The 139,783-nt window shown below is 46.1% G+C and overlaps 12 protein-coding genes across 21 annotated transcripts in view; 7 read left to right on the forward strand and 5 right to left on the reverse strand.

Moving 5' to 3' along the window:
- C1S (complement C1s) overlaps positions 1-1,515 on the forward strand; it is an 8,604-nt gene extending 7,089 nt beyond the window's left edge. For both annotated transcript variants that reach the window (XM_033053494.1, XM_033053495.1), the window contains one exon: positions 255-1,515. In XM_033053494.1, coding sequence (XP_032909385.1) covers positions 255-1,039 — 785 coding nt within the window. In that variant the 3' untranslated portion in view covers positions 1,040-1,515. The remainder of the gene's footprint in view (positions 1-254) is intronic.
- A 901-nt stretch (positions 1,516-2,416) lies between these two features.
- C1R (complement C1r) lies at positions 2,417-9,424 on the reverse strand. The gene is made up of 11 exons (XM_033052728.2): positions 9,346-9,424; positions 8,423-8,657; positions 7,996-8,188; positions 7,671-7,814; positions 7,327-7,523; positions 6,759-6,906; positions 6,553-6,674; positions 5,901-5,979; positions 5,367-5,507; positions 3,997-4,071; positions 2,417-3,785 (listed from the first exon to the last, which is right to left on the reverse strand). Coding segments are annotated over exons 1-11 (2,142 nt in total). The 5' UTR covers positions 9,348-9,424; the 3' UTR covers positions 2,417-2,979.
- Positions 9,425-14,317: 4,893 nt separating this feature from the next.
- RBP5 (retinol binding protein 5) lies at positions 14,318-16,027 on the reverse strand. Its single transcript, XM_033052197.2, has 4 exons — positions 15,829-16,027; positions 15,396-15,574; positions 14,833-14,934; positions 14,318-14,464 (listed from the first exon to the last, which is right to left on the reverse strand). Exons 1-4 carry the CDS (start codon positions 15,899-15,901, stop codon positions 14,411-14,413), a joined length of 408 nt encoding a protein of 135 aa, XP_032908088.1. The 5' UTR covers positions 15,902-16,027; the 3' UTR covers positions 14,318-14,410.
- A 728-nt stretch (positions 16,028-16,755) lies between these two features.
- CLSTN3 (calsyntenin 3) lies at positions 16,756-32,056 on the forward strand. The gene is made up of 18 exons (XM_033052825.1): positions 16,756-16,873; positions 19,547-19,669; positions 20,628-20,823; positions 21,304-21,512; positions 21,818-21,967; positions 22,614-22,799; positions 23,391-23,660; positions 23,948-24,060; positions 24,140-24,302; positions 25,341-25,397; positions 26,183-26,340; positions 26,521-26,669; positions 27,143-27,369; positions 28,472-28,642; positions 29,228-29,373; positions 29,490-29,625; positions 31,022-31,239; positions 31,324-32,056. Exons 1-18 carry the CDS (start codon positions 16,789-16,791, stop codon positions 31,492-31,494), a joined length of 2,928 nt encoding a protein of 975 aa, XP_032908716.1. The 5' UTR covers positions 16,756-16,788; the 3' UTR covers positions 31,495-32,056.
- Positions 31,858-44,046, reverse strand: LOC116992829 (solute carrier family 25 member 33-like). Of its 6 annotated transcripts, XM_033052835.2 has the most exons (8): positions 39,715-40,062; positions 37,578-37,697; positions 35,790-35,966; positions 35,178-35,255; positions 34,774-34,874; positions 34,110-34,176; positions 33,636-33,919; positions 31,858-33,534 (listed from the first exon to the last, which is right to left on the reverse strand). In XM_033052835.2, exons 3-8 carry the CDS (start codon positions 35,846-35,848, stop codon positions 33,335-33,337), a joined length of 789 nt encoding a protein of 262 aa, XP_032908726.1. In that variant the 5' UTR covers positions 35,849-35,966; positions 37,578-37,697; positions 39,715-40,062; the 3' UTR covers positions 31,858-33,334. The 6 variants fall into 6 exon arrangements, with proteins under 6 accessions (XP_032908726.1, XP_032908723.1, XP_032908721.1 ...); XM_033052832.2 differs by lacking the exon at positions 39,715-40,062 and adding an exon at positions 43,966-44,046 and having other exon boundaries at positions 35,790-37,697; XM_033052830.2 differs by lacking the exons at positions 37,578-37,697; positions 39,715-40,062 and adding an exon at positions 40,131-40,206.
- A 74-nt stretch (positions 44,047-44,120) lies between these two features.
- PEX5 (peroxisomal biogenesis factor 5) lies at positions 44,121-55,112 on the forward strand. 4 transcript variants are annotated; one of them, XM_033052826.1, is made up of 16 exons: positions 44,121-44,152; positions 44,413-44,615; positions 45,043-45,078; positions 45,267-45,399; positions 46,102-46,236; positions 47,242-47,347; positions 48,355-48,445; positions 48,812-48,928; positions 49,291-49,383; positions 49,557-49,676; positions 50,250-50,393; positions 52,513-52,583; positions 52,740-52,955; positions 53,093-53,258; positions 53,458-53,615; positions 53,983-55,112. In XM_033052826.1, exons 2-16 carry the CDS (start codon positions 44,466-44,468, stop codon positions 54,182-54,184), a joined length of 1,938 nt encoding a protein of 645 aa, XP_032908717.1. In that variant the 5' UTR covers positions 44,121-44,152; positions 44,413-44,465; the 3' UTR covers positions 54,185-55,112. The 4 variants fall into 4 exon arrangements, with proteins under 4 accessions (XP_032908717.1, XP_032908719.1, XP_032908718.1 ...); XM_033052828.2 differs by lacking the exons at positions 44,121-44,152; positions 48,812-48,928 and having other exon boundaries at positions 44,340-44,615; XM_033052827.2 differs by lacking the exons at positions 44,121-44,152; positions 49,291-49,383 and having other exon boundaries at positions 44,341-44,615.
- An 18,524-nt stretch (positions 55,113-73,636) lies between these two features.
- LOC117011603 (epidermal differentiation-specific protein-like) lies at positions 73,637-74,173 on the forward strand. The gene has a single exon (XM_033087021.1). The coding sequence runs from the start codon at positions 73,637-73,639 to the stop codon at positions 74,171-74,173; it is 537 nt and encodes a 178-aa protein (XP_032942912.1).
- Positions 74,174-87,974: 13,801 nt separating this feature from the next.
- LOC117011604 (epidermal differentiation-specific protein-like) lies at positions 87,975-88,505 on the forward strand. The gene has a single exon (XM_033087023.1). The coding sequence runs from the start codon at positions 87,975-87,977 to the stop codon at positions 88,503-88,505; it is 531 nt and encodes a 176-aa protein (XP_032942914.1).
- A 7,986-nt stretch (positions 88,506-96,491) lies between these two features.
- LOC117011605 (epidermal differentiation-specific protein-like) lies at positions 96,492-97,022 on the reverse strand. Its single transcript, XM_033087024.1, has one exon. It carries the CDS (start codon positions 97,020-97,022, stop codon positions 96,492-96,494), a length of 531 nt encoding a protein of 176 aa, XP_032942915.1.
- Positions 97,023-103,853: 6,831 nt separating this feature from the next.
- On the forward strand, positions 103,854-104,384 carry LOC117011608 (epidermal differentiation-specific protein-like). The gene has a single exon (XM_033087030.1). The coding sequence runs from the start codon at positions 103,854-103,856 to the stop codon at positions 104,382-104,384; it is 531 nt and encodes a 176-aa protein (XP_032942921.1).
- A 3,653-nt stretch (positions 104,385-108,037) lies between these two features.
- On the reverse strand, positions 108,038-108,568 carry LOC117011609 (epidermal differentiation-specific protein-like). The gene has a single exon (XM_033087032.1). It carries the CDS (start codon positions 108,566-108,568, stop codon positions 108,038-108,040), a length of 531 nt encoding a protein of 176 aa, XP_032942923.1.
- Positions 108,569-128,562: 19,994 nt separating this feature from the next.
- LOC116992791 (epidermal differentiation-specific protein-like) lies at positions 128,563-129,277 on the forward strand. The gene has a single exon (XM_033052759.1). The coding sequence runs from the start codon at positions 128,563-128,565 to the stop codon at positions 129,091-129,093; it is 531 nt and encodes a 176-aa protein (XP_032908650.1). The 3' UTR covers positions 129,094-129,277.
- Positions 129,278-139,783: the final 10,506 nt, after the last annotated feature.

Genomic DNA, 139,783 nt, shown 5'->3' on the forward strand with positions numbered 1-139,783 from the left:
TGAATTTGAGAATGAGCATTTTAAATCTAAATTGAGTGTTGATAGTAAGTTTTCTAGAACTTTCTTTGATTTCTCTGTAGATACTAATTGCAACATCTGTGGTGTAAAATATAAATGTGGTTACTCAGATTCAAAAAGTATTTAGGGAACACAGGCAGGAGGGGACTTATTTAGCAGTACCAAAGAAACCCCTGTTTGTAACTGCTAGTTCTCCCATCTCATTTTTCTCCCATCTTTCTCTCTTTTCTTTCTAGTCTGTGGGGTGCCTAGTAATCCCATCCGAGACACAGGACGGATTTTTGGAGGCACCCGTGCCGAAAAGGGCAACTTTCCCTGGCAGGTGTATTTCAATAATCCCAGGGCAAGTGGAGTGCTCATCTCTGACAGATGGGTGATGACTGCAGCTCATGTGCTGGAGGGATATGACAAACCCACCATGTATGCTGGGGTAATCGATGTTCGTAGAGAATCCCTGAAGTGGGAAGCCGAAAAGCTTATCCCAGAAGCTTCATTCATCCATCCTGGTTGGAAGGAGGAGCCCACAGAAACCAGGACCGATTTTGATAATGATATTGCACTACTGAAGCTGAGGGATCCCGTGAAGATGGGTCCAAACATCTCACCCATCTGTCTTCCTGGTAAATCACCTGAATATGAGCTGCAAGAAGGGACTCTGGGCTACATTGCTGGATGGGGCCAGAGAGAGAGAGGAAGACTCCCTGGTGATCTTTGGAAGGCCCAGATTCCTGTGGTGAGCATGGACAAGTGCCGATCTGTGAAACCAGGCTCCTCCGATGATTCTGTCGTTTACATATTCACTGACAATATGATCTGTGCTGGTGGTGGCAAGGACAGCTGCCAGGGGGATAGTGGTGGAGCCTATGCCATCCAGGATCCTCTGAATGCCACCCGGTACTATGTCGCGGGGCTCATCTCCTGGGGGCCAAAATGTGGCACCTTTGGTCTTTACACCAAGGTGGTGCATTACTTGGACTGGATTGCAGAGACCATGAGCAAGCACGAGGATGAGGAAGTTTAGCAGAAGTAACTGTTTCTCCTTTCAGCATGGTCACCCTTTCTAAATGTTATGGCTACATGTTTGGGCTGGCTGTGACCCTGTTCACTTGGTGTATGTAATGGGCAATATATAACACATTATAATTCATCGTGTCTATGCTGAGTGGAGAGTCAGGAGTGTGGATCTGTTTCTCCCTCTGTCATCATGTCTGGGAAGGGAAATTCTCCTTCTTCCACTCATAGTAGCATAAAAGGAAGACATGATTCTGAATAAAGAGGCTCCTTCTGCTTACTTTCTTTTTTTTTTTTTCCCTATGCTATTTTTTCTCTCTTGGAAAAGACCTAGCTGTACTCCATTGAAACCTGACAGGGAGGTTTCAATGAATACAGAAGAGAATAATGTTTGGTTCCCAGGGAAGGTTCAGAGCCTGGTTTCTGATTTATGTATTTCCTGACCTGTTCAGAATATCGAACAGCATTAAAGAATGTCTAAACTGCCTTTTGTGCAATGTGCTATTGTGCCTGTAATGTCTTTCTTCTTCTCAGTCTAAACCTAGTTCTCCTTGAAACTCCCTAAATCAAGTGTCAAATCATATCCTGACCCTGCCAGCTTTCATCAAGCTGGAACTCATACCATCTCACCTCTCTACCAGAGTCTTTATGAAGTGCTTTTGAGATTGTTCCATCTCACTGATCAACCATTATCAGCAATGAGGACTTCAGTCTTCTGAATTAAGTGGAAGAGAACAGACATTTTAAAAAGAATTTCATTCACCTAAGTGCCACAAGAGACTGTCCCTAAATCTCTTGAAAACGTTCCCTGAAGCTCTGAAGTTAGCCCCACTGTCAGCAGTGGATTGGACAGAGACTTCTTCCAGCCTAAGTTTTTGTAGGAGTTAAATGGTGAGGAGGATATGTGCAGTTCTTGGGAGATTTTATATGGAATCCTGCACTCAGCTCAAGCACCTTCAGTTTTGTGTAACAAGCAAAACATTATTGGATTGTTGGACTAGCAACCAAGGATCTTTTATCTTGTTTCTTTCCATGACCCATAAGAACACAGTATGCTATTTTGAAGTAGAAAAACTAGTCAAGAAGACAGCTCCAGAGAATAGCCACAACACAAGAGAGGTCACCTTTTCTCTGAATCAGCATCATTTTAGAGCTGCTGTCCCACAGTTTAAAGCTTTATTTCATATAGTATTAAAAAAAAAATCCATCCTCAACTTCTGATCAGCAAAGTTTCTCCCTTCTTCATGAGATTGGTTGTTGCCTTCCCTGGTTTTGGGATGTGGCATCATGCAGGCAAGTTATTTTTGCCTCCCTTGAAGCCACCTGGGGTTTCAGACTGGGTAATCTAATGATAGTTTTGGGACAGATAAGCAGCTGCCACAGGCCATTGCAGAACTGGAAACACTTTAATGGTAGGTAAAGCAATCCCTATATAAAGTCAGTAAGTTGCTTTCAGTGGTAAGAAATATTCAGTTGTTAAAAACATAGACAAAAAAACCCCATAAAACAACTGGTTTATCCAGCAAGTATTTTAATATTCATAGAATCTCCCTGATGCCAATGGGCTTCTGCACTCTGTGTTCAGCAGAAACCACCCCATCCTTCAAGGAAGTCTTCTTCCCTGCAACTTTCCCACAAAACAGAGTACAAAAGTAAACTGCAGTAGTCTCATGATATCATCAGCATTTCAAACCATAACATGTTTGCTGTCATGAGATTTCCTGATACGATTAAGGCTTCATCCGGTTATAAGATTTGTATGAACCTGAACGTCCACAAAGGCATCCTCCAAGCTGCCAATGATACAATCAAACAGCACGGTGGCTTTTAGAAGTGCTCATGATGAAGGTTACATGCTTCACATGTTTGAAAAGCCTTTGGGACATCATCAGCAGAAGCTTTGACTATGATTTGCTGTGTCTGGAAATTGATATGCTAATGATGCTTCAGTTAGTAGGGTCTGCTCTCCTTTACTATCCCATTGATCCAGTCCACATAGCTGAGGATCTTGGTGTAGAAGCCGTAGCCTGTGGCACACCCGATTCCCCAGGAAACAATGCCGGTAGCCACCCAGCGACCACTCTCCCTGTCTAACACTGTGAAGACACTCCCACTATCCCCCTGGCAGGTATCCTGCTTGCCTTCGAGGAAGCCAGCACAGAACATGTTCTCAGAGAAAACCATAGGGATACCTTTCTTATTACTGTCTAGCCAACTCTGACACTTCTCTCGAGCAACTGCTGGTAGGCTCACGTACTTCAAATTGCTTGAGATGCGATTTTTATCCACACCAAAGCCACTCACGTAGCCCATGTGCCCATGCGTGTAGAACGAGGTGTTGGTGGCATCTGGGAGACAGATGGGCAGCAGTGTGGGGCCCAGAGTTACCGGGTTTTTCAGCTCCAGCAGGGCTATGTCCCCATTGAAGTTGTGCTCATCTTTAGGGTTGAAATCTGGATGGATAAAGATCCTACGTACAGGGTGGTTACCCATCTTGTGGAGCTCATCCACATCAGTGTGACCAAGGAAAATGTCAGCCTCCTCTGCCAGCTGCTCCAGGCTCACATTATTCCGTAGTCCTCCTTTGGGGAAGATGGTGTGGGCAGCGGTCAGGATCCAGCGATCGCCCAGGAGTGCACCACCTCCTCGTCCATTGATGCCAGTCAGAGCCTGCCAAGGAAAATTGCCTCTCCCTGCTGATTTACCACCCAAGATCCGCTGGAATTCAATAATGGGATGGACTGGCTTCCCACACACTGTGGAGAAACACAAGAACATGACACTCACCCTCTGTTTCCTCATCATAACTGTTTGATTTCACTTTATTTTGGCTTTCTGGATAGTTTTCCCTTTTCCCTCATGGATACCATTATCCTCACTTTTCACCCTGCATGTTGTCCCGGTTTTGTACTGATTGTAAGCATGAGTCAAAACATACCAGACAAAGTCAGAGGGTTTTTTACTGACCTGGCAAGCAGGATGGAATTCTCTTCTGGCCATCTTGATCCAGCCAGGTTCCCTCAGGAGAACAGGTGAATCTGTCTGTAGGATGAGAAGGAAGCGAATGAGACTAAGGCCTGCAGGCATGGGGAGAATAGAACAGAATAGACTAGACTAGAATAGAATAGAACAGAATATTTTCAAGAGGTTCCTCAGCCCTTCCATCCCAAAGCACTTCTTCCTGGGAAAAGCTGCCTGTGGTAGGGTGTGGAATGTTTCCGTCTGTACATCTTGAGGCACCTCAGTTCCAGGGGAGCAGTAAAGCTCAGACACTGTAGAAGAAAAGGTTGAAGGGCCATCTGCATGAAGTCCTATCTTCACCAATTCTGCAGGTGTACAGAGCACTGTTTGGCCTTATTTAGCCCAAAGAAGGGGAGAAATAGTAAAAGCATGGATTTTAGATTCAAGCTTCGGTAGTGGTAGTTTGCAGAGAGTAGGACACGGTGGTTTGTCCCAGAAATGGGAGCCAGATGAGACTGTTAATCTACCTGCTCAGTATCTATTTCTGAGGCTAGGTTGCAGGTCAGCTAAACTCACATGTCACCTCTCAACACAAACTCCACTACCTCCAACACTCTTGCTTTTCTTAGAAACTTTGTGCTGGTGACTAAAAATAATTTTTATACAATTTATCTTAAATTAAGTAAATGCTTTTAAGAAAGTGTTTGCTGTTCTTTTTTAAAACTGACTAAATTATGATGACTCCCCATCAGAATTTGGCTGGAGCTGATATTTGCTTGCTCCTGATTTTTCTTCTCATGAGACTGAGCTCTGACTCTATATGAAGGCATTAAACTCAGATGCAAGAATAATCAAATTGAACATTAGTACCAACTTAAAGAATTCTTTAGTAGCATTGTCACCTCTCTTCAGTGTGCAGCACAACCATGTGTCCATGCTGGTAACTGTATCCAGAAACTGATTCAGATTAAAAATAGGGTATTTTTCTTGCAGAGGTGAAATGAGCAGCCAAGGTAAGGAAATAATGAAATCCTTATGCTGTTCTTGGAAACAAAGGTCCTGCATCATCAAGTAATGTCTCAGAATGAAATCTACTAGAAATAAATGACTGACTACAGCTGAGAGAATAAGACCTTCCTCAAAAGTTAAGGGGAACATGGAAGAATGATGTAATAGGCTCTGGGAATGAAGCAGGGTGGTAATAGGCTGAGACAAGAAAACTCCAGAAATATGCTGCAGGGTCAGGAAAAGACTGGAGAGTCTTCACAGGAGGAAAGTATGAGCCCTAAGCCTGGGGAGAAGAGACAATTCTAATTGGAAGCATGAGAGGGTTTTTCAGGTGCAGGTTTCGGTGACTGTGTGGGATTAGGACTCACCACCGCCCGTTCCAGTGACGATCTGGTAATAGGGCTCATTGCACTGGTATGAGATCACTGACTGGTACTCATTGTTTGCAGATTCAGTAACATAGCTGAATACACCATTGGTCAGGTTTTTAGGGCTGCCACAGTCCACAACTGCAACAAAGAAAGAAAAAGAAGATGTGAATCGAAGATAGACTGACTGAAAGTCTGGGCATTGGGGCCATGATGAGAAGAATCAGCTAGAACAGTGGTCAAAGAGAGGTTGTCTCAAAATAGATCCCATATCAGGATGTTTTGCTTTCACAAGTTGCAACATCATACTAATTTTTGAGTGATATTGTACGCATTTTTGTAAGGGAAGAAAAACATTTGAATTTTTGCAAGCAGAAAAATGTGAATCAATGGTGGACCTCCACAGGCCCTTCCAGACAGAACATCCATGAGGCTATGGTATGGACAAAGTGAGTCAGAGAGGCAGAATTTCTCACATTCCTGGAGGAGGAAAGCCACAGCAGAGGATTTTATTCCCATTCTCAGATCACTCACTTTCACAGCGGGGCATGGGTTGATGCCATGTTCCATCAGCCTGGCAGACAGCTGTGAAGGACATCAGCTTTTGGTCATCCTATATGGGAGAGAAAAACATATGTTGGTTCTACAGAGCTTTTAATTCCTTCCCCAGATTAAAATATTATTCCATGTGCCTATCTTTTCATTGCTGTCCAATATTTGCCCCTCTGCAGTCTGTTCCAGTTGCTGTCTCCTCCTGCCTTCCCTCTATTCTGTATTTGCCACATGCTACACAATCCTCATAGCAGTCCAAGACACCTGCAGCCAGCAACTCTAAACCATGATGAGTCAGAGGTGCTACCCAGGCAATAGGATGGCAAGGAAGGCAGGTAGCATCTGCTTTCATCTTCTGATTTCATATCCTTTCAAGAAGGTGCTCTTGTTCACCAACCCTTCCTGGGATCTTTGTCTTTGGTCTTCTACCAGGGCTTCATGAAATAGTAACTGCATAAGGAAGAGAGCTAGGGAAAGAGAAACACTGGAAGAAAGCTGAGAGAAGCAAAGAGGAAACAGAAATTACAAGAGGTTGCCATGAGTCAAATCTCCAAAAAAGTTTAACTGAAAGGTGAAAGACACAAACTGAAGACAAAAGAGAATATGGCTAAAAGGAGTGGAAAAGTGATCTCACCTCCATCAAGTTGTACCCAGTCTTGCAGCTGACAATAAAATAGTCCTGAAATCGATACACAGGCTGCAGGTCTCTGATGATGGTAAACTGATCCCGTGGGACAGGCTGTGGGCACCGTATTTCTGTCAAAGAGTGGGACACATTAAGCTGGGATTAGCAAACAGTGTAAGTAGGCTGTAGTAGCCTCTGGGGAAGAAATCTCTTACTCTCTGAGGTGTAGTGGATCTTCCAGCCACAGCTGAACCCTGACTCATCGGTGAGGAAGAGTATGTCCACCTCGTTGCTGTTGGTTTCAATGATGCTAGGCGGTTCCCTGCCGCAGAATTCACCAATCTCTCTCCCTTGTGCTTGAATCTGATGGGGAAAACATGTATCACAGGGACAGAAACACGCATCCTTCTCTGTCTCGGTATGTCTGACCCACCTTTGCTGATGCCTTCACTGACAGATCAGAACAGACTGATCTACCACAAGCTCTGCTTCTCCCTTATCTGGGGATCAGAGTGATCAACCCCTGAGATTAAATCAAAGGGAAAATAAACCACAAGAAGGATGGGGTTTTTTTTCTTCACTCACAGGGGCCTTTGACCCAGAGCTTTTGACCTCATGACAGTGGTAATTAAATGCACTGAGGGAGAGACAGGGGCTCAGTCCTTTGTGCTGGGTCAGTCTGCTTGTACTGATTCCATATTTCTCATCCGAATCATGGTGTCCCCATGATTCCTGTCCAGGTTTGGCAGCAGGGCTGGGAGGAGAGTTTGCTAATCTCAGTACCTTGAGCTGGTCATAAGGGCAGTGGACTTGCTGGTGATCATCAATCTCAAAGGGTTCCAAGAACTTAAGGGAGATGGACAGGCCCTTCTGCAGACGGATGCTGTAGTTACACCGGAGGTACTCAGGGTAGGGCTGGGGGTACTCAGGGCTGCTCAGGTACCCAGATGCCTCTGTGAACAACTCACTGCTGCACTCCACTGGTGAAGAGTAAGAAAGGAGAGGTCACATCGTGGGGCTGTGCCTTCTGCAGCCTCATAATCTGCTTCCTAAGTGATTTCTCCCATCCTTCCTGCATGAAGGGCTCCTTTTCTGGAACCCTCTGATCTTTTAAAATTTCTCTTTACCTTTGCAGGAGTGGTGGTCACTCTGAAGCTGGTAGCCAATCCGGCAAGAACAGAAGTAGCCACCCACATAGTTGTGACAGAAGTGCTGGCACTGAGGTCTTTCATCGTTCTCGGCAGCATTGTCAGGCTCACATTCATCCAGATCTGAAGCCACAGGAATTGAGGGGCAAGGGGAAAAAGTGTTAAACTTCCCTGCTCTACACTGACAGTACTTAGAGATCCATATCCTTGCCTAAAGCTTCTCTTTTTTTGCCTGTCAAGGAGGAAAATTGGTTGAAGCCACATAGGCTTTTCCTTCTGTGTGCCAAGGGTATTTCCTACTCACCCACAGCTCTGTAATATGCCAGAAAGCCCCTGTAGGGAATCACTGTGCCATTGTCTTCATTGGAGAAATCAGAGTGAAATTCCAGGTGTATCTTGTTCCCCTTAGATACAAACTCCTTTCTTCCCGGGTAATTGCCTGTGGTAGACCCAAGCCGGCCACAGTATCGGCCCAAGTCCTTCTTGTCTGCTTTGATCTGTCAAAGTTAAGGCGAAATCAGTGTAGCCTCATAAGATCTAGTCTGCTCCATGCACTGATATTACCCAACCATGAGCTTTCAGGGCTTGCTCCTCCCATTTCTATCTTTAACTCCTTCCTTTTCCTTTCTGGGAAGCATCAGAGGAGGCCTGGTGGATGAAGAGCCATTGCACGTGGTGGCCACTGATTGCCACCTCCAGGCACCCCTTAGCCCAGGTGTCTATGCACATACCTTAACATAGTCATAGAAGCAGGACTCAGATGGCTCCAGGTCAAAGTATTTGAAGGTCAGCTTCACCACATAGCCTTTTGGGACCTGGATATCCCACCTGCTGATGTTATCGTTGGGATACGGCTTGGGATAACTAGGTGATCTGATCTCCCCAAAAAGGGGAGAACCTCTCGGGACCGGACTGGAACCAATCACTCCAAAAAAGAGGAAGATCCATGGGAAACAAGGAACATTCCTGTGAATATGACAAATAAACTATGACGCTGCACAAAACTAGGTCATTCAAAATCAGGGGAAACTTCCCAACTGACTTGTGCACTGTCTAAAGGAATGCAAACACAGGGGGCTTTGTTGCAGGACCAGCTCCTGGCCTGGGTCACTCAGAAGCAAGAAGGGCAGCTGAAATGAAGACACCAGCACTAACAAAGTTCAAAGTAGCCTCTACAGAGAAATTCATCAACCCAGGAAGCAATGTGAAGGTGCATGGTGAATTCGCTGAGTAAGGTCTGCATGTTCCCAGAAGTTGTAGGGCTGGTTCTTTTAGAACCAGGAGAAGTCTGGTCCCCCTTGACACTGGGCCAGTGGGTTGTTTTGGGTTATCACTAGTTTAGGATCTTTGGCGAGGATCTGAAGATCTCAAGCTCGGTTTGCTGTGGAGCAATCCTGACAGAGTCTCCTGGGCAGCCCTCTACCCAGTCATGCCTCCATCTCTATCCTCCAAAAGTTGGCACTCACATTTTTTTTTCGCTCATTCTGCGCATCTCCCCTCTTGCCCTCTGTGTTCCTTCGAAGCAAGCTCACTGCCCAGAGCAGCAGCTTAGCCCCGTTGTCCTGTTCTCCTTCCTGGAAGGGTCTAACCCCCACGGCCCCCACCTCCCCCAGGGCAGTGCCGGCGGGTCCCCCTCCCCAGAGCCCCGACTCACATCTCCGTGCGCTCGCCCCTGCCCGTGCAGCCCGGCGGAGCTCGGAGCGGCGGCCGGCGGGAGCCGAGGCGGGCGGGACGGGGGGAGGAGGAGGAGGAGGGAGCGAGGGAGGCAGGAGCGGGGAATAGAAAGCCGGACTGCGATCAGCCTGGCACCGGACCAGCTCCCAGCGCCGCCTCTGCTGCCCTCTGCTGCCCTCTGCTGCCGAGCGCCCCGGTCCCGAGCGAACACGGACCAGGGGCGCACCGGGGGTGCCCGGCCCGGCCACGTAGAGCCGAGCTACTCCTCTGGCCCAGGAGCAGGAAAACGATTTCCAGAGACCACTCCGAGGGCACGCTCTGCAATTCAGAAGCTGTTCCGAGTTTGTTCCCACCGAAAATGTCCTCCTAGGAAGTTCCCCCCCAATCCTCCTGGGCTGTTTTCTGGTACAGAATGATGAGAAGAAATTATAGTCTTCACAAGTTAATTCAAACTTTAAAAAAATCAAGCTGTCAAAACAGATAAGTTTTCTCAATTCTGACCTGCTGAAGAGCACTTCTGAGATTTTTTGGGTGGGTGAGAACTGCGATCGTCTTCGAGAAAAACTAGAAGCCTCAGGCACTTGAATTAAAAAGATATTAAGAAAAATGAAAAAGTCTACAGAATTAAAGGCATTCTGAGAACAAATTCCTTTTCAAGGATCCCTCTTGATGTTTCTTCTGCAAGCATTTTTAGGAGAACCAAGATAGATAGATAAGGTCCTTTATTTAATGGGGAAATGAGAAAATACAGCAGCATAAAAACCCTTTTCAGGCTTTTAACAACATGGTGCCCAAGACATATATTTGTGTCCCCAACTTTATGACATTTAAAATTTCTTGGCTTTCAGGCTTTTGTGTAAGAGATAAAACACCATTTTAATGTTTTTTCTTAGAATTATGAGTGGCTTCAGAGAGGTTAGGAAGCATCTTGCATTGAAATCAGAGGAAGTAGTTCACAGCCACAATAACATGTTGAATGAAGATGAAAACAGTGTTAAAAAGAATGAAGGAAGCATCTTTGGGATATTTATGGAAGTGTACTAAAGAATCTGCACATAAAACATCTTTGAATTATTATCTGAAAAAGATCACATAAACATATAATTAATGTCATTGTAATAACGCCATATGGCCCCACATATCAGATTTAAGATTAAACAGGGGACATTATCCCAGTACTTCCTGACGTCCAAGTATGTCCTCCTCATAATGAACACACTCGGGCAGGTTCACTGCTGTGCTGTGCCATGCCAGAGTAGTTTCTTACTCAGAAATCACACCTGGAAAGTAGCGGGGAAGTACTGGAAACTGCTCTTGGGGAGATCTCTTATGAGCAGGTCGCAGGTGGGAAGAGTGTTTCCTGGCAAAGCACGGATAGAGAGACACCCCTGAGGATCATCTGTAAGGAAGCAGATAATTTCGCTGTGCCCTTGACAAGCAGTCTTCTGTCCAGGGGAGACTTACTGGGAGTGTCCCGTAACACTTTCAAAGCACATCTCCCATGTCTTCATTCCCTTCTCCCGTCCCGATAACCTCATGTAGAATAACAGGAGAGTACTTCAGCCGGTGAAACAGGGGTGCTTAGCTGGGGACACTTCCAACCCGAGCCCGCCTCTAACATATATCCCAGAAGCATGCCTGATTTGGACGGCACAGCTCCATCCTCAGTCCTGCTCCAGTCCTCCCACTGGCGGCGTTCCCTGTCAGATGCTCTGCACAATCCTCTTCGTATCAGGCTGGAGCCAGGAAATGCCATGGTACCAGTTTTTCCTTGGAAGGACATACGTGCCCATCTTTACATAGGGGCAAATTTCCTGTAGGACCACAGAACATATGTAGGACCACAGAATGACAAAACTAGCACATGTTTGCTGCCTACTGGCATCAGCTGTATTACAAGTGGTCTGGATAATAAATACAGACAATATCAGTGCAAAGTAAAAAAACCGTAGATCTTCAGCACAGCCAAGATGCCAACATCTTCTCATGGAGCAAGAACCCTGCTTTGAATACAGTGTCTTGCAGGAGGTCATTGGAAAGAAATATGCTCTACAGACTCAGAAACCACGCAAATGTCCTCTGGCATGCGGATCCTCTCATCTACAGAGAAGAAGGAGCTGGATACTTTATCCTTAAGCCTGAATCAAGGAGAACAGAGAAGTATGTCTGGGCTCCTACAGCTACATCACCTACCCTACAGCACAGCAGGACTGCAGACCCCAGCTCACCTATGAACACTTTCCCAGATGCTTTCCCAGGGCACTCTACCTTCAACCCCCTTGGTCTGACTACCCAAAGTAGCCAAAGGCTTGTTTTGAGCGGTCTGGGGACACTACCTTTGGGCTTGGCTTTCATACAGTCAGGCCTGTGCTGTCCAGTGGCTCAGCACTCTTTCAGACAAACCATGCTGCTTCTGCAGCTCTGGCTGATAGGGAGAGGATGATCAATACCAAAATAAGGTTCAGGACTCTAAGAGTGGGTCTTTCCCCTGGTATGAGATGGTGAGCAGCATCATCTTGGCAGCCTGTTTCTGTGTCTTCTAAATCAAGGAGTAAAACCAAGTGTAATACCCTGAGGGGCACACAGTTCTGCAGCACCAGCACCCCTCACCAATATCACACCTCCTCCCACTTGTGTCCTCCCAATATCACAACTTTCCCCTGCTTCACAGTGGCATCCTCACTTCCCATAGCCTCATGTCTCAGCAGTATAGTGCTGTTGGGTAAAGTCACCATCTGACTTAGGCATCACACTTACAGCATGATTATGAAAGAAAATACTGAATTATTAATGCTGGTAGTTACTACCTGAAGCCCTAGAATATGTTGCAGTACTATCCCCTATGATTATCATTAGCATGGACCACATCAAGTGAGTACGATTCTTATCAATGGTTCTGGCACAATCAGATTCTTCCTGAAGAAGTGAGGCTGTCATGGATATATGACAGTTGGCAATGAGTCAGAAGCAGTCTACTTGACCTATCACATCACAGGCTTGCAGGAAAATTACGTGGATGGCTGGCAGGCCAGTGGAAGAGTCTGGCTAATCACCTGAAGGCAATAGTGTCTGCCATCCAACCAGAATGTAGGCTCAGAAGAGGAGAATTTGTACCAGCTTGTGGTGCAGGGTCTGGAATGAGCTGATTAATTGTGGATCACACAGTCTGGAAGATACCAGCCTGGACATGGTGAGGTGGGCTTGGTGCTGGGCATCAGAAGCAGCTCAAGAGGGCGTTCTTGTGACATGGAAGAGTGCAAAGAGGGCAATGGTGGAACCAGCTCTGGCTGCTGTCTGCCTTTTGCAACTTCATGATACAACAAAGATCATTTAGAGGTTCTGTGTGGTAGAAGGAGTGATGGGTTGAGGAGGTCTGCACAGAACAGACAATCTGGATGGCCTGGCTCTGATTGCTCACTGGGTTTGATTGTGGCACTCAGATTGTGGATTGTGGATACTGACAGGGTGCTGCTGCCTCATATGTCCTAAGATACAACCGTAAAGAGTCAGAGGCTGACAGTACAGGCACAGTTGCAGCTCCCGAACCCTTCGCTTATCACATGTTCTGAAGTAGTGCTTTTCTCATGGCACTCATCTTTTCAGTTCCCTGAAAAGAAACTCTCCAGAAAACACTGATTTTAAATAAGCTGCTGGCAGAAAAAAAAAAAAGCATTTTTTCAGCTTATAAAGGGCTTATATTAAAAAAAAACTGCCAATCTCTTGGTTCTCTGTGGTATCAGTAGCTGCATGTTTTTGTGTACTCTGCCCTTCAACATTTTGTTGGGGGGCAACCACAAGCATTTTCCAGAAATAACTGCCTGTGGGCTCGTGCCCATCCAATTAGGTGTCCTAATTAAAGAACACCTCTCTTTGTGGCAGGGGTCTGGCTTTTCAGGGGATCTTACCTGCTTTGGTTCTGCCCCTTGGTCTCTGACTGCAGATAGCTGTGAACCAGTGGAGCTACAATGGTTGTGAGGAGACTCTGCCAAGAATGCCAGAAGGAATGCTGGAGCTAGAGGTGGTGGCTGTGGTTTCTTACCCCAGGAAGAGACCCTGACCCTTCCTCACCTATGGGACCTTCTTGGGAACGCAGTGAACATGGGGCTGATTACTCCAGCCCTCATGCTTCACACCACCACATGAGAATCCTAGACTCTGAAGGACAAGTTCTGTTTCCTACCCATCCTACTTGAGGATCCCAAGAAGCTGTGGCTGCCCCATCCCTAGAAGTGCTCAAGGTCAGGTTGGATGAGATTTTAAAGCAACTTGATCTAAGTGAAATGTCACAGAATCACAGAATCACTTTGGTTGGAAAAGACCTCCAAGATCATCAAATCCAACCTTTGACCGATCATCAACCTTTTCGATGAGACCATGGCAGTAAGTACCACACCAAATAATTTCGTGAACACCTCTGGGGATGGTGACTCCACCACCTGCCTGGGTAGTCCATTTCAATGCTTGACAGCGCTTTCCCTGAAGAAATTCTTCCTTGAATTCCAGGGCAGGGGGGGCAGGAAAGGGGAAGCCGGGAGCTTTCCTTACAACCTAAACCATTCAACGATTCTATGACCCCGGGAAGAATGTAGCAACCCCAAAGGACCAGAGAAGACGGCAGGTGGTGGCTGCAGAAGATGGAGCAGCCTGAGCTACCCTTGGCCACTCGGGCACCGAGCCCCCATCCCCGGAGGGCATCACGGGGTTTGGCCGCGGCGGGGGCGGCAGGAGGAGCGCGGGAGCTGCGGGGGCCGGGCCGGCTGCGGAGCAGCCCCCGCCCCGCTCCTCCCCGACCGCTCTTATTCTGAAAGGAGCCTCCGCGCAGCCGGCAGCCCATCCCCGTCCCGGCCCGTCCCGCTCCCCGCCTCCCGCTCCCCGCCGGCCCGGCCCGGCCGTGACCCCCGGCCGGTCCGACCGCTGCTGGGCGGTGGGCGAGGCTCAAGAAAACACGCTGCTACGGGGGGGCTCGGCCCGCTCGGGTCTTGTTTTCTTTTTCTTTCTCGCACTGGGGAGCGCGGGTCCCGTCCGGGCATCTCTGCGGAGAGCGCTCATTTCACCTTCTGGAAAACCTGGACGCAGACCTCGTCTTCAGCAGTCATGCGCTGGGAAAAGGGGGACAAAAGGGGAGTTTAGGTTGGATCCCCTCCTGTCTCTCCCCAGTTCTGCTGGCTGGAGCCTCGCAGGCCACACGCTGATGCACTGCCGACCCTCACAAAGCCCTGCGGGCCTGGCTGCAGGGCAGGGAAGGGACATGGCCTTTGTTAAGCTGTTTGACTTTTGTGTTTAACTTTTAAACCCTGGAGGCGGATGTTTGTGTGAAGCGGTGGCTGCCCCCACAGAGCCGGGGATGAAGTCTGAGAGAAGGAAACTGCAGGGCTGGCTCAGAGCCAACAGCACCCACACTGTGTCCCCCTTCGCCCCCCACTCGCTGTGATTGGGATTTTGCAAGCTGCACTGGACCTCTCCTCACCAGATGCAGCTGGTCCCCCTCCAACCAGTGCCTCCAGCCTCGGTTCCTCTTCTCTCCCAGCTGCTCACACACCAGCTGATCCCCCTCCCAGGAGACGGTTGTCTGAAAGGAAGGAGAGGGGAAGACAGGGTCCTGAGACAAGTGGATCAGGGTGATACATATTTCCAGCGATGCCACTGGCTGTTCCTCTCCAGCACAATTTCAAATGCAATCCCTGATCTGGTATCTCTCTAGTAGTTCCTTGGGACAGATGGTCTTTGTGGGAGGTGAATGACCCTCCGGCTTCCAAGTGCAACAACAGGGTTCTGCCAAGTGGGATGACATTCTATCTTTTCAGGGCTTTGCTCCAGAGGGTAACATCCTCCAGATCCCAGAGAACTGGTTTCTGGCTCTTTGGCGCTCATTCTCTTACTCATAGAACCACTTACTACTCCTGGACCTGCAGGGGCATGCCAGCCCTGGGCTTGGTTCTCACTTGGTTATTGAGTCAAAAGCTGAGCAAGTCCCTGAACTCTTCAGCACACCCCAGGCTCCTGTGAAACTGCACTGCTTGGGTTTCTCACCTGGCACTTGCGCCCATCCACGGGTCCCAGGTCCTCCTCAAACTGGACTCCCAGATCAAAATCCATAACGTAGTCCCGCAGGGAGGTGATAGTGCGGATGACCATGTGATCTCCCGTGTGGATAATCTCTTTGTCCGGCTTCAGCAGGCAGACCAGCTTTCGCAGGACCACGTTGATATCTAGGGAATGAGAGAGACGGGAGATGTGTGGACGACCTGGGCCCCTCCTCCAGTGGACCTCCTCGACTCTTTTAGCCAAGGAGCATCAGCCATAGTACCTCCTTTCCTCTACTACCACAGGGCAAAAGTGATGGTAGGAGACAGAAGGACCAGAGGGTTCTCAATTCCCTTCCTCTTTCCGACTCTTTAACTTTTTGGAGACAGAGAACGGAACTAACGGGGAGGAGGGAGCGTGATGGGGAGGGGAGCGTTACCTAAAGCCCGTAGGTAATTGTCCATGTTCTCTTGGGAGACGAAGCGGTAATAGCCGGTGAGGTTGGGAGGCATCCCGAGGCAGAGGGACACGGCGGACGGCGCGGAGAAAAGAGCGCAGGCAGCCGGGCAGGCACGGAGCTGGCACCGAGCTGGCTCGCCGGGCGGGCCGGTCGCTCTCCCGCGGTGCGGGGAGCGCTGCGGGGCGGCCCGATCCCCGCGCCCCTCGCTGCAGTAAGAGTCCCCGCACCGCGGGGCGCGGAAAGGGCCGGGACGGCCCCTGCTCCAGCATCTCCGCCTCGGCTGGGCAGGACGTAGGGACGGCGGGTCACCTCCTCATCCTCCGCCCTCCTCAGGGGATGCTCGTATTAAACTCGGGACTTCCAACCAGCGGCAAGGAACCCTCCCTCTCCGGCCCTTCCTCACACCGTGACGCCGGTGGCTGCGAGCTTCGTCGGAGCAGTACCCCGGCCTGTGGACACCCCGTCGAGGAGAGGCAGCGGCAGGCTGGCAGCTCCGCCCTGCCGAGCCCGGCTCTGAGTGCGGTCTGAAGCCCCTCGCCCCCACATCTCCCCGATCTCCACGCCCTCCTCGTCCCTCAGCAGCCGCTCCGGTGCCGAAGCTTCTCCCCTCCCTGGGCACGCTCCCGCAGCCGCCGCCGCTCTCCGCGGACCGCCCGGCGCTCAGTGGGGAGGCGAGGAGAGGCTGGCGCGCCCCACCTGCATCCCTGTCCTGCATCCCGATCCCGCATCCCCGTCCCGCGGCACCTGGCGCGGCGGCGGCGCGCATTGGCTGCGCGCCCCGCCGCCCGTGACGTCATGCTGCAGTGCGGGCGGGGCCGGGCGGGGCGCGGCGCGGAGCGGCTGCCGGAGGTGCCGCCGTCCCTGCGCGCCGCCGCCGCGGGAGCGAGGGCGTGGGTCCTACCGGGACCCGCCGCCGCCGCCGCCGCCGCCGCCGCCGCCATGGGCGACCCTCGGCCCCGCGCCGCCGTCCTCCTCCCTCTGCTCTGCCTCTGCGCCGCGCTGCCCGGCAGCGCCTCCAACAAAGGTGAGCGGCGGAGCGCCGAGGGGACGGTTCCGGGCGGCGGCGGGCGCTCCACTGGGACCCACCGGCAGCCCCTGCGGAGGGGCTCTGGAGGGACACGTTGGCCGCGGCTCGTCCGTCCGCCCCCGCGGTGGCGGTGCGGCTCCGCGCTGCCCGCCGCCTTCGCCCGGCACGTTTTTGTCGGGGCATCTCCGCGGTTCCTGGCGGCTCCGACTCTCTTCGCCCCTTCGGTCGCCCTCATGGCGTCCCATCTCCATTCTCTACTTTGTCCATCTGTCATCCTACCACCGACCGCTTTCTTCTCCATTCTTTCCGTCTCCTAGCTCCCCTCGCTTTTTCCCCTTTTCCACCCGCTTGTGTTGCTTTTGTTTAGTTATAGCTGGGTGGATTTAAATTCCCATCTCTTCCCTAGCATGCTGAGAGAGAATATGTTGTTTCTTCACAGACCCCTGCAGTTCATAAAACACATTCCCTAGCTCCATCTCCCAGTCCTAGTTCATCCATCTACTATCTGTCAATAGGAACTGTTTATGTATAGTTATGCGTTAACGATGCAGGTTGATTTTATGTGTTTTATGTGCTAAAGATGAAAGACCCTCAGACCACCCCAGCACTACATCTGTAACGTTCTGAATGCAGATATTCTTTGAGCACACAGAGCGATAGAAAAAGATGTAGGTTTCTAATCTGTGACTGTAGAGACAAGCATGAGAGATTCATGCGAGGGGATCCAGTGTGTTGGTAATCTGACAGGGTGGGAAAATCTGTAAACATTTGAGGGACTCTGGGCTCATTAGGGAATGTGACACCTTAAGGTGCTTTCCGTGCCTTGGAAGAGTCAAGGCTGTGGGGCGGGTGCACCACAGAGTTATGCACACCCTGACATTGACAGGGGCATTTATTTGTTCTGCTCAGCTTCCATGGGGCTCACTGGCAAGGAAAGGCCCCTCGTGCTCTGGATTCTCCCTCTGCTTTGTGAATTTGCACTCGGAAACATCTACCCACCTTTGGCAAATTATATTAGATTGATGGGAGCTTTCTTGAAGCTGGTAGGAGTCTGTATCCTGGTAGGAGTCTGTATCCTAAAAATATTCCTGAAATGTTTTTCTGTTCTCCAAAAACTCATTTCCTGAGAAATGAGATTGGTGATTCCCAAGTTGCAGGTGGATGCAGCAAAGGATTTATCTCTGTATCATCGGCTTGTTACCCCAGCAACAGGGCACATTTGGCATTTATAGCTCTGGATTCCCACCTCGGTGGTGTGGCGCATGGATAGAGCCGGAACAGAATGGAATCTGGTGGGGACAATGGAGGGGCAGGGGGAGGTGCGGGCACTTGCACACAGGGAGGATTCCACCTGCATACTGAGCAGGATGGATGTTTCTCTGGATTTCCTACGCAATGCTTTATAATCTCAATCAATATGGTGGTGGAGAAGTGCCAAGCCACGCTCTTTGCTGCCACACCAGGCTGGATCTGCCCACTCTGCCCTGCTGGGACATCCCCTTGCTGACCTGTCACCGTGCCTGCAGGCCCCCAGACCCCTGGCAGCACCCCCTGGCCCTGAAATGCACGAGTGCTTGGTTGCACAGGACACTGCCCCTTTTGAGTCAACACGCGGCCATGCCAGTATGGCCTTTCAGAGGACACTGTGCTGCTGAGAATGGATTCAACATATTGAAAGTAGTGCCCTTGAGGGGAATGGCTCTGTATCCTCCTCCCCACCAGCTCCGAGCCATGCTGTGCTCAAAGTATTGCTGGGTTGTAATAAATCTTGGTCTCCAGGGGGTGGGAGAGTGGGGGATTATCTGGGAATGGGGGTTGTAACTAGGCCATGTAATATAATCTCTGAGGCCCATTTGGCAGGGAGTGGGCATGGGGGAGGGGTTTGTTATTTGTAATGATTTTTTTTTCTCTCTCCCCTTCCCTCCCCACTACCCATTTATTTCTCCCTTTCCCTGCCCCGAAGCCTGTGTGATAAAGATTAATTTGCTATTTCTGGGCCTGTGACATTTTTCAGAACTCCTGCTGGCTGCTGCCTCCATGCCAAGCCTGGCTGGGCTCCAGCCAAAGGGATTATCAAGGAGGGGCCAAAGGAATATGGTGCTCACCATGGAGTGGGGAAGGAAAGAGGAAGGGACTCTCAGAATAGGTTGTTATGTGCATAGCACGGCTGACCTAAGGTGTACCTGGCCATGTCCTGGGCCTTAGTCTAGAGGGTGCAAGGTGGAAGTGATAATGGCTGCATTGTCCCCTGGGGATACCCCACAGGAAGCTGTAGGCTGGATGCTTTCATCAGGGCTTCCTTGAGCTAAAGGGTTTAGCATTTGGAATCTGTCTCCAGGCTGAGGCCACTTCTGTCTCTTGAGTTCACTTTTTTAAACTGCTCCAGCTTTTCTGGGCAACCAGATGTCTCTCCATGTATTTCATTAGAAGGATAGTAATGAGGACATGAGAAGGAGCACATTGTTTCTGAAGAGATCTCCCATGAGTAGAACTAAATAAAGATAACTTTTTTCTCCCAGCCTATTTTAGACATCTTTATTTCTAGAGAAGAAGGTGGTGAGGGGTGGTTGTTACTTGCCAGGGGGTGAAATTCTTCGCTTTTCTTACTGAATCTGCAGTTGGTGGCTAACACATTCCTGTCCTTCATCCCTTACCCCAAATCTGCCTCAGCAAACAAGCACAAACCATGGATTGAAGCTGAATATCAGGGCATTGTCATGGAGAATGACAACACCGTCCTGCTCAACCCGCCGCTGTTTGCGCTGGACAAAGATGCCCCACTGCGCTATGCAGGTAGGTGGGGAACAGCTCTGGCAGGATTGGAGGGCAGGGACAGACTTATGGAGAGGCAGGGACGCAGTGACATTCATCACTGTGCTGGATCCTACCTCTCTTCAGGAAACAATCACCTCCAAACCTTGTTCCGGAGGAGGTCCCTAGTGAAGTCTGGAGGCAGTTTGGGCACAGCTTGATTTAGGATGCTGTGAGCTGTTTCCTTAGGGAGGGGAGCTGAGGGTGGAGCCAGCTACTTTTTGACGCAGTTCTGCTATTTCCAAAGATCACATGCACAGCGCTGTGTCTGTGAACCCTGGAGAAAGCTGGTAGGGCACACTTCCTTAGCAGTGCTACATCCCCTCACAGTGAGCATAAATCCTCAGAACAGCAGATGAGGCTTTCAATGGTTGTATTCCTAGTGCTTGCTTAGGCCATGCCTGGAGTTTCCTCACTCATTCTTCCTCAGCTTTGGGAGAGTAAATGTGGTCCCTGGGAGCTGAATTTTAGGGTTTAGGTGACCCTATCTGCAGTTCTCTGCGGTACTCAGCGCATCCTGCGCGTGTGGGTGGATGAGACATCATGGATCTTCATGCTCTGGCTATCTGCAGTATATGGCCTGTTTTGCTTCCCTGAGGGATGCGGAGGAGAAATAAGATGCTCCCCCAGGACTGTGGCTGTGTAGCACTAATAAATGTAGCTTGAGCCTTGTAACCTTCAATCTTTCGTGATGCTGGTCAGGACTCTTTGCTGTGAGAGTGTTCTCCAGTAGATGGCTCTGCACCATTAATGGCTGTAATGGATAGCAGGAGGAATTCCTAGGGAACCAAAAACTGCTTGAAATGAAGGATGATAATGGGGGAGAATGGAAAGTGTACGTTAGAGAGGAAGAAAATATGGGAAAGGAAAGCATGGGGTATAATGTGCTCTCCTCAGTCCTTTTATTTCTCCCCTTCCTCTCTGTTTTTGTGTGTACCAGGTGAAATCTGTGGCTTCAGGATCCATGGGTCAGGGGTACCTTTTGAAGCTGTGATCCTGGACAAAGCTACAGGAGAAGGGCTGATCCGGGCCAAGGAACCAGTGGATTGTGAAGCGCATAAGGAGCACACATTTACCATCCAGGCCTATGACTGTGGAGAAGGACCTGATGGAGCAAATACCAAAAAATCACACAAGTAAGTTCATGCAGACATTGCTGCATGCTACAAAATGTGATCTGTGACAAAAATGCAAAGGATACTTGCTGTGGAAGCACTTCCTTTAGCCAGAAGTATTTTTCTCTAGCCATGATATTGTAACTCAACATGCTAAGAAGACCCAAAGAGAAATGTTCACTGACTGTCACATGAATGAATACAGAAACAAGGGCTGTTTGACAGCAGTTTCTAAAAGTGGTGTTTTACATTGCTGCACATGGGTAGGAGGTCCAGATTGCATTGTTATTATTTTTGCTCTTTCTGGTGGTTGGAAACCATTGTCCAAGCACCTGTGTGACAGCATTGCTGCACTGAAATCAAGGTGTCTTTCCTTGTCCTTGCTTTTGACATCTGGAAATCACAGTGATGCCCTTTAAAAGAATGACTTACTCTGAAATTTAGGCGGTGCATGGCTCCTAAATTGGCCCATCAGTTCTTATTGATATCTTTCTGCCTTAGGGCCACAGTGCACGTTCGAGTAAACGATGTGAATGAGTTTGCTCCTGTCTTTGTGGAGAAGCTGTATCGTGTGGCAGTGACGGAGGGAAAGCTGTATGACCGCATCTTGCGTGTGGAGGCCATTGACGGAGACTGCTCACCGCAATACAGCCAGATCTGCTACTATGAGATCCTGACCCCCAACATTCCCTTCCTCATTGACAACGATGGTAAGAATCCTCACCCGCCACATGCACATCACTCCTGTTTTCCTGCTCTGTTCCTTCTCTGTCAGCCCCATTTGAAGGCAGAACTGTGCTATATAAATTTTCCAGCACTGCTGATCTATCCTGGTGAGACCAGCAGCATCCATTTTGTGGAATGCTATAACTTGTTACAAAGTGACATTGGGCAGAGTGACTCAACTCTTTTTTGGTTGTTTTTGTCATTGATCAAAGATATGAGTGATTTTTAGAAGGACATCTTTGAGGAGTCTGCTTGTCCTCTACCTTGATCCCTTTGTTTTGCAAACCAGGGAACATCGAGAACACAGAGAAGTTGCAGTACAGTGCGGATCGTGTCTACAAATTCGCAGTGACAGCCTATGACTGTGGAAAGAAGAGGGCTTCTGATGATGCTGAAGTGGAAATCCAGGTGAAACCCACCTGCAAGCCCAGCTGGCAGGGTATGAGACCACCAAACACATTTATCTCTTCTCTTCGCTTTTGCTTAGCTACTACTTAGTCCTGCTCATCACAAATGTTTGTATATATATGTACAAATTTGTGTGCCCATATATATGGTTCAGTTCTCGCACCAACCCATCTCCATCAGGGAATGCAGCAGATGTTTAAGTCTGTTGCAAAGCCACTGAAAGGTAAATTCTAACATTGGAAAATCATTCCTTGGATTACTGTGAACTGCCATATGTTTGATAAGACTCATAGACTGCATTGAGCAAAGGTTGTTTTTGGGGCTCCTCTTCTGAAAGGTATTTGGCTTTTCCAGTTGGTGGCATGTTCCTCCAGGTTCACCTGAGTCAACTAGAATTAAGGGGAGTGCAGCCAAATACTTGCTCTGCCTGATCGGAGAAGCTGACCAACTACAGAGTGATGATACACCAGTATTAGCTGTAGAAGCTGGGATCTTGGACTCTCTGCTTCTAGGAAATCTTTCCATGTATTGATGCCAGCTGTGTAAAGCTGTGTTTCCAATGTGGAAAAGGCCAAAAATTTGGACTAGTCCATAGATGCCACTTGTGTGTATGCCAGGTGTTCTGGCCCTGTGTCCTCAGCAGTTCCTAATCTCTCTCTTTCACTTCTTTCCATTAGGCTGGAGCAAGAGGATTGAGTACACTCCCGGTGCGGGCAGCCTGGCGCTGTTCCCCACCATTCACCTGGAGACCTGTGATGAGCCGCTGTGGAACATCCAGGCTACGGTGGAGCTGCAGACAAACCATGTGGCCAAAGGCTGTGACCGGGATAACTACTCCGAGAAGTCACTGCGCAAACTCTGTGGTGAATTGGTTCTTTCCTGGACTGAGGGTGGCTGTGGCACTGCACCCTGCTCCTCCCTCTGGAGGGTAGCTGAGCCCCACACAGCAGAAGTGCCAAGGGACACATTCCTCACATCTACTGTGGTCACTGGGGTGGGAGGACACCGAGCCTGTGCATTGCATTGAGGGGCAGTGAGTGCTCCGGCACTCTCATGGAATTGTGGAATAGTTTGGACTGCAAGGAGCCTTAAAGATCCTCTAGGTCCAACATCGCTGCCAGAGACAGGGACACCTTCCACTAGGCCAGATTGCTCAGAGTCTCATCCAACCTGGCACTGAACACTTCCACAACTTTCTAGTTTTATAAGGGACTACCTGTGCTTTCCTTGCTGGGAAGCCAGAGATTTCTGTGCATTGTCCTGATATCAGGAATCTGTGGGAATTCCCTCAGCACTGACCAAAAGGTCACCATCCTTCTCCAGACATTCTTCTTATTTCCCTGTGCACTTAGACATTACAGTGAGGCTTCCAGTGCCCACTTCATCTGATCCCCAGTTCTCAGGCTCCTTTATTCTCCCATACCAGCATTCCTGACCCTCTCCCTTCTTGGTAGGTGCTGCCTCAGGAGAGATTGACCTGCTGCCAGTGCCTAGCCCCACAGCAAACTGGACAGCGCGGCTCTCGGTGCACTACAGCCAGGACAGCAGCCTCATTTACTGGTTCAATGGCAGCCAGGCTGCCCAGGTGCCTGTGGTGAATGGACCAAATGGCCACGAGGGGTTGAGTGACCACTTCACCCTGTCTGTGTGGATGAAGCATGCCGTGATGCCCAGCAAAGGCAGGCGGGAAGAGGAGACGGTGATCTGCAGTACCGTGCAGAGTGGTGAGACTTCTCTTGGGGTGGCGACACTTCTGCCCACTGCCTCTTAACTCCTTAAGAGGGATTGGCCCTGCAGTGGTAAATCTCTGATATTCCAAAGCAGGACTTGGGCAGGGGTTCCTCCTTAGGAGCACAGCTTCTTTAGATGTCCCTTTTCCTCAGAGCACTTGTGCCTCCTTTGAGCACATGGTGCTTAGTGCCAGTCATGCATGGCAGTGTGGGCTTCTGTGTTCTGGCTAGTGGGACTGCTTGGAGTGTGACACGTAACTCCCTGTGCTTATCCCTGGCAGAGGATGGCTACTCACACTACTCTCTGGCTGTGCATGGCTGCCGGATTTCTTTCCTCTACTGGCCATTGCTGGAAAGTGCAAGGCCTGTGAAATTCCTCTGGAAGCTTGAGCAGGTGAGGAAGGGTTTGCATCCTCCCCATGTCCCTTCTCCTCCTGCCCTTTGCTGATGCTGTGCTTGGCTGTCTGCCGCAGGTCTGCGATGACGAGTGGCACCATTACGCTCTCAACCTGGAGTTCCCCACGGTCACGCTGTACGTGGACGGCGTCTCCTACGACCCTGCCCTGATCCACGACAATGGCCTCATCCACCCGCCACGGCCGGAGCCTTCCCTCATGATCGGGGCCTGCTGGGCCGGTGAGTGCCCACTCCCCAAACCACGCTCTTCCCAGCTGGGAAAAAAGGGGGAGGAGGGAGACCCAGAAGAGGTGAAAGAAACACCACCCAATACTAAATTATGCAAATCATACTGCAGCCATCTTGCCTTCTTGGCACCAAACCTAGTGTGGCTCCTTCCTTCCCCTTGGACCAAGGTAATAACAGCTCAGGGAAAAGTCCCTGAGCTGGCAGCTTCCTGGACAAAAAATACAGAATATGCAGTGGATAACCAACTTTCAGGCAGTGGAGAGTTGAAACTCTGTACCTCATTCAGAAAAGCACTGGCTTTTCTGCCAGAAAGCAGGCAGTGCTATTTATGCTGCTGATTGTGGGATTTCTCTGTCTTGAGGGTCTGTATGAGAAAGTCATAAATCCTTCTGTACATGAATTGGGCTGAAAGACAAAAATCAGGTTACAAACAAAGTTAGGCCACTAGTAGATTAAAATCTGTTCTGTGGAGATGCAAGGCTGATTTCTCAGATCCTTCAGTTCTCCTGCTAGACTGAAGCAGGACAGAACTAAAGAAAGTTGCCTACTGCTTGCCTTCACTCCAGCAGAAATTTCTAGCAAGATCAAATCTTTGCTGTACTGCTGCTTCTCTGAGGTCAGAGATCTTCCCACAGCTCTGTGCTCTCTTGATTGGCATTTTGCAGACAACTGGTATTGATCAGCTTGGGACCCTCTCCTGGAGCTATCTGACTCTTAAGGGATATTGAGAACATAGCTTGTTGTGAACAGGGCTAATTCCCAAAATAGGTAACACTGGGAAAGGATTGAGAAACTGCAAGCACTATGGTTTCTGCCTTAAGTCAGTTACTTGTCCTACAGTCTCACCATCTGCTTCATGAGAGGAGCTCTGCCCTCTGTCATCTGTGATGTGCTGCTGAGGGGTGCACTGCTTGGCACAGAGCTGCTCTTGTGGATGGCCAGTGCAGGCCCTTGTAGAGATAACTTGTCTGACCCCTAACTACCATCTTCCAATGCGTTATTGCTCAGCTGAATGTTCTCCTTTCGCAGAGGAGAAAAACAAAGAGAAAACCAGAGGAAGTGAGAATGCCACCAATTCTGTGCAAGGTAGGGAAAAGAAAGAAGATGGGTCTCTTCCCCTCTTGACTATGCATGATTATCCCTTCTTGCATGGTGCATTGCTCATACTGCTTCCCTAGTCCTGTCCTGCCACCTCCCACTGCCTTGGGAGGAAATCCCTTATTTGGCAGATTGGTCCTTGATACCTTGGTACCTGTGGAGCCTGAAAAGGCTGATGGAAGGACTGCAGCCTGCTTTGAGAGTTGGGGTATGCTTTTTGTGTGGAGAAAGAGTACTCATGCCTGATCATTAAAGCTGGTCTCTGAAGAACACAATAGCCATTAGAGACATCAGGAGATGTCACCTCATCCCTATCTATCTATGGAATGTGTAGTTTCTTTTACAAGCCCTCACAGGAAGCAGAGTGAGAACAGGACAAGGAATTGTTTCCATCTGGCATTCAGCAGTTTGACAGAAACTTCTCTATGCTACCCACTGTTCATTGCCTTTGTCTTTTTTTTGGTCTGTTTTTCTCACTTTCTCCTATGTGGAATTTCAAAAGTTTTCATCTCCTTTCTTCAGCATCCCTTGTCTTCTTGTTATCTTTGCTTTTCCATATCCTGTGCAACCTTCCGCCCCTCTCTACCTCCCTTAACAACTGTATGTCCCTCACACTGTTGCTCTTGTTGTCTGGGCTTTTCCATTCCCCCATGTCCCCCTCTGTATCCCTCTACGTCCCTTACTTCTGTGTGGCACTCACACTGTTGCTTCTATGGTTTTGCTCTCTTCCTCGCCATGTCTCTCACACCCCCCACCTCCCATGTTTCCCTCAGGAGATCCTCTGTCGATACACCACTACTTCCATGGTTACTTGGCTGGCTTCACTGTGCGCCCTGGTAGCTTGGAGAGCCGGGAGGTTATTGAGTGCCTGTATGCCTGCCGTGAGGGGCTTGATTACAGTGACTTCGACAGTCTGGGCAAAGGGATGAAGGTATGCCCATCTGCCCAGTTTGCATGGGTCTCCTCCACTCTCCTTCCCCAGCCTTGCTTCCCAAGACTTTGCCTGCTCTCCCCACCTCAGACAACTCTCCACCTTTCTTCCTATGTGTCTCTCTCAGCCTTGATTCCTATCATTTGCCAAGGAACCATGAGTCTTTTCTTCCACCTCTAGGTTCATGTGAACCCCTCTCAGTCCCTGCTCACCTTGGAGGGTGATGATGTGGAAACCTTCAACCATGCAATCCAGCATGTGGCTTACATGAATTCACTGCGCTTTGCTACTCCTGGGGTCCGTCCACTCAGGCTCACCACTGCTGTCAAGTGAGTGGGCAAAACACCACCTCTGGCTCACTTCAGCCAGAGGGGTGCCTGTCTTTTTGACTAAAGTTACACTGACTCACTTAGTATTTTAAAATATTTTGTATTTTAAGGTGGTCTCAAAATGGGTAAAAATCTTCCTGAAAATAAATGATAAATTATCCAATATCCAAATGGGTACTGCAGTACTGGTTCCTATTGCTTATGCAGAACCTCTGCCTCCACTCGCAGTGTTCCAGGCATGTGGACTGGTTTTAATTTTCTCTGTGTTTGTTGATGTGAGCAAGTCACCAGATCCCAGTGCTGTCACTCCTACCACATGTCTCTACCTTGTGCAGCAGGCTGTAGGGAAGCTTTAGGAAGACTGCTGAATAAAGGATATTCCCTTCCCTGGAGGTAATGGGCAGGAGGCGATCTTCTATAATGTTGTTGTTGGAAGCTTGGGGCAGCTGATGTTTTCTGCTGCTCTCCTTCAGGTGTTTCAGTGAGGAGTCCTGTGTCTCCATTCCTGATGTGGAAGGCTATGTTGTGGTGCTACAGCCTGATGCCCCCCAGATCCTGCTGAGTGGCAATGCCCACTTCGCTCATCCTGCATCAGACTTTGAGGCTCCGGAAGGAATTCCCCTGTTCCCCAACCTCCAGATCACCTGCTCTATTTCTCACCAGGTGGAGGCCAAGAAGGAGGAGAACTGGCATGGTACCGGTGAGTGGAGTACAGGGCAAGGTGTAAGAGACAAACTGGAAAGACCTGCAAGAGTTGTGGTCCTGCAGAGGAAGTAGAGCCTCTATAATTACACCCGAAAGTGAGAGTTTACAAATTTAGAAGCAAGGCACATTGTCTGTCAATATGTAGGCTAATCGGCTCTTATCCCTTTCTGCTCCTCCCTGTACTTTTTCTGTCCACTCAGTTCATTTGCCTCACTCTCTCCTAATTCTTTTCCAGGCTGCTCATTCCTAATCCCTTTTACATTTTACCTACATTTCCCTTTATTGAATCCAGTGCTGGATGGATGTCCTGCCTGTTACTCTCTCTGCTCCTGCACATACTTAGTCTCATCCTACTTTCTTCTCTCCTGCTTTCTTTTCTTACTTCTTGCTCCCTTCCTTCTCTTCCTGCCTCACTCCTGTGAATTCCCCAGTCAGTTTCCTCACACCCTACAGTGTGTACAACTGTTCTTCAATTTCTTTCCATCATGCTCAGATTATTTCTCTGCAGTCTGTGCTCTGTGTGTCCATTCACTTCCTTCTTATCTGTTCTGGTAATGGGATTTTTTGCTCCTACTTTTCTGTTTAGAAGCTTTGCCTTTCCTCGTACAATGATGAGTTCTTTGACTTAAGAGCAGATTGTTCTCAATCCTGCTGAAAGCAGTTAGTTATTGAATGTGGTTGCCATTTTAAAGAAGATAAGATCTCAGCCATGGTAAACAACAATGTGAGACAGGGAAAAGCTTTCAAAAGCATGCAGGGCCTGGGAATGTGTGAGTGTTGTTCCTAATTTACACACTGTCATTGTCAACAAAGTCCTTACAGCCAAGATGTGCTATCATGAACCAGACTGATAATAGTATGTTGTTCCAAAATAAAGTGACTTTATTATGTGCATAGATAATGTCATTAGAATCATCCTGCAACAAATAATTAGACTGACAGTGATTTTACTTAAGGTCAGTGCTAGGTGGAGAAGGAGAAGTAATTACATGTGATGTGAGAACTCTTAGGTAAGCAGTTACACCTCTGAGTGACTCCTTCCTTGTCTGATGGCTGTCTGGCTTTCTGGCCATATCTTCTTTCTGTTTGCATCTCAGTGACAGACACACGAATGTCAGATGAGATTGTGCACAACCTGGACGGCTGCGAGATCTCATTAGTAGGAGATGACTTGGACCCAGAGAGGGAGTACCTGCTCCTGGATGGGGCTCTGCTGCAGCAGCGGGGCCTGGAGCTCGTTAACACCTCTGCCTACCTGACCATCACCGGTACGTCCTCTCCATGTCACAGCTATCTAGCTGTGCTTCTGTCACCGAGTGTCAGGCATCACTGGGAGAAGCACTTGACGTTAGGATGTGTTGGTGTACTTTGTGACACTGAGATGTAACCATTTCTTGAACTCCTGGCTTTTGGAAGTCACAGACCATTTCCTTGGGGAGGTGGCTTTTCCTCCAGCAAAAAGTACTGGGACATTGTGTCAGCTCTCACCCAGGTTTATATCACTCCTCCTGACTTACTCCTTGGGGTTTGGTGTTCTTGGGTGTCAGTAGCATTTTGCATGACATGACAGGGACAACATATCCAACAACCTGTGGACTGGTACAACACTTTTGTACTCTCCAGAAAGTAACAGGGCTGTTTCTCTCAACCCTTCCTTCCCTTCCACTTGTTTTAATGATGCAAGCAGGGCTTCCATCAGGTCCTTCACAGTCAGCTCTCTCTCTGAGCCCTTCCCAAAATTAACAAACCCAGCATTGCTTTGGATCCCTCTGTAGCTTCTAGTTACTGCAGGATTAGGATGCCAGGTGACTTTGGAGCAGGAGCTTCCTCACCCCACCCCTCTCTTGTCTCAGGCGTGGAGAGCATTGCGGTTTACGAGGAGATCCTGCGCCAGGTCTCCTACCACATCAACCACGGTGCTGCCCTCTATGAAAGGAAGTTTCACCTGTCCTGCACTGAGATGAATGGGCGCTACTCCAGCAATGAGTTTACTGTTGAGGTACAAGACTGATATGCACAGATGTTATTCGTGTATGGGGAAGACATGGTGCATGGGAATGCATAGAATGTGCCATGGACACAGGGTTGAGTCCCTTCACTCTGGTCTTTCTGCAGGTGAATGTTCTCCACAACATGAACCGAGCTGCTCATCCTAACCATATTCTGAGCTCCCAGCAGTTTGTGCACCAAGGCCATCATTTACCCGCAGAGCTGTCTGGGCACAGTTTAGCAAGCACCCACAACAACCCAAGTATGTAACACTATCTTTTGGGTTTATTCCTTTAGATCAGGATGCTGATTTTCTGATATCCTGGCAGAACCTATAGTGGAGGATTCCTCTCAGACTCCCTGCACCCATTATCAGGTTGTCATACTGTCCTGTTCCATTTGTTGTTAGCTGCAGTTGTGGACTGCAAGTCTTTGTCAAATTGTATTTTAGAGCATGCTGCAACAATCCTCCTCTTGTAGGATATTATTTTCTTGATGTAGAAGCAGACTGAAATCTATACCTCAGAGGGTCTAAAAAGACTAACTGTAAGCTAACCTTGTTCATGCACCTTGAAAAGGTGCTGTGTGGGCTTGTGTAAAGTAATTTCAGAAAGAAGCTTCAATAGCAGGAGAGAAAAGTGAGTCAAGACTGCCACTGCTCTAAAGAAAGAAGTAGGCATAGGTAGTGGTCAGCAAGGCAGGAAAATATAGGACATGGCACCATGCAGATAAGAGGAGAATTCCCCCAAAACAGAGGAGAGAGAAGCTTGAAAGCTAGACTAGATGTTTGTTTGTGTTGGTAGCCTTGTGCCTCAGGCATGACCACACTCCAGTCAAGTCCTCCTGGGCTGTTGAAAGCTCCGGGACTTGTTACAGACATTTTGGTTCCCTGTCACAGGGAACAAGCAAGGCACCTTTGAGCTAGCTTTTGCTGCAGCTTCCTGGCTTCCTGCAGTAGCTGATTCCAAGCTGGTCCAGTCCTGCAGCTGGCAGAGGCAGCCTATACCTGTGCCAGCCTTTGCCTCTCCCTTCCCCAGCTCTGCCTGATGGCAGCAGCAAACTTGTTTCTGTTGAGTAGAACCATAAACAAATTAGTGGAAGGCCTAGATAGATTTTGCAGGGAAGGTAGTTATTTGGGGAGTTACGGTGCAGTCTACAGGCCTAAAACAAAAGCGTGGGAGTCGGGCTAAGGGTCTTAAATGAATTTCAGGTTTTCTCCCCCAGAGAAGCCAGGCTTTTGCCACAGCACTAATTAGAAGTCCATTATAGCATTCATATCTGTTCCATGTGCAATGAAGGCATCTTTTGGCTTCTTGTTTTCTCTACTGCTTGCACAGAAATCACACTTTTTTAAAATCATCCTCGAACCCTTAGAGGCTGTCCCCAGCATGCATTTCTCCCTCCCAAGAGCAGGATACATATATATGCTGTGCAACATATTCTGGTGAATTCTGCAGATAGAGATGTCCAGAGTCTACAAGCCAGGTTGACATCACAGGAACTGTGTGTGCCCAGGGGCACAGACAAGTCAGGCTGTGTTCCTGCATTGACCAAAAACCCAAGCTCTACCCAGGGATCTCAGTTCCTGGATGTCAGGTTGGAAATGCATGTTTCTATGACAGACTCTAGACACAACTTCTCGCTTTCTTTTTTCAAAGTGGTCCCCAGTGCTGCCACTGTCATCATCGTGGTGTGTGTGGGCTTCCTGGCACTTATGGTGATCCTCGGCATCCTGCGCATCCACTCCCTGCACCGGCGGGGAGTGGGACAAGAGGTCCCTGGAGCTACTGAGTCAGGGCACACCAGCACTGGAGGCAAAGAGAGCGACATGTTCTGGGATGACTCGGCCCTCACCATCATCGTCAACCCCATGGAGGTGAGGAGCAGCCACTGTGGCCGGGGCTGGGTGGGCAGTTGGGTTGTCGGACCCTTCCCCTTACCCCATATGTCACCTCTCCAGTCCTACCAGAGCTGTCAGGAGAGGGCAGCAGGGAGTGTGAAGGGCAGAGCTGGTGAGGGCATGGAGGATGATGACGACAGCACCGACTCGGAGACACCCGACTCCCCGGACAGCAGTGTCATGAATGACCGGCACATCATCGGCAAAAGTGACATCTCTCACCGCTACTAGGAGCTTTAAAACACCCGCCCAGTGGATCCCCCCCAAAACATATGGCAGGAAGGAGGAGGTGTCTTACTTTCAACTTCTTTCCTCCCCCACTGTGTACACATGTGCTCCTCCCTCACTGATCGTTTCTGCCTCCCATGTTCCTTCATCATCTGCCATTCCCCTTGTGGACATTCCCCACATTATTGATCCCCCATATGGCTCTCCAGAAACATGTGTTAGGGCACTTACGCATGATGGTGGCACGGTTCAAACTGTGATGGAGGTGTTGGAAAGAATGGAAATCTGAAAGGCAGAGCCAGCCGTAGGGCTCAGAGTGGGGTTTCTCACAACCCCTCCCCAGATATTATATATATATATTGTATATTTTTTCAATGTTGTCATTTGAGGTTTATTCTCGTTTCATGCAAAAAAAAAAAAAAAACCAACCAAAAAAAACCCAACAAACCACTGCAGCTTTGTGTCGCTTTGTAAAATTGTCAATAGTCCTAATACTAAATGAATGAAGGTAAGAAAGATGAGGAAACAAAGTGGATTTTAAAATAAATGGATTTCAAATAAAACATTCAGGACTTCTGCAGTTTTTCACTACAACCAGGGAAGAAATAGTGTAGCCTCTAATGTGAAACTGGAGCTTGTCCAGAGCATGTGTTTACTGAAATTACTACCTTATCTCGGGGAAGGGTTACATTTTTTAGCATGTGACGAAAAAAGAAAAACACATCACTCAGGACCCTATCCCCTGCCTTTTTGGGAGCCAAAATACTCTGTAAACACAAAGTAGCCTTCAGTGCTAGAGACTCACAGAGGAACAGAAGGCACTCAAGCCCGTCACAGGCAAATGTAGCACATGCAGCAAACTGAATTACTGAACACAGGAAAATAAAATAAATAAGGCTCTTTCCATACACTTAGTATATCAACAGAAACAGGCCAAATCTCCTTAGCTACATCCATCCTCTCACATGATCTACTTTCTTAATCAGTATGATAAGAGTATTTTTTATACCAGGGGTTCCAGCTTGTAGAACAGCCCAGCACTTCTGGAGGAAGGAGGCAGCTTTTTCTTTTTGCTGAGCATGGAGGAGATGGAAACAACAGTTATTAGCACAGCATGGCTCTGAGCCCAGGAGTAGCATGAGTTACTAGGATAGTGCTCCAGAGCAGGTTGTACTGCTTCCCTCGATCTTCTTGGTCTGGATATTCAGACCCTGCAAGACAAAAAGGGGCTGTCAGCTGCCTGACACATCCTGGGGCGATGGCTGCGACATGTGAAGGACCCAAAGGAAAATTCTGCAATCTGTTGGCAGCCAAGGTTGAGAAATCCTCCTTAGGGGCAAGAAGGCAGGCAGTAGGCGGTGAGAGTGGAAGAGCCTCTCTGAGGGCAAAGGTTGCAGCACAAGATCTCTGCTTGTTGCATTCTCTCGGATGTTTCAGCTTAGTCTATCTTCATGCTCAACTGTGCCCACATATTGTTGCTACTGGGTCCAAAAGAAGTGAACATGCTAGGGCTAAGACACTCTCACACTTTTCTGCTTTGTCTCCTTCCTGGTAAGTTCCATGCCTTTGTTTCATCAAGGAAGTTTACAACAGGCACTGTCAAACCAGTGCCCTGACATCTCGAACCACTGGAATAATTCAAATCTCCAGAAGGAAAAAAAAGGCTATACTATGCACATTGGAGCAAAAAACTTGGCACAAAATAGTCGTTGTGTCCTGAGAATGCCTGACCCAGATTGGATATGTGACAAAAAGTACCACCTTTCAGAGCACTGCAAAAGACCAGGTCTCAGGACCACAGTGTCTCTGTACCTTCACAGCAGTCTCAGCCGAGTGCTGCAGCTTACAAGGTGGAAGAGGCCAAATGTATGATGAGTTCATAGGTAACCATCATGATAGCTGCGTTTGGGAACTGGCGGATCAGGTGTGCCAGGAGCCCCCGGTACAAAGCCAAGGGTCCCTCTTCATGGACCACGAGCTGCAGAGTCTGTGTAAAGGAACGGTACCGTGACCCTTCCTCTCGCAACCGTGTCCGAACAACCTCTGGAGAGACAAGAAGAGAAGCCATATATTAGCAGATGGATCCTACAGGCATGGCATCTGCCCTCAAGGGGTACAGAAGCAAGGAGAGTGGAGCCACTCACCGTGTGGATATGCAATGCACGTAGCACATGTCTTGGAGATAGCAGCAGCGCCCATTAGTGCCAAGAAATCACTGTTGTTTGGTGGAAGTGTGAGTGATGGGGAATGGGAATGCTGGCTGTTTCTCAGCTCCTTTTTCAGTGCTTCATAGATGACGAAGTGTATGATGGTCTCTGACACTCCAGCATAGGAGGCAGTGACCCCACGGTAAAACCCACGCAGGCCTTCAGTGCGATACACGTGCATGGCACACTGAAGAGCATTGCTGGCCATCTCCCCCTTCACTCTGGAAGAAAAGGAAAGGGTTAGGACAGCATACTGCACCCCAACCTACAGTGCTGTTGTGAACACAGCTATAAGCCCAGCCTATGACTTACCATGTTCTGATGAGAAATCACAGACCTCTCTCTGCCCACCACCCCTCAAACCAATCCTGATGTGACATGAAGTGGCTCTGCACTGCTGGCCTGATTTACCTGGCTTCCAGCTGCATCCTGGTTTTCACTAACCAGATGGGGTTGGTGAGTGTGGCTGAGCTAATGCCTGGGGAACACAAGAGGAAGACAGTCGTGAGTGCCAGGATCACGCTGACAGTTCATGAAGAGGTGCTGATCTATCAGCTCTCTGAGCTCTGCTTGGCAAACTGCAGGCATTTGCAATTTGAGAATGACCTTGAGAAGAAATATTTAGGGCAGACTATTTGATTTTCCTCCTCCTCCCCTGTTCCAGCCTTTATCTAGTGGTAATTAGCTCCTCTGCCTCCAACAAAACCCTATTACAGGCCTGGGTGTTACAAAAAGGCAGGAAGCAGCATGCTAATTTTGCAAGAGGAGAGGATTTTGTTAGACAACTGGGATACATCAAGAGAAATGGTTCTGTGAGTAGTCTAAATTATACACTGCCTTCTCCCTCTCACAGCAGAATAGAGCTCATGATAGCAGCTGAAGGGGTAAAGACTAGACTTCAAGAGATGAGCATAAGAAGAATGAAGAGTGAGAAAACCTTTTGGTTACCCAAGGAACTCACTTCTCCACATGTGGAGGGAAAAACTTCAGAGCAACAATGGAGAAGGAATGAAACACACAGGCATTTCCAGATAGAAGAACCTCTTGGTTTGGATTAAAGACTGAAAAGGCTCACCTCCACAGGCTGCTGCTAATATGTGTACTTTCTTGGACTCCGGTACCAGGACAGTATTAAGCCTCTCCTTAGTAGTAGAATAGGCAGCAAAATATATAGCCCTAGTTGGAAAAAAATACAGAAGAGGTTACATCTCCCCTATGAGGAGCAGAGACACTATGTGCGGTCTCACTCCAACTTTTCTTACTCCCAGCACAGTTTTGTCTGACGTGACATCAGATACCATTTACACCTGGCCCACAGCAATCATCTTAACACTACGATCAGAAGCTACAGAAGATGTCTCTGTGAAGTGGTCCTGTGGCATGTGAGCACAAGGCCCAGACTACTTTCAGAGCAACATTTTTGAGACAGGTCCCTTAAAAAGTGTACAATGTGAGGCACTGTCATGGAGCAGTACGCACCGGGAAGGAGCAACCCCAGCAAGGTTTGGACCCAGACCTCGGAACAGGGACCGTTTGCCTTCCTTCTCAAGGATGGACCTACAGAAGCAAAAAACCAGAGAAATCAGCAGAATAACTAAGCTGGGGATTCTCCTGTTCCTCCTCCTTCTTTGTTCTTCAGTATTTCTTGTAACACCCTCTCCTCACCTCCCATGTTATCCTTTTTCTGCCCTGCTCTCATTTTCTCTCCAATCACATGTCCTCTCTCTTTCAGTCATAGAATCATGGAACTAACTGCTTGGGTTGGAAATGACCTTAAAGATCATCTAGTTCCACCTACCCTGCCAAGGACAGGGACACTTTACCAGTCATTGCATCCTGTTCTTGATAGTGCCATCCCTCTGCGTCTGATCAAACCACCAGCTGAGAAATTTCTCACAGTCCCCTAAGCTGCATTGCAGAGCACAGATCACTGGTGAGAAGCAGATGTACCTGTCCTCTGATCAAACTTTCTACTGCACTTGTGGCTTCCAGAGCCTCAGCTCAACTCTCTTTCTCCCCTCACACCCTCCACCTGATAGCCAAGCTATCACCTCCCTGGTGCTAACAGGCACACTGCCCTGTCCTACTCACCTCAGCAACTTGAGCACTCCAGGAGATGGTGGTGTGGGATTCATCAGCCTCACACTCATCCCTGGCAGCTGTATCTCTGGGAGGCACAGAGGCCGCAGTGCCAGCTGGGATGACTGCAGACGTGTCTTCACCACTTCCAGGGGACAGGTCAGGATGGCTCCTGCTGTGCCACCACATCTAGGGCACAGCAGCACATAAAAGAATGACCTCTGTGCCATAGTAGGGCAATAATTCTGACCCTGTTTGTCCACAACTTCTCCCCTCTGGGAGAGGAGGTTAGGTATCCCAGCCTGTGTCACACATGACCTCCTGCTCTGACACTGGTTAACGTAACAACTCAGCCTGGGACATCATCTGGCAGCCTCACTCTGAAACCTTACTCAGTATTTGAGACAAAGAGTCTCAAGTCCATGAGGACTCAGCAGTTCTCCAGAGCAAACATTTCTGCTGCCCACTCTCACTGCAAAGCCTTCTGCTGAGGCACCAGGCACCCACACCTTTGCCACAGCTGCACCACCTCACAGAGGGGCAGCACAGAACTCTCACACCTCTCAGCCTGCCCGTGTCTTTAATCCATAATTGCATCAGACCCACGTTTGCAAGGCCCTGTAAGCAAGATCTGAATTTTCTGCCAACAGCCAGGCTCTCTCCAAGCTTGGCTTGCTTAATGAAAGAGGACCCTGACCTTCAGCAGGCAGAACCTATTTTTGGAACTCATGAAGCATCTCCATCAATGGGTCTCGTCACACTGCAGGAATGCTGAAAGGACACATATCCCCTTTTTCCCTTCCCACCACCCAGGGACAAGTCAGAACTGATACACTTGGTTTTTAGCTTCTGCCCCTCTAAATCCTTCGACTTATAACTCTTCTCTTCTAGATGATACTCAGTACCTGGAAGGCCATTTTGAGATGAATTTGCATGCAAGCCATGCAAGAGGCTTTGAAAAATGGATGATTGTTCACATCCGCTACAGCCAAAGCTGCTTTGTTTCACAAGAGATGAAGGCTTAATAAAAAGCTCGCTCTGCTCCAAAGAAAGAAAGGCCAACCAAAGAACTACAAGATATCAAAGAAGAGTCAGGTGTGTCATCCGAATTACACATGACAGTGCAGGACAGCAAGTAGTGAGAGAAGAATTATTTTGAAAAAGTCTATACAGCTCAGTGAACATATACAGTATTCTCACAGCCTTTGCTCCTAGGGTTTCATTATCATTGCAAACAGGAAGGGAGGTTTAAAAAAATTTTTAAAAATTTAAAAAATGAAAAAAAAAAAAAACCAAAAAAAAGAGAAAAGAGAGAGGCCTGGATGCCTATTGTATATCCAAGAGTTGAAGATAAGACAGCTGGGAGATTATGTAGCTAATGATGCCAGCAACTAGCCATGCTATTCCATAACACTCATGTTGCTTTGTCAAGCCCTTGGCAGATGTACACAGTGGTGGTGAAAACTTGCAGAGCAATGTATCAGCAGCAATTTCCCTCAGGAGGTATATGATGAGTGGTGGGAGTCTGGGAACGCGTCTCCCGAATTCAGCTCCAGCTCAGAAGACAGCACATGGCAAAGCAGTGAACAGCCTAGCTCAGGTTCTCTGGGTGAACCAGGTGATCAAGCACAGACACCAAGACACAGCCTACATAGCAATCCAGAGCTGTATGAGGCAAGGTCTCCTTTTTCAAAGGCCACATTGATTCTTCCCATGCAGACCACATTCACTTGGGGGTCCAACAGTCCTGTGCTTTACCATAGAGTCTATTCATTTGTCTTATACAGGCTCCAGACTTACATGTCTGTTGTTTCTTTGATCAGAAGTACAGTCTCCAGTTCAGGAGAAGATTGGGTACAGTGGTGATAGATCAAGGTCTAAAAGGTCCAGATAGGGCAGTTTCAACTCCTTATCTAAAAGCTGAGCAAACAATACATCAGGAAAAAATTGAGCGAAGCAATTGCTTGGTATACTAATAATTCTTCTCTCTAATACTGCATAAGGAAGCAAAACTTCACATAATGTTCTCTTAATATCTAATTCCTTCAAAAAGTCCCCACCTGCAACAGTCAGGATCTGAGTTTGAACACACGCTTCCAGTATATATAAAAGTTTCCTGAGATCAGGTTCCTGAAGCTACTGATACATACAGATAATAAAAAAGTATTATAAAAGCAATAATAATAATTAAAGAAATTGTCACTCCTTAGCATAGTGGCTGTTTAATCAGCAGAAAGAGAGTGCAAGGTGAAGGATCATTATGAGCCACTATGCCTCAATGGCAAGACTAAAGAGGAAAAAAAAGAACACCCATTAATTAAACCTAAGGAAATGAGGTGTACCGGTTGTTCGAAACTAGAAGAAATCTAAACTGTGATGTATTACTGTGCATTACATGATGATACAGCTGCTTACACTCCATGAATGACATAGGTCTGCAAAATTCTTCTGTTTCAGGAGAAATGGAAAATTATGTGTCATTACTCTAAAAGCAGGAACTAAAGCAATTTCTGCAAAATAGGATGAAGAGCAGCAGTTGAAAATGAGTACAACATGTACTCTCAGAGCAAAGCTGTGGCAAAAAGTGCTAATTGAAGAAGGAGGGTAATTTTACCCTAGAAAATGGTACTTGCCTCTAGATCTTGCTTTCATATTTTAAACTGTCGACAAGTTTGTGGTGACAGAAAAAGAGGATTAGTTGAGAAATACAAAAGACACTGTTAACATTTTTTAAATTATCTAAAAAGCATATAAGCACATGCACAGAGGTGACAAGGTTTACTGGCAATTCATGTTAGCTCTTACTTAGGCTAGCCAAAAATTAAGATGGGTTGAAGATCTTCATTTAAAAATATCAATGCTAGATCAGACAAACCTGCAGTTAAACCATGTTTCTGCCTAGGACACAGACAAATAAAGGTCACCTGCAGAAGAGTAGGAGAAATACCTCCAGAACACTCTCCCAGCTTTCCGAAGTTTTCAGTTCAGGGATTTCCTCAGTGAGAAATGTTGCCTTGCTTTTAGTAGCCATAAACACATTATTTTTCATTTAACTTTTTAAATGCTTCCTGGACACACAAGAAGCCTTTACCCTCTACTATCCTGTGGCCAAGAGTTCCATAGTTTAACTGCACACTGTGGGAAGAATTATGTTCTTGCATTAACTTTGAACAAACCTCTCACAAGTTTCTTTGACTGGAAGATAAAGGAACTGTTCCTTCATGAATGAGATCCTACTTTGTTTCATTATATAAACCAGCAATATTAAATATAGTGCAGCAATAAACTGAACTTCTCATTAATCTCTTATTCATGTTATTATCCCCAGGGTTTTAATTAGCTGTAATTCAGGAGTATTGCTTAATGGATGAGGACAAGATACAGACTAACAAAGTTCTCACTATTCTTGTCATTAGCCAAACTCTCAGTTTTTCAGGAACCATAGTGGAAGAAGACAAAAGCTTAAGAAAAAAGCCAAGAAAGAAAAATGTATTAAGAAAATCTAAGATGCAATGATTATATACTTCAAAGGATAAATTAATAAAAGAGAATAACATATACAAAATAACAGTGGGAACAGTAAGGACACATATGTAAAGATTGACATAGCACAAGAACTGCATTAGCTACAGAAAACTGGAAATCTATCAATTAAAAGCAATTAAATTACGTGCCTTATTGTACATGCTGTATCACAGGCTTCACCATGACACAGACTCCAGCAAGTTGGTGGGATTTGGAAAGGGATTAGGTGGCTGCCTAAGCAGAGAACTTCAGCAAAGTCCGGAGGACCACATTATCTTCTGCTTTAGGGCACCGTAAAACTTAAAGCTCATTTTTTTGAGAGGAAGGGGGAAACACCACGGGACAAATTCCATGCTCAAGGGCACGCTTCTAATGCAGAGTGGCACCGCTGGGATCCGAACACCTGACTCACCAGAATCAGCCGCACTATTTTAAGCCAGAAAAGTCGCACGGGAATCTCAGCCACGCGCCGATGGAGAGAGCTGGCCGCCCTCCCGAACACATGGATGCCCCACGATTTGCCCCGCTGAAGAGGCCTCGTAGCGCCTCTCGTTCAGCACCCCGCTTCCCTTGCCCCGCATCCCTGGCAAGCTCCTGCTGAACAAAACTCCACGTCCCATAGGGAGGCTCTCCGTCTTCCCAAGCCGCAGAGCCAGGCACTCCCCGCGCCGCTGGAGCTGCTCCACAGCGCCGAGCCGAGCCGGACCTGGAGGGGTTGCGCTGGCGGGGGCTGCTCTGCCCCGGCTCCCGCGGGGCTGTGCCGGACCCGAGGCACCAATCCCGCCCCAGGCCGCCCTCCTGCCCCCGCCCGCCTGCCGGGGCACTCACCCTCCGGCGAGCAGGTGGAGCAGCGTGCTGTGCTCCGGCATAGCCCCGCCGCTGCCGCCCGCGCGCCGGCCCCGGTGCCGGCCCCGCCGCAGGGGGAGGCGCCCGGGCGGCGGCAGCGGGAGGGGCGCTGCGAGGGGAGCGGGGGCTCCTGGGGGCACACGTATGGGTGCTAATTCACACAGCTCCTCCGGCCCGGCCACTCAAGGCTCTTCCATTAAAAGCAAACTAACAACTTTCCCCCCCCCCTCCCCCCCTGCTCCCAGCCTCCAAACCGATCCTCAAACTTAAACAAACAAAGTAGGGGAGCCAAGGCAAAATTATTTTTTTGACCAGGGGAAAGCGATGGGTCCAAGAGCAGAGCCAGGTTGCTCCTGACACTCGTCCTCGCTCATGGGGGCCACAGATGCTTCTTCGGGTATTTGGGTCAACATGAAAACGGGCCAACGCTCTCCACAAAAAACACACCAAACCTCTGAATAAATTAGACCCAGGACTTTGAATTTCAGAGGATCAGTGTGAGAAGGACAGGGAATATTCAGGGGCAAAAGATCCTCTGTTGCTTTTACAAATGCACAATTTCAGAGCACAACAGAGTTCATTGAATATCATCTTCCTTAAAAAAAGCAGAATGTACATCAACATGATGCTGTTGCCAAAAAGGCACACATCAGATCAGTTTATGTGTTTAGGACGATAGCCTGTAGGTCAGATGAAACAAGCGGTCAGAACAGCTCTGTACTGCTGCGACTTCATTCACAGCACTGAGTGACACAGGACTGACTGTCCAGTTTAGGTACCATGCTGCTATAAGAGAGACAAATGTGGGAAGTGAATCCACAGAGGGGAATAACTACCTTGGCCACTCAAGCAAGAAGAACTGAAAAAAATTGCAGCCTTTAGTCTGGAGGAGAAGGAATTAAGGGAGACACGGCAACTGAGTCCAGTTAAGTACAAAGATACTTTGAAAAGGAAATGAGTACCTTATCTGTGGTGGAAAAGAACAGAACTATCAGCTCATCAAGAGTGCCTGTCACTACCTGGGCAATGAGTGGAAGACCAGTAAAAAGACTGGCTTTCTGGTCGGTGAAATTGGAAACTGGTCAAAGATACCTAGAAGCTCCAAGCATTTTTCACTTGTCTTCACTGTGGTGGTGGCTAGGTGAATATCGTAAATAGCATCAGTTGGAAATGGGGAAAAAGTCTAGATTTCTAAGCACTTAAGCAAAGTCAAGGTTTTCTGACCAATTAGGGCTGATAAACTTCATCCTGTGATGGCTGGAGAACTTGAGAATGGCCCACTGGCCATTTTCTTTGAGATTTCTAGACAATGGAGAGGTTCAGAAGACTGGAAAAAGCCAAACATATTGGCCATTTAAAGAAAGAAAATCTGATTAATTACTCGCCAGCCAGCATAATTTTCCTGCCTTACCCTGTGATATTGGAACTAATAAATATTATGCAAACAACTCATGTTTTCCATCTGCAAAAAGAAGAGATCAAGTTAAACCAATCTTTCATGGCAGACTTGTCCTTGTGGTCAAGGATTTTTACTCTATTTCATCTCACAGTCTAAGAAGCACATTAGGAAACACGGGAAACTGTATCTACTGAAATCACTGTTGGAAGAGTCTGATGCTGATTGGAAAATTCTAAGATCAGTTTTTGATGCTATGCTCTCTATCTGGAAAGAAGTATCAAGGAGTCCTGCAGAGGTCTGTTTTCACTATGCTGTAAGTGGGGGTTTTTTCAGTATTTTATACAGTGGACTAGAAAATTGTGTCTATTAAAATTTGCAGACAGCATTAACCTGACAGGGGTTGCAAAGGATTTGGTAGAGAAAATTCATGTACAAATGATTTTGATCAATGCGACAAATAGCATGAAAGTGTAGTACACCATTTAATAGAAGTATGTGCTAAGTTTTGCACTTGGAAAGAAATAATGAATTTCACAAAATTGGGATGGGGTATAATTAGATGGAGACCTCCATTTTGTCACTGGTTTCCATCAGGCCTAGGACCTTCATGAGAGTATTGGTATTCAGAACAGCTGAAGGGTGCGGAGCCTGGAAGAGCCTTTTCAGGAGCTGTACTGTTTGCTTCTCTCATCTCTCAAAGAGTTATTGGATATTTTAGTTCTTGCTGCCAAATTATTTACATTTCACTAGCAGGGGTGCATTGACTCTGCTTCTTTTCCTGTTGACTTTAGATCAGACCCTTTGCTTTCTGCCTGCAAGCAGAAACAGTTTTGGCTTCAGCAGGACACGTATCCACCAACAACTATAGTTGTGGTTATCCTGGATGCTTTGCCAGCACTGCCACTTCTGGTCCTTCCAGTTACATCAAAGTCTTTTGGGACTCTAAGGGATAAACGGCCATCCAGCCCAGCAGAAGGAAGGCTATGGGGGCTTTTTATTAAAAAAGCAGTGTTTCCCTGTCCCAAACCAGAAGGCCAAGCTGGTATCACAGGCTGGTGTCATGGGCATACCCCAAAGCCTTCTTGCAAACATTTACAAATCAAAACTACTTCATGTTTTCCTCCCTGCTCAGTCTGTGATGGCTGTTGAATTTCTGTTCATGCCTTATCTCAATGCCTATACTCCCCTTCAAGTCTTTGTGCGGTCTGTTGGTTTTACTTAGCAGCAGTATTGCCCATCTCTTCTTCTTGAAAGTAATTTGGGATTATGCCCCACAGCATTCTCCATCCCTCTCTCTTCAAGTGCTCTTGCTAAACCTTGATGACACTGAGCATGCATAGGACTGGCATTTGGTAATAGCAGGTGAGTCTTATGTTAACCTTCCAGGGATGCCAGAAGTGTGCTTTCAAAATGAATCTTCCAGTAATCCCTGATTGCTAGGCTGGGGTTTGTCCTGCAAATGAGATTCCTTTTTGGTGGTGCTAAGCTGCACATAGGGCACACCTCATGCACATCAACTACTAATTGGTGTGCCATCCACAGGACCAAGGAAGATATAGTCCAAAGCAAAGCTCCCCAAGCATGTTTATTGTGGATGTTGTATTTCCAGCCCCAATTCTTATAACTGTAAAGGTTTTCTGCTGCTGAGCCATACCTACTACTTGCTAGCACAGAACTGGCTGTAGAAGCCACATGCATTTCAAAGCTGTAAAGAGTGCAGACAGGAAGACCTATTGTCAAAGAATTGCATCTAAAACTGCACCAGATGTCACTTTTTGGACAGATTAAATGAACCTGACAAATCTGGAGAAGACCCTGCAGAGGAGCATATTCTTTTGAAAATAAGAAGATGGGATTTGATTCTGAAAACAATTTATTTCTAGGACCCTAATGTCACGGGAGGCAGCACACATCATGCAACCTCTCTTGGTGCTTTTCCCATTCTTTTAGAGGCTACACCCAAATGACCTCTGATTTTCCAGGTGCTTTGTCCTTTGGAACCACGAATGTAGAAGGATCGAGGCTGGGAAGAAGTTGACATTTCTATGGCTTATCTGAAGGCATCACATACTTTTCAGCTAAATGTGTGCACTCTCAACGTGTGGCTGCCAACTGCAACATTTTAGTGACCACAGAACAAACAGTGAAATATCATCCATCAGCCGGACAAATACAATATACACTCATCTACGTATATATACGCATATGTACCATATAAATCTCGTTGAATATGTATATATGTATATATATATTTAAGTACATTCACAAATACAACATGGTGTATACATGTATATATCTCTTGTATATACATACACAGATATAGAAATACTATACACATCTCGTTGAAAAAAAATACATTTATGTATACTTGCAAACACAGTGGGATGTGTATAGTACATACCATATACATATACGCACCGTTTCACGGCCAGCAGAGGGGCACACCCCTCTGGAGCTGCGGGAGCAGGACGCGGCGAGGCCGCCGGCCGTGCAGCCACCGGGGAACGGGTTCCGGTACTGCGCCCCTTTAAGGCGCTCGGGCGCCTGTCCCTTTAAGGCCGGCCCCGCCCCGCCGCGCGAGCCCAGCGCGCCCCGGCGGCCCCAGGTACGGAGCGGTCGGGGGAGCCCCGCGGCCCCTCCGGGCACGGTGCCGGGCGGAGCGGGCTGGGGGCCACGGGGCTCGGGGCCACGGGGCTCGGGCCGGGAACCGCGGCCTTGCTGTCCCGGTGGGCGGGCAGGCGGGGTGTCCGTCCTCTCCCTGGCCAGGCCCGCGGGGGAGGCGGCGCTGACGGGTGGCAGCTGGGTCGGGGTCAGGCGGTCGCTCCGCCCGGCGCTCACCCGCTGTCTGTGCCGTCCCGGCGCCAGGTGCAGGCGCGGCGGGATTCGGCGCCGACCCTCTCTCCTTCCGTGCCGGCGCCATGGCCATGAGGGAGCTGGTGGAGCCGGAGTGCGGGGGCTCCAACCCCCTGATGAAGCTGGCGGGGCACTTCACCCAGGACAAGGCCCTGCGGCAGGAAGGGCTGCAGGGCCCTCTGGCCTGGTCTCCCGGGGCGCCCGAAGCCGCCGCCGTGAGTACTGCTCTGCTGCTTGCTGGGTCTGCTTGCTCTGGGTCCTGCCGGGGGCTGGGGGTGAGCAGGGAGGGCCGATCTCGGTGCAGCTGCTGCCGTGTTGTGCTTTTTTTCGGAAAAAGGCCCAGGAGTCACCCGAAGCAGTGTGGTTTGGTGAGGGCATGCTTGTGGGCACTCAAGGGATGTTCGTGGCTGTGGTGAGCTATGTGCCTTGTTGTCACAGGCCCTAAGCCAGACAGTAGTGGGAGGGGATTGTACAGGATCCCTCCAAGTGTTTCTGCTCCTTTAGCAGGCAGCTAGCACAAGAAAATGTTGACAGCCTAAGCTCAAGGAAGAGGAAGATACAATCTAATTGGGTCACACTGTGTGTATATAGAGAGGGCATGGGATCAAAACTGTTGACAAAGCTGCCCACTATTCCGTGCAGGTATCCAAACCACTGGGAGTAGCCACCGAAGATGAGGTAAGAACAGATTGATTCCTCTCCTTATAGCTTTTCATTAATCTTCTTAAAGCTTTTCTTATCAACACTGTTTGGTATTTTACCCCTTGATGCTAATATTTTCTTCTGACAAGCCCTTCTTTCACACTCCATGCCTCTGCCTGTTCATCTTCTGTGCAATGTTTGTAATCCATCTCTGTCTTTGGCAGCTGGTTGGAGAGTTTCTGCAAGCTCAGAATGCCCCTTTGCTGTCCCGTGCACCCCAGACCTTTAAGATGGATGACCTGTTGGCTGAGATGCAGGAGATTGAGCAGTCAAGCTTCCGACAGGCCCCTCAGCGAGGTGAGGGGAGCTAAAGTAGGTGGAGAACTAGAAAAGATCTTGATGTTACGGTTGAACTCCTAGCAGGGTGATTCCCATCTATTGAGCTCTTTTGAGATTGTATCTGGAATATTGTTTCTGGATTTGGGCTTCCCAGTACACTGATCTACTGGAACAAGTTCATCAGAGATTGACAAAATATTCAGGGACAGGAATATTGTTGTAAGAGGAAAGGCTGAGGGAACTGGATCTTTTAACCTGGGAAAGAGGAGTCTGAGGGCCAGGGAATGGAGTGTTTTAGTGCTGTCTTCAACAGCCATGGTCAGGATCTTTACAGTAAGTCAGGAGAAGGACAAGGGATAATGGACACAGTTTGCAGAAAGGGGAACTAATTAGTTATGTGGGAACATTTCCTCTCTTGGAGGAGGTGGTTTAGTACTGGAACAGGTATCTAGGAATGCTGGGGAATTGCCAGTCATGGACAAATTCAGAAGTTACCTGATGAATGCCCTGAACAACCTCATCTCTAACTTTCATGTTAATCTTCTGTGAGAGCTCTAGCAACCTCCAGAGACTTCTTCCAAGTGAAATATTTCTGTGATTTTATTCTAACAAAGAGAAGGTTGAGAGGTGGTTAGGGCTGGTATGGAACATGTAAATTATGCCTTTGAGTGCTCCAACCTCACTTCTGGTTTTTTTTTTTTTTTTTTTCCCCTCTTTTAGCTCCAGGTGTGGCAGCCCTGGCACTGTCTGAAAACTGGACCCAGGAATTCTTGGCTGCAGCAGATAATGCTGGTGATGTCTCTTCAGATTTCAATGAGGCAGACTGGTCACAGGAATTCATTGCTGAAGTGACAGGTGAAGTGTCCTTTTTTGGAATTACTGACAAGATGATGCCCAGTCACATGCCCGTGTATAGTGAAGAGCTACTGAATGTGAAATTGGAGTATTGCTTTGGGCCCAGGAGTCAGTGTTTCTTGTAGCAGCTTTAATGGGGTGGAGGGTAGAAGAGCTGTTTTGTGATGGTGTTATGGTTAAGTCAAATTATGAACAGTGTGGTATGGAAGCTTTTATTTAGGTGTCAGGGTCTTTTGTTTTTAGCTTAGGGAATTTAGGAGAAGCAGGTTATTTAAACTGCTTTTATAAAAATTATTATTGAACTGATGCAATTTGGAGATTGCCTTGTACTGCTTTTTTGCTTACATGTTTTCTGATTCCCTCTTGTAAGGCTAAATTTGCCTTTGGTACAAAGATAAATACTCTTTAGTGTGCTTTGGCCAAATGTTTTCTTACAGTTTTATGAAGGTAGAGAGGTGTTACACCCTGGAAATGTGCAAAGTGAGTGTTTCTGGCCCAAAGGTTAAGCTTTGAAAAGCCATCTTGTGTTGTGTATAGAACCGGGTCTGGAATAGAGTCCTGTTACCATCCATGCCCTAATCTGGAAATTATGGAAAAGAATAAAGTAGATGCTATTTTCTTCAGGAGTGGCCACTGAAAGCTGGGTAGTTCCACTCTTGGAGCTTCACTCTTTACAATTCTGGGAATATAAATTAGAAGTTACAAAGGACTTTGAGAAAGTTCTGATGAAAACCTAGTGCTTGTAGACTGTGCTTTTGACAGACTTGTAATGCATTGCTGATTTTCTTGACCTATATGTTATCCCCCAGGAAGCAGAAGAATAACTTGTGATATTAAAGTAGAAGATTGTAAGTTCATCGTCACCACAGTGGCACCTGTATTAATTCACTGTCTCAACCAACGGCTTGATTTTTAGATCAGAATAAACAAAGGTAGAAGAAGTGAGCATAAACAAAGGTGTGGTGGTCTGCTGGTCTTACTTTTTTCCTTGTTCTTCCTTTGCAGATCCACTGTCTGTGTCTCCTGCCAAGTGGGCAGAAGAATACCTAGAGCAGTCAGAGGAGAAACTGTGGCTTGGGGAATCAGAAGATCAGTCTTTGGCAGATAAATGGTGAGTCTGACTTCCCAAGGCTAGCTGTTGCTGCTAGGCACTTGAGTGGGTGAAGTTTGGAAAGGTGATAGAAATCTGCTATGGCTTGAATGCTTTTGAGTAATTTAGCTTAGACTGGTGTTCTCAGGCCTTTGGTTTCAGAGAAAGGAGGAAACAATGCTTGCAAACTGAAGTTTTTAAGAGAGTGTAGCTTTTCTGTTCTCTAGTTCCAGGAAGATATGTTGATCCTGTAGGCTAACATAATCTTATTCCTGATGCAAAGCTCCTTAAAATAACTTCAGGAGTGAGTTCAGGAACTTTTTTTCTGCAACAGATGCATTTTGCTAGTCTGTGCTAGTTGTCAACTGTCATCATATAATTCTTCCTATCTGACAAACCACTTCCAGCCAATTTGGGCTTCTAAGATCTTTCCTTACAAAAATTTTGTGTATTTGGATTCTCATTGCACCTAGCTCTTGCCTTCTCTGATAGCTTTCTGCAAATAATGGACATTCCCGAGTTCCAGAGACTTCTCCAGGACTGAATGTAGTGGGAACACCCAGAAGTGGTCCTACCCTGTTCTAAGCAGACAAGATGTTGTGCCTTTGCTGTAAGCCCTCAATCCTCTGCAGAGCTGGTGCTTTTCCAAGGCACTGTTTTCCTCTTCAGTGGGCATGACCTACTTTCTTTGTTCCTAGATATATGACCTTGTTTCTGGTAGTTCTAAAACTTGCAATGTCTGATGGCATGTGAGCTTGGCAAGGAATCCAGACTGCTCTGCAGAACTGTGCTGACTCTGTAATTGTTTAATTCTGTTTGTGTTAGTCATTTGTGCAGCTAACGTAGTAGTAATTTTTAATTTTTTACAGATGGAAAATGGTACTGAATCACTTAGGAGATGCCCAGAATCTTTGAGGAGGGGTTGTATCCCTCAATACTGTTGTCTGCCCCATTGTGTAGGCTCTTATTAGTGAAAGAGTTGCTGTTGCCTGATATCAGACTCTCCCTTTTACTGCCTTGGAACACAGGTATGAGGAATACCAACCTGAGGATGATCTTAAGAAAACTGTTACTGATTTCCTCTCCAAAGTGGATGATCCGAAACTCAAGAATACTGAGGTGAGAAATCTGACTGGGACTGAGATTAATTATTACTGTGAATTAGTAATTACATAATTAGTAATAATTATATTACTGTGAATAAAGGGTGTGGGGAATTTAGAAGGGTGAAGATAGTAAAGGAATAAAGCCTCCTGTTGTCCCATGTTTCCATTTCTTCCCTGGTTCCTGGGAGTTGAACCCTACAATCCACTTCAGGTATTATCCATATCCACTCTTGTGAAGTCTGGTCCTTCCCACCTTTCTGGGCCTTTTGTGCTCACTCTGCAGAGAGATGTCCTCTTAGTGAAGGAGGGGGGCATGGGCTGAGGGCTTGTGGGCACAGCGTCTGCCCAGCTCCACCCTTGTTTCATTTCTCTGCCGCAGTTCCTAAAGTTTGTCCGCCAGATCGGAGATGGGAGGGTATCGATCGAAGCTAATCAGGTGACCCACAGAGACCAAGATCAGGCAGAGCAATGGGCAGCTGAGTTTATACAGCAGCAGGTAGGAGCCCCAGGCCTGTATGCTCTGAAGGAGGAAAGCATTTTGCCACAGTGCACAGTCTGGAAGCAAAGGAAAATGGCGAGTCCAGCTCTCAGCAATGCTGAGGGAGACAAGGGAGGGGCTGTTGGGCTCTTAGAGTCTAGCCAGAATCTGGGAATATATTTGGACAGTTTGAGTTTTCTCATCTCCCACAGCATCTGTGAGGAAGAGGAGATTCAGATTAATTTGTTTCCACTTCATAGGCCATCAGTTCTTACTGATGGGGAGGAAGGGTTATTACAGACCCTCCTGCTGTTCTGGGATGTGCCCTGAGGTTGCCAAATTCTGAAAAGAAAGGTGTGTTTCTGTTTCCAAACTCCCAGGGGGCATCCGATGCCTGGGTGGATCAATTTGCGCGATCTGGGAACATGTCAACCCTTGATACGGAATTTGAGCAGGCAAAGGCTGCTGTGGAGGTAAAGCTGGCTGAGAAGGAGGGCTGGGTTGCCAACTGAGAGCCCATGGTAGGGTTACCTCTCTCCTTTGCATGCTCTGAGGGCTGGAAACATCCAGGAGGGAGTTCTCTGGCATGTCTGTAGACCTGAGTTTATGGCTGAGGTACTCTAGTCACACGTTTTTCTCCCTTCAGTCAGATGTGGAGTTCTGGGACAAACTCCAGGCAGAATGTGAGGAGATGGCCAAGAGAGATGCAGAGGCTCACCCTTGGCTCTCTGAATATGAAGACCTCAACTCCTCATCATATGACAAGGTAGGGGAGAACAGGATCTCTCAGCCCTAGGACTGTGGTGGGCTCTGCTCTGGGGAGACCGACAGCATGTCTGCCTCGCTCTGAGCTCCACAGACTGCAAAGGCTGCTGGGATTCCTTCTCACACTGATGCTTTGCTGTCACTTGCACCCTTGTCCCAGCTCAGCTAGGGGCTAAATACTGTTTTCACTTGTCTGCAAATGCTGTCTGGTTCCTGTCCAGCACCAAATAACAGTGAATACAGGGATTCTTTGCAATGAGTTTAAGTGTTGTGTCCCCTGGATCCCTGGCCCTCTCCCCCATTCCTCTCCAAGCTAATAGGATTCATAGTGTTTTTTCTCTCTAGCAATTTATTTCACGTTTGTTTTGGGGATTTTTCCAGCACAGAGCAGGTGGGAAGAACCACCCTTGTTCTCTGATCTGCTACAAATTAGTGGTGAGCATGAGGTGCTGGCTACTCTGCAGCTTGAGTGTTCCTGATGCAGCAAGACTAGACTGTACTGTGCTTATAGAGTACTCTTCTCCCTAAACCTATATCCTAGCTGCAGCCCCTCAGTGTTTGTCTGTCCTGCTAGGGTTACCAGTTTGAGGAAGACAATCCCATGAGGGATCACCCAGATGCATTTGAAGAGGGGCGGAAGCGCTTAGAGGAAGGTGACCTTCCCAATGCTGTCCTGCTCTTTGAGGCTGCAGTGCAACAGAAACCAGATCATATGGAGGTGAGTGGCAGCAGAGATAATGAGCTGAGCTGTCAGAGCAGGTGTGGAAAACTCCCTTCAGCGGTAGGACCTGTGCAGTATGTATGAAAACGCCTCATTTTTTTGCGGCTCTGAGTTTGTAACTGATGTGTATGAATCCTCAGGGAGCCTCTGAGGGAGGAGGTTTCCAACTTAAAGTCAGTTACAGGAAGCACAAAGTTGTCTGACCCAGAGCTGTGTAAAGTCTTTGGAGCACATGAGACTGTGCATGGAGCCAAGGCAAGTAGTTCTCATCTCTCAAGTTGTTTCTGTAAAAGTCTTTATTGGCACTGTAAGGTTGGAGGAGCTTATGGTGGATTACTGCTTTCTGTATCTGTATTAAAATCTAATTCTGAGAAACTCATTAGACCAGGATTCTGACTAAATCTTTTATCTAGGTGCTAGGAAAAGATGTTACCCAAAAGGGTTGGATGTTTTTATAGTCTTAATTGAAGTTGTGGGCCAAAGAAGGATTTTTACACTGAAGACAGAGTTCCAACGCCTTGTTCAGTGAATACTTTTTTCCATAAATCACTTCAGCTTCTGCCAGATGAATTGAGAAATGGAATAGCCTGTGTTCCTTTTTCAAGAGTAGAGGACATGGATATTGTTGGGAAGAATGCAAATACTCATGTGGTACCTTTCTGGAGTGCTTGCCTTAAGGATCCAGGGCCGCTGAATTTTCAGCATGTCTTGTTCAAGCCCTGCTAATTATATATGACTGGACATACATAATTTGATTACCCTGAGACTTAAATGAGAGTGATGTTTTGGAACAGATGTTGTTGGCTTCTGGGAATAGCCGTCCAACTTTCTAGGGTACTGGTAATAGATGAAAAGTAAGCAGAAAGTTTGAAGATCTGCTTTAGTTTTAAAGTGGTCAAAAGGTTTTAATGCCCTTCTAGAACTGTTGCTTTTTTCTCATAGTGTGGGCTACAGGCTGAGCATGATGGAGGGGTAGTTGAAACCTAGGGGGAAGAAATCTTGGGACATTTCTGGCTAACTGTATTGGAAACGTTCTGAATTCTTCTGGAAAGAAATCTTGGGTCAATTCTGGCTAGCTGTATTAAAAACATTCTGAATTTTTCTATTGTGACTGCAAAAAGTACAGGAGAAGCCAAAACTTCACAAATGGTACAGTGATCACATAGACATGAACAATTGCTCTGAAGGAAATGTCATGTTTGCTTTGGTCCAAGTCACAACTTTACCTTGAATCTCATCAGCCCTTCTGCTGACAGAACACTGCAGTTATTGCTGGTCAGCTCTGCTTGAATTCTAACTAGCTATGTATGGTGAGGCATGAGAGATTCAAGAGAGTAGATTGCTTTCTGCAGGGTTTCTGTGTCATTGCTAATGAAACAATTTTCTTCTTGAGGTAGTGGGTACCTCATTTTGTGACTTACATTCAAAAAGCAGGTACATGCTGACAATCCCACCTAAGCCTGTTTTGGAGCCAGGGGTGTGGCTATCAATATAAAGTGAACAGATACTAGTTAAATATCAGTGCCTAGTTAAATATTCCTTATATCAGCTGCTTGGAGGTAGAAGTAATTTTCATGTACTGGTGTCATGATGATTGGAAATTCAGTAAAATTAACAGTGCTTCTACTTTCAGGTCTGAAAGTCAACTCTCCAAGGTTACTACTTGCTAGTGGACCACTGCACAAGTACATACAACTGCCTGCCTCTGGGGTCTCATTATTAGCACTGCTGCTATGCCATTTTGTTCTTGGGAAATAGGAGATCTTCATTTTCCTCCTTCCTCTGCAGTTTAACCACATTTAGAAGTTAAAAGTGGAGATTCTCTGATCTAAAAGTGTAAAACTACCAACAGTTGCTTTATGATAGATTTCCACGTAGACATTCACTTCTGTTCACTATAACAACGCCAATTTTATTGTCTTTGAGGACCAATGTGCCATGACATCTGTCTATCTTTTGAGAGGAACTTCCACCTGTGGCTAATGTGTATACTTTGGTATATTTGATTGCACTCTATAACTATGCAGGATAATATACTGGATTTAATCTGTATTTGTGGTTTATTGGCTGATTTTTTTCCTCTGTAAGTCTGACTGTACATCTGTGTCTTCCCCAGGCCTGGCAATATCTGGGAACCACCCAAGCAGAGAATGAACAGGAGCTTTTGGCCATCAGTGCCCTCAGACAGTGAGTGTTGCAGCAGAGCTGCTGAGCGTGGTTCCTTGTTGGATGTGTAGTGCCACAAGAACCATGTGGCTGTCACACAGTGCTCTGTCTTGATTGTGTCTGGGTGTCTCTGCACTGATTTATTCCTGCATTCACTTCTTTTACTTTGCCCTCCAGGTGCCTGGAGCTGCAGCCTGGGAACCTCACAGCACTTATGGCTTTAGCAGTCAGTTTCACTAATGAGTCCCTGCAGAAGCAGGCATGTGAGACGCTGCGGGACTGGCTGCGCCATAAACCGGACTATGCCCACCTGCTGAACAAGGAACCAGAGGAGAGTGTCTCGGGGACCAACCTGGGGCCTTCCAAGCGTGTCTTGAGTTCCCTGCTCTCTGAGTAAGTTATGGTTACAAATTCCAGCCTTCAACTGAAAAACTTCTTGGAGGGCTCACACTAGTCTAGGCAGGAGCAGAGTGAGCAGCCTGAGTCCAACTCTCCACAGTACACCAATATCCTGTTCTGTGCTTTTCCAGCTCGCTATTCATGGAGGTGAAAGAGCTGTTCTTAGCAGCTGTGCGCAGCAACCCCTCAACTGTGGATCCTGATGTCCAGTGTGGTCTGGGTGTCCTTTTCAACCTCAGTGGCGAGTACGAGAAGGCTGTGGATTGCTTCAGTGCTGCACTCAGTGTGCGCCCCAATGTAAGAAAGGGGCAGACTGGGGTGTGCTGAAGGCACTTTTGAGGTTTATGGGTGAAGTTTTGGGTGGAGGGTGGTGCATGTACAAGAGGTGCATATTTAGAGTGGAGGAATAAGACAGACATATGGGGAAGAAGGGGTTGGCTTGGAGCTTAAAGAGATCCAGTTTGTCTTGGCCGTTTCTCTGTGCCCATTCCTCCAGGACCACCTTCTGTGGAACAAGCTGGGTGCCACTCTGGCCAATGGGAATCGGAGTGAAGAGGCTGTGGCTGCATATCGTCGGGCACTGGAGCTCCAGCCGGGATATATCCGCTCTCGCTACAACCTGGGCATCAGCTGCATCAACTTAGGTGCCCACCGGTGAGTGCAGGATGGGCAGCTCTGCTGTGACCTGCCAGTTTGTGTGTGTTTGTGGGAGACAGATTGCCACAGGTTATGAGGGCAGGGCCACACTGCCTGCAGCCTTCTCTTGGCGTAGGGGGGCAGAGCGAGTGTGTGTACTCTGCCCAGAGGTCCAAGTGTCATGCAGTTGCAGGTGGAGTAGAGTCCATCTGGACTCTCTGATTCTTCTAGAGGGAGGAGTAGGACCTCTGGTTCTGGGGCAGGGTAGGATCTCATGAAGGGGAGGAAACTTTTGGAGGAGAAATACTTTAGAAGCAAATGGGGAAAGGGAGTGTGAGATGTACTATCTTTTCCACTAAGCATGTGTATGTTCTCCTGTTGACAGTGAGGCTGTGGAGCACTTCCTGGAGGCTTTGCATATGCAGCAGAAGAGCCGAGGTCCGCGGGGGCAGCAAGGAGCTATGTCTGACAACATCTGGAGCACCCTGCGCATGGCCCTCTCCATGTTGGGGCAGAGTGACCTGTATGGGGCTGCTGATGCCCGTGACCTGTCCACGCTGCTGAAGGCATTTGGCCTCCAGCAGTGACTCTGGGATAGGCTCCCCTGCGAGTGCAGTGGTTGCCTAGTCCAGCAATGAATGACCTTTCTTAGGGGAGAAAATTCACAACGGTTCACACACATCTTTGCCCTGGTAGGGCAGATCATTGGCAACTGTTTATTTTTAATTACCCCCTGGTGAAGCGTGCAACTTGCCCAACCTGTCTGTTGTGGCCTGAGCATTTCTGAATGGTTCACCTTATCACTTCCATGACGACTGACACTGCTAATTCACAGATGATCAAAGTGGGGAAGACAGCAGCGTCCTGCCCTCTTGCCAGACTGCATTTGCAGTAGTGCCCAGCTTGACTGTGAGACCTTGGCTATGAGGGCCATTCTGCAGACTGCCTGTGAGAGTGTGTCTCAAGTTCAGGCTGCTTTGGAGGGGTGGGATTGCTGTTTCACCCAAAAGGGTGAAAAATGGTGGGATTTGAGCATGCTTCCCCATGTATGTACTTGCATGTGTGTATATGTGGGTTTCTAGGGAAAACTGGGGCAGTAGTCCCCTTTTCTGGCCACTGGTAACTTCATGGTACAGCTAGACACTTCTTTCTCAGTGTCTCTTCATGAACCTTTTAAGACAAGAGTATTGTACTGATGCTGAGGACATGGGTGGAGGCCCTTACCCTGTCACGGTAAAGGGAGATCCCAGAGTTCATGCTTGAGAGAAGGTGGTAGGAATAAAAGTCTAAAATGTAACCTCTCCCAGAATATGGCGGGGAAAGGGGTCAAGTCTTAATTTCTTAATTTTTTCTTGTTCATCTGTCATTGTTTTCCTTTGTGCAAAGGTCCCCATCTTGTGTGTGACTGAATCTTGTTAATTATAAATATCTGTATATGATTCTATCTGGGAAAATGTTTTTTAATTGTAAAGTATTTTGTATAATAAAGGTATAAGCCCACTGCTTTTCAAAAGATAGGTTAGACTCTCTCTCTGTCTCCCCTTTTGACCCAGGTTTTGCTTTATTGATAGCTTGCATGCAGATGAAGCTTTAAGGATTTCATTTTGCTGTAGCCTGAGGCTTCATTTCAATGAGCCAGCAGAAGAGCCTCCGTGTGCCAAAAGCTCTCTTTTTTCTTGCTCAGATTTAGAGGTCAGTGATGCACTTTTTTTTTCATCTTACGGCCCTCTGTGATGCGCGGAAAGCACTCTATAACTCACAGAAATAAGTTATAAGAGTAGGTATGTATTTATTCAGCGCTGGGTGCATGGGGGATAACTCCTCCAAAAACATGCACACCTTTGGCGACCTGCACCTTGCCTTTTATTCTCTACAAACTAGGAATATACGATTTGCCTAATACATATTCATTGCCTATCCCCGCTTCATATGGAAATTAGTTTCACGCCTCTTTGCGACTGTGCATTATTCCTTTTTGGGTCGCTCTGGTGGTCTTCGGGGGTCGTTAGATGAAGTAAGGAGTCTTCCTCCCAGTTTGAACTTTTCACCTTGTATTCTTGCGCGTGCTCTCTTCTTAGTCCTTTGGTCAGTTTCCGGACTTAGGTATCAGTTTTCTCTTCCCAGGGACCCCCTCATCCTGTGGGTCTTTGTTCTTCTATTTTAATCTGCCAACTTCATCCTGCAGCTTGGCTGCTCTTCCTGTTTTGCAAGCACCATAAATTATAGCTGACACTATAGTTTTGTCAGTCCCCTTTTCAATCAAAATCTTTCTAAATATTTAATTCTTAAATCTGAATTTCTCTATTTCAGTCCCCCCTTTTCTGGAAAATTAGTAAATTCTTTTGCTTAATATCAATACTTGTCTCTTTTCCAGTCTAACTTCACGGCTTGCCCCTCTCGGTATGTATCCCTCATTACATTACCATATACTGTCACTAGGGAAGTCAGTGCCACTATCTGCTTTAACATCCTCTAGTTCCAAACAAGTATTCCAATAGACAGCACCAGACTTACACCTACTAATATCAACATGACAATGATAGGGTGGCAAAGCGTGTTCAGAATCCCAGTTGCAGTTGGTGACCAAAGAGTGCATCCCACCACTGATGAGTTGCATCCTGTTTTACTCTTTGTAACACTTTGCTTATCTCTTTTATATCATGGTAGACAGTAACCAGAGTCTTTTGCCCATTTTCCTGAATCTCTTTCAGGATTTCTGTCAGGTCTTGGTGTTTTATTAGCTGCCTTACTAATGTAAGATTCATTCCAATGGGTGTAGGTGATAATCTATGATATATTGTGTAATTAGATCTTATCAACTGGTGGGATGTAACTGGTGCCACATATGAAAAGTCACATCCAACTATCTTAACAAAACTACAAATACAAAGGTTAGAATGGTTCTTAGTGGATAAGATTACATTATCATCTATTTCTACAGAAGCACAAGCAGTTCTTAAACATACACAACCTAAGCCAATATATACAAGCACAGTCTCCTGACTAGTATCTGGATGAATCTCGAAGTGGCAAATACTTTGCTCAGTATCCAGACATATATCTTGTGCATCAATTGTGTTACTCTCACAGATAAACCCTAGTTGTTCCCTTGTAGCACAAGATTCTAAATTTGCAGTTTGCCATTTCCCATTCATCATCTGGGCCCATGCTCTGTGCTCCGAGGGATAGAGCACTGCCCTCTCATGATTTAATCCTAATGCAGTAATAGGGTGGATAGTGTAAATCATGGCATTACGTATAGTAAGCACAAAAGCAGTAGCCATTTCAGTGATAGGGTCATAGGTAAAATTTACCAGAGTCCACCAGGATTGAAGTTTTCTTTCTAAATTGTTTGCATTGTCCCAGACAATTTTCCGAATTTCAATTGGAAAAGCACCTTCACTTCCTTCCCTTATTACTAAAGCAACTGTTGATTGCATCCATAATTGTGCCTGTATGCAACTGAGAGCCAATGATACATTGTCCTGGGCCATATTAAGTGCCTTTATTATTAACTCATGGTCTTGGTCCGTAACTTTTTCCCACCTTGGCAGTACTTTAGAGATCTGCCACTGGCTAGTTCCTAGTGCTAATAAAGAGGATCGTAGGGGCTGATCTAGCTTTCTCAGATCACTTGTTGCAGTGGTTAACTTACTCATTAATATTTCTGAATCTATTCCATTTAAAACTCCCAATCCTGTTCCTAATATTCCAGTTAAATCTCTTTGCATTCTGCCCCTAAAGTGTACTCGCTTTTGTAACCATGTTGCCCAGCCTTCAAAGGATGTTTTTAGGAAAGAGGAGCAGGCTGGCTGAATTTCAGAGATGTTAGTTTGCATTAGCAATTCAACACATTTGAGAGACCACTCTGGGTTAAATAGCAGTTGTTGTTGGCCCGTATTCCTTATTACATAGGGACCAACTTCATAAATTTTGGGTTCAATTTTAGGTAGGGTGGTTTGGGCTTGGGTCACGGCCGATTCAGTTATTGCAACAGTTGTAACATTTATTTTAAATTTGAATGTAAGCCCAATAGAATCATGATACCAAAGGCAAACCACATACACAGTTTGTACTAATGTAAAATTACACCAACAATCTAATTTACTTGGACGACTACAGACTTCCGGGTCACTGTTTGTAGGAGAAGTTGAAACAGTAATTTGTTTTGCTTTCTTATGTTTAGTCCCATTAACCATCCGACATCCTACTTCGATTACTTCTCCTATAGTCCCTTGAAGGGACCACAGCCCTTGATTTTGCCATTCATGCCTTTCATACACCTGGTTTCCATGCACAACCACAGTTGATAGGTTTAAATCTTTTATATCAGAATGCTTTCTCATGGATCCAGTGTACTGAATGAAAGCTTGAGACCAAGGCCACTCAGCTTCATTCTGACTAGAGGCACTTTCCAATTCTTGGATCACACTTATGATTACAAGCAAAACAAATAAAACAATTCTATTGATAAAATATCTGCAATCTAAATTACTGAATACTCCCGATCGCAATGTATTCATTTTGCTCGAGTAAGTTTTAATTTCAGTTCATTGTCACCTGATGTTACTTTCCAAGGGGCTTCTGGAGCCTTTTTCACTCGAGAGTGGTGAATCCAGGCACTCTGTTCCTTGATCTTAACTGCAGTGAAGGTGGTGAGGAGCACCTGAAATGGTCCTTCCCACTGTGGCTCCAAAGTTTTCTCTATAAGAGACTTAACATACACATAATCTCCAGGTTGTATGTCATGCACTGGTCCATCCAGCCCTCTGCCCCAAGTTCCAGCCACATGTTTCTCAATTTTTCTGAGTTGCTTACTTAAGGCTATCATATAGTCAGTCAGCCTCTCTTCCCCCACTTGGGTAGACAATCCCTTTTGCACTCCATATGGTCTCCCATAAAGCATTTCAAAGGGACTTAGTTTTTCTTTGGCTCTAGACTTGGTTTGGATCTGCAGCAATGCCAGTGGGAGAGACTGAGGCCAGGGTAAATTAGTTTCTTGTCCTAATCTCACAATTTGTTGCTTAATTAAATGATTCATTTTTTCAACTTGGCCACTTGACTGGGGATGATATGGAGTATGGAGCTCCCAGTCTATGCCCAAGTGACGGCTGATTTGTTGTACTATTTTTGAAATAAAGTGTGGCCCTCTATCTGAAGATATTGTGGCTGGAACTCCGAAGCGTGGGATTATCTCTTGTAACAATACCTTGGTTACCTCCCGGGCTTTGGCAGTTCTGGTGGGGAAAGCTTCTGGCCACCCTGAAAAGGTATCTGTTAACACCAGCAAATATCGATACCCCCCTTTTCTTGGGAGTTCTGAAAAGTCAATTTGCCACTGTTGTCCAGGTCCATGGCCTTTTCCAATTTGACCAAATTTTCGTTTGGGGATATTCTTGGGTTTGGTTTGGAGGCAAATGTCACACTGCCTGGTTACCTGAACTACAGTAGAGTATAAACCTCTGGCAGCAATCTTTTCAATTAGATAATTATACAGGGCATCTACTCCCCAGTGTGTTTTCTGGTGCTCTTCCCTTACTAATGACCATAACAGGTGAGAAGGGATGACTATTGTCCCTTCTGCAGTAACAGCCCATCCCTCTTGGTTATAGGTTCCTCCTTGATCCTTAATTAGTTCTCTATCCTTTTTGGTATATACTGGCTTACATTCAAGGGAGACCTGTCCATCTGGAATTAAAGCTCCTTCAATTGTCACCTCACCTCTTGCTGCTTCTTTTGCCTCTCTGTCTGCCAGCTCGTTTCCTTCCTCCAATTCTGAGCTCACCTTCTGGTGTGCCTTAATGTGCATAATTGCTACCTGCTCAGGTAGCTGAACTGCTTCCAGTAGTCGCAGTATTTCCTGTGCATGTTTGATATTTTTCCCTTGTGAGTTTAACAGTCCCCTCTCTTTCCAGATGGCTCCATGTGCATGTACAACTCCAAATGCATATCTTGAGTCTGTATAAATGTTTATTTTCTTTCCCTTTGCGATCTCTAGGGCGCGGGTTAAAGCAATTATTTCAGCCTTTTGTGCAGAGGTACCTGTTGGCAAGGGTCCAGACTCTATTACCTCTTTGCAGGTGGTAACTGCATACCCAGCATGTCTCTTTCCACTGATGACGTAGCTGCTTCCATCAGTGAACCAGGTTTCTGTGTCATCCAAAGGGGTGTCCTTCAGATCTGGACGGCTGGAATAGGTGGCTTCGATGGTCTCCAGGCAGTCGTGGTGTACTGGATCCCCTTGATTTCCACTAAGAAAAGAAGCTGGGTTGATAATGTTAGTCACAATTATCTCTACATCATCTTGTTCTACCATGATGGCTTGGTATTTCAGGAACCTTTGTGGGGAAAGCCAGTGTCCACCCTTCACTTCCAGGACTGCAGACACTGTGTGAGACACTAACACAGTAATTTTCTGGCCCAAGGTGAATTTGCGTGCCTCTTGAATATTCAGCACCACTGCTGCAACGGCTCTGAGGCATCCCGGCCATCCCTTGGCTGTTGCACCCAGTTGCTTAGAGAAGTAAGCAACTGCTCTCCGGTATGGACCTAGACCCTGGGCCAGTATCCCCAGGGCAATTCCCTGTTTCTCATGGGAAAACAGAAAGAATGGTTTACTCACATCTAGGAGTCCGAGAGCTGGAGCTGACATTAGAGCCTTTTTCAGCTGGTGAAAGGCCCGCGTGGCTTCTTTTGTCCACTGGAGTTCTCTGTTCCCGTTCGTAATGAGTGCATACAGAGGTTTTACAAGTAACCCATAGCTGTGTATCCACAGCCTACACCATCCTGTCATACCTAAGAATGTTCGGAGTTCCTTTACTGTTTGAGGTTTCGGGACTTGGCAGATCACTTCCTTGCGATCTTGCCCTAGAGTCCGTTGTCCCGCACTAATTTCATAACCCGGATAGATTACCTTTTGCTTCACTACCTGGGCCTTTTTCTTTGATACCCTGTATCCTTGAAGTCCTAGAAAGTTTAGGAGGCTTACCGTCCAGGCCGCTGCCAGGCTCGCCGGCCGCCCCCTCCCGTCTGCACCGCCGCCGCGTTTCCTCGCCCTGACCGGCACTGCAGGCCCCCACACCGCCGGGCTCCCCCACGCTGCTGGCCCCGATTCTGCTGGGCTTCCCCCGCTGCCAGGCAGCCCCACCCGCCGGCCTTCCTGCTTCTGCCATGCTCCCCTGCACTGCTAGCCCCAGTTCTCCCGGGCTCCCCCGCCCTGCTGGCCCGGGCTCTGCTGCCCCCCTGCCCCGCCCTGCTGGCTCAGACTCTGCCGCCCGCCCCCCACACTGCTGGCCCCACCTCTGCCAGGCTTTCCCACCTCTGCCGGGGCCGGCCGGGCTCCAGCTTGGCTTGGGGCTGCCGCGGGCTCTCACTTCCGTGTTGGCAGCTTTTAGAATTTTGTTAATGTATTAGCCGCCCCGGAATATTAGCCGCACTTCCGGGTTTCCACCAAAATTTTGGTCAAATTGGTGCGGCTTGTATTCGTGAAATTACTGTAATATCCTTTCTCCCTCTGGTCCCACTGCCTCTCGCAGAGGTGCCTGTATTATGGGTTTGTGTTGTCTAGTCCGGTGTGCGATTGGAGGGGACGAATGGACTGGGGCTGTTGGTGCCTCTGAGTCTGCATCCTCATCCTCATCCCCTCCCTGTCTTATGTGGGGAGACCTGAGCAAATCATCTGCCAGATCTTGTTCCTGGGCCACAGTCTAGTAAACCTTATCAGATTTTGTGCACCTTTGCCCTATGCTACACGCTGAACAACACCGCTTAAGTTTTCCTCTCTTAGTCTTATTCTCCTTTTCTAGAGCCAAAACCAGAGGGTCAGATGGAGCCCTGAGCCCACAATCCCTCTGCCATTCGGGGTGATTTCTAAGAGAGAAAAACATATCTGCATATGCTACCTCTGTCCACTTCCTTTCTCTCCTGAGAAACAGCATGAGCTGTAATAGCGTGTCATAGCCCAAAGTTCCACCGGGTGGCCACTTCGCTCCCTCGTCCAGTTTGTATAAAGGCCACCAGTTTTTACAGAATTTAATAAGGTCTCTTTTGCTTTCTGTGCCTCCTTGTCCAGAAAGGTCTTTCCAATGTGCAATAATACAGCCTAATGGACTAGCTCTTGGGATTTCTTTCCTTTGTCCAGTTCCCATTATCTTCTCCCTTTTGTCTTGTCTTGTTTTTACCCAGACTTTTCCTCATACAGTTTTACTATTCTTTCCCAGTTGTCTTACTACACACACAACCCTAAATCACAGGCACCCAATGTAACTTCCCACGCTAGCTTCAGGATTTTAAATTCCACACTTGCACTCACTCCACGCTGACCCCAGTCGCTTCGCTTTTCTCCGGCCGCCTCAGACGCCCGAGGTCGGAACCGCGGATAGAGCTCCACACTCACACCATACCAGAGGTATGTCTCAATCGTTCATTCACTCACTGACACACTCCACAACTCAACATGTCTGGACTTAACAGTCACACAATATAGCAGCAAAAACAAGGGTTCACTCGACCCACCCCCAGAGTCACTAGCGGGCTGCTCTATCAGCTCAGTGAGACCCCTCCATCGGTCGCGCTATCGGCCGGGATCGATCCCTCTCCCTCTGTCTCCGGCCCCCCCTCGGCCGGCTGCTTGCAAGCCCAAGGGACTGTGCTGTGCGTCAGATGTCTCTGCACGACTTACCAGCAGCCCTGTTCTAGATATTTAATACATACCCTTTTATCCGCAATGCCAGCAGGTCGTTGTCTGTCCCCGCAGTGAGCGAGCCGAGGTTCAGGGTCCCTCCAGGAAAGTCCCGGGGCACGCCAGGGAATCCGCTCCTCAGCCACTCCTGCAGCCGGACAGAGATTCTCCTGGCTGGCTCGCCAAAATGATGCGCAGAAAGCACTCTATAACTCACAGAAATAAGTTATAAGAGTAGGTATGTATTTATTCAGCGCTGGGTGCATGGGGGATAACTCCTCCAAAAACATGCACACCTTTGGCGACCTGCGCCTTGCCCTTTATTCTCTACAAACTAGGAATATACAATTTGCCTAATACATATTCATTGCCTATCCCCGCTTCATATGGAAATTAGTTTCACGCCTCTTTTCGACTGCACATTACTCCTTTTTGGGTCGCTCTGGTGGTCTTCGGGGGGTCTTTAGATGAAGTAAAGTAGTCTTCCTCCCAGTTTGAACTTTTCACATTGTATTCTTGCGCATGCTCTCTTCTTAGTCCTTTGGTCAGTTTCCGGACTTAGGTATCAGTTTTCTCTTCCCGGGGACCCCCTCATCCTGTGGGTCTTTGTTCTTCTATTTTAATCTGCCAACTTCATCCTGCAGCTTGGCTGCTCTTCCTGTTTTGCAAGCACCATAAATTATAGCTGACACTATAGTTTTGTCAGTCCCCTTTTCAATCAAAATCTTTCTAAATATTTAATTCTTAAATCTGAATTTCTCTATTTCATCTGCAGTGAGGGAAATCATGTTACATTTTATCACCTGTTTATGGAATCTGACTGCTGCAGTAGTCAAGGCTGGGGGCTTAAGCAGGAGGCACTGCCCCTTCCTGTTCCATGAGGCACCTGTTTCTTCATACCTCAATCCCACAGGCTTGTTTTTCTCCCACCTGGAGCAGCCTTTGCAGAGAATAGTATTTGCTGTATATTTTCTGAGCTTTATTTCCCCCTGTATCTCCCATCCAGCCCTGTGGCACTGACACCTACAACTTGCTGCTTTTGCTGTCTGAAAGGAAGGGAAATGCTGCTTGTGTGTCCTCACTCACACTGCTGGTCAGAGATGTCTTTTGGTTTTTACTTATCTCAGTCTTCTGTCAGATTCTTTGCTTGGTGAAAGAAAACATTAATGCCTATGCTGTGCCTCACTTGCTGTCCAGTTTTCCCTTCCCCAGTTCTCTGCTGTTGCTCTCACCACTGATTTCCTTTGCCTCTTCGGTGCACCACATTCCTCTCTGTTCATGTTCCCATTACCATTGCTTGGCCTTTGCTTTTCTCATCCTCAGATTTCATTAGTGCTTCTCCTCTCATAGGTTTCCTAGTTACCTCAATTTCCCTTGCAATGTTGCTTAACCTCTTGACTTTGTGTTGGTGTCCTTCCCTATCCCACATTTCCCCCTCTCCCTGCAGGTAGGTTGGCTGTTATAATTTTTTCACTTTCCCTGGAAATTGTTCTCACTTTCTTCCCTGTTCTGTTAAATCATCTCACAGCATCTCTGCTATGCCTTTTGCTGAGGCTGAATTTTCACCTAAGCACTAGTCTCTGTTTAGTCTCCCAGGGCTGTGTGCAGATTGAGCTGCCTCTGTCCAGGCCCTATGTGATTGTCCTGTGTCCAGGTCCTGTTAAGGGCTGCCTTTGGAAGTGGGGTGTTGATGCAATGAGCACCAGCTGGCTGACTGGATTTGCATTCTGGTTCTAGTGCACAGTTTTTGTCTGTGCTCTGCAGCCCTGTCTCTGGTGTCCAAACCCAGTCTGTGCTAGTGCTCTGTATGCATCATGATCCTAGTTTGCATTTCCAGCCACATCCACCTTTTCTGTTACTGAGCCCAGTTGTACAGCAGGGATGGGTAGCAGGTACCAAACATTTTAGATTCTCGTAAAGGCAGTGAGGGATGTTTGCATGTCCCAAATCCAACTCCCTGCTCGCAACAGGCCTAACCCTAATGGTAGACTGGGGAGTTGAAGGCATTATAAATGATCACGCTCTCAAATTTTTTCACTTTTCCCAATGCTGTCCTAGTTTGGAGGACAGGTGTCTGCTAAGAAAGACAGGAGCCTCTCTTTGAAAATGGAGAATGTAAACCCCCCCCCTCCAAATTATTATAATTTTGAAATCAAATGGCTCTCAGGCAAAGATATGGGAATTAGGAATAACAGTTCTTTACTAGGGAAATTAAAATAGAAATACAGTACTACAAAGAAACAGAACCCAAGCTCTGACAAAGTCAGAGTACAACCTGACACCCCGTCAGGCAGGGTGTTGGTAGCAGTTCGATTAAATGGTGGTTGTAGTCCTTTTGTCGTGACAGATGTGATTCAGTTGAAGCAGTGCTCCTGTAGAAGGTGCAGTTTTCCTTCCGGAGGTCCAGTGCTGATGTGGAGAAATCCAGCTTCCCTCTGGAGTCCAGTGGAGAAGGGGGCTATCTTAGTGTCCCCAAACCTGTTTTATCTTGGTGAGAACTGTTGGGCCCTTCCCCCTGGCTGGAGCAACTTCCAATGGGATGAAGTAATTTTAGCAGTCACACAGTGGAACTCAATGGGCCATTAGCAGAACATCTCCCATGGAGATAAGCATCACCGCCCCCACCCTCAACAGATGGTGATAGAATAGACCTTTTATCACACCCTGTATTGTAACCCAAGAAAAATGCACAGAACAGGGCAGGGCCTATCACCACTGAAAATTTGTAAGAGATCCCAGCAGTGACCTTTACCAAATTCTTGGGCTTACAGGATGCAAACTAACCTTTCATAGAGCCATAAGTGAGTGGCCAAAGAGGATAGTTCAATACATATTTTTCTATCCATATTTCTTGATATGTTTCTGCTGTATTTCTTCCTTCAGTGTCTTATTTATTTGCTACTTAAGACCCCAAGAATCTCTTGTTGATGGCTTTACTACCCAGCCAGAAAATGGAAATGTGCTTTCAGGTCCTTATACCTCTAGCCACAGTGCTCCTCATTGGCTTCCATCCTTGTCAAGGAAGTTGACATTGTGCTCTCATTGTTTATTCTGCTTCACCACTGCAGTTTCCTCTCCTTGAGCTGAGCCTCATTATGATTCTGAGTTTTCTTGAGTTGCAACCCCCTGAGTTCAAGTTTTGGGTCCCAGGCCCTTACCTGTTGTGCCTGTGTGTGCTGAGGTCTTTCTTGTCTGGAAGGTGCTCCGACCAGTCCTCTAGGGGAATGCTCTAGGGCTGGTGACCTGATGTGAGACTTTATGGAAAGAGCATCAGGCAAGCAGATAGTGGCTACTCTCATGTTCTCTAGGAATTTGCTGTTTGAAATATTGTCTGACTCAGAAGTTGCATCAGTGTGTTTGTTTTAGACCCTTTGGTGAATTTTTTCTCTGCCTGTGACTTGTTGATTTTTAAACCATATGGTGCCTTGGGTCTTTACGATGTCTTGTGGATGCACACAAGAACTGTATTTAAATTCCTAAATTATATTTTCTGTTTTTATAGCTACTGTCTCTTTCTTTATGGTCTCCTGCTTCAGTTTCTGTAAGACATAGCAAATAAACCAGTCCTACTACAGTACATGTGTCCCCAGGGGGAACCCTTTCCCCTACCTCTGTACCTCACTTCTGTATCTTTTCTGTTTTTACTGTATTCTTGCCAGTACTTCCTTCATGACCTAGCCTGCCTCAGAGCCCTGGCCACATACACTCTGCCATTTTTTCTTCTTTGAAGCCTTTTGACAGGCAAGGAAGGACTGAAAGCAGCACAGCAGCTCTCCCACCTGCAGCAGCAAAGTGGCACCAGGGACAGGGTCATCAGAGAGGTCTCTTTGCCAGAGCAGACTCTGGCAGCTTCTCTGTGTCGTGGTCCCTTACTTACATAGGAAAGTGTTTCTTTGCACCCACAAAGGAGAAGAGAAACTCTTCTGTCACATTGATGTTGAGTATAGTAAAGCACTCTGTAATGTTTTCTGATGTTTTCTAGATGCACAGTTTGAGAAATGTAAAATTTTAAAACTCTGTACCTGTCCACTACTTTAGCAAGAGTTGTAGGTGCAGAGATCCCCTGAAAAATCTGATGCCAGATAAGTTGGATTTTTTCTGAAGTGTTTCCTTTGCTTGGTCGCATTTCTGAAGCAGAAGTGACACCTAGTGTTGAGTTGAGAGAAGGTCCGTGTGTGTCACACGTGCTTGGACTGGAACACTAAAGGTTTTAGGAGCACAACTTGCTAACTAAACACGAAGGGAACAAAATGCAGTATGAATTTTCTAAAGGTGCAGCTGTAGATGCAAAACGTGGTGCTGGGAAGCTGAGACATTTTGAGGGTTTGTGATGCCTTCCCCTGGCTCCTCCCCACTGCCTGAGCATGGGTTTTTGTTTTTGTGGAGTCTAGCTTACTAACCATTCCATGGAAAACCATTTGTACATTTATTAAAAAACTCAAAAACCAACCCAGATGGATTTCTGACTTTTTGAACTAGCAGTTATTCACAACCTTGTTGCCTTTTCCTTCATCCGGGAAGAGGAGACTTGGGAAAGAAAACAATAGTTAGATAAAGACCTTCATTTTGCTTACTGATATCTGTGTGTTGCCAAGTGGGAATTATAAGGCTTTTGTCAGTCTCTATTTGCTGTGCCTCTTGTTCCAGCACAATTTCTTTGCAGCTTACTCCTAGTGTTGTGACTGAACACCCAGCATTCATCCAATAGGATTCTATAATCTGTCTTTTTTGCTGAAAAGGTGGTGTTCAGTTTGCTGTACTGACAAGCAGAAATTTGGAAGTGCAGCAAACAGAGGAAAGCAAAAAAGGGGAAATTCTGTGAGATGCATGCTAGAAGTTGGAGAGTGAAAAGTGGGAAAGAAACTTTATTTTTGTGATGAAGAATTACATTACTAGCATTGGCAACTGCTAAGTGAGTAAAACCCCAAAAAACACCCTAACCACAAAACTCTCTCCAAAATAAAGGAACTGCTGCCTTGAGTCCAAAACTACCAGACAAAAAAACCCCAGAAATTGGGGGGGGGGGGGGGGTATACTTAATGTGTGATTTTATTGGGTTTTTTAATCCTCTTGTTTTAAAGTAAGGAGTAAAAACAGATGAGTGCTGAGATGCAAACTAAGGCATTTGCAGTGAAAGAGCAGGATAGGAGCACAACAGGATCTGGTGGGTGAAGGAGTTTGTTGTTAATTAGATTTTTCCACCATTTTACCTTTTCCAGCTCTGTGAAGTGGGTGCATATGTGACATCCACAGCTTTAAGTGAAATTGTTTTATCACCCTGCAATCTAGTAGTAAATAGTCTCTAAAGAAAGAAAGAAAGAAAAACTCCCCAGAAAACCAGTTTTATGAAAAAGATGAAAATATTTTATTCTTCCCCTGGTGGACTGCTTTTTGCTTAAGTGCACATTTTCAAAGAATCTGTGTCATTGTTCATCTTGCTCCTTCTGTTGCTTTTTGTCTGCTGAGGACAATTGAGGAAGAGGGGTTTATCCTCCTTTTCTTTCCTTTTCACTGTTATCACACACTTTCAGATTTTGAGATACTGCTGTTTCTGCAGGAGGGGGACAAGAGGAATTTTGGGAAACATAGTTTCCCATAAATTTGCTCCACCCGATGTCGAAACTCTGGCTGCCCTGGATGGCTTGAGCCCCTGGCAGGGGCTCAGAAACCTTGGCACAGAGCCCAAGACCCCTGTGCCTTTGATTTCAACCCATGGGAAAAATTACCACCTTTGTGTGAAGAGTTACAAGTCACAAAAATTAAGTAGAGTATAAGTTACAGTAGTTTCACAAATACAAGCCGCACGGATTATAAGCCGCACCCCCGGTGCCTCGACAATGTTGCTGTCTTTGTCAATAGATAAGCCGCACCCCGAATATTAGCCGCACTTTCGTTCGTCGCGAGAATCCGTGTGCAGCTTTCACAAATTGGCCAATTAGTAACAGGATCGCGGCATAGCGGGCTTTACTGGCTCGGGGCGGGGCCAGGCAGGCTCGGCCCGCTCATGGTTGCTGACGGGGCCGGGTGGCCCAGCTCAGCGCCACGGCTCGGCGGGGCTGGCCGGGTGGTGCTGCTGCCGCCGCCGCCGGGCTCGCTGGCCCCCCTCTCCCGTCAGCACTGCCCCGCTGCCGCGTTCGCTCGCCCGGCTGGCAGGGCTGCCGCCACCGCCGCTGGGCTCACCGGCCGCCCCGCGCCGCGTTCGCTCGCCCGGCCGGCGGGCTGCCACCGCCGCCGCTGCCGGGCTCGCCGTTCGCCCCGCGCTGCGTTCGCTCACGCCGCTTTCGCTCGCGCCGCTTTCGCTCGCGCCGCGTTCGCTCGCGCCGCGTTCGCTCGCCCTGCGCCGCGTTCGCTCGCCCTGCGCCGCGTTCGCTCGCGCCGCGCCTCGCTCGCGCCGCTTTTGCTCGCGGCGCTTTCGCTCGCGCCGCGCCTCGCTCACCCCGCGCCGCGCTCGCCCCGCGCCGCGTTCGCTCGCGCCGTGCCTCGCTCGCCCCGCGCCGCGCCTCGCTCGCCCCGCGCCGCGTTCGCTCGCCCCGCCGGCAGGGCTGCCGCCGCCGCTGCCAGGCTCGCCGGCCGCCCCCTCCCGTCTGCACCGCCGCCGCGTTTCCTCGCCCTGACCGGCACTGCAGGCCCCCACACCGCCGGGCTCCCCCACGCTGCTGGCCCCGATTCTGCTGGGCTTCCCCCGCTGCCAGGCAGCCCCACCCGCCGGCCTTCCTGCTTCTGCCATGCTCCCCTGCACTGCTAGCCCCAGTTCTCCCGGGCTCCCCCGCCCTGCTGGCTCAGGCTCTGCCGCCCCCCCTGCCCCGCCCTGCTGGCTCAGGCTCTGCCGCCCGCCCCCCACACTGCTGGCCCCACCTCTGCCAGGCTTTCCCACCTCTGCCGGGGCCGGCCAGGCTCCAGCTTGGCTTGGGGCTGCCGCGGGCTCTCACTTCCGTGTTGGCAGCTTTTAGAATTTTGTTAATGTATTAGCCGCCCCGGAATATTGGCCGCACTTGCGGGTTTCCACCAAAATTTTGGTCAAATTGGTGCGGCTTGTATTCGTGAAATTACTGTAGTTTATCACAGGGTGAAAAAGTAAAATCTTAAGATTTTTTAGAATAAGGGTTTGGGGTCAAGATGGAGGAATTTGGGGGTGTTCTGTCCTTCTTTTTCCTTCTTTTTGGCATCCATCTTCTGGGTGGTGGTGGCGCTTTTGGATTGGTTTAGAGTAGAACTGGATTGTACAGCATAGGTGATAGGTATTGGAAAATAACTGTAAATAATGTTCATGTAGTTTGTAGTATAAAAAGACGATACCACCCTGAAGGTGGGCAGTGTGCCTTGGACTGACCTGGTGAACAGACCTCGGCTGATCAGGAATAGAATTTGTTAGATAAGATAAAATAAACAACCTCTGAAACTGCAGGCGATGACTCCTGACTCCTTCGTCTCTCGGGCTGGGCAACAGAGACTTTTAAACATACACAGGTGGTCATCTCGAGCTCCTGAGAGGCCGACACCTGAAATGCTGTGTCCAGCTCTTGGGCCCTCAGCACAAGTCTCAGGACCAGCTGGAATGAGTTCAGAGGAGAGACACGTGGATGATCCGAAGGCTAGAGCACCTCTCCTGTGAGGAAAGGTTGAGAGAGTTGTGGTTGTTCAGCCTGGAGAAGGCTTTGGAGTGAACTTATTGTTGCCTTCTGGTACCAAAGGGGCTAAAAAGGGCTAACAGAGAACTGGAGAGGGACTTTTCAACATAGTGAGAGGACAAGGGGGAACGACTTCAAGCTGAAAGAGGGCAGGCTTAGTTTAGATATTAGGAACAATTCTTTACTGTGAGAGTAGTACGGCACAGGAACTGATTGCTCAGAGGAGTTGGGAATTCCCTATCCCTAGAATAGTTCAAGGCCAGGTTGGGTGGGACTTTGGGTGCTGGCAGTGGAATGTGTCCCTGCTCATGCAAAGGAGGTTGGAATGATCTTTAAGGTCCCTTTCAACCCAAACAATTCTGTGATCCATGGAATAAAAGCAAACAAACCCAACCCACAAAGAAAACTCCATAAATATTTCCAGTACCCACCCCTCAACCTCACCCTGTGATATTCTGCTTTGTTCAGTGGCTTCCTTGTGCATAAAGCACCGTATAGGTGAGATTAATGACATTAAAATCCATTTATTTTTCAATCCAATAACACTAGAACAGATGGTCAAGGAGAACCAGGAACTAATTTCTTTCTGGGAGTATTTATACAGAGGTACTTTACCATGTCTTTGTAGTAACATGAAAAACATGGTAAATGATTCCATTGTATATCATCCCATCATACATCACCTTTTGATTTTCCTCAAAGCCATGAAAAACCCCACTGCTGGCTGTAGTGCTCTGCAGGGAGAACATGGATGACTTAGGAGATCAGTATTGGCTGCATCACTGTACCATAGCTGAGATACACTCAGACTTGATCTTTGTGAGGCCTTCATGGCTCGTACATTTGGTCAAAGGTGTTTTCTGAGTTTGCAGGTGCTGAAAAAGAAGGGAATGTTTAGTTCATGATTAATTATGCCATTATGTTTGGTTTTTTTTTTTCAGAAACACAGCTAAATGATTTAATGTCTAAAACATATATTAGCAAGCTAAGAAGAATGAATCTTGTTCAATGGAGGTGTAAATACATCCTACTCTAGGCCGTTTAAGTCCCTCTTTAAAGCATTCCTCACATTGGTGTGCTCATTCTTCCTCCCTTCCCTTTACCAGACCGTGAACACAATGGCTCAGGAGTGGAATGGGGTTTTTCCCTTTCCAGCAGCACTGAACTGTAGGCTGAGGTCCCTGCAACACACAAAAACATGTCCTAAAGGTGTGATTTGCCTGCTCTGAAAAAGGACTTCTCTTCTAGCTGTTGCTATAAAGTGAGGACCTATTTCTCTTCAAAACCCTAAATATCCAGTTTACAAATTTAAATTGGTCTGCTTCCAGCCTTTGCAGAGCAGCAAAACAATGGGCCAAATGGAAAAAAGCCCCAAAGCCTCAAGTAATTTTATACTGGCTTAATTTTGTGATCTGGCACACCATGGGCTCAGCCAAGCACCAGTGAAAGAGACACAGCATGAGGTTTTGGCTGGATCTGGTGTACAGGCTGCTTGTTTCTCACGGATGAGAAACATCCCAGCTCCCCATCTTCTCCAGTTACTTCCTACCTGACAGAGCAGAGTGCCTCAAGTGAACTAATGAAGATTCTATTGCTTTCTCCTACTGCAGAACAGCTTTCTGGCATGCTAGCCAAGGAACCTGTCTGAAAATACATTATAGAGTGAACTTGCAAGGAGAAAAAAAAAAAGCTACCACAGCTCCGTGAGAGAATCCTGACCCAGCTTTAGCAGCTCTGCTTTCTTGTAGATACCCAAATGGCTACGTAGGTGAGAAGGAGGAACAGAATTCAATAAAACCCTACCTAAATGTCACCTCTGTCAAGTGGATATCTCCCGGAAAAACCCTTTATTATATTTGCTTCAAAGGTAAATAAATTGTATAGTGCAACAGGCAGAAAAATTCTGCAGCCTGTGTGTCACAAAGTACTTTGGTACATTTTTATTACTGTGATTCATCTGCTCCTGGTAGAGAAGGACAAACAAGAACCAAAGTTCTAAGGTTTTATCAAGGGCTTATACTTTGATGGACTTTTGAACCAGAGCGATGAGATGTCTCGTTGTAGAAAGATCAAAATTTAAATAAATTAGTTAATGATTTTTGTTCACTTATTGACCATTTCTCAGTTCTGCTGACTGGAGTGTTGCACACGACTTCTGACCGAGTATAAATGCAAGGAGGTGAGACGCCCTTCACAGACAGCAGCCCTGCACTGCAGGAATTGCCCTCAGCTCTCCCCAGCCCTGCAGCTGACATCAAGGTAAGAGGCACACACTGCACGGGAGAACTGGAAGGGTTCTGGGGCAGCTGCTGTGAAATGCAGGGAAGGGAAGGAGGCTTTAGTGTTGGGGTGAGAGCTGCAGCACAGACGTGAGGCTCTGCTGTCTGCATGTGCAGAGACTGAACCCATCTTTTGGAGCATGAGGAGATGGCTGCTGCAGGACAAGCCAACCCCAAAGGGGAGAAGGTGGAGGGAGCCAGTGACACACAATTCACAGTGGTGAAAGTGAAAATATTCTACGAATTTATCTTGGTCAGGGGATCTTTATCTTGTATCAGCAAAATTAAGTGGGTCATCATGAATACTTTTTCTACAGGCAGAATCCGAGTTCAGGTCCCCTCAGCTTCCATATATGCTTTTATAACTGTGAAAAAATACAAGTTTTTAATCACATAAACGTTCTTTTCTAAAAAAGTGAGGTTTAAGTCATTCAGGCTTTTAAATTATGATGCACATGTCTTGCAGTATGGCTTTTAATCTTACTGGGCATATCTATCTTTTCCCATCCCTTCTCAGAATCAGCTAGAAGAATGGCATTTCTGGTCCCATTTATTTGTCCTGAAATGTAAATCTTCTCAGTAAATGTTATATGCTTTAGAAAGGGAGCTGTTATCATAACTGACCACTCATTACTATTTCTGCAGCTGTTGCTAATAAACACTGTGGCTTTTAAACTGAGCTCAGATGACTGTGGCTAATTAGCTATGTAATTGGTAGTAGTGTTAGGAAAATACACTTAAAACCTGAAATTTAACCTGCTTTAAAGAGCTGATGATTACAACATAATTGCTTCTCAGTGTATGTCAAGAGAAGGAATCGCTTGATTTCAGTAAAATTCCATATAAAAAGAGAAATAAGGTGTTTCTGTGAATTTAAAATTAATTTCTGCCCTTAAAAATAGGCTTTTCTCCCTATTTTAAGTTAAAAATTCACTTTATTTTATAAATTAATTGCATATCTCACTACTTTTATACTGCATTCTATGTGACTCGTGAAACATACTCCAAACAATGAGTGCCAATTTATGAAATATTTCTCAACCACAGCATTCATTATCAACACAAAGATTTAGCACTAGTGGTATATTTCAGTTTGTTATTATGTAGGGTATACCAATAAGATATTAAACAAAATGCTCAGGTATCCCATGCTCACATGTATACATACTAAATGAAACAGGACTGTTGTGGTGTACAAATCTTATTTTACTTTTTTCCTCCAAATTGAAATTCTGTGTCATGTCCTCACTCTTTCACAGCTGCTGCTATTTTTATCTTCTGCTAAAATTGTTTTACATGTCCTTTTTACCTTTTGTCCCCACTGGTTTCCAGCATTTCATGTCTGGCGTGTAAAGGCTTCTTACAAGCATTGCTTGTTTTCTGTTTTCATTTTCTTTAGGCTGCCACCCAACTCCTACAGCAGAAAATCCAAACCCCAGAAGCCCTGCTGAGATGGGAAAAATCATCGTTTATGAGCATGCCAACTTCCAGGGTATGTCCAAAGAATTCCACACCAACATTGCCAACCTAAAAGATGCAGATTGGAATGATTGTATCTCTTCAGTGAGAGTAATTGGCCAGCCTTGGGTGGCTTATCAGCATGCAGACTATAAAGGACAGTTACTGGTATTTGAGGAGGGAGATCATGACTTTATTGGTAAGAAGATGAATGACAAGATCAGTTCCCTGCAGGTGATCACTGAAGATCTGCACCACCCCCAGATCACTCTCTATGAACATGCTGATTATCAAGGGAAGAGCAGAGTAATAAGAGAAGCAACCAATCTGGCTAGGGGACATGACAATGACAGCACATCTTCTCACAAAGTCCAGAAAGGTGTCTGGCTGCTGTGTGAAAACAGTGATGGAAGCGGATTTCAATACCTTGCACGAGAGCACGAACACCTTCCAAATTACAAGGCAATCAAGTTCAATGACAAGCTTTCCTTCCTGCGTCCCCTTCGCCCTGGCTTTGGCTGTGGCTGTTAGAATGCAAATCCTGCAGCGCTGAGGAAAGATGCAGCCCTGGCAAGAAATTTGAGACCTAGGTCTCTACCTCTGCTTGTGTTGCCTTTTCCCCCAGTGTCCCAGGGCCACCAAATATGAGACCCCTTCTGCCTCACAAATTGCCTCTGCCATTGTCTGTAATCCATTTTGTGTTGGTGCTAATAAAGAATCTTTTGCAATCAGCATTGGGTTTATTTTATGCATTCTTCAGGGTAGGTAAACATTTTGCTCTCATGGAAAGATGTCTCTGTGTATCCAGAGAATGTTTTATGCAGTCACTTGCAAACATTGTTCATGGATCTCTCCTGTAAAATTTTATCTCCTTCCAGTTTCACTGGTCAGAAACATTGCAACCAGACTGTAGAGTTTTGTAATTAATTCAAAACCATTCCATCCTCATCCTATTACTCGTTGTCCTCTTAAAAACCTGCTTTTTCTCTTTCCTGTAAACCCCTTCAAGAGCTGGAAGGCAGCAATGAGGTCTCTCTGGAGCCTTCTCTTCTCTGGGATGAGCTACCCCAGATTTCTCAGCCTGTGTTCATAGGAGAGGTGCTCCTACCCCATGACCATCTCCCAGTCTGTGCTCATTTTGGGATTGCCCTGACCCAGGTGCAGCACCCTGCACTTGGGCTTGTTGAACTTAATGAGGTAAGTATGGAATAACTTCTCAAGTTGTCCAGGTCCCTCTGGATGGAATCCCATCCTTCTGTTGTGTCAGCTGCACCCCTCAACTTTGTGTCATCTGCAAACTTGCTGAAGGTGTTATTGATAAAGGTCTTAAAATGCACTGTTCCCTCTCCAGAACAGAGCCCTGAGGGATACCTTCTAGATATAGAACCACTAACCACAACTCTCTGGCTGTGTGGCTATTTCCCAAATAGTCCACCCTTCAAACCCATGTATCTCAGTTTGGAGATGAGGATGCCACATGGGACCGTGTCAAAATTTTTAAGGAAGTCAAGGTATGTGAGTGATGTTGGTTGTCCCCTTGTTGTTCCCCTTTCCCCCTTGGCTGGCTGCAGCCCCTCCATCACAGAGAGCCACCAGATTGGTTAGGCATAATCTGCCCTTAGGAAAGCCATACTGGCTGTCTTGGATCGTCTTGTCTTGTGTATGCCTTAGAATTGCTTCCATGGGGATGTGCTCCATGATCTTCACAGGCATAGAGGTGAGGCTCACTGGTCTGTCATCCCCCAAATCTTCCTTTCTCCCCTTTTTAAAAATTAGAGGGATGTTTCCATTCTTCCATTCATCAAGGATTTCACTTGAAGGCTGTGACTTCTCAAATATGATGGAGGGTGGCTTGGCAATAACATCAGCCAGGTCTCTCAAGACCCTGGGATGCATGTTATCCAGTCCCATGAACTTGTGTCTGTTCAGCTTCGTCAAGTGGTCTCAAATCTGCTCTTCACCTATAGTGGGAGGAACTTCGCTTGCCCAGTCACTACCTGCAGCTTCAGCGACTCCAGAGACATGGGAAACCTGACTTTCAGTGAAGACTGGGGCAAGGAACACACTGAGCACCCGAGCCTTCACATCCACCAGTTCTTCTTTCTTGTTTATTGGTGGGGAGTGGGAGTTATACTCTACTTAGTCTTTATTTCCTGCCCAGTGTTCTTGCAGAAGCCCTGATATGTCAGTCACCCAAACTATACAGACCAGTTACTCTTGAGGTGCTTGAGGAGGGAGAACACAGCTTTGTTGGTGAAAGATGAAGGATAGTATCAGTTCTCTGCAGCAGATTGCAGAAAATCTGCACAAGCCACATATGAAGCCCAGAACATGCTGTGCTATCAACTGCTGGGTTTTGTCTCACTTGGGAATAAACACTGCAGACTGTGCTGACATGTCAGCCACTTGTACTCCTCTGCTTGGTTCAGGTGGGCAGATACAATGGGCATAGCTCAGAATCCATGTGTTTTGGGGCACTTCTTAGTGCTTTGCAACCAGTTTCAGTTTTCCTTGCTCAGTTCACCACAGTGGGATTTCCAAATTAAATTCCAAGAACATCTGTCATTTTCCCTACTCTAGAACACGTGTTTTATGGTGGCAAGTCAACTGGCAAATGTCACCTTCTACCCAAAACAGCTTGTGGAAGAAATTATTTTGGAAATCTTATTGAAGTGCCTTGATCATGTCTGAGAGATCCCTTTCAGAATCTCAGCATGATAACTGATGTTACATAGGCACTGTTAATAGGAGAGAGGTTATTTTGTACATCTCTAATTATATTTCCTAGGAAATCCACCTAACAATATTTTCTTTTTTAAAATCACCATTTCTTAGAGAGGAAAGAAGGTATTCTCTTATTTTCTTGGCGTATGTAAAGGAGAAGTTCCTTACAGCCAGGAGGTCTCTGAAGCAGATATCTCTGAGTTTTCCTTTTGTTTCTTTTGGGCAAAGAAAATATTACATTACCTCCCAAAGCTGCTGTTACTCTGATTTTAATCAGTTGACATTCCTGTCTGGCTTTGAGTCTCCTGGCCACCACAGAGGGGATTTTCTTCACTTTGGGGGTTGTGAGGAGGTGGTCTAGTTGCCCTTGGGGTGCAGTGCAGTGCAGACCAGCTGGCAATTTCTGCACTGCTCAGATAGCAGACCCCTTGGAATCATGGTCTCTGGTCACCCTCACCCTCCCCTTCACGGCAGATTTTAGGAGGCCTCTCAGAAGGATACCTCACCAACTGTGGCATTCCTTACTGCATTTCTCATGTGATATTTATCCCTATAAAAGCATACTGTGCAATATTCTTGCCCAGTAAGGACTAAAGCATCAGCACTTCAGTCTGCCTGCTAACCCACTGATAAACTGTATCTGGAGGTCCCAAACCCTGCAATACCCACACAATATTAAAAAGAGTAAAACGACTGTTTGTAAAATCAACAGTCAGCAAAAAACCTTCACAGAGGGGACTATTAATCCACAGTCCAAATGGACATTTGAAGAGAATGCTGCATAAGGAAGGCTTGTAACTAGTGGTATTCCAAAATGAGATGTCTAGATGAGAAACAGTCCAACAGACTTAGACACTATGGGTGTAACAGAGAGGTGATATGCACACAGACTCAAATTTCTTGGCTTGATCAGAAACATCCTCAGAACAGGTTCAGGAATGTTTGGGTAAACATAGACTATAAAATGGGGGCTTAAAGCCAGGTCTTGTACGCCCAGGAAAAGGTGATGTTACACATTAACCACTTACATTATTCCTTAATGATGCCTTTGTTTCCGTGTTTCAGGGCTCTGGTGCAGCTCCTTTGGACCAGTTTTTTGAATGCAGCCCACCATCAGAGGAGTGCAGGGAACCCAGGAGGCAGGATATTCTGCTGCACTTTTTTTTTTTTTGCAAGATGATTTAACATTCACTTGGGGAAACTCAATCTCTTTTCCAAGTACAGAATTCTCAAACTTACTGTTTGCAAACTAGCAAGTTCTTACTATGGCTTTCTTCCCTACTCATTTCACCTGGTACTGGAATTCCCACTGCATGAATTTACGGCATTTTTTAATATATCCAACACTTAATGGAAAAACCATCGTGGGAAGCAGGGCTTAAGCAAGTTATTTTTTTTTCCCATGTATATCTTCAAACACATCTTCCCTTTACTCCACAACTGAACTGCCCCACTTTAAATTCAGTTATTGATGCTTCCTTTAAATTTTTCTTGGTTTTCTTTGTCAGAGTATTCCTCCCCCTTACACTGCTGTGTTTTCTTGGTAGTGCCTTATTGACTCTGTATTAAGAGCAATACTATGGCAAAGCTTAAATGGTATTCTCTATCCTTGCAAATCTCAAAAAATGTAAAGCATTTTGATGACAAAAGCAGTAAGGAGAGACTTTCCTTCAGAGATCTGTAGAGGTCATCAGGAAAATAAATGTGACACAGTGAAATGTGTGCAGCTGGTTGTTCCTGTAAGGAATTCCTGTCCTTGGAGTAAACTTGTTTTTGTCATATACATGGTCCCAAAGCACAGTCCACTGAACAGTCTCCACATCAAAACTATGTTTTCAATTTAGAAAGAAGGAAGTTGTGGGGGACTATGTCAAAGGCCTTGCAGAAATCCAGGTAGAAGGTATCTGTAGCCTTTCCCTTTTCCACTGAGGTAGTCACTCCATTGTACAAGTCCGGTAGGTTATTTGGACTGGACTTTACTTTGCTGAAACTATGCTGGCTATCTCAAATCACTTCCCGGCCTTTCATGTGCCTACAAATACAAATGCCGAAAGAGATAACGAGCAGGAAGCAGTTTGAGTTACTTAATTGTTAACCTATCTCCTTGCTGAGTCACCCGAACCAAGCAAGTAAATGGCTGAATAGGTGAATACTCTGATAAAAGATAAGAAATCTTTCTAGATCTCTTCTCCCTTGAAGAAGTACCATCTATTTGAGCAGTAGTGCCATGCTGCTAGCATCTAAATGCCTGTGCTGTCATGCCTCAGTGAGTACATGATAAACTTTATCAGGATCAATGGAAACTGTGAACAAATGGTGACCCCCAAGGGTCAGTGCTACCACCAGTGCTGTTAAATATCTTCCTTGCTGTCATAGATGTGGGTTCAGGTGCACCCTCAGCAAGTCTGCAGATGACACCAAGCTCAGTGGTGTGAAGGAAGGAAGGAAGGAAGGAGGGAAGGAAGGAAGGAAGGAAGGAAGGAAGGAAGGAAGGAAGGAAGGAAGGAAGGAAGGAAGGAAGGAAGGAAGGAAGGAAGGAAGGAAGGAAGGAAGGAAGGAAGGAAGGAAGGAAGGAAGGAAGGAAGGAAGGAAGTGTTATAGATAATAACCAGATCAAGTCGAATTAAATAGCAAAACAGCAATTTTTATTTTTGCGACCGAAAATACAGTCTTGGAAAGCCACAAGCGAAAACACGACAGCGCCGAGCCCGGGGTTGGCACTGGGTGGACACACACGCTGATCTGACCTCTATTGCATCAGACCCCCCTGTGTTCACACACTGCCATCTCAGAGAGTCCAGCTTTATACAGTTTTTTCTGGCCTGAGGCAAGAGTTTTCTTTGTTTCTGCTACAGATTCTCATATTTAGATTAAATCCTTTTTCTGGTGCTGCTCTGTACGAAGAACCTTCCTGCATGCTGATGAAGGCTGTGTCTGCTCCATATTGATGTGTAATGAAGTGCTATCTTCTCGCTTATAGGAACCATCGGAGGTGATTGGTACTTCGCAGGTATTTTATCGATGATCTTTTCCCGTCCATTGTGGAGATCGCTGGGCTAGGTCTGTTGATATACTAATTACGGCTGTTGTCTATGGCCCCGGGTGCTTGGTGTTTAAGAGGTTCTTTTTATTTTATTTCATACAACCTTTTTATATAAACACGAATTAAAACAACATATATTACAATCCCTCCCCTTCTATATAACCAAATTAATTTGTGTTCCCCTCTCAGTTTTCTTCAGATTCGTCACTGCTATCCCATTCCTTCATTGACTCTTTTCGATAATCTATGTAAGGGCATTTATTTTTCTCCATTTGCTCTTCAAATTTTGCAAGTGCCTCTACTGCACTAGTATCCACCTCCCATTCTCCCAATTTTAGCAATTTGGATGCCTTGCCATTCGCTCTCCCAGATGCAAGTTCTGGGTCCATGGGCATAGCGGCTATTTGCATGCTCTGCACTACTGAGTGTATTAATCTGGTGAAACAAGGTATCAAGCATGGTAGGAAGATGACTTTAGCTACTGATCACAGGATAAAGAACACAATTTTTTTCCACCATGCTCCCGAGAATAACTGTTTCTACTAAGATGCCTGGAGAATGGAATTCCACTTTTGGACAGGGACATGTGCCACCCTTTTTATTTTTGTAGCAAGATGTCTTATAGTTTCTCCATAATTAATTTCAATACAACATTTTGTTCTAAGGTTATTTGTTCTATTTTGCTTTTAGGATCTATGTTTTCCTTGTTTCTGGAGAAACAAAAAGTGTTATTGAATTGGGCACAATTCATTTTTTGAAAAAAATTCATTTTTTTCAAGTAGGTCGATGATGATTGGTTTACCATTCGAGATCAATCTATTCTCAAATTTAAGATTTTTTGCCCACCCAATATGTTTTGTCTTCCATGACACACATAGCTAATTGGGTATTGTCATAGCATAATTCATTCACTTGAAAATAAGCCACAACTACTGACTTTTGTTTTCCCCTTACCCACCCTGAGCGACTGCATTGTCCACAAGTGGGAAGAGGTGTTTGATTGGCATTTCTCTTCTGGATATTGTGAGCAAATGTCTCTGACTGCCCTTTCCCATGTCTTGCCTTGAGATCATAGCATATCATTTTCTTTCCCCGTTTACACTTCACATACTGAGTGCTGTTAAAGGTACAGTACTCCACCTTTCCTTTACGGTGCAGTTGGCCAGGACAGAGCGAGTTGGGGTGCTGATTAATGGGCATCCCCCACACTCATTGTTACGGCTTTGTGCTGCAGGGCTTGCAGAGTTCCTTGGGTATGCGTTAATCGGTGGGAACATGACTAGGCTCAGGCTCACCAGGATTCCCCACAGGTGTACCTCTCTGCCTCTGCCTATGCCCACTGGTTTGCTGCTAGCGGTGAGGGAAACCATCTTCTTGGCAGCAGAGGCATTCTTCAGGGGACCAACGCAATGTCTGAGCTGCATATTGCCTCTTAAAGACATCCCACCTTGATAATTTTATCATGTCCGTCTAACAAGGTACTTTATTTGTTCTCCGGCACTCTTAAAATTTCAGTTCTGCAATTTAGTTTCCCACTAATCCCGTGTTGGTATAAGAGTACCGCTCTACAGAATCTAGTTCAACGATATTCAATTCAGTGGCGAGCACTAGAATTCGGTCAGTCAGAGACAACTCTTTTTCAAAACACTTAGTACAGAGTTCTCTAGGTTGGACCCCCCGTACACAATGTGTAACCCAAACCCCACGACAGATCTGGCACCTGAAATGAACAAAAGGAAACACCTGCACCCGGAAGCTATACACTGTATTTGGTCTAGGTTGTTCATTGGCTTGTTCGGCGCAGCTTTATCTTGAGGTCTCCAGGGGAGGAAGCCACTTTCCACTTGGGTGTTTCTTTGATTGTCTTTATCTTTTCACTCTGGAGGCGAGTGTCCAACCTTTTTTTGCTGTCCGGACTGCTGTGTCTGTGGTTAAAAGGACAAAAAAAAACCTTCCCAGAGAAGAGAGAGAGAAACTTCTTTCCAGGTTTTAATGAGGATTTGTTTTGTTTTGTTTTGTTTTGTTTTGGGTTTTTTTGTTTGTTTGGGTTTTTTTGTTTTGTTTTGTTTTTTTTGGCTGTATTTTTTGTATGGCGAACCCCAAAGGAGCATTTTGTGTGACAATTCTCTGTTTCAACTTGTCTAGAATTCTGGGGATGCCACGGGGTATTGTATTCCCACCGAATTCCTAGGGCTTCAGCCAGTTGTTTAATAACCTTTGAGGTAAAAAGTGTTCCTTGGTCTGAGTCTATATAGTTGATTATACCATACCGGGGGATGATTTCTTCCAGAAGAAATTTAGATACTGTCTGGGCTGTAGCCCTCGAGCTTGGGTAAGCTTCTACCCAATGAGTTAATTTGTCTACTAGTACTAGCAAGAATTTATACCTCCCAACCTTTGGTAATTCAGTGAAATCCACTTGGATTCTTTCAAATGGACGATAGGCCATAGGGCGACTACCCCAAATTACCTATCGTGTCCTGGCTTTGTTAACCTTTTTGCATATCAGGCACCCCTGCACTTCCTGTTTAGCTAATTCATAAATGTCCTTACACCCGAAGAATCTCAGGAATTGTTCTGCCAGAGCCTGTGATCCCCAATGTGTTTGCAAATGTAGTCTTTTTAGAATTTTTCTGGTATAATCCTTAGATATTAATTCCCTCCCATCTGGTAATTTTCACTTACTTTCTTTTAATATACCTCCTATCTTTTTGTATTCTTCAATCTCTTTTTGGGAGGGACAAGGGGGATATCCCGAGTCCCGAATTCTGGGGTACTTACCGTTAGTAGTGCTGCACTTTTTGCTTCCTTATCTGCTAAATTGTTTCTTCAAATTTGAAATTGTATTCCTGTTTGATGTCCCTTCACATGCACGACCGCGATTGCTTCTGGCTCTCGGACAGCCTCTAGGATTTCTTTTATTATTTCTCTATGGACCAGTCCCCATCCCCGATTATTTATTAGTCCTCTTTCTTCCCAAATTTTCCCAAAAGTATGAACTACCCCAAAGGCATATTTTGAATCTGTAAATATTGTTCTTCTCTTTCCTTTTAATCCTTTTAATGCTCGTAAAACTGCATACAATTCACATGCCTGAGCTGACTAACTCGCATTTAAGGGTCTTGATTTAATTACTTTTCTTGTTTTCCCATCTATGTTTGCATATCTCGATGAAACTTCTCTACTTTTACACAGACACTACATCCTCTCCCAGGCCCAAACATCCTATTTCTGACTTCTGCCCCCCAGATCTTTTCCTGGGCCATCTTACTTTACTAAAATATACATCTCTTCTTAACTTAAACAGGTTAAAGAAAAGGAAAAACCAAAGCACAGGTTTTTGAGAAGGGAAAATTCACACACCAACAGCTCCTGCAAAAACTTTAGCTCTACAACTTGCTTTGCACCTGCCACACATCACATCCAGACAGTTCTGGATTTAAGATGAAATTCCTTCAGGATGGTGGGAAGAAGGTAGATACAGAGCAGAATACTCTTTTCTACACCCTTTTCACACATATCAAAAACAACTGCAACTTCATTGTTTTAGGAATATCTACACATGTGAAACACTCCTAAGAACATCTTAATTCAGCTTTTGTTAATGAACAAGGTTAATTCAACTAGACCATATTAGAAATCCAAGTGTTCCACTGGCCGTGACAGTCCTGGGGAGTACAGGGACACTAGTGTCACTACCAGCATTGCACACACAGCTCCAGAGGGCTGGGAAGAGCCGTTGGAGCTGGGACCCTGCACTCACACAGCACCTAGGAATGAGGTTTCATCTCCACACTTGGCCACAGTGGAGCAGCACTATCAGTTTTCACTTTAAATACCAGGACATTTCCGAGCACCATCCGTGAGGACGCCCCTCTCCTCAAAAGGGGCTGAGTTTTTCTGAGAGGAGCAAAATAAAACAGTAACACCCTTTCCAGCTGCTCTGCTCACAACCTTAAATCACTTCAGCGCTGTCCCTGAGCATCTTCTAGCAACAACTAAAGCACCAGCACACATTCCTGGGACGGGCCAGGTCTCTTTCTCTGTTTTTTCAGGCATTTCTCTTTACGCGTGCCGGGGAGCAGGATTGATTCACAGAGAACAGTACACATGAGAAGCGCGAACTCCACATCATCTCCCCAGATTGCCTCAACCGCTCTCCCAAGCACTCAAAATCCCAACCTGGAACAAAGGAATCTTTCTCTTCCCCCTTTCCTCCACCTCCTCACCACAGTCTTCAGTGTTCCGTTAAATACTTTCCCAGTAAATTACAAACACAATCAGAAACTCACGCTTTCCAAACTCATTTCATACATTCAGCAAACTTTCACGGCTTTTTCTGTATTACTCTCATTTTCTAGTAGAATTCACAAGAAAACAGAAGTTTAATTTTTCTACATACAATTTGCATTTCTCAGATATTTCTCTACCCTTGTTCTCTCTCTATCACACACGGTATCCGAGGGCCAGTCTCCGTCCTGTTACAGTTTAAACACCGCTCCTCCCCCACCAGTGCTCCCAGCGGCACGTCCCGGGCAGCAACACGGGCAGCAGCACAGGGCCAGGGCATCCCGCAGCCTCGCAGGGACCAGCGGTCAGGCCGCTCCTGCTCGGACGCTGAGTCCCCGGGGCCTTTCAGCCTCGCCCAGCCCCCACAGGCCACGCTCCCAGACCCGCACCTCCGCGCTCGGTCTGGCTGCTTATTTTTTTCACTCATATCTTTGCACGCTCTGCCGTAACACACAGACACCACTCGCCCCCCCTGCTGCTGGCGATACACGCTCCCGATCGCCTTTACTGCCCGCCCGCACTCGCTCTGGAAGTGGAGGACACAGGGAACCCGCAGCTGCTCTCTCTGTTCTCTAAATCTTTATGCAATAATGGATTAATTTTTCTTCAGACTTATTTTTCTTATCGGGACTCCCCTCCCAGTGTTCTATCATCCAACCCAGCGGGCTGTCCCTTGTTATTTCGGGCAACTTACTATTTTTTTTTTTTTTTTTTTTCAGTTTCTCCGTGGTTTTTCCCCGGGGTTTGCTCTTTTTCTGTCCCATTTCTTTTACCGTAGTATACCTTCTTACCGTGTTTCACGCCGGGACCTTCCAAATCTGAGAAGTATTCAACTGCAGTTTAAACTTTATTTATTTCAATTTTTCTAATCTACTCACCTCACACAGAGAAACGTTCTGTGGAGCTTTTCGAAAGGAGACGAGCTCTCTTTTCCTGGGCTTGAACTAGCCCCTGGACCGAGAGGTTTACCAGTTTTTCAAATCCTAGGAAACGTACCTCCCTCTCGATCCCCCCGTGACCGACCCCCAAACCACCCTTAGTTTTAGGCTTGACACGCGAGAAAGAGTTTTTACACGAAACGTTCGCTTCCCCCTCAACCGACCACGTCCCTCGCAGGATGGTAGAACTGCGATTTCGGGGTCCACTATCGCTTCGTGATCAAATCACCTCTCACTCACGTGCTCAGTCACACCTCACTCAACCACGCAATACTTATACTTCCTTTTCCTGCATGGATTCTTTGTGCACGTCGAGTTTTATGAGTGAAAAGTTGCCGCGGTTATCCGAGAGCTCTGGGCCCTTTTCCCCCCTTTTCGTTTGTGGCTTCTGGTTTTAGTTCGGGTTCCTGACTGGTTCTGGGGAGTTTCCTGATCCCGACAGGTCGCTGAAATCAGCGAGGTGCCTCCTGGACGGAAAGCGGGTCCCACCCGAACCCCAAATCAGGATCACGTTGGGGTCATCAGATTGTTATAGATAATAACCAGATCAAATTGAATTAAATAGCAAAACAGCAATTTTTATTTTTGTGACCGAAAATACGGTCTTGGGAAGCCACAAGCGAAAACATGACAGCGCTGAGCCCGGGGTCGGCACTGGGTGGACACACACGCTGATCTGACCTCTATTGCATCAGACCCCTCTGTGTTCACACACTGCCATCTCAGAGAGTCCAGCTTTATACAGTTTTTTCTGGCCTGAGGCAAGAGTTTTCTTTGTTTCTGCTGCAGATTCTCATATTTAGATTAAATCCTTTTTCTGGTGCTGCTCTGTACAAAGAACCTTCCTGCATGCTGATGAAGGCTGTGTCTGCTCCATATTGATGTGTAATGAAGTGCTGTCTTCTCGCTTATGGGAACCATCGGAGGTGATTGGTACTTCGCAGGTATTTTATCGATGATCTTTTCCCGTCCATTGTGGAGATCCCTGGGCTAGGTCTGTTGATATACTAATTACGGCTGTTGTCTATGGCCCCGGGTGCTTGGTGTTTAAGAGGTTCTTTTTATTTTATTTCATACAACCTTTTTATATAAACACGAATTATAACAACATATATTACAGAAGGAAGGAAGGAAGGAAGGAAGGAAGGAAGGAGGGAAGGAAGGAGGGAAGGAAGGAGGGAAGGAAGGAAGGAAGGAAGGAAGGAAGGAAGGAAGGAAGGAAGGAAGGAAGGAAGGAAGGAAGGAAGGAAGGAAGGAAGGAAGGAAGGAAGGAAGGAAGGAAGGAAGGAAGGAAGGAAGGAAGGAAGGAAGGAAGGAAGACCTCAAGAAGCTTGAGAAGTGGCCTGATGTGAATCCCACAAATTTCAACAAGGCTGAGTGCAGGACCTTGGCACTGGAGGTCAGAGCAATCACCAGGAGCAGTGAAGTAGGCTGAGGAATGAATGGGCAGAGGGCAGCCCTGTGGAGAAAGAGCTGACAACACTGGTGGATGAAAAACTGGACATGACCTGGCGCTTGCCACCTAGAAAGCCAGCTGTATCCTGAGATGCATAAAGTGTACCTTGCAGGATGAGGGAGATGATTCTTCCCTTCCAATCTGCTGTGTGAGACTCTACCTGGAGTATTGCATGTAATTGTGGGGTTTCCTGAACAAGAGAGACACAGACCTGTTCTAGCAGGTCTAGAGGTGGGCCGTGAAAATGATCAGAGGGCTGGAGAACCTCCTACAAAGAAAGGCAGAGATATTTGGAGTTGTTCAGCCTAGAGAAAGCAGTGCTTCTGGGATACCTCATTGCAGTGTTTCAAAATGTAAAGGGGCTTAGAAGAAAGGCAGAGAGAGAGAGACTTTTACTATGGCCTTTCAAGCTGAAAGAGGGTAGGTTTAGGTTAGGGTGGTGAGACACTGCAAAAGGTTGTCTAGAGAAGATGTGGGTGCCCCATTCTTGGATCTCCCCCCTAGTCAGTTTGTAGGCAGCACCAGCTTGGGTGTGAGTGCTGTATGCTGGAGGGTAAAAAGGCTCTGCAAAGGGATCCATGGGCTGAGGCTAATAACATGAAGTTCAACAAGGCCGAGGGCCGAGTCCTGCCCTGCTGACACAAAAACCCCACGCATGGCAGATAGCAGCTGAGCACGGCCAGCTGTGCCCACGTGGCCAGGAAGGTCAATGACACCTGGCTTGTATCAGCAATAGTGTGGCCAGCATGACCAGGGCAGAGATTGCAGGATCAGGGCAGTGACTGTCCCCCCGTATATGACACTGCTGAGGCCAAACCTCAAGTCCTGTGTCCAGTTCTGGGCCTCTCCTGCAAGACGGACATGGAGTGGCTGAAGTGAGTCCAGAGAGGGGAAATGAGCTGCTGAAGGATCTGGACCACAGGTCTGATGATGAGTGCCCAAAGGAGCAGGGGTTGTTCCAGATAATGTGTTCCAGTTACTGGGAATTCCAAGTTCTGACACCTTCTGAAGAAGGACAAACATGAAGTTCTAAGCTTATCAGGTCACTCACACTGCAATGGACTTTTGAACCAAAGCAATGAGATGTCTGGTTATACGACATCAAAACCAAGATATGATATTTAATGATTTTGATCCCTGAGCATGATATCAGCCATTCCCAGTTCTTTGGAACTAGGTGATTTGCACTTTCACTTCTGAGCAAGTATAAATGCAGGCAGGTGAGAAACCCTTCACAGTCAGCAGCCCTGCACTGCAGGAATTGCCCTCAGCTCTCCCCAGCCCTGCAGCTGACATCAAGGTAAGAGGCAAACACTGCACGGGAGAACTGGAAGGGTTTCTGGGGCAGCTACTGTGAAATAGAGGGAAGGGAAGGAGGCTTTAGTGTTGGGGTGAGAGCTGCAGCACAGACGTGAGGCTCTGCTGTCTGCATGTGCAGAGACTGAACCCATCTTTTGGAGCATGAGGAGATGGCTGCTACAGGACAAACCAACCCCAAAGGGGAGAGGGTGGAGGGGGCCAGTGACACACAATTGGGAGGGGTGAATTTGAGAGTATTTTGCAAGTTGACCTTGTGGATGCACCTAAACCAAGGCACACAGCTAATTTAACCTGGGTACTTCTGAGCACACATCACATTTTATGTTTTCCCTCAAAACTGAAATTTCTGTGTCATGTCCTCCCTCCTTTCCAGCTGCTGCTATGTTTATCCTCTGCTAAAAAAGTTCTACTTTTCCTTTTGTCCACCACACTTCCCATCACTTTGTGTCTGCAGTATGAAGAAGGCTTCTTACAAGCATTGCTTGTTTTCTGTCTTCCTTTTGTGCAGGCTGTCATCCAGCTCCTATAGCAAGGCATCTGCACTCCAGAAGTTCTACTGAGATGGGAAAAATCATCATTTATGAGCATGCCAACTTCCAGGGTCTGTCCAAAGAATTCACCACTAACATTTCCGATCTAAAAGATGCAGATTGGAATGATGTTGTCTCGTCAGTGAAAGTCGTTGGCCGGCCTTGGGTGGTTTATGAGCATCAGAACTACCAAGGCCGATTCCTGGTATTTGAGGAGGGAGAACATAGCTTTGTTGGTAAAGATATGAATGACAAGATCAGTTCTCTGCAGGTGATCACTGAAGATCTGCACAATCCCCAGATCACTCTCTACGAACACGTCAATTATCAAGGGAAGAGCAGAGTAATAAGACAAACAACCAACCTGGCTGCAGGACACTACAATGACATGATCTCTTCTCACAAAGTCCAGAAAGGTGTCTGGCTGCTGTGTGAAAACAGCGATGGAAGTGGAATTCAATACCTTGCACGAGAGCACGAACACCTTCCAAATTACAAGGCAGTTGATTTCAATGACAAGCTTTCCTTCCTGCGTCCCCTGCGCCCTGGCTGTGGCTGTTAGAATGCAAATCCTGCAGCGCTGAGGAAAGATGCAGCCCCGGCAAGAAATTTGAGACCTAGAGCTCCGCCTCTGCTTGTGGTACCTTTTCCCCCAGTGTCCCAGGACTACTGAATGTGAGAGCTCTCTGCTGTGCTGCACTGCAGATCTGTACTTCTCTATCCTGCCTTGCACTCTTCTCCCACCCCACAAATGCAAGAATCGTCATGCTTGATCATAGGAAAGTGTGTCCAAGCTAGGAGGCATGACAGATGTGTGATACCTAATGTACCCTCAGGTGGCATTCCAGAGTCTGGGCTATGGAATGTAGAAGCATTGCATGTTGTTCCAGTTGCTAAGTGAAGCAGAGAATGTTAGAACAGAACCAGCACCACTTCCTTTGTAATTTGCTTTGCAATGCCCCTATTGGTGCTGTGGCCTCTGCCACTCTCTGTAATCTGTTTTGTGTTGGTGCCATTAAAGAATCTTTTGCAATCAGCGGTGAGTTGTTTTGTGCATCTTTAGAACTGATAAATATTGCTCTTTCATGGTGAGATATCAGTGTGTATCCAGAGAATGCTTCAGACAGTCACTTGCAAATATTTTCCTGGATGTCTCCTGGAGAATTGTGTCTCCTTACAGTATCACTGGTCAGTAACAGTGGGTTCAAGCTTGACTCAAAAAGTCTTGGTGAGCCGGTAGATTGCTGCTGATCCTGGCCAAAGTCTCACCTCTAGATGGTGCCTAGCTATCACATGCTTGGTTGTATCTCAAGGCAGTGATTGTAGTGATGATACAGTCTCCTACTGCCCAAATCACATAATAAACAGAATGCTTTCACTAATTTCAGTTCTTTAATCCTAATGGTAAAACCCAGCTTGATTTTTAAACCTCTAGTATCTTGGTAAGGGATGAGGGATGACAAGGTATTCCAGGATCTGTTTTGCTATGGGAAGTTCCCCTGGAAGTGCACAGTCTCAGCCCTCCTCCATCACTGCCCAGTGACAGCTGCACGCCCTGAGCTGTGTATGGTGACAGCTGTCACATGGCAGCTCTGCACTGCAGTGTTCATCTCCTCTGTGCTGACCTCCTGTTTGCCCTGATTTCCTTGCACTGCTCCCTGGGCTGGTCACACAGGAGCTGCACTTGGCCTTTTGGACCCTCATGAGCTGCCCATGATGCTAGGGCTGAAGCTTGCCACGGTTCCTCTGCAAGGTCCCTTTGGACAGTTCTGTCTGTGTGTCTGTCTGTCTGTGTGTGTGTGGCTGCCATGTCCAGCTGAAGCTGTGTTACCTGTGGTGAGACTTGCTGCCTCTATCAGCTCCCCGTGCCTTCCTGCAGCCTCTCTTCCCCTCTTCTCACCCACCAACACAGCTGTGGCCACTTTCCCAGCATCTCCTGTTCCCTCAGCACCTCGCAGGAAATATTTTCACAGCAGTACAGTAAGCAACATTCCTGCTCCACACTGCTTTCTTTCCCCTGGTTTCATAACCAGCATGCAACAATATCTTCCATTTTGCATCCTGCCTTGAGCAGCAGTTTGATGCAGAAAACCTTGGAGGTACCTTCCAGCCTAAACTTTGATAGGAGTCCATGCACTCTACTTGGAACGTCAAAGGCACAACTACCCCTGCCCCAGAGAGGAGTGCAATCCTACAAAGCAGAAAAGAAAAGGTTCAAGGAGAGATATGGATGGAAATGTGTCAGAAACTTTTCATTTGATTTCCATAGATTTCTTTTTGGTTTGTTTTTTTTTAAATCAAAGACAGAATCTAAACAATGAATGAAGTGTCAGGTCTAAAATTCTAGCAAGGGATTTTTGTAAGTTTTCAATAATAAGAGGATGCAGTAAAGGTGGAGAAGGACTTTGACCCTTCAGTGTAGGGGATTACATTTGAGAACAGAGCAGGTAAGACCTGCCACTGAACTGGGAGGGACCTGTAAATATCCAAGAAGTAATCCCCAACTTATTGTACACATGACTCGATGATGGCACTTCTTAATTGGAATTGAACAAATGATGAAATCAGGCAGAAAGTGACAAAGGCTTAAATCTTCCTTAGAATTACTGACAGAAAGCTTGATCCTGGAAGGGACCTCCCTAGTCCAAGGCCGCCTTCACAGCAGAGTTACCTCCAGACATGGCCGGGTTAGACATGGCCATCTTCAAGAGATTTCTGAACAACTGCAAGGGTGGAAATTCCCCACAGTCTCTGACTTTATTAAGCAGCAGACTGGACCAAAAGGCATCCAAAGGTCCCTTTCACCCAGAATTGTCTTAGGATCCCACAATCCTCCTGGCTCACAGCATCTCTCAAGCTCATGACTTAAGGATCAAGACTGGCAAATCCTAATGTTACCTGAGCTCTATTGTTCCTGAGGAATCTTGCCCTAAATAAAGGGTCTCAGCTGACTATCTCACATTACAGATGTGCATGCTCACAGCAGATTTATTGGTTAGTCCATTGCAAAAATAACACCCTCTTCCCCTCCCCCTTTCTTCAAGGCTTCTCAGGAAAAACACACATGCACCTCCCTCCCACAACACACATACATCCTGCTTGCCTGCTTGCAATGTCTTCTGGATTTCTGACTCATTTAGAGTAAGAATCACATCTAGGACACATCACAGGTGCTGCCCTCAATTGCATTCCTGGTCCATACCCTCTTTCAGAATTCCTGGAAAACTGTCTATCAGGGAAAGAAAATCTTTCTGCAAAAGAAACTCCTTTCAAGTATAATGAAAGGGTCAGAAAAAATAGTAGCTTCAACCGTTCATAACAAATTTCCCTGCTACCTCCAAATAGAAAAGTTGCCATATTTCTGTTTGCATACAGCAGCTTTATTACTAATTTAACTGCATTAAAGAATTAATTGGTTGAAGCATTTGAGATCCAACAGGTCTGCCTCATTTCTTGACTTTTTGTCCTGTCTCATCAGTGATTGAAGTTCCAAGCAAAATTTCACTCTAGGTATGCCAGTTAGGAGAGAAGTTTGCTACCAATCCAAGAAAAGCATAAGAAGATTGCAAATAGATGGTGTTAGGAGGTGAAATTGCAGGACTGATCTGGTGTTTCATTGATGTTATATGCCTCTCTCAACACTGAGTTTGCTCAGCCATCATTGCTCTCCTAATTATTTCTCCCACTTGCCCTTTGAAACACATGGAGTTCACTCGAGTCACACATCTAAACTCTTGGAGCAGGGTCTAAGGAAGCAGAAAAGAGTCTTGATCACCCAACTCCAAATTTCATGTTGACTGTGAGTAAAGGATTTTCCTGGTTTGTTCTTTTCAATCCAACTATCTCCTTCTTTAGACTCATTTTGAAGAGTAGCTTTCTAGTCAATACTTCTGCAAAGGTTTTTCCTTTCCTCAGTCATGACAACATTTAGTATATGCAACCACTGAGAAATTGATTTTAGTTGTTGTCTTGTTTTTGACTCCTTTCTGTTGGGGGATAAGAAGTTGAAGGGCAGTTGCATACAGCACAGCATGAGAATTGGAGGAGCAGGGTAAGGGAAGAGTTTATTCCCATCTCCTCTGATTGAAGGTCACACCTGGAATACTGCATCTGTTTCAGATGCCCTATTAAAAGGTAAATATGGACAAATTGGTGAGAGCCCCACACAGGCCACTGAATGGCACTGGAGCACCCCATGAACCAGGAGAGTTTGAGGGGCCTGGTCTATTCAGCCTGGAGAAGACAAGGCTAGCTGTTATCAGAGGGGCTCAACAAAAAGACATCTGGAAAGAGACTTAAATGGCAACAGGGAAACTCAGACATAAAATAAGGAATAAAAAACTCATGCCAAGGACTGTTCAGAACTGGCAGAAAGGCCAGAGACTGTGGGGAATCTCTACCCTTGCAGTTGTTCAGAAATCTCTTGAAGATTGCCATGTGTAACCCGGCCATGTCTGGAGGTAACTCTGCTGTGAAGGCGGCCTTGGACTAGGGAGGTCCCTTCCAGGATCAAGCTTTCTGTCAGTAATTCTAAGGAAGATTTAAAAACCTTTGTCACTTTCTGCCTGATTTCATCCTTTGTTCAATTCCAATGAAGAAGTGCCATCATCGAGTCATGTGTACGATAAGTTGGGGATTACTTCTTGGATGTTTATAAATTCCATTTCCTCAACATCAGACTTCCCTCCCAGCTCAGTGGCAGGTCTTACCTGCTCTGTTCTCAAATGTAATCCCCTACACTGAAGGGTCAAAGTTCTTCTCTGCCTTTACTTCATCCTCTTATTACTGAAAATCTTACAAAAATCCTTTGCTAGAGTTTTGGACCATTTGCACCTCTAGGGCACTTTTGCATTTACAGTAATTTCACGACCATAAGGCGCACTGGACTATAAGGCGCACTCCCTGGGAGTCGGTAAAATTTGCAACTTCGTAGATCATAAAAGGCACACCGGACTATAGGGCGCACTTTTTTTTTGCAGCGAGGCTCCGCCCCCAGCTCCCCCCGCGCGGTTGCTGGCTGAGGCCCCGCCTCAACCCGGCAGCCATGGGCCCCCGTAACTGCCTGGACGCGGAAGGGGGGGCACCGCGGGCCCCCTGGCCCGCATTCTCCCGGTAGTCATCGGCCCCCGGGCCCGCCTCCAGCCGGCTGCTGTGGCACTGTTGGCTCTCCCCACGGCTCACAGCTCACACTTCCAGTTTGGCAAATTTCACAACTTTGTACATCAGATAAGGCACACTGTACTATAAGGCGCACTTCCGGGTTCCAGGGAAAATTTTAGTCAAAAAGGTGTGCCTTATAGTCGTGAAATTACTGTATTTTAGATTCTGTCTTTGATTTAAAAAAAATCCAAACAAACCAAAGTGGCCTCGGCTGTGCTGGTGTGTGAGAAGAGGGGAAGAGAGGCTGCAGGAAGGCACGGGGAGGTGATAGAGACAGCGAGTCTCACTGCATAGCAGCCACAGACACACAGACAGACACACAGACACACAGACAGATACACAGACAGATACACAGACAGCCCTGTCCTCAGCTGATGGGGTGTTACTGCATCAGAATTAGGGCAAGCAGATGGCCAAGCCACTGCGTCTCCAGGAGAACAGACATTAAGACAGCCGCAGGTGTTTGGAATTAAGCATTGCATGTTACCTTATTTATCTTCCCTACTGGAGTTCTCTTGCCTTCCTTTCATAAGAATAGGGGTCCCTAAGCCATGTGTTTCGTTCCTCCAGATATGGGAAATTACCTACCTGTCTACTCAAAAGCTTTTTTGACTTTTCCCAGGTTTCCAGGTAAATCTTGTACTCGTAGCAACTCCTTCAAGATTTCACTAGGACCTTACTCATCTTGACAGAAGGGTTTAGAACTGCCATGGAAATGAAGCAAAACATATGAGAGAACTAAGGCAGGGAAGAGGAGACAGCTGGACAATGCATAACAAGCTGATCAAACAGGTAATTTTATGGTTATTTTAAAATTTGAATGTCAGTGATTACTTTCTGGTTGTATTGAGTAAGTAAAAAGACAAGGAATAATTATAGAGAATAAATGCAAGTGACAGAAATGTCCATGTCCCTCCTTCTCTTCCTGCCTCCTTCACTAAATTTTGCCTACACTTTCTTTAGACACTGCAGCAAGAGTAGGTATAGTCTTTTATAAGTATAGCAAACTTTTCTGAAATCAAAGATAGCCAGACTCTGATAACCCTGAAGAAAAACTAATGTCTTTACCTGAGTTTTACCAGGCTAATTGTAACTCGCTACTTTGGCCTTCTTCCATTTATGAGAAGGAGAAATAAGCCCAAAGCACCAATCTCAGGGTAGTTACTACTACCAAGAAAAGAAAAAAGATTTACTGAATGATTACATATTACACTTTAAAGTGAGATATTGCAAGAATCTTCAGGTCATAGTGTCAGAAATGAGTAAATTACATAAACAAAGCAGTTTGTGCATCTTAATTTTTTTTCCCACTGTATGAAACAAATCCATAATCTTGAATTTCTTCCATATATGTGGTGTTTTTCCTTTGTGCTTCACAACATTCAGGCATTATCCACTATATGCCTAAGAAGCAGCTAGAAAGACACTATTCTTCTGCCCTTTAATGCCACAAGCATGAACCAATCAGCCTCAGCTGTAAAAATGCTGAAGCTTAAGCAGAGACTTCTGTCCCCACAGCCCTACACAGGGACAGGGCAAATTTCCTCCTCTGTTACCCTTGGAAAGCACAGCATTTTGCTGGTACTCGGAGCTAGATGGACTCATTGTGCTGATACTCAAAATTTAAAAGTGTTGCAAAAGAGGTCACAGAGATGTAAAAAGAGGAATATGAAACTGAGAGACTAGGACCTGAAACCAAGGCAAGGTTCACTGTATTGCTGAATTTGCACATCCTACAATCACAAATCCCAGGATGATTTTGGCTGGGAGAAGTCTTAAACACCAGCTAGTTGCAACCCCCTGCCATGAGCAGGGACGCTTTCCACTAGACCAGGTTGCTCAAAGCCCCATCCAGCCTGGCCTTGAACGCTTTGAGGGACGGGTCAACCACAGCTTCTCTGGGCAACCTGTGCCAGTGACTGCTCACCATAGTGGATTACAGGGAAGAACCCTCTCCCCTGACCTGCTGACTACTCTTTGGCAGCCCAGGACACAGCTGGCTTTCCAGGCTGCAGCTCACAGTGCTGGGTCATGTCCCGTTTGCCATCCAGCACTGTCCCCAGTCCCTTCACAGCGGGGCTGCTCCCAGTCTTTCATCCCCAAACGAATCTGATCCTGCAGATCAGGAGGCGAAGGCTTTGCTGAAACAGCCCTGGCTGTCTCCAGTCACCCCCCTGTCCTCCATGCGCCTACAAATATGGGCACAGGAGTGAAAAATGCGGGAAGTAGTTTGAGATGTGGAATTGTTAGCCACACACACATGAATGGCCTTGTCAGGATCAATGGAAACCACTAACACAGGCTGTCCCTCAAGGGTCCCCACCTGGCACCAGCAGTGCTCCATGTCCTCATCAGTGGCCCAGGCACTGGGGTCAAGTGCACCCTGGGCAGGTTTGCAGATGACTCTGAGCTGAGGGCTGCGTTTGATAATGCTGACGGAAGGGACTGTGCAGAGGGACCGTGGCAAGTTTCAGCCCTGGCACCATGGGCAGCTCATGAGGGTCCAAAAGGCCAAGTGCAGCTCCTGTGTGACCAGCCCAGGGAGCAGTGCAAGGAAATCAGGGCAAACAGGAGGTCAGCACAGAGGAGATGAACACTGCAGTGCAGAGCTGCCATGTGACAGCTGTCACCATACACAGCTCAGGGCGTGCAGCTGTCACTGGGCAGTGATGGAGGAGGGCTGAGACTGTGCACTTCCAGGGGAACTTGCCCATGGCAAAACAGATCCTGGAATACCTTGTCATCCCTCATCCCTTACCAAGATACTACAGGTTTAACATGAGACAGTTGTTTCCACTGGGATCAATCAATCTGTCAATTCAAATTTATGAGAACTTGCTGTTTGGTTATGTGATTTGGGCAGTGGAGGACTGTGTCTCCAGCATGATCCATCACTCTAATCGATTATGTGAGGTGCAATCAAACATCTGATATTTAGGAACGTTCTGCATGGGAGTGTTTGGCGGGGGTCACAGCAGTAATCAACATGCTCACTAAGACTTTAGCAGTGGTTGAGCCAAGCCTGAACCCCCTGTTACTGACCAGTGAAACTGGAAGGAGATAAATCCTTTCAGGGAACCTCCATTAATAAAAAGCCTCAAAATGACTGCTTGACACATTTTCTGTACACACAATGACATCTCTCCGTGGAAAGGCAATATTTATCTGCACAGAACAGTTCCATAAAACTGACCATCTGTTGCTTTCAAGAGCACCTTTATTGGCTGCAACCCAAAAGAGGTTACAGACAATGGCAGAGGCCAAGTTATCCCAAGGGCTTTGTTAAGCAAATCGCAAAGGAAGGGCCATAAGCAGAGGCAGAGATCAAGGACTCAGATTCCTTTCTGGGGCTGCATTGTCCCTCAGGAGGGGTCACAGTATCGGCAATCTAAGAGTCACGGCCAGGGCGCAGGGGACGCAGGAAGGAAAGCTTGTCATTGAAGTCAATCGTCTTGTAATTGGGAACGTCTTCATGTTCTTGGGCAAGGTGTGGAGGTCCACTTCCATCGCTGTTTTCACACAGCAGCCAGACACCTCTCTGGACTTTGTGAGAAGACACAATGTCATCATCTTCTCCCCCAGCCAGATTGGTTGTTTCTCTCACTATTCTGCTCCTCCCTTTATATTCAACATGCTGATAGAGAGTGATCTGGGGATTGTGCAGATCTTCAATGATCAGTTGCAGAGAACTGATCTTGTCATTCATATCTTTACCAACAAAGCTATGTTCTCCCTCCTCAAATACCAGAAACTGACCCTCATACTCAACGTGCTCATAAGCCACCCAAGGTTGGCCACCGACTTTCACTGACGACACAATATCATTCCAACCCACAGCTGTTAGGTTGGGAATGTCAGTGGTGAATTCTCTGGACAGACCCTGGAAGTTGGCATGCTCATAAATGATTATTTTTCCCATCTCAGTAGGACTTCTGGAGTGCAGATGCCTTGCTATAGGAGCTGGATGACAGCCTGCACAAAAGGAAGACAGAAAACAAGCAATGCTTGTAAGAAGCCTTCTTCATACTGCAGACACAAAGTGATGGGAAGTGTGGTGGACAAAAGGAAAAGTAGAACATTTTAGCAGAGGATAAACATAGCAGCAGCTGGAAAGGAGGGAGGACATGACACAGAAATTTCAGTTTTGAGGGAAAACATAAAATGTGATGTGTGCTCAGAAGTACCCAGGTTAAATTAGCTGTGTGCCTTGGTTTAGGTGCATCTGCAAGGTCAACTTGCAAAATACTCTCACATTCACCCCTCCCAACTGTGTGTCACTGGCCCCCTCCACCCTCTCCCCTTTGGGGTTGGTTTGTCCTGTAGCAGCCATCTCCTCATGCCCCAAAAGATGGGTTCAGTTTCTGCACATGCAGACAGCAGAGCCTCACGTCTGTGCTGCAACTCTCACCCCAACACTAAAGCCTCCTTCCCTTCCCTCTACTTCACAGTAGCTGCCCCAGAATCCTTCCAGTTCTCCCGCACAGTGTGTGCCTCTTACCTTGATGTCAGCTGCAGGGCTGGGGAGAGCTGAGGGCAATTCCTGCAGTGCAGGGCTGCTGTCTGTGAAGGGCATCTCACCTGCCTGCATTTATACTTGCTCAGAAGTCGTGTGCAACACCCCAGGTGACAGAATGAAAAGTGTCCGAAGCTCTCCAAAAGCCAGGTCAGCCACAGTAATTGAAATATACCAAAGTACATTTTGACACCGGGGCTGTGGTTGTTTCCTGCTTATGGAAATTTGTATTCTTTATTTCCTTGGAAGTATTTGAAATGACCATGGTCTTTTTATGGGCATGTCCAGATCACAGAGATGGTGCTAAAGCACCAGCTTTTTTTTAAAAAGGAAATCCTTTCTCTCCCTAGGATTATGGAATCATTAAGTTTGGAAAAGGCATCCATGATCAAGTCCAACCTTTGCCTGCATACCACCATGCTTACTAATCCATATTGGAAATGTCACTTCTCCTTGTGTTTCGAACACTTTCAGGGATGGTCACTCCATCCCTTCCCTGGTTTGCTCATCCCAAAATTTAACTACCCTTTCAGTGAAGATGTTCTTCTTAATCACCAGCCTGAACTTCTCCATACACTAGTTGAGGGTGCTTCCCCTTGTCCCATCACTGTTTGACTGCAGAACAGAGCAACCCACCTGGCTACATGCTCCTATCTTGCAGTTGTAGAGAGTGATAAGGTCCCCCCTGAGCATCCTTTTCTCTAAAATAAACACACTCAGCTACCTCAGCTCTTCCTCATCAGGTCTTTCCTCCGGACCCTTCACCAGCTCTGTTGTCCTTCTCCGGACATGCTCCAGCACCTCAATGTGTCTGTCTTGCAGTGAGGGACCCAAATGAACACAGGATTCCGGGTGTGGCCTCACCAGTGCTGAGTACAAGGGGATGATCCCTGCCCTGGTCCTGCTGGCCACACCATTGCTGATACAGGCCAGGTGCCATTGGCCTTCTTGGCCACCTGGGCACAACCGGTTCGTGTTCAGCCCACTGAATGTGTGGATGCCCCTTGTCTGGAAGGGTTCTTTAGGGTCCCTTGCAGCCCAAACCATTCTCTGATTCTGTGACTTATATAATCACGCATATATTTATGTATAGTAATAGATGGAGATGGTACTATTGTAGATGATAATCAAAGCCATCAGTATTGTTGTCTCAAAACCACACAGAAGATCACAGTGTAGAACCCAGAATAAGGATGTAAATAGAGACCTTCTGGCATGGTGTAAAACCAGCTTCAAAGTCAGAATTTTAAGGCAGAAACATGGCAAAAGAAACATAGATATTTGCAAACTTTCATTTTGCACTCAATACTCTTTTATTTTAAGTAGTGCTTTTTACTTACAGTTTTGGAATTAAACAATTGAATCTGGTTAGACACTGTGTCTTTTCAACAAACATGTCATGCAGCAATTATTATGCTAAATATGACTCCGAACATTTTTCCAATTCAGGCTGAATTAAATGTTTCAGATGATATTTCTTTTTATGTTTTTCCTAGGTCAGTTTTTTCCATCACTCTCCATGGACCACTGATACTCTTTCTCCTTATTTCCCCATCCTCCTTTATTTTCTTCTCCAGATGGGTACAAATTATTTCCTACATCAAGTTATTGGTTCTCCCAAGTGCCACACTATGCTCTCAGTGACTCCTACTGGAACTCTGCTTTGCAGAAAACAGCATCCCATAAACTCTTCTGCTGGGAAATCTGTAGTGTGCATCCCCAGGACTCAGCCCATTCAGTCTCTGGTCACTGTCTTTCAGGCACTTTGATCTGACTTGTTCTGTTCTAGGCTTCCTGACCAACTTCCAAGCACTAGAAACATCATCTCATGAGTTACTGAATTAAATGAAACTAACAATAAATTGCAGAATCATCTCTATTTCTGCATTTTAAATAACTACCTTTGGTCACTTATCAGTAGGAACTTACATTACAGGATTGTGCTACTGGAGGTGGTGCTTCCTCACTGCTGGTTTTGAAATTAACTCACAGGCATTCTGGACAACATTACAAAGTCATCTCTAGAGCACTTCCCAGAGTCAGCTCTGAGCCCTCATTGCTTTGTCAATAGTTTAAAATATTTCTGGTTTATATTTTCACATCATGTTTTATGTTGTCACTTAAAATTCTCATTAAAATCTACATTTCGCAAAAAACGGATTCTCAGCACAAAAGTAACACGCTGTTTCTTTGACTGATTTTTAATTTCTGCTTACATTTGTGTTGAAAGACACTATGATGTCCACTCAGAGGAAATTGCCTGCAGCAGCCCAACCACTATCACAAATAGAAGCTGGGGAAAAGTTGGAGACAGCTCTGAGACCTGGATCGCTGAGTGGTCATGCTGGGTGTAAGAGTGTCTTCCCCAGGCTTTGAGCACTGCGTGGCACAGAGCAGTGTGTGGTACTTTGGCAGGGAGGCCATGGCTGGACTTGCATGAACACCTCAGCTACAACAGAGTCAGTGACACGTGTCACAGAGGCTGCTGCAGGGCATGGGGTCTGCAAGACCAGACTGAAGAGGCATGGATCCTGCACAGGCCTAAACCTCAATGGATTGTTCTGCTGAGCCTTGGTGTCTCTCCTCCTCCAGCCACCAACCTAATAGGTGTCTCTCTCTGTCCCACTAAGACACATCTTGCTCCACAGGCTTCTACCACTTGTGATATTTAAAGCGTGGGAAGACAAGCTTGTAAGGGTATGTGGAGCATGACAGCTTTTCTTTCATTAACTTTATTTGATAAAGACATTTTTGGTTCAAGAGTAGTTATAATGGTGTGATTTGCCAGCCAAGTTTGAGATGGAGCAACCAGGAGGTGGAGCAGTGATACAGACAGGGATTTCAGGCCAGCAGGAGACTCGTGCTGGGATTCAAGGCACCCACGACTGCAGAACCACAGTGAGAGCAGTGTGTGGTGTGAGGGGTGCTGGCTACAAGCACCAAGCTGCACTAGCCAGGGAGTCGGAGGCACCAAAATGTCCTCTGGTCAGAGAGTCCAGAGCCAGGTATGAGACTGGACAGGTTGAGGGCTCTCAGTCCTGCTGGAAGCACCTGTGAAGGTGCTTGTGGCTGTGGAGAGTGAGGGTGTACAGGTCTTCACGAGAGGGCTTCCATGAGGATGAGCTGCAGAGGAGGAAGGAGACAGGGCTGTCTGTCTTCCATCCCATTCTGTGGGAGTGCTGGTGGTGTCAGCTGTGGGGCAGCTGAGAGCAGCCACTGCTGTGTGGCAGCTGGTGCAGGTGGCCGTGACTGTGTCCTTTCTGTGCACACGTGTGTGTCTGTCCCTGGGTCACACAGTCAACCCCAGCACAGGCTGCCCCTGCAGCCTGGGCAGCGGCACTGGGAAAAGCAACCCTCGACAGAGCTCGTGCAGCCTGGGCTCAGCAGCTGAGCAGGAGGAGTTCCTGGTGCTGAACTCCGCTCATCCTGAGCTATCCCTACATACAGCACTCAAAAAGTGGCTTGGCCAGAAAGAAACCATAGAACCTTTTCCCACAGAGGAATCACTCACGTGTAACTTTCTTTCCTTTTACTTTCAATCCTTATCTGCTGTTTGTGGGAACTATCATGGCTTTCTTAGAAAGTGCATCTTGTGTGTTGAAATCCTACAGATCTGCAGATGCTCTCTCAGTTCCCTCTTTCTTGCACGTTTTTGGTAGGATGTGATTCTACTTCTACTCTCTTGAAAACAGAGGAACCACATCCTGAAAAATTTCCCTCCAAAAAACCCCAAATTCACCAAGAAAGCCCCAAACACTAAACTGGGGAGAGACAAATTGCAGGGACACATTAATTGCTGAGTGCAAGGGCAATGCAAAGGAGCTCATTAGACCCACTGAGTCAATGCCAGTGCACAGAAATCCCCATCAGGACAGCATTGGTGTGACAAGGCTGAGTAGAAGAGATGGACAAGGGACATTGACCATCTTTCTTTATAGCAAGATTCCTCAGGAGCAAAATGGCTCAGGAAATACTGGGATTTGCCTGTCTTGGTCCTTACGTGATGACTTTGGATGATCCAGGCAGCCAGGAGGATTTTAGGAGGATTTTTTGTTTGGTAGATAATTGAAACCGGAAGTGACCTTTGGTTGCCATTGGATCCAGTAGCTGCTTAACACAGGGACAACTGTGAGGTAGTTATTATGTATGAATTATGTTTGCACCCAGCTTTATCCTGTCAGGTCTTGAAAACTCTTGAGTGTGGATACCACCCAACCTCTCTGGGTGCTGTGATTTAAAATTTTCTGTCCTTATCATGAAAATTTTTCTCAACCATGGAAGAGACAATGCTATGGTTTCTCAACGGGCCACAGCAAAAGGAGATCGCGAAAGAGTCTTATCTGGAAACGAGTTAGCTCTGACTGAAAAGAAGGAAAAAAACCCATAGCCTGAAGTGTTTTTCACCACTGGAAGAAAGACCAGAGATTGTGGGCAATCTCCACCCTTATAGTTGTTCAGAAATCTTTTGTAGTTGGCCATGAGTAACCTGGTGTCCTTTGGAGGTTGCTCTGCTGTAAATAAGAGTTTGGACTAGGAACATCCCTTCCAGGATAAATCTTTCTGTCAGTAATTCTAAGGAGGATTTTAAAGCCTTTGTCACTTTTTGCCTAGTTTCATCCATTGTTCAATTTCAATGAAAAACTGTCATCATTGAGTCATGTGTACAACAACCATGACTTTACTTGTTGTTTGGACATTTTAAAATCTATTTCCTCAATATCGGACACCTCCCCATTCCTCCACAGGCTCTCACCTGCTCTCTTGTCAAATGTAATGCCCCCTACTGCAGGCTCAAAGTCCTTCTCCATCTTTATTTCATTCTCTTATTACTGAAACACTTTTGAGAAGCCTTTGCTAGGTTTGTGAACAGGACACTTCCATATTTGTTTGGATACTGTCTGATTAAATACATCCCAAATCAATCCTTGGCAAGAGCAAAAGCAAATTTCCTTACGCATTGCCTTCCATATCCCTCCTTTAGCCATTTAGTTGCTGTTTTGTAGGATTGCACTCCTCCCTGGTGCAGGGGTAGCTGTCCCCATGACAAGCCAAGGAGAGTGTATCGACTCCTTCAAGCATTTAAGCCTGAAGGAAAGTTGAGGATCCTCTACTTCAAACTTCTGCTCACACCAGGATGGAAAATGGGGAGATTTTGTCCCATGCTGGTTAGGAAGACAGGAGAGGGAAGTAGAAGTGAAAATTGCTGTATGGATTAGTGGGCATGGTGGTATTTAGGCAAAGGTTGGACTTAATGATTTGGAGGCCTTTCCAAGCCAAATGATTCCATAATTCTAGGGATTTTTTTTTCTTTTTTTGCAAAAACTGGTACTTCAATGCCATCTCTGAGACCTGGAAATCCTAACCGGGATATCTTCCACAGAAAGTCCTTGTACATTTTTAGCACTTCATAGGACAGCCAGAATATAAACTGACACAATCAGGAAACATCCACAGCCCCTGTGTCAAAATGCACTTTGAATTACTGTGGCTGATCTGGCTTTTAGAGAGTTTCAGTCGCTTTTCATTCTGTCACCTGGAGGGTTGCACAAGACTTCTGAGCAAGTATAAATGCAGGCAGGTGAGATGCCCTTCACAGACAGCAGCCCTGCACTGCAGGAATTGCCCTCAGCTCTCCCCAGCCCTGCAGCTGACATCAAGGTAAGAGGCACACACTGCACGGGAGAATTGGAAGGATTCTGGGGCAGCTACTGTGAAGTAGAGGGAAGGGAAGGAGGCTTTAGTGTTGGGGTGAGAGTTGCAGCACAGACGTGAGGCTCTGCTGTCTGCATGTGCAGAAACTGAACCCATCTTTTGGGGCATGAGGAGATGGCTGCTACAGGACAAACCAACCCCAAAGGGGAGAGGGTGGAGGGGGCCAGTGACACACAGTTGGGAGGGGTGAATGTGAGAGTATTTTGCAAGTTGACCTTGCAGATGCACCTAAACCAAGGCACACAGCTAATTTAACCTGGGTACTTCTGAGCACACATCACATTTTATGTTTTCCCTCAAAACTGAAATTTCTGTGTCATGTCCTCCCTCCTTTCCAGCTGCTGCTATGTTTATCCTCTGCTAAAATGTTCTACTTTTCCTTTTGTCTACCACACTTCCCATCACTTTGTGTCTGCAGTATGAAGAAGGCTTCTTACAAGCATTGCTTGTTTTCTGTCTTCCTTTTGTGCAGGCTGTCATCCAGCTCCTATAGCAAGGCATCTGCACTCCAGAAGTCCTACTGAGATGGGAAAAATAATCATTTATGAGCATGCCAACTTCCAGGGTCTGTCCAGAGAATTCACCACTGACATTCCCAACCTAACAGCTGTGGGTTGGAATGATATTGTGTCGTCAGTGAAAGTCGGTGGCCAACCTTGGGTGGCTTATGAGCACGTTGAGTATGAGGGTCAGTTTCTGGTATTTGAGGAGGGAGAACATAGCTTTGTTGGTAAAGATATGAATGACAAGATCAGTTCTCTGCAACTGATCACTGAAGATCTGCACAATCCCCAGATCACTCTCTATCAGCATGTTGAATATAAAGGGAGGAGCAGAATAGTGAGAGAAACAACCAATCTGGCTGGGGGAGAAGATGATGACATTGTGTCTTCTCACAAAGTCCAGAGAGGTGTCTGGCTGCTGTGTGAAAACAGCGATGGAAGTGGACCTCGACACCTTTCCCAAGAACATGAAGACGTTCCCAATTACAAGACGATTGACTTCAATGACAAGCTTTCCTTCCTGCGTCCCCTGCGCCCTGGCCGTGACTCTTAGATTGCCGATACTGTGACCCCTCCTGAGGGACAATGCAGCCCCAGAAAGGAATCTGAGTCCTTGATCTCTGCCTCTGCTTATGGCCCTTCCTTTGCGATTTGCTTAACAAAGCCCTTGGGATAACTTGGCCTCTGCCATTGTCTGTAACCTCTTTTGGGTTGCTGCCAATAAAGATGTTCTTGAAAGCAACAGATGGTCAGTTTTATGGAACTGTTCTGTGCAGATAAATATTGCCTTTCCACGGAGAGATGTCATTGTGTGTACAGAAAATGTGTCAAGCAGTCATTTTGAGGCTTTTTATTAATGGAGGTTCCCTGAAAGGATTTATCACCTTCCAGTTTCACTGGTCAGTAACAGGGGGTTCAGGCTTGGCTCAACCAATGCTAAAGTCTTGGTGAACATGTTAAAAATCACTGTGACCCCGGCCAAACACTCCCATGCAGAACGTTCCTAAATATCAGATGTTTGATTGCACCTCACACAAACAATTAGAGTGACGGGTTATGGATTAATTAGGAGAACAATGATGGCTGAGCAAACTCAGTGTTGAGAGAGGCACATAATATCAATGAAACACCAGATCAGCCCTGCAATTTCACCTCCTAACACCATCTATTTGCAATCTTCTTATGCTTTTCTTGGATTGGTAGCAAACTGCTCTCCTAACTGGCATACCTAGAGTGAAATTTTGCTTGGAACTTCAATCACTGATGAGACAGGACAAAAAGTCAAGAAATGAGGCAGACCTGTTGGATCTCAAATGCTTCAACCAATTAATTCTTTAATGCAGTTAAATTAGTAATAAAGCTGCTGCATGCAAACAGAAATATGGCAACTTTTCTATTTGGAGGTAGCAGGGAAATTTGTTATGAACGGTTGAAGCTACTATTTTTTCTGACCCTTTCATTATACTCGAAAGGAGTTTCTTTTGCAGAAAGATTTTCTTTCCCTGATAGACAGTTTTCCAGGAATTCTGAAAGAGGGTATGGACCAGGAATGCAATTGAGGGCAGCACCTGTGATGTGTCCTAGATGTGATTCTTACTCTAAATGAGTCAGAAATCCAGAAGACATTGCAAGCCGGCAAGCAGGATGTATGTGTGTTGTGGGAGGGAGGTGCATGTGTGTTTTTCCTGAGAAGCCTTGAAGAAAGGGGGAGGGGAAGAGGGTGTTATTTTTGCAATGGACTAACCAATAAATCTGCTGTGAGCATGCACATCTGTAATGTGAGATAGTCAGCTGAGACCCTTTATTTAGGGCAAGATTCCTCAGGAACAATAGAGCTCAGGTAACATTAGGATTTGCCAGTCTTGATCCTTAAGTCATGAGCTTGAGAGATGCTGTGAGCCAGGAGGATTGTGGGATCCTAAGACAATTCTGGGTGAAAGGGACCTTTGGATGCCTTTTGGTCCAGTCTGCTGCTTAATAAAGTCAGAGACTGTGGGGAATTTCCACCCTTGCGGTTGTTCAGAAATCTCTTGAAGATGGCCATGTCTAACCCGGCCATGTCTGGAGGTAACTCTGCTGTGAAGGCGGCCTTGGACTAGGGAAGTCCCTTCCAGGATCAAGCTTTCTGTCAGTAATTCTAAGGAAGATTTAAAAGCCTTTGTCACTTTCTGCCTGATTTTATCCTTTGTTCAATTCCAATGAAGAAGTGCCATCATCAAGTCATGTGTACAATAAGTTGGGGATTACTTCTTGGATATTTACAGGTCCCTCCCAGTTCAGTGGCAGGTCTTACCTGCTCTGTTCTCAAATGTAATCCCCTACACTGAAGGGTCAAAGTCCTTCTCCACCTTTACTGCATCCTCTTATTATTGAAAAACTTACAAAAATCCCTTGCTAGGATTTTAGACCTGACACTTCATTCGTTGTTTAGATTCTGTCTTTGATTTAAAAAACCAAAAGAAAACCTATGGAAATCAAATGAAAAGTTTCTGACACATTTCCATCCATATCTCTCCTTGAACCTTTTCTTTTCTGCTTTGTAGGATTGCACTCCTCTCTGGGGCAGGGGTAGTTGTGCCTTTGACGTTCCAAGTAGAGTGCATGGACTCCTATCAAAGTTTAGGCTGGAAGGTACCTCCAAGGTTTTCTGCATCAAACTGCTGCTCAAGGCAGGATGCAAAATGGAAGATATTGTTGCATGCTGGTTATGAAACCAGGGGAAAGAAAGCAGTGTGGAGCAGGAATGTTGCTTACTGTACTGCTGTGAAAATATTTCCTGCGAGGTGCTGAGGGAACAGGAGATGCTGGGAAAGTGGCCACAGCTGTGTTGGTGGGTGAGAAGAGGGGAAGAGAGGCTGCAGGAAGGCACGGGGAGCTGATAGAGGCAGCAAGTCTCACCACAGGTAACACAGCTTCAGCTGGACATGGCAGCCACAGACACACAGACAGACAGACAGACAGACAGACACACACACACAGACAGACAGACACACAGACAGAACTGTCCAAAGGGACCTTGCAGAGGAACCGTGGCAAGCTTCAGCCCTAGCATCATGGGCAGCTCATGAGGGTCCAAAAGGCCAAGTGCAGCTCCTGTGTGACCAGCCCAGGGAGCAGTGCAAGGAAATCAGGGCAAACAGGAGGTCAACACAGAGGAGATGAACACTGCAGTGCAGAGCTGCCATGTGACAGCTGTCACCATACACAGCTCAGGGCGTGCAGCTGTCACTGGGCAGTGATGGAGGAGGGCTGAGACTGTGCACTTCCAGGGGAACTTCCCATAGCAAAACAGATCCTGGAATACCTTGTCATCCCTCATCCCTTACCAAGATACTAGAGGTTTAAAAATCAAGCTGGGTTTTACCATTAGGATTAAAGAACTGAAATTAGTGAAAGCATTCTGTTTATTATGTGATTTGGGCAGTAGGAGACTGTATCATCACTACAATCACTGCCTTGAGATACAACCAAGCATGTGATAGCTAGGCACCATCTAGAGGTGAGACTTTGGCCAGGATCAGCAGCAATCTACCGGCTCACCAAGACTTTTTGAGTCAAGCTTGAACCCACTGTTACTGACCAGTGATACTGTAAGGAGACACAATTCTCCAGGAGACATCCAGGAAAATATTTGCAAGTGACTGTCTGAAGCATTCTCTGGATACACACTGATATCTCACCATGAAAGAGCAATATTTATCAGTTCTAAAGATGCACAAAACAACTCACCGCTGATTGCAAAAGATTCTTTAATGGCGCCAACACAAAACAGATTACAGAGAGTGGCAGAGGCCACAGCACCAATAGGGGCATTGCAAAGCAAATTACAAAGGAAGTGGTGCTGGTTCTGTTCTAACATTCTCTGCTTCACTTAGCAACTGGAACAACATGCAATGCTTCTACATTCCATAGCCCAGACTCTGGAATGCCACCTGAGGGTACATTAGGTATCACACATCTGTCATGCCTCCTAGCTTGGACACACTTTCCTATGATCAAGCATGACGATTCTTGCATTTGTGGGGTGGGAGAAGAGTGCAAGGCAGGATAGAGAAGTACAGATCTGCAGTGCAGCACAGCAGAGAGCTCTCACATTCAGTAGTCCTGGGACACTGGGGGAAAAGGTACCACAAGCAGAGGCGGAGCTCTAGGTCTCAAATTTCTTGCCGGGGCTGCATCTTTCCTCAGCGCTGCAGGATTTGCATTCTAACAGCCACAGCCAGGGCGCAGGGGACGCAGGAAGGAAAGCTTGTCATTGAAATCAATTGCCTTGTAATTTGGAAGGTGTTCGTGCTCTCGTGCAAGGTATTGAATTCCACTTCCATCGCTATGTTCACACAGCAGCCAGACACCTTTCTGGACTTTGTGAGAAGAGATCATGTCATTGTAGTGTCCTGCAGCCAGGTTGGTTGTTTGTCTTATTACTCTGCTCTTCCCTTGATAATTGACGTGTTCGTAGAGAGTGATCTGGGGATTGTGCAGATCTTCAGTGATCACCTGCAGAGAACTGATCTTGTCATTCATATCTTTACCAACAAAGCTATGTTCTCCCTCCTCAAAAACCAGGAATCGGCCTTGGTAGTTCTGATGCTCATAAACCACCCAAGGCCGGCCAACGACTTTCACTGACGAGACAACATCATTCCAATCTGCATCTTTTAGATCGGAAATGTTAGTGGTGAATTCTTTGGACAGACCCTGGAAGTTGGCATGCTCATAAATGATGATTTTTCCCATCTCAGTAGAACTTCTGGAGTGCAGATGCCTTGCTATAGGAGCTGGATGACAGCCTGCACAAAAGGAAGACAGAAAACAAGCAATGCTTGTAAGAAGCCTTCTTCATACTGCAGACACAAAGTGATGGGAAGTGTGGTGGACAAAAGGAAAAGTAGAACTTTTTTAGCAGAGGATAAACATAGCAGCAGCTGGAAAGGAGGGAGGACATGACACAGAAATTTCAGTTTTGAGGGAAAACATAAAATGTGATGTGTGCTCAGAAGTACCCAGGTTAAATTAGCTGTGTGCCTTGGTTTAGGTGCATCTGCAAGGTCAACTTGCAAAATACTCTCAAATTCACCCCTCCCAATTGTGTGTCACTGGCCCCCTCCACCCTCTCCCCTTTGGGGTTGGCTTGTCCTGTAGCAGCCATCTCCTCATGCCCCAAAAGATGGGTTCAGTCTCTGCACATGCAGACAGCAGAGCCTCACGTCTGTGCTGCAGCTCTCACCCCAACACTAAAGCCTCCTTCCCTTCCCTCTATTTCACAGCAGCTGCCCCAGAAACCCTTCCAGTTCTCCCGTGCAGTGTTTGCCTCTTACCTTGATGTCAGCTGCAGGGCTGGGGAGAGCTGAGGGCAATTCCTGCAGTGCAGGGCTGCTGACTGTGAAGGGTTTCTCACCTGCCTGCATTTATACTTGCTCAGAAGTGAAAGTACAAATCACCTAGTTCCAAAGAACTGGGAATGGCTGATATCATGCTCAGGGATCAAAATCATTAAATATCATATCTTGGTTTTGATGTCGTATAACCAGACATCTCATTGCTTTGGTTCAAAAGTCCATTGCAGTGTGAGTGACCTGATAAGCTTAGAACTTCATGTTTGTCCTTCTTCAGAAGGTGTCAGAACTTGGAATTCCCAGTAACTGGAACACATTATCTGGAACAACCCCTACTCCTTGGGGCAAGCAGTGAAATTTGTTTTCCATGAGAGACTGCCGCTATTTTCTCTGATTCTTTCACAATGCTCAGAAAGAATTTCTTTTGCAGAAAGATTTTCTTTTCCTGATAGACAATTTTTAACAAATTCTGAATGAAGGTGTGGACCAGGAATGAAATTGAGGGCAGTACCTGTGATGTGTCCTAGATGTGATTCTTACTCTAAATGAGTCAGAAATCCAGAAGACATTGCAAGCAGGATGTATGTGTGTTGTGGCAGGGAGTTGCATGTGTGTTTTTCCTGAGAAGCCTTGGAGAAAGAGGGAGGGGAAGAGAGTCTTATTTTTGCACTAGAATCACCAATAAAGCTGTCGTGAGCATGGACATCTGTAATGAGATAGTCAGATGAGACCCTGCTTTGACTGGGTCAGGTTCAGATACACAAGTTTAGCTTCTGTCATTCCAGTGCAGGCAGCTGTGTCTTTGGTATCAAGTACGTGCTTCTAGAGGGGAATGTTTTCCTGGAGAGTGTGCCCTACAATCTGTTCCTACCTTAGTCTCCTCCTCTCATAAGCCCTGGGTACACTTGATTTCATCAATCTAAGGAGGTCACTCACAGCAACTGGCACACTCTACATTTGCCTCTGAAGCATTGCAGTGTTGCAATGACAACTTTTCCATGTACCCAGCTGCCTTTGCTGTGTCTCCAGAATCTCTAACTTGAAAACCTCATTAAGAAGAAAAAAAAAAGGAAAAGAAAAAAAAAAAAATCTGAAGATTTTGTTTTAACTTTTGTAGTTTTAACTGCAGATAGTGCCCCCTCTCCAAGGAAAAACTCCTGCAAAGGGCAATCTAGGAAGCTTTCACCTGGGCCAGCAGTGTTCCACAAATTGCCTTGCAAATAACCCTGCACCCTAAGTTCACTTAACTGAAGAGATTCCCCAGTTTAGCAAACCTCTTGAGTGTCCAGCTGTTCATTAACCAAGCCCCTATGCCTGCAGTATGCAGTCAGATACAAGTCCTTTACAAAGTGCTGGACTTCATGCTCTGAATTCCCTCAAAATCTTTGCTTTCCAAACCTGTGGTTTACACTCAGATTTGTTAGCAGACCACTTCCAAAGGCAGGCTTGCATATTCCAAAGCTGGGATCCTTATGCTGTTACAACAATCCACCCCACTGTGCTTTACAATATTTTTGGATATGGAAATGGCAACAAGGATCAAATGCACCGACTCCTATTCCTCCAGATGGTCCAGAGGTCAGATGTTCACACAAGAGGGGACCTACAGGTAACGGTCCTGCAAGACTGTAGAGGGTCTGTATGGCCCCTCCATCTCATCCTTAACAAAGAGCCCCTGTATCTCATCAGCGTGGTGAAAATACCTGTGAAACAGTTTCTGTAAACAACTTCTGCAAAATAACCTTTAATAGCAATATACAAATATTGTCTAATCTATTTCTCTCAGTAACGTTGTGCACTATATAAAACTACAGGCATGTAGTCTGACCATACATAAAATACAAAATTTAACAGAATAATCATATTTTTGACATTAAGAAATTAGGACACACCAAGGATTTATCACACATGGTGTGTAGCATGAAGGTTTACATAATGGCATTTCTTTTGGTAGCAGGTAGGTACCACAAAAATCACATGAGGTCTAATTTAAATAGGGTTTCTGTTTCTGTATGGTTAGACTGCTACTGAGAGAAATGTGAGCTCATCTGGAGTCTGTTTTGATGGCACTACAGGGGTGCCTTTCATAACCCTGAACAGAGGGAAAATGTTTCAAAGATCAAAAAAAGAGATGAGGGTTTATTTTGATCCTCTACCTTTTATGTTTGTCACACCCCTGAGGAACTATTTGTGTATTAAGGAAATGGTTAGTAGAAGTTCATTTATAGTTTCTGCATGTTTTCAGGAGGAGATACAGGGAAGTAATTGCTCTGAAGTATCTGAGCTCTGCAAAGATAAGATGAAAGATTTTATTATGGCTTCCTGTGACCTTTATAATTCTCATCTCACTTCATTCATGCAGGCTCAGGATGAAGGAAGATATACCCAGCTGTGGCATCCAGAAATTATCTGTACAGTACAGATAAGATCAATCAAGGTCAGGATGGAAATTCTTTATTGTCTTAATCCATGAGCTGTTTGCTTTGGGGAAATTTTGTATTATTAGGCAGACAATGTAATAAGGCAACAAAAGATGGTAATCTATGTGATAGATTAATAGAATAGCCCAGTTTAAATCTTGCCATGGTGAATGACAAAACCATAAGTGAAACTGAAGCTGTGCAAATTCCACCACATGCCTATCACCTCTTCGTAGATCTTGTGGATAGAATGGGAGCTGACTTATTGTGAAAAGAAACCTTGAAGCAGCAAAGATTGGATTAGACTGTGAAAGCAATTGCAAAGAAAACACGTCAAGAGGTCATCCTTGAGTTTTGACAATGTTGTTTAGTGATGAATGAAAACTTATTATTACTGTATTATTGAGCCTTTTAGCACATTTCTGTTCCAGGAAAAAAAAAGGCAATGAAGTCTGTTTCCACTTGCTTCAGATTACCTGGTTTATCTCAACTACAGACTCCCTTTTTGCTCAACTGTATTACACCAAAGACTTTTCAGGCCGTGGTACATAAAGAGATCTCTGTTTCGGCCATCTACTGGCTCCACTTTAACTGGAGAACCTGCTCTGTAGGGATTAGGCATATGAAACCACTGAAATCACATAGTCATGCTAGCAGGACTGAATGTTTTTCAAGCTCTGTCCCCCACCTTCCATGTTTTCAGAAAACGCAGATAAATTGCTTTGGAGGGAAGATAGTTTTATGAGAATTTAATTTAATTTCATAAGGATATGCTTTGCATTTCTGCCCTATTTTTGCTGTAGTTTGACCTTGACAGCAACATCTGATTGTAAATAAAGAGAACAATTGATGTGCTGGTACATATGACATCACACCTCAGAGAATGAGATTAGAAATGTTCCCAAAAAATAATGTGGGGGAAATCAGTGCACAGGTGTGTGTATTTCTCCCTGTCAAGAAGGATTCAGTTACCAGGAGAGCCTGGGGGAAGAAGCCAGCCAAAGCTATGTTCATCCTCCACCCATCCCTAAATCACTGGATCAGTTCTGCTGAGATGTTCACACCAGAAACCAACATTTCTGAGACCCCATTGCCACAGTCGACGACAGGCGGTGCATCCTGCTGTGGAGGATGTGAATAACATCACATACCACAGATAAAATACGTGATATATGATTTCTGAAATACATAATACATGATTTATGCAATTTATGCAACGATACATTGAATACACTCTACAATGCATAGTATTTAATATCAAATAAGAAACATACAATGTAAACATCACATCATATCTTATGAACACGGTCCTCTGCAATGTCTCTTCTTCAAGACTAGGATATCTGGGAAACCTGAGTTCTTTTATGGTCGGCAAAAAAATTTGGTGGGAATGTTGCTTCTCTCAAAACCATCTCCTCAGTCTCAAAATCACTCTAGTTAATCAGTATTTGTCCAAATGTGATGTGGAAGAGTGTAGTTTAATTCCAAATTCACAACACTGTCACTTGTCAATGATAGGATCACTCGTTGTCAAATTTGATTTTGTTGCCAAAAATATACTGGGGGTTCAGTTATCATGCATCAATTCACCTGTTGAGCTGGGAACCAATCTTTTCTGAAGAACGAGTTTCAGAAAAAAAACTATTACAAATAACTGTGCTCAGAAGAGGCTTTCTGAAATTACAGTTTGTTCAGCAAATGAGTCAAAACAAAGTGGCACAAATACTTAAAAATGAGTTTTTCATCTGAACCACAAGGAAATGATGTAAATACTGAAACAAAATTTTGAATTATAGGGAACAATAACAGGCAACCAGGCATTCCACTGCTTTATTCTGACCATGCTTCAGTCATTAAGTGGTGTGTGAAGGCTTTATTATGCCTGCAGGTGGAACTTTGGCATTAAAACCAGCTTAGTGTCAAGGGAGCACTGCTTTGGATACGTCTTGTCTTTTAGCAGTCCATGCTTAGTGTCCTGCACATTTATTACAGAATAGAGGAAGCTGGTATGCCTGATTGTCATTTGGTTTCCTGGCAGACAAGATCTGACCTTGAGCCTAATTTGAACATTTGGCAGTGCGCTAAACAAGCCGGGTCTTGTTCTGTGTTTGGTTCTGCCTGTGAAACAGTAATTCTTCTTACCACCTTTCTGAGGACAGGTTATCTGCAGGGTGCTTTACAGGCTTTACAGGACAGACACGTTCAAGACTTATCTTGCTAAGTTACTCATGGAGGCATTCTCATGACTCACCCAAGGGAGCCCTGCAGCCCAGCGAGCCCACACAGTTTGGGGATCTGGCCTCAGCAGTGCTAATGACAGTGCAGCTTCCACATGGCAGTGCAGCATGGCATAGAAAACTGCTCCGGAGCAGGGATGTAACATGCCAGTGTGAGGCTGCACCCGAGTTAATGAGTCCAGTTGTGAATCAGCTCTTCTGAGCACACTGACCGTTCGCTACCAACACGTACACACAGCTCTGGGACCCAAGCTCACACCTCTCTTTAGGGCAGTGCTGTGCCCTTACAGACACAGTAGCTCATGCTGGCCCCTTGCCAGATGAATGCAGGACTGTACACAGAGACTGTGTGTACACTTTTTGGGTGGGCAGGGCAACAGGGGGGACTGACATGTGAGCTGTTGTTTGGATTGCAGCAACATGGTGCTCCTAAAGCTTGTGTCAGGCCTCTTAACCCCCTTTGGGTGCAGACCCAAGTCACACAGGATTTTGTCTGTACAGTGCTGTCACTTTCCAACAATTGGATTTTTTTAATACTAGTCCTAATAAGTCTTATTTTTCATTAGTGTTAGTGTCAAAATCTTTGGAAGTTCTGCACTTCTGCTGTGTAAGAGAGAGAATCTTTATCCTAGAAGAAGATGTTGAGAGAAGACATCTGGAAAAAATCTCTTTCTGAATTTCATGGATAAAGTATCTTTCTCCTGGGGTCTTATTACTGATAATTCTGCCAGTTGAGAAACTCCCTAATGATCCTAATAACTATGGATAAGTGACAAGTTTGTAAAAGTAAAAAGTGATGCTCTTCCACCAGGCTACTCCATTCCCATCTGTACCTTCATGTTTGTTACTCCATAAATCAGCAGGATCTCCCCTGCTTCTAAAATACTGAAACACAGACACTTTAGTTATTAAGTCTTTAACATAAAAAGGATAGGTCACTCATGGGCTGAAACAACAGAGCACTGACACTATTTCTGGCAGATTGTCTCCCTCTCTGGACATGCAGGATCATTACCCTTTTCAGGATTGCTGTTTTCCAGCTCCATAGATACTTTTTTTGTTGCTTGCTCACCAGGACACTTCTCATGCCCCGAGATGGAGACTTGCAGTCCCCATATATTTATGACTGAGACACAAATGCTGCAGGAGGTGAAGGGGTGCTTGTTTAACAAATTTGCCTGTAACATCCCTTAACAACAGAACTGCCATCCAAAAGGGTCTTGAAGGAAGGGGGAATGGGCTGACAAGGACCCTGATGAAATTGGAAGCCAACAAAGTGCTGCATCTGGGAAGGAAGAACCCCTTGCAACGACATATACTGGGGACTGACTGTCAGGGGAAGTGCTCTGCTGGAAAAGATCCTGTGGTTTTTGTAGGCACCAAGCTGAACATGAGCCAAGTCTGCCCTGGCAGCAAAAATTACCAACAGCATCCTGGGCTGTACTAACAGGAGCCTAAATCAGCGGATTAAGGGGCTCTTTGGTCCCTTGGCAGCATTTAGAATGTTGCATCCAGTTTTGGGTGATGTGGCATAAAAGATGTTGGTCAACTGAGAGAGTTCAATGCAGGGCCATGGAGAAGGTCAGGGGACTGCAGCACTTGCCCGGGGAGGAGAAATTGGGGAATAGGGCTTGTGCAGCTGGGAGAAAATATTTCAGTGGGACCTAATAGCAGCTTTCCAATACTTATAAGCAAGTTACTGAGAAGATAAAGTGAAACTTTTCAGAGTGCATATTGTGGGAGGAGAAAATGTGAGAGACATAAACCAAACCAAGAGAGTTTTTGACTGAAATAGTGAGAAAAATTTTCATGATTATGTCAGTAAATTTTAAATCACACCACCTGGAGAAGTTGTGTAGTCTCCATACTCAAGGGTTTTCAAGACCTGACTGGATAAATCACCAGCAAACTTAATTCACCTCACAGTTGTCACTGTCAAGCAGCTACTGGATCCAATGGCAACCAAAGGTCACTTCCGGCTTCAATTATCTACCAAACCAAAAATCCTCCTAAAATCCTCCTGACTGCCTGGATCATCCAAAGTCATCACGTAAGGACCAAGACAGGCAAATCCCAGTATTTCCTGAGCCATTTTACTCCTGAGGAATCTTGCTATAAAGAAAGATGGTCAATGTCCCTTGTCCATCTCTTCTACTCAGCCTTGTCACACCAATGCTGTCCTGATGGGGATTTCTGTGCACTGGCATTGACTCAGTGGGTCTAATGAGCTCCTTTGCATTGCCCTTGCACTCAGCAATTAATGTGTCCCTGCAGTTTGTCTCTCCCCAGTTTAGTGTTTGGAGCTTTCTTGGTGAATTTGGGGTTTTTTGGAGGGAAATTTTTCAGGATGTGGTTCCTCTGTTTTCAAGAGAGTAGAAGTAGAATCACATCCTACCAAAAACGTGCAAGAAAGAGGGAACTGAGAGAGCATCTGCAGATCTGTAGGATTTCAACACACAAGATGCACTTTCTAAGAAAGCCATGATAGTTCCCACAAACAGCAGATAAGGATTGAAAGTAAAAGGAAAGAACAGTAAAGTTATACCAGGGTGTTTGGGGTTTTCTGTGGAAACGCCCCAGTTCCAGGGTTCTAGCTAAGCCACTTTTCAAGTGCTGTATGTAGGGGTATCTCAGGATGAGTGGAGCTCAGCACCAGGAACTTCTGCTTACCTTCTGAGCCCAGGCTGCAGAAGTATTATCTGAAGCATTTACTTCACAGTGAAGGGGAAAATATTTGGAGTCATATTTAGCACAATAATATGGAAAAAAACACGATGTCTAATCAGATTCAAGCATTTAAATTCAAAATTGACAATATAAAGCACTGATTAAAATATTCAGTATTTTGTACAAAATAAATATATGCAAGGATCTATGGTGGTCTATAGCCTTGTTTCTGCCTTAAAATTCTGACTTTGAAGCTGGTTTTACACCATGCCAGAAGGTCTCTATTTACACTCCCTTTATGCGTTCCAAATTGTGATCTTCTTTCTGGTTTTGAGACAACAATATTGGTGCTTTTGATTGTCATCTACAATAGCACCATCTCCATCTATTACTATACATAAATATATGCGTGATTATATAAGTCACAGAATCAGAGAATGGTTTGGGCTGCAAGGGACCCTAAAGAACCCTTCCAGACAAGGGGCATCCACACATTCAGTGGGCTGAACATGAGTCAGTTGTGCCCAGGTGGCCAAGAAGGCCAACGGCACCTGGCCTGTATCAGCAATGGTGTGGCCAGCAGGACCAGGGCAGGGATCATCCCCTTGTACTCAGCACTGGTGAGGCCACACCCAGAATCCTGTGTTCATTTGGGTCCCTCACTGCAAGACAGACACATTGAGGTGCTAGAGGTAGTCCACAGAACAAGGCTGGTGAGGGGCCTGGAGAAAGGGTGTGATGAGGAGCAACTGATGGAAGTGGGAGTGTTTATCCTGGAAAAAAGGAGGCTCAGAACAGATAGTTTTCTTTTGATAATACCTGAAAGGAGCTTGTGGTAAGGTAGGGGTTTGTCTCTTCTCTAGGCAATTAGTGGTGAGACAAGAGGAAATGGTCTTCAGTTGAGTATGGAGAGGATCAGGCTGGATCTTAGGAAACATTTCTTTATAGCAAGAATGTTTAAGCTTTGGAATGGGCTGCTGTTGGGTGTTGGGGGAGTTTTTAGAAATTTTTCCCATTATTATGTTAAGCTGGCCGGGGTGGCTCCCCTTTATCTGTTAAGTGCTCAAGACAAAGGGATGGTCGGGGGCTGCTTTGTGCTTCCGGGGGTGGGGGGACACTCGCGGCTCGCCGGCCCGAACTCGGAGAGAGAAGTTACTTTTCTCCGTGATGGGACCAGGCCCCTGCACTCCGACTGCTAAAACTTCCTGCTTCTGAGAACAGAGCTGAGAACTGGGACGCCCACGGTGAGCAAGTTCTTTCCTCACCTTTGTCCCACCTGGAACGGCCGCTGCCGCCTTGCTCCCCTCCTCCTGCAGCAGCCGCAACAGGGAGGCTGCTCTGCCCTGCCCTGCTCCATCGGGACTGTGTGGAGGAGGAGGGCATCTGTGACTGGAAAAAGGGACTGAGACTGAGTTTCGTTCTGTGCTGTCACTGATTGTATTTGTTTTTTGTTTGTCTTGTAGATATATCAGTAAAGAACTGTTATTCCAAACCCATACCTTTTACCTGAGTGTTCCTGAATTTCCAAATTATAATAAACTGGGAGGGAGGGGATTTTCACTGTCCAATTTTTTTGGAAAAAAACCCCCAAACTCTCACCTTTTCCTTTTCCTGGCAATACTGTCCCTTTAAACCAGGACAGTTGCCCAGGGAAATGTTATAGTCACCACCCCCGAAAGTATTCGAAAAACACAAGTAGAAATGACCCTTTGCAATATGGTTAATGGGCATGGTGGCATTTGATTGAAGACTAGATTTGATGATCTTGGTAGCCTTTTCCAACATTAATGGTACTGTACAAGGAAGAGGGAAAAGAAAAATAAAAATGTTATGTGAATGTAACTACTGTCACTTGGAAATCTTCCATCAAATCTCTTGGAAAGACTATGGTTGTGCATTTGATATTCTTCCCAGAAAAGCAAAAATGAAAACTCCAACAGGCAGAAAGTTTCTACAGCACATGTGTCACAAAAAACTTCCATGCAGTTTTTTTTTACTGTGATTCCATTTTCTCTTGGTGAAGGACAAACAAGAATTGAACTTCACCTGTTTCATCAAATCACTCACTTTTCAATGCAATTTCTTATCAAGAGGAAGAAGATGTCTGATTGTAGGCAGATTTAATCTAGGATAGGATAGTTAATGAGTTTTGATCCCTGGGCATGGTACCAGTTCAGTAGAATGGGGTATTTCACAAGACTTCTGAGTAAGCTATAGATGGAGTCTGGTAAGATTCCCTTCACAGACAGCAGCCCTGCACTGCAGGATTTGCCCTCAGCTCTCCTCAGCCCTGCAGCTGACATCAAGGTAAGAGGCACACACTGCACGGGAGAATTGGAAGGATTCTGGGGCAGCTACTGTGAAGTAGAGGGAAGGGAAGGAGGCTTTAGTGTTGGGGAGAAAGCTGCAGCACAGACGTGAGGCTCTGCTGTCTGCATGTGCAGAGACTGAACCCATCTTTTGGGGCATGAGGAGATGGCTGCTGCAGGACAAGCCAACCCCAAAGGGGAGAGGGTGGAGGGGGCCAGTGACACACAATTAGGAGAAGTAGACATGAGAGTATTTTACAACTTAATCTTGGACATATATCTAACCCAACACATGCAACTAATTAAAAGTGGGCAGTGGTGGGCACATATCTCATTTTACTTTTTCCTTCCAAATGCAAACTACTAGGTAAAACCTTCACTTATTTCCAACTGTTGTTACATTTATTCATTGTTCAAAGTGTTTTGCATTTTCTTTTTTTCCCTATGCTCTCCGTCATTTTGTGTAAAGTCTTCTAACAAACTTTGCTTATTTTCTGTCTTCTTTTTGTGCAGGCTGTCATCCAGCTCCTACAGCAAGAACTCTCATCCTCAGAAGTCTTACTGAGATGGGAAAAATCATAATTTATGAGCATGCCAACTTCAGGGGTGTGTCCAGAGAAATCACTTCTGACATTTCCAATCTGAGACATTTGGATTTTAATGATATTATTTCCTCAGTGAAAGTAATTGGCCAACCTTTGGTAGCTTATGAGCACATAAATTATACAGGCAGGTTACTGGTACTTGAGGAAGAGGAGCATGACTATGTTGGTAGAAAGATGAATGATACGATCAGCTCTCTGCAGATGATCACTGAAGATCAGCACGATCCCCAGATCACTCTCTATGAACATACCAACAACCAAGGGAAGAGCAGAGTAATAAGACAAGCAACCAACCTGGCTGCAGGATTTGACAATGACATCATGTCTTCCCACAGAGTCCAGAGAGGTGCCCGGCTACTGTGTGAACATAGCGATGGAAGTGGAATTCAATACATTGCTCGAGAAAAAGATAACCTTCCACATTACTCAGCAATCTACCTCAATGACAGGCTTTCCTTCTTGCGTCCCCTTCGCCCTGGCCGCTCTTATTAGAATGCAAATCCTCCAAAGTTAAGGAAGATGCAGCACCAGCAAGAAATTTGGTATCTAGATTTTTCCTTCTGCTTGTGCATCCTTTTTCCCCTGGGAGCTCTCTGCTGTGCTGCACTACAGATCTGTACTTTTCTATCCCACCTTGCTCTCTTCTCCCGCTCCATAAATGAAAAGATTATCATGCTTTGAAAGAGTGTCCAAGATAAGAAACATACCAGGGATGTGTAGCCTAATGTACCCTCAGGTGACATTCCAGACTCCTAGGCTATAGAATGCTGAAGCCTTGCATGTCGTCCCTGTTGCTAAGTGAAACAGAAAATGTAAGTGTATGGCCAGCAATGCTTTCTTTTAAATCTGCCTTACAAAGTTGCTGTGGCTTCTGCCCCTGTCTGTAATGCATTTTGCATTGGTGCCATTAAAGTACAGTAATTTCATGATTACAAGCCGCACCATTTTGACTAAAATTTTGCTCCCACACCGGAAATGCGGCTTATATTCAGGAGCAGCTAATATGCGAATAATTTTCTGACATTTACAACCTCAGAAGTGCCAGCCAGGGTGCCGAGTCGAGTACCTGCCAGTAAAAGCCGGCATTTCGCGATTGTTAAAAACTGTTACTCTGTTGCGCCGCGGGTGGAGCCTGCCTCCCTGCAGGCAGCACAGTGTGCGGGGAGAGAGGCGGGAGAGCTCTCTCCTTCCCTCCTCTGCTGCAGCCTGGGGGAGAGACGGGGGGGCCCCGTGCCGCCATCGCCGCGGCTCGAGGAGGCAGCGGGGGCCCTGTGCCACTATTGCCGTGGCCCGGGGAGGCGGCAGGGGGCTCCGTCCCCGCCCGCCTCTGCCACCGCGGGAGCGGGGGGGGCTCCGTCTCTGCCTGCCACCACGGGGCAGCGCCGGGCTGGGGCGAGCGAGTCCAGAGGCGGCAGCCGGCCCTGAGCGGCCCTGCCGAGTGGCAGCGCCGGGCTGGCCACCTGGCCCCGTCGGCAGCCCCGAGCGGGCCGAACCTGCACAGCTCGAGCTGAGCCAGTAAACCCCGCCATGCCGCAGTTCTGTTACTAACTGGCAACTTTGTTGCACGCGGGTCCTCGCTGCAAATGACAGAGCGGCTTATACTCAGGTGCGGCTTATTTATGGACAAAGAACAAAATGTTTGCCAACACCCAGAGATGCCGCTTATAGTCCGTGCGGCTTGTATTCGTGAAATTACTGTATCTTTTGCAATCAGCAGTGAATCTGTTTTGTGCATCTTTGGAATATAAAATATCGCTCTTTCATGTTAGAATGTCTGTGTGTACTCAGAGAATGCTTCATACAGTCACCTGCATATTTTTCATGGATGCCTCCTGGAGAATTGTGTCTCCTTCCAGTTTCACTGGTCAGTAACAGGGGGTTCAGGCTTGGCTCAACCACTGCTAAAGTCTTAGTGAGCATGTTGATTACTGCTGTGACCCCGGCCAAACACTCCCATGCAGACTGTTCCTAAATATCAGATGTTTGATTGCACCTCACACAATCGATTAGAGTGATGGATCATGCTGGAGACACAGTCCTCCACTGCCCAAATCACATAACCAAACAGCAAGTTCTCATAAAATTGAATAGACAGATTGATTGATCCCAGTGGAAACAACTGTCTTATGTTTTTAAACCTGTAGTATCTTGCTAAGGCAGGAGGGATGACAAGGTATTCCAGGATCTGTTTTGCCATGGGCAAGTTCCCCTGGAAGTGCACAGTCTCAGCCCTCCTCCATCACTGCCCAGTGACAGCTGCACGCCCTGAGCTGTGTATGGTGACAGCTGTCACATGGCAGCTCTGCACTGCAGTGTTCATCTCCTCTGTGCTGACCTCCTGTTTGCCCTGATTTCCTTGCACTGCTCCCTGGGCTGGTCACACAGGAGCTGCACTTGGCCTTTTGGACCCTCATGAGCTGCCCATGGTGCCAGGGCTGAAACTTGCCACGGTCCCTCTGCACAGTCCCTTCCGTCAGCATTATCAAACGCAGCCCTCAGCTCAGAGTCATCTGCAAACCTGCCCAGGGTGCACTTGACCCCAGTGCCTGGGCCACTGATGAGGACATGGAGCACTGCTGGTGCCAGGTGGGGACCCTTGAGGGACAGCCTGTGTTAGTGGTTTCCATTGATCCTGACAAGGCCATTCATGTGTGTGTAGCTAACAATTCCACATCTCAAACTACTTCCCGCATTTTTCACTCCTGTGCCCATATTTGTAGGCGCATGGAGGACAGGGGGGTGACTGGAGACAGCCAGGGCTGTTTCAGCAAAGCCTTCGCCTCCTGATCTGCAGGATCAGATCTGTTTGGGGATGAAAGACTGGGAGCAGCCCCGCTGAGAAGGGACTGGGGACAGTGCTGGATGGCAAACGGGACATGACCCAGCACTGTGAGCTGCAGCCTGGAAAGCCAGCTGTGTCCTGGGCTGCCAAAGAGTAGTCAGCAGATCAGGGGAGAGGGTTCTTCCCTGTAATCCACTATGGTGAGCAGTCACTGGCACAGGTTGCCCAGAGAAGCTGTGGTTGACCCGTCCCTCAAAGCGTTCAAGGCCAGGCTGGATGGGGCTTTGAGCAACCTGGTCTAGTGGAAAGCGTCCCTGCTCATGGCAGGGGGTTGCAACTAGCTGGTGTTTAAGACCTCTCCCAGCCAAAATCATCCTGGGATTTGTGATTGTAGGATGTGCAAATTCAGCAATACAGTGAACCTTGCTGTGGTTTCAGGTCCCAGTCTCTCAGTTTCATATTCCTCTTTTTACATCTCTGTGACCTCTTTTGCAACACTTTTAAATTTTGAGTATCAGCACAATGAGTCCATCTAGCTCCGAGTACCAGCAAAATGCTGTGATTTCCAAGGGTAACTGAGGAGGAAATTTGCCTTGTCCTACTGTGTAGGGCTGTGGGGACAGAAGTCTCTGCTTAAGCTTCAGCATTTTTACAACTGAGGCTGATTGGTTCATGCTTATGGCATTAAAGGGCAGAAGACTAGTGTCTTTCTAGCTGCTTCTTAGGCATATAGTGGATAATGCCTGAATGTTGTGAAGAACGAAGGAAAAACACCACATATATGGAAGGAATTCAAGATTATGGAGTTGTTTCATACAGTGGGAAAAAAAATGGAAGAACTTCTTTCTCTATGTAACTTTCTAATTTCTGACACTATGACCTGAATATTCTTGTAATGTCTTACAATAGGTTTCAACATATATTCATTCAGATAATCTTTTCTCTTTTCTTGGTAGTAGAATCATTGGTAATGATTGAGAGCCTGCAGAGGAAGTGGGAGGGACATCTGATTTTGTGAATTGATATTTATAAAAGTCTAAGAAATAGTCAAAATTATTGTACACATTACTTGATGATGACACTTCATTGAAATTGAGCAAAGGATGAAATCAGACAGAGAATTACAATGGCTTTAAATCTTCCTTAGAATTACTGACAGAAAGATTTATCCTGGAAGGGAACTCCCTGGTTCAAGGCCTTCTTCACAGCAGAGCTACCTCCAAACATGACCAGGTAACACATGGTCATCTTCAAGATATTTCTGAACAACTGCAAAGCTGTAGATTGCCCGTGATCTCTGGCCTTTCTTCCAGTGGTGAAAAACACTTCAGGCTATGGGTTTTTTTCCTTATTTTCAGTCAGAGCTAACACGTTTCCAGATAAGACTCTTTCGCGATCTTCTTTTATTGTGGCCCGCTGAGAAACCATAGCATTGTCTCTTCCATGGCTGAGAAAAATTTTCATGATAAGGACAGAAAATTTTAAATCACAGCACCCAGAGAGATTGGATGGTATCCACACTCAAGGGTTTTCAAGACCTGACAGGATAAAGCTGGGTGCAAACATAATTCATACATTATAACTACCTCACAGTTGTCCCTGTGTTAAGCAGCTACTGGATCCAATGGCAACCAAAGGTCACTTCCGGCTTCAATTATCTACCAAACCAAAAATCCTCCTAAAATCCTCCTGGCTGCCTGGATCATCCAAAGTCATCACGTAAGGACCAAGACAGGCAAATCCCAGTATTTCCTGAGCCATTTTGCTCCTGAGGAATCTTGCTATAAAGAAAGATGGTCAATGTCCCTTGTCCATCTCTTCTACTCAGCCTTGTCACACCAATGCTGTCCTGATGGGGATTTCTGTGCACTGGCATTGACTCAGTGGGTCTAATGAGCTCCTTTGCATTGCCCTTGCACTCAGCAATTAATGTGTCCCTGCAGTTTGTCTCTCCCCAGTTTAGTGTTTGGGGCTTTCTTGGTGAATTTGGGGTTTTTTGGAGGGAAATTTTTCAGGATGTGGTTCCTCTGTTTTCAAGAGAGTAGAAGTAGAATCACATCCTACCAAAAACGTGCAAGAAAGAGGGAACTGAGAGAGCATCTGCAGATCTGTAGGATTTCAACACACAAGATGCACTTTCTAAGAAAGCCATGATAGTTCCCACAAACAGCAGATAAGGATTGAAAGTAAAAGGAAAGAAAGTTACACGTGAGTGATTCCTCTGTGGGAAAAGGTTCTATGGTTTCTTTCTGGCCAAGCCACTTTTTGAGTGTTGTATGTAGGGATAGCTCAGGATGAGCGGAGTTCAGCACCAGGAACTCCTCCTGCTCAGCTGCTGAGCCCAGGCTGCACGAGCTCTGTCGAGGGTTGCTTTTCCCAGTGCCGCTGCCCAGGCTGCAGGGGCAGCCCGTGCTGGGGTTGACTGTGTGACCCAGGGACAGACACACACGTGTGCACAGAAAGGACACAGTCACGGCCACCTGCACCAGCTGCCACACAGCAGTGGCTGCTCTCAGCTGCCCCACAGCTGACACCACCAGCACTCCCACAGAATGGGATGGAAGACAGACAGCCCTGTCTCCTTCCTCCTCTGCAGCTCATCCTCATGGAAACCCTCTTGTGAAGACCTGTACACCCTCACTCTCCACAGCCACAAGCACCTTCACAGGTGCTTCCAGCAGGACTGAGAGCCCTCAACCTGTCCAGTCTCATACCTGGCTCTGGACTCTCTGACCAGAGGACATTTTGGTGCCTCCGACTCCCTGGCTAGTGCAGCTTGGTGCTTGTAGCCAGCACCCCTCACACCACACACTGCTCTCACTGTGGTTCTGCAGTCGTGGGTGCCTTGAATCCCAGCACAAGTCTCCTGCTGGCCTGAAATCCCTGTCTGTATCAATGCTCCTCCTCCTGGTTGCTCCATCTCAAACTTGGCTGGCAAATCACACCATTATAACTACTCTTGAACCAAAAATGTCTTTATCAAATAAAGTTAATGAAAGAAAAGCTGTCATGCTCCACATACCCTTACATGCTTGTCTTCCCACACTTTAAATATCACAAGTGGTAGAAGCCTGTGGAGCAAGATGTGTCTTAGTGGGACAGAGAGAGACACCTATTAGGTTGGTGGCTGGAGGAGGAGAGACACCAAGGCTCAGCAGAACAATCCATTGAGGTTTAGGCCTGTGCAGGATCCATGCCTCTTCAGTCTGGTCTTGCAGACCCCATGCCCTGCAGCAACCTCTGTGACACGTGTCACTGACTCTGTTGTAGCTGAGGTGTTCATGCAAGTCCAGCCATGGCCTCCCTGCCAAAGTACCACACACTGCTCTGTGCCACGCAGTGCTCAAAGCCTGGGGAAGACACTCTTACACCCAGCATGACCACTCAGCGATCCAGGTCTCAGAGCTGTCTCCAGCTTTTCCCCAGCTTCTATTTGTGATAGTGGTTGGGCTGCTGCAGGCAATTTCCTCTGAGTGGACATCATAGTGTCTTTCAACACAAATGTAAGCAGAAATTAAAAACCAGTCAAAGAAACGGCATGTTACTTTTGTGCTGAGAATCCGTTTTTTGCGAAATGTAGATTTTAATGAGAATTTTAAGTGACAACATAAAACATGATGTGAAAATATAAACCAGAAATATTTTAAACTATTGACAAAGCAATGAGGGCTCAGAGCTGACTCTGGGAAGTGCTCTAGAGATGACTTTGTAATGTTGTCCAGAATGCCTGTGAGTTAATTTCAAAACCAGCAGTGAGGAAGCACCACCTCCAGTAGCACAATCCTGTAATGTAAGTTCCTACTGATAAGTGACCAAAGGTAGTTATTTAAAATGCAGAAATAGAGATGATTCTGCAATTTATTGTTAGTTTCATTTAATTCAGTAACTCATGAGATGATGTTTCTAGTGCTTGGAAGTTGGTCAGGAAGCCTAGAACAGAACAAGTCAGATCAAAGTGCCTGAAAGACAGTGACCAGAGACTGAATGGGCTGAGTCCTGGGGATGCACCAGATTTCCCAGCAGAAGAGTTTATGGGATACTGTTTTCTGCAAAGCAGAGTTCCAGTAGGAGTCACTGAGAGCATAGTGTGGCACTTGGGAGAACCAATAACTTGATGTAGGAAATAATTTGTACCCATCTGGAGAAGAAAATAAAGGAGGATGAGGAATTAAGGAGAAAGAGTATCGGCGGTCCATGGAGAGTGATGGAAAAAACTGACCTAGGAAAAACATAAAAAGAAATATCATCTGAAACATTTAATTCAGCCTGAATTGGAAAAATGTTCGGAGTCATATTTAGCATAATAATTGCTGCATGACATGTTTGTTGAAAAGACACAGTGTCTAACCAGATTCAATTGTTTAATTCCAAAACTGTAAGTAAAAAGCACTACTTAAAATAAAAGAGTATTGAGTGCAAAATGAAAGTTTGCAAATATCTATGTTTCTTTTGCCATGTTTCTGCCTTAAAATTCTGACTTTGAAGCTGGTTTTACACCATGCCAGAAGGTCTCTATTTACATCCTTATTCTGGGTTCTACACTGTGATCTTCTGTGTGGTTTTGAGACAACAATACTGATGGCTTTGATTATCATCTACAATAGTACCATCTCCATCTATTACTATACATAAATATATGCGTGATTATATAAGTCACAGAATCAGAGAATGGTTTGGGCTGCAAGGGACCCTAAAGAACCCTTCCAGACAAGGGGCATCCACACATTCAGTGGGCTGAACACGAACCGGTTGTGCCCAGGTGGCCAAGAAGGCCAATGGCACCTGGCCTGTATCAGCAATGGTGTGGCCAGCAGGACCAGGGCAGGGATCATCCCCTTGTACTCAGCACTGGTGAGGCCACACCCAGAATCCTGTGTTCATTTGGGTCCCTCACTGCAAGACAGACACATTGAGGTGCTAGAGGTAGTCCACAGAACAAGGCTGGTGAGGGGCCTGGAGAAAGGGTGTGATGAGGAGCAACTGATGGAAGTGGGGGTGTTTATCATGGAAAAAAGGAGGCTCAGAACAGATAGTTTTCTTTTGATAATACCTGAAAGGAGCTTGTGGTAAGGTAGGGGTTTGTCTCTTCTCTAGGCAATTAGTGGTGAGACAAGAGGAAATGGTCTTCAGTTGAGTATGGAGAGGATCAGGCTGGATCTTAGGAAACATTTCTTTATAGCAAGAATGTTTAAGCTTTGGAATGGGCTGCCCTGTGAAGTAGAGTCACCATAATTGGAAGTGTTGAAAACACAAGTGGAAGAGACAATTGCAATGTGGTTTAATGGGCATGGTGATATTCAGTTAAAGTTTGCAGCTTGGAGGTCTTTTTTGACATATATGATACTGTGATCGTAAGGTGAAACGGTAGCAGAAGAAAAAGCTACATAAGTGGCCTCTCTGCCACCTGGTTATCTCACGACAAAACTACTTAGTAAAACTAAGGTTGTGTGTTATATATGCTTCCCAGAAAAGCAAAAACGAGAACTGCAATAGGGAGAAACATTCTACAGCACGTGTCAAAAGATGCTTTCATACATTTATATTAATGTAATTCCATTTTCTTCTGGAGGAGAAGGACAAAGAAGAATTGAATCGCTCATTTAATGAAGTCACTTATACTTCAACGGACCTTTGAACAAGAGGAAAATGCCTGGCTGTAGGACAATAGAAAGCAAAATAAAATGGATAAAGAGTTTTGATCCCTGGGGGTAATATTGGACACTTTCAGTTCCTTTGACTGGGGTGCTTTGCAAGACTTCTGAGCAAGTATAAATGCAGGCAGGTGAGACGCCCTTCACAGTCAGCAGCCCTGCACTGCAGGAATTGCCCTCAGCTCTCCTCAGCCCTGCAGCTGACATCAAGGTAAGAGGCACACACTGTGCGGGAGAACTGGAAGGGTTCTGGGGCAGCTGCTGTGAAATGCAGGGAAGGGAAGGAGGTTTTAGTGTTGGGGTGAGAGCTGCAGCACAGACGTGAGGCTCTGCTGTCTGCATGGGCAGAGACCGAACCCATCTTTTGGGGCATGAGGAGATGGCTGCTGCAGGACAAACCAATGCCAAAGGGGAGAGGGTGGAGGAGGTCAGTGACACACAGTTGGGAGGGGTGAATGTGAGAGTATTTTGTGACTTGACCTTGCAGATGCACCTAAACCAATACACACGTCATTCTCTCACTCTTTTCCAGCTACTTTTACGTTTTTTCCTTGTTCAAAATGTTTCATTTTTCCTTTTCCCCTTTTTCCCCCCGGGTGTCCATCATTTTTTTCCAAGGTCCAAAAGGCTTCTTACAAGCATTGCTTGTTTTCTGTCTTCCTTTTTTGCAGGCTGTCATCCAGCTCCTAGAGGAAGGCATTAAAACTCCAAAAGTCCTACTGAGATGGGAAGAATCATCCTTTATGAGCGTACCAACTTCCAGGGTTTGTCCAAAGAATTCACCTCTGATATTGCCAATCTAAGAGATGCAGATTGGAATGATCTTGCCTCCTCAGCGAAAGTAATTGGCCAGCCTTGGGTGCTTTATGAGCATTCAAATTACGGAGGCCGATTTCTGGTACTTGAGGAGGGAGATCACAACCTTTTTCATTCAAGGATGAATAACAAGGTCAGTTCTATGCAGATGATCACTGAAGATCTGAGCAACCCTGAGATCACTCTCTATGAGCATACCAACTACCAAGGGAAAAGCAGGGTAGTAAGAGAAGCAACCAACCTGGCTGCGGGACACGACAATGACATCATGTCTTCCCACAAAGTGCAGAGAGGTGTCTGGCTGCTGTGTGAAAACAGTGATGGAAGTGGAATTCAATATCTTGCTCGAGAACGTGAAAACCTTCCAAATTACAAGGCAATAAATTTCAACGACAAGCTTTCCTTCCTGCGTCCCCTTCGTGCTGGTCGTTCTTATTAGAATACAAATCCTCCAAAGCTGAGGAAGATGCAGCACTAGCAAGAAATTTGAGACCTTGATCTCTGCCTCTGCTTTTGTCACATTCTTTGTGATTTGTTTTAAAATTCTCTTGTGATCCCATGGCTTTTGCTCTTGTCTCTAATCCATTTCGTGTTGGTGCCATTAAAGAAACTCTTGCAAGCAACAGTGGGTCTGTTTTATGTACTGTTTAGTGTAGACAAATATTGTCCTTTCATTATGAGATGTCTCTGTGTATCTAGAGAATGTTTCATTCAGTCACTTTGAGGTCTTTTTCATGTATATCTCCTGAAAGTTTTTATCTCCTCCCAGTTTCACTGTTCAGTAACAGTGAGTTCAGGCTTGACTCAGCCAGAAATAAAGTCTTGGTGAGCTGTTGATTATTGCTGTGATCCTGGCCAAACTCTCACCTGCAGCCTGTACCTAAATATCACATATTTGATTGTATCTCAAGACATTGATCATACTAATGATATAGCTTTTTACTGCTCAAATTACATAATCAAACAGACTGTTTTCCTAAATTTTAATTGGCTGAATATTTGATCCCAGTGGTAAAACATGTCTGATTTTTTAAAATAGCTGCCTCACTTTTAATTCAGTTATTGATGCTTCCTTTAATTTCTTCTTGGTTCTCTTTGTCAGAATATTCCTCCCACTTATGCTGCTGTGTTTTCCTGGCAGTGCCTTATTTGACCTTTGGATCAAAAAGAGCAATACTATGGTAAAACTTAAATGAGATTCTCTATCCCAGTAAATCAAATCTCAAAAACTGCAAAGCATGTTGCTGACAAAAGCAGTAATGAAAGACCTTATTTCAAAGATCTGTAGAGGTCATCAGGAAAATCAGTGTGACATGGTCAAATCACACAGCTGCAGCAGATTAATCCTATAAGGAATTCTCCTCATTTGAGCAAACTTGCCTTTGTCATTTGTGTGGTCCCAAAGCCCTACTCCTCTTCACACAGTCCCACAGATTAGCAGAGTGCAGTTCACCTAGGTAAACACCATCAGCCCCAGAGCTCAGCAGACTCATCACGGATCCCCCAGGCCCCTGGCCTGTTTATGATCTCTGTGCCCCAGAGGCAAGTGCACTCAAACTAGACCTGGTGCTGTGAGACACCCTCCCAGTGCAATGTGGGGTGTCATGGTTTGACACTGGCCAATCACCAGGCACCCAGAAAAGCCACTCACTCAAACTCCCCTGCTACAGCTGGACAGAGCAGAGAAACATTTAACAAAGGGTTCATTAGCTGAGATAGGGACCAAAAAGAAACACTCCAAGGACAGAACAGGCTCACTTAGAGGTACAAAGCAAGTTTATTACTAACAACATCAGAGCAGGATAATGGGAAATAAAATAAGCCCTCAAAAATACCCTTTTTCCCTCAGCCCCTCTGTCCCACTGACAGTGCAGAAAGACAAGGGAGTGGGGGGTTTTGGTCAGTTCCTCACCCATGGTTTTCTTCCCCTGTGCAGGGAGAGAAGTTGTTTCCCTGTGAGACCATGAGGTCCCTTCCATAGGAGAAAATTCTCTGTGAACTTCTCCAGCATGATTACAATCTCATGAGCAGCAGTCCTTCGAAAACTGCAGCAGCATGGGTCTCTTTTTCCACGGGGTGCAGTCCTCCAAGGACAGGCTGCTCTAGCCTGGAAGCAGGGGTCCCTCTCTCCACTGGGTCTCCCAGTGGATCACAGCCTCCTCCAGGCATCCACCCATCCCAGTGTGGGCACCTTTCCAATGGGCTAGGGGTGGATCTCTGCATCCCCATGGATCCCCATGGGCTGTGGGTGGATCTCTGCATCCCCCATGGATCCCCATGGGCTGTGGGTGGATCTCTGCATCCCCTGTGGATCCACACAGGCTGCAGGGCACAGCTGCTTCACCACAGTCTCAGCACAGCCTGCAAAGGAATCTCGGCTCCAGCACCTGGAGCAGCTCCTACCCCTCGTTCTGCACTGATCTTGGTGTCTCCATGTCATCTCCCCCACATGTTCTCACCTGCTCCATTTCTCTATCTGGAATTAAAACTGCAACCCCTCCTTAGTTTTGGTTTCTTCTCAAATTTGTTATCACAGAGGCGTTGCCATCATCTCTAATTGCCCAGCTTTGTCCAGCAGCGTGTCTGTCCTCAGAGCCATCAGGGCTTGGCTCTGCAGGACATGGTGGAAGCTTACAAGAAGCTGCACAAGATGGAATGAGCTGTTGTTCATCTGCTCTACCAGATCTCACAAATCTGACAGAGTGATAAACAAGGCAGCAAAACCCAGCCAAATGTCTTTGAAAAGGCTGGGAACAAACTCTCTATTGGTATTAGTCAAGACACGGCCTACAAGCCAGGCTCTTCCCCTCTGGGAATCACAGCAAATGTATTTTCCTCAGCAAAGAGGAAAATCTCTAACATGTGTAAGAGATGACTAGTGACAGCAAGGCAGGTGTCTACTTGTCACTTTATGCTCCTCCTCTTCCTATGTTCACTCAGGAACCAAGGGCAGCGGATACTAATAGGGTTAGTGACCACCAAGTGTACAGAGCAGACCACAGGTGATGAACTGTTGCTGCAAATCCTGTACTCAGGATGTCTTCTCTTGGAAATGCCCATGACACATCAGATGGACTCACAGCCTTGCAAACATCTCCAACACCATCTTTCAGGAGGTCTGAGTGACAGGAATACACTGGAAAATCACTGTTGCCTGGGGAAAATGCTGATTGTTGAATATGGGAAGTAAAACTGCTGCATTAGGAGATCAAGATGACTTGGGAATACAAAGGCAAGGGTACCTTGGCTAAATAAGCATGTAACCAACAGAAACATAGACTCACAGAACAGTTTGGGTTGGAAGGTACCTTTAAGGATCCTCTAGTCCATGGGCAGGAATACCTTTCACAAAATCATGTTGCTCAGTGTCCCATCCAACATTGTCTTGAATACTTCAAAGAAAAGGGCATCCACAGCTGCTTTGGGCAACATATTCCAGTGTGTCACCACCTCAAAGTAAAGAATTTCTTCCTGATATCTAATCTAAACATGTGCTCTTTCACTTTAAAGCCATTACAACTCGTGCCATCATTGCATGTCCTCTTAAAAAGTCCCCTTCAGCTTTCCTGTAACCTCTTTAGGTACTGGAAAAGTCTGAAAAGTCTCCCCAAAACTGCCTCTTCTTGAGGCTGAACAGCCCCAACTGTCTTGGCTTACTTTCTTACTTTTATGTTGGAGGTGCTCCAACTCTCTGATCACCTTCATGGCCTCCTCTGGACCCTCTCCAACAAGTCCAGGTTCTTCTTATGTTGAGAGGCCCAGAGCTGGACGCACTCCATTCCAGGTGGGGTTTCACCAAAGTGGAATAGAGGGGCAGAATCTCCTCCCTTGCCCTGCTGGCCATGGTGCTTTTGATTCAACATAGGACACATTTGGTTTACTGGGTTGTGAGTGCTCGCTGCCAACTCACATTGAGCTTCTTGTCAGCCAACACCCCAAGTCCTTCTCTGCTTGGCTGCTCTCAGTCCATTTTTTCCCAGCCTGTATCTGTACTTGGGATTGTCCCAGTTCAGAGGCTGATGTTGCACTTGGCCTTGTTGAACTTCCTGAGGTTCACATAGGCTCACCACTCCAGCCTAGCAAGACCCCTCTGGGTGGCATCCCTTCCCTCCAGCACCTTGACAGCCCCACAGACCACGGTGTTAGCAGCAAACTGACTGAGGGTGCATCCAATCCGTGTTGCTAACAAAGATGTTAAGCAGTCAAGTCCCAGTACCAGCCCCTGAAGAACACTGATCATGTCTGGTCTTTATTTGGACATTGAGTCATTGACCACAACTCTTTGAGTGTGACCATCCAGCTAGATCCTTATCCACAGTGCAGTCCACCAAATTCATGTCTCTCCAGTTTAGAGCTAAGAATATCATGCTGTACAGCTTCAAATGCTTTGCACAAGCAAAGCAGGTAATGTCAAATACTCTTCCCCTATCCACCAATGTTGCAACCCTGTTGTAGACGTATTTTTTTTATATAGACATATTTATTTATAAACATAGCATTTTCATTTTACTCTGGAAATAGTTTACTGTAAAAGTGATAACTTTAAGGGAAAAAAATCCACAATTAGTACAAGGCATGTTCATCTTTATTTAACACTGGAATTTCCTTATCTCACAAATGTTCCCAGCCCGTTTCATGCGGGTGTAATCATCCATAACACCATTTCTATACCTTGCTGAAATAAATACATTTTATTTTTAGCAGGCAGTCCTGTGGTGTGGCAGTCAGCTTTTCCAAACCCTTGAAATCCCACTTTCTTAAATGAAAAAAGTGGGAAATCAGCTCTCCTTGCACTGCCTGGGGAGCTGCAGAGCAGGGGACACCAGATGGGATCCAGGTAGGATTCTCCTACCCTGGGAATCCACTAGTACAGCCATTTGGCTGGAGGTGGTTCTGCTCCTCTAGTCCTGCTCACTTTAATTTCTCCTGATATTACCTGAAACTCCTATCCAGATTTTTTTTACTCATCAGTACTACTTCATCCTGTCATGTTTGGATCTCTTGGAAAACTTGCTGAGGCCAAACCTGAAAATAGCAGGGAGCTCAGCAGAGTCTGGACTTTGGAGGTTGGAACTAGATGATTTTTAAGATTGCTTTCAACTCAAATCATTCTGCAGTTCTAGAAATCAGGGCGGGGAAAAAGGTCTTTCAGGGTTGCTTGAGCTCTGCTGCCATCCTCTGGAGAGGGACAGGGTACAGCTCTAGCAAGCTGACCCTAAATGGGCTTCCTCTGGATGGTTGGGTGGTTTTGCTGCTAGTAACAAAACTTGGCCTTAATTTGGGCCCTGAGGAGGGAAAGGGACAGTGTAGTATGGTGGCTCTGACTGGAAAGATGTGGGCAACAAAGCTGGGACCAGTGTGCCTGAGGAGCTGGTTGCCATCATGTGTAACAGCCCTGTGTCTTTGGCCCTGGGGCAGCAGGGCCAGCAGCAAGAGAGTTTTAGAGAAAAAGGAAAGACTTTAAAACCAGAAACTCCTTTTACTCATAGTCCTTGCAAGAGAAGTTGAAAACCAAACATGTCAAGAATATAGTTATATGCCTGGTTGACATAATTAATCCTTAGCTGGACTATTACTTGCAGAATACAGTGGCCATTATCAGATGATTGTGGTCACTATAGCCTAAATATCTGCTTCCTAGAAAAATTAATTATAGCAATCACTAATGCAATGGTTTTGGTGGGGTTTTTTAACTGTGCTCCTGGACAGCCTAAAAAAAATGGGAAGGAGAGGGGATGCTAGGGTCTTTATTGGTTGGATTTTTTTAAAATCCATCTTTGCAGTATTTGAAGAAAACTGTTATACTTGCGTGGAATTTCATCAGAACTCTCTGTCAATTAACAAGATGTCAAGGAATGAAACTAAGCAAAGATGACGTGGTCTGAACTTCAATCTACTATTGGATAAGGCTCTCACCTGACAGTGAATGAAAATGACAGGAATATAAAGGATTGGTGATGGAAGTAGCTCCTAGTCAAGCTGGGAAGTGAAGCACATTAAGATACTCTCTGTGTGAGAAGCCAGAGCTGTAAGCACAAGTGAGCACAGTTGTTAATGGATATCCATGTCATCAAATCGGTGGTGCATTGTTCAGAAATTTTGCTTCAGGTGGGACTATCCTCAACACCCCATCAGGTCACTGTGACTTTATCTGGCCAAGTACTGAAAATACTGATGAAGAAGTCATGATCTCACACCTGGTCCAGTGCTACACTGACTCCTAGTCAGGAAAAAGTTCATCTCAAAGTGTCCAAATCTCTCCAATCACAGCTTGTGCCAGGACAGTTATGAAGATGGATGAAGATGTGCAAACACCAAAGGGGTGAGATTGTTGAGTGACACATACTTATTAGGATTATGGTGAGCACAGCTGATGGAAGCCTGGGTGTAAACACTGACTTTGTGTGTGGGTTGTCCACATCACAGTAATGCATTCCTTTAGTTAAGGGCTTCCTACTACTAATGGCTAAGTAGATGCAGCTTTTTGGCTCCTCCTAAGAGAGCTACAAAATGTAGAAAAGATATCTCCTTCATCCACTCAGGGACACAGGAATCCCCTGAGATTTTCTGTGCTCCTAACTGATGTAACTGTGCTCTAAACACAAGGGAATGAGATCAGGAAAGCCAAGGCACAGCTCGAATTTAATTTAGAAAGAATAATAAGAGGAATTTTTATAAGTACGTTGACCAGAAAAGGAAGATTAAACAAAATGTCATATGCCACTCCCCCACTAAATAAGACAGGAGAAATAGTGACAACTGATATGGAAAAGGCAGATGTACTCAACAATTTTTTTTGCCTCAGTTCCCTCTTCCCACATCTCTGAAGCCTCTGAAACTCAAGAGACATACTGGGGAAATGAAGTCTTTCCCATCATCAGAAAAGATCACAGTAAAGACCAATTGAGGAACCTGTGAGTGGCATGGCTGAGAAGGAATTGGGAATACTGGTGGATGAAAAGCTGGTCATGAGTAGGCAATGAGCACTTGCAGCCCAGAAAGCCAGTTGTATCCTGGTCTGCATCCAAATCAATGTGGCCAGCAGGTCATGGAGGTGATTCTGCTCCTCTACCTTGCTCGGGAGAGACTCCACATGGAGTACTGTGTCCAACTCTGGAGTCCAGCACAGAAAAAATATGGACCTCTTGCAACGAGTGCAGAGGAGGGCCACAAAAATGGTCAGAGGTTTGAAACTCTTTTGCCATGAAGAATATCTGAGAGACTTGTGGTGGTTCTGCCTGGAGGAGTGAAGACTCTGGTGAGATCTTATTGGGACCTTTCAATATATAAAAAGGGCTTATAAGAAAGATAGAAAGAGACTTTTTTTACCATGACCTGTAGTTTCAGGACAAGGGGCAGTTGTTTTATACAGAAAATAATACATTTAGATGTGATATACGAAAGATGTGTCTTTTACAATGGAGGTAGTGAAGCATGGGACCATGTTGTTCAGAGAAGCCCCATTTCTGGAAGTATTCAGGCCCATGTTGGATGGAGCTTTGAGCAACCTGCTCTAGTGGAAAATGTCCCTGCCTGTGGTAGCGAGTTGGAATGATATGGTCTGTAAACCTCCCTTTCAACCCAAACTATCCTCTATGATTGAGTGTTCAGAACTCACCTGGATAAGACCTTAAGGAACTTCACCTAACTAGAGTTAGCCGTCTCGTCATCAGTATATTGGGCTAGAGGCCTTCAGTAGTTGCTCCTTATATTTTTCTGTAAATTTGTTATTTTTTCTTCTTTGTGAAAGGGATTTTTCATTGCTTTTTACATGGCAAAACATACTAAGGTCCTGCAAAAACTGCAAGAAAAAGAGAAGTGAGATAATGTCTGTTGATCTGTAGGATTTGTAGGATTTTAACACACAAGATGCTCTTCCAAGAAAGTCCATGGTAGTTCCTGCAAGCAGCTAATCAGCAGCAAGGAACTAAAGGGTAAAAATATATCATAGAAGAAGGACAGAAAGTAAGAGGAAAGAATAGTAAAATTATACAAGCTCTTTTTTCTGTAGGGAAAAGCCCCAGTTCCAGAGCTCTGTTTAGGTCAAGCCACTTTTCGAGTAACGTATGTAGGGATAGCTCAGGATGAGCGGAGTTCAGCACCAGGAACTCCTCCTGCTCAGCTGCTGAGCCCAGGCTGCACGGGCTCTGTCGAGGGCTGCCCGTGCTGGGGTTGACTGTGTGACCCAGGGACAGGCGCACACGTGTGCACAGAAAGGACATGGACATGGCCACCTGCACCAGCTGCCACACAGCAGTGGCTGCCCTCAGCTGCCCCACAGCTGACACCACCAGCACTCCCATAAAACACATATAGACAGCCAAGTTCTTAATCTGAATGCAATGGAATTACAACACTGCAGAGTTGCAACGAGCCAAGCCAGTAAACCCCGCCATCCCGCGATTCTGTTACTATTTGGCAACTTTGTTACACGCGGGTCCTCTCTGCGAACGACAGAGCGGCTTATAATTGGGTGCGGCTTGTGTATGGACAAAGAACGAAATGTTTGCCAACACCCGGAGATGCAGCTTATAGTCAGTGCGGCTTGTAATCGTGAAATTACTGTAATTGACAAGAAGCGCTATATTTTCCATCTTGCATTCCACCATTCCAATGGAAATGCAGACATTTCCATTGCTCCATAGTCCTCAATTTTTATGTACAAAATGGATATTATTAAGTCTAATACTAATGCCTGAAAATGAAAATCTGTAGGAAAGTTGTTATCTGGGAAAGTAACTGTGCTTCTGGGAATACTCATAGAGCTTCCAAAATGAGATTTGTGGTTTCTCCAAGCCATATTAGTGACCTGAAAAAATACGGATATTTTTTCTGCATCTTGGGTAAAAGCTGGGTAAAGCCTTAGTTTGGAGCATCTTGAAAAAAGTTTCATTCTTAGACACAACAGTATGCATTGCCTAATTCCAATTAAATTGTACTTCTGATTTTAGTATCCAGTGGTAGTGTTGAGAACACATATCAAGATTTCTATCTCAGTAACCTAACTTATGAAACTTTAATATTGTTCCAAATTTTATGCAGCAAAACACTTCTCATCAAAGCCTAGAACAAATAAAATCAGTTTTTGAGAATATGCAAAAGTTGAAGAGTTTCACTTGCTATGATGGAGCTTGCATTTAATAATTGAGGAATTTTCATATCTGTAGCCCATTTGACTTGTCTGCTCTGGTACTCTGAAGATGTAGCCTCTGTGAAGTAAAAGTCAAGAATAAGAGAGATATGATGAGCTCACGAGGGAGGGATGGAAGCAAACACAAAAGAAAAAAAATATATAAACAAAGTTTTGCTATGTGTCTGTCAGGAATACAAGACATTTGTCATGCACAGACTCAGTTGCAGTGGGGCCTCCATCCATCTGTATGGAAACCAAGATGGAAGTGAGGATATACTGGAGGCTGAATTCAATTTCACTGCTCAACTACTCACCATCAGCTCAGCGCAAGACATCAGCAATGCAATAGCCAACAGGCTCTGCCAGCTGAGACCTTCCCTCATACCACAGAGGACAGTGGATTTCATGCTTTCCATTTCAGTACCAGCCCAAATGCTGCTGTCTAGCACTGAAAGACTACTGGCTAATGAGCACAGAAGCTTGAAGGAAAGCACTGCATTTACACGGTGCTTACTGCAAAGGTCTTCAGTGCCTCTGTCCCTTCACATCTATCATCTTTGTGCAAAAAAAAAAAAAGGGTAAAGAAGGCTACTCCATCTTTATGCTGTGCTAAGAGGTGTTTGCAACATTGTCATGATGCAGATGTTTGTTTTTCCTCCTTCCTGTCCTGTTTCTCTTTGCCCCGCTACTTCCAGTCCCAAATACCAGAGATTTTTTATAGCTCCATTAAACCAACAGTAATAGTCAGTAGCTGAAAATCACATCTCAGGGGATTCTGGTTGGAAATTAGTAAAATTTTTCACCCACAGGTAACCCAGCACTGGAACTGACAAGTAGAGTGGCGAAGGAGTCTCCAGCCTTGGAGGCTCCCAGCACTCTGTAAGAAATGTCCATCATGAAGGGATGCAGCATTACTGATACTCCAGCTCTGAGCAGGAGGCTGGGTGTTCCAGACTGTTTTTTTATGTTTCTGTCATTCAGTGAAGACCTTTTGTAGCACTGGAGAATGTTATGGTATCACATCCACTTGATGCAGTTTCATTACATTTCCCATTCATCAGCCTGAAAGAACTGCTGAGTACTCAGCTTGGTTTATTGCTCAGGCTGTCACAGGGTCTTCAGCCTATGTTCCCTATCTAGGAAAATTAGGCTTTGCTAACAAAAGAAAGTTGCTAAAACTGAATATGGAGGAAGCTCTTCTCAGTGTCTGAATATAAAGGAAAAGGCATAAATATGCAGATCAGCTAGCATGTGCTCTAACAAGCAGCTTGTTTCAGAATGAAAGCCTTTGCACCAAATAGATCCATGAGATTGGAAATCATTAGGGGCAACAGAGGTATCAGGTTTTAGATCATCCATCCAAGACCTACATCTGTTGTACTGGTCAACCAACATGTAAATAAAAGTGTGGTCTCCTGATAACTCTACATGTGCCCACAGCTCCCTAGCCTGACAGGGTTCACGACTGACAGCTGAAGGGCATTTGTCAGCAATAAAATGCAAGGTGCCACAAAAGAATAGAATAGAATAGAATAGAATAGAATAGAATAGAATAGAATAGAATAGAATAGAATAGAATAGAATAGAATAGAATAGAATAGAATAGAATAGAATAGAATATCCTGAGTTGGAAGGGACCCTATAAGGATCAAATGCAGCTCCTGGGACTTCCAGAGGGCTCAGCCAAGCATGAGTTCTCTGTTGCTGCCACATCTTCACTGAGACTCACAGAAGTTGATAAAGGTCCAATCTTTCTGTCCTTTGTGACTTCCTCTTTCTCCTGTTCCTCCAAGCAGCTCATGATTCTATTGTGCCATGTGATGTCTCCTTTCAGATAAGGGATTTGGTCACCCAAAAAGGCACAATGAAGAAATAAAATATATGACATACCTATAGACAGAGATCCCTTCAGGCTGATAAGTCTCTCCCCTATCTCTAGCAGCTCTTCATGCAGAAAAGCTATTGAAAGTCTTTCACTCTTGCATTCACTTGTCTT

This window comes from Catharus ustulatus, chromosome 2 (assembly GCF_009819885.2).
Source record: "Catharus ustulatus isolate bCatUst1 chromosome 2, bCatUst1.pri.v2, whole genome shotgun sequence".
Lineage (NCBI taxonomy): Eukaryota > Metazoa > Chordata > Aves > Passeriformes > Turdidae > Catharus > Catharus ustulatus.

Bases quoted from the DNA above. Each gene is read 5' to 3' on its own strand.
- C1R (XM_033052728.2), bottom strand. The intron at 5,980-6,552 runs GTGAGATCACTT...TCTCCCATATAG, and splicing joins CTGGGTACAACTTGATGGAG to GATGACCAAAAGCTGATGTC. The intron at 3,786-3,996 runs GTCAGTAAAAAA...GTTTCTCCACAG, and splicing joins AATTCCATCCTGCTTGCCAG to TGTGTGGGAAGCCAGTCCAT.
- RBP5 (XM_033052197.2), bottom strand. From the start codon at position 15,901: ATGCCTCCCAACCTCACCGGCTATTACCGCTTCGTCTCCCAAGAGAAC. The intron at 15,575-15,828 runs GTAACGCTCCCC...CTCATTCCCTAG, and splicing joins CAATTACCTACGGGCTTTAG to ATATCAACGTGGTCCTGCGA. The intron at 14,465-14,832 runs GTGAGGAGAGGT...CCCTTTTCCCAG, and splicing joins AGGGGGACCAGCTGCATCTG to CGCATGACTGCTGAAGACGA.
- CLSTN3 (XM_033052825.1), top strand. From the start codon at position 16,789: ATGGGCGACCCTCGGCCCCGCGCCGCCGTCCTCCTCCCTCTGCTCTGC. The intron at 24,061-24,139 runs GTGAGGAAGGGT...TGTCTGCCGCAG, and splicing joins TCCTCTGGAAGCTTGAGCAG to GTCTGCGATGACGAGTGGCA. The intron at 26,341-26,520 runs GTATGCCCATCT...TTCCACCTCTAG, and splicing joins GTCTGGGCAAAGGGATGAAG to GTTCATGTGAACCCCTCTCA.
- LOC116992829 (XM_033052832.2), bottom strand. From the start codon at position 36,007: ATGGCACAGAGGTCATTCTTTTATGTGCTGCTGTGCCCTAGATGTGGT. The intron at 35,256-35,789 runs GTGAGTAGGACA...TTGCTTCTGTAG, and splicing joins GGAGTGCTCAAGTTGCTGAG to GTCCATCCTTGAGAAGGAAG. The intron at 34,875-35,177 runs GTGCGTACTGCT...TTTTCCAACTAG, and splicing joins GCTGGGGTTGCTCCTTCCCG to GGCTATATATTTTGCTGCCT.
- PEX5 (XM_033052826.1), top strand. From the start codon at position 44,466: ATGGCCATGAGGGAGCTGGTGGAGCCGGAGTGCGGGGGCTCCAACCCC. The intron at 49,384-49,556 runs GTAAAGCTGGCT...TTCTCCCTTCAG, and splicing joins AGGCAAAGGCTGCTGTGGAG to TCAGATGTGGAGTTCTGGGA. The intron at 53,616-53,982 runs GTGAGTGCAGGA...TCCTGTTGACAG, and splicing joins ATCAACTTAGGTGCCCACCG to TGAGGCTGTGGAGCACTTCC.
- LOC117011603 (XM_033087021.1), top strand. From the start codon at position 73,637: ATGGGAAAAATCATCGTTTATGAGCATGCCAACTTCCAGGGTATGTCC.
- LOC117011604 (XM_033087023.1), top strand. From the start codon at position 87,975: ATGGGAAAAATCATCATTTATGAGCATGCCAACTTCCAGGGTCTGTCC.
- LOC117011605 (XM_033087024.1), bottom strand. From the start codon at position 97,022: ATGGGAAAAATAATCATTTATGAGCATGCCAACTTCCAGGGTCTGTCC.
- LOC117011608 (XM_033087030.1), top strand. From the start codon at position 103,854: ATGGGAAAAATAATCATTTATGAGCATGCCAACTTCCAGGGTCTGTCC.
- LOC117011609 (XM_033087032.1), bottom strand. From the start codon at position 108,568: ATGGGAAAAATCATCATTTATGAGCATGCCAACTTCCAGGGTCTGTCC.
- LOC116992791 (XM_033052759.1), top strand. From the start codon at position 128,563: ATGGGAAGAATCATCCTTTATGAGCGTACCAACTTCCAGGGTTTGTCC.